The 135000-nt window shown below is 44.0% G+C and overlaps 6 protein-coding genes, 1 long non-coding RNA gene and 2 pseudogenes across 7 annotated transcripts; all 9 read right to left on the bottom strand.

The window, feature by feature from the left end:
* Positions 1-15806: 15806 nt before the first annotated feature.
* On the bottom strand, positions 15807-40475 carry LOC117447379 (uncharacterized). The gene is made up of 11 exons (XM_071203251.1): positions 40465-40475; positions 39046-39184; positions 38407-38832; positions 31125-31342; positions 29396-29554; positions 27631-27771; positions 26960-27224; positions 24958-25035; positions 23694-24092; positions 19736-20101; positions 15807-16022 (listed from the first exon to the last, which is right to left on the bottom strand). Exons 1-11 carry the CDS (start codon positions 40473-40475, stop codon positions 15807-15809), a joined length of 2418 nt encoding a protein of 805 aa, XP_071059352.1.
* On the bottom strand, positions 34524-37186 carry LOC139433839 (uncharacterized). Its single transcript, XM_071203268.1, has 3 exons — positions 36071-37186; positions 35349-35989; positions 34524-35262 (listed from the first exon to the last, which is right to left on the bottom strand). Exons 1-3 carry the CDS (start codon positions 36642-36644, stop codon positions 34726-34728), a joined length of 1752 nt encoding a protein of 583 aa, XP_071059369.1. The 5' UTR covers positions 36645-37186; the 3' UTR covers positions 34524-34725.
* A 1026-nt stretch (positions 40476-41501) lies between the features above and the next one.
* On the bottom strand, positions 41502-49945 carry LOC117447377 (odorant receptor 131-2-like). The gene is made up of 5 exons (XM_034084083.1): positions 49941-49945; positions 48640-48798; positions 46872-47012; positions 46228-46492; positions 41502-41906 (listed from the first exon to the last, which is right to left on the bottom strand). Exons 1-5 carry the CDS (start codon positions 49943-49945, stop codon positions 41502-41504), a joined length of 975 nt encoding a protein of 324 aa, XP_033939974.1.
* Positions 49946-50471: 526 nt separating this feature from the next.
* On the bottom strand, positions 50472-54231 carry LOC117447376 (odorant receptor 131-2-like). Its single transcript, XM_071203250.1, has 5 exons — positions 53962-54231; positions 52736-52812; positions 52099-52237; positions 51460-51885; positions 50472-50720 (listed from the first exon to the last, which is right to left on the bottom strand). The coding sequence occupies exons 1-5, from the start codon at positions 54229-54231 to the stop codon at positions 50472-50474; spliced, it is 1161 nt and encodes a 386-aa protein (XP_071059351.1).
* A 12148-nt stretch (positions 54232-66379) lies between these two features.
* On the bottom strand, positions 66380-73744 carry LOC117447372 (odorant receptor 131-2-like). The gene is made up of 5 exons (XM_071203249.1): positions 73458-73744; positions 70670-70810; positions 67798-68062; positions 67731-67734; positions 66380-66741 (listed from the first exon to the last, which is right to left on the bottom strand). The coding sequence occupies exons 1-5, from the start codon at positions 73742-73744 to the stop codon at positions 66380-66382; spliced, it is 1059 nt and encodes a 352-aa protein (XP_071059350.1).
* Positions 73745-96799: 23055 nt separating this feature from the next.
* Positions 96800-107693, bottom strand: LOC117447370 (odorant receptor 131-2-like). Its single transcript, XM_071203248.1, has 6 exons — positions 107601-107693; positions 106837-107054; positions 100701-100839; positions 100062-100487; positions 98521-98736; positions 96800-96805 (listed from the first exon to the last, which is right to left on the bottom strand). Exons 1-6 carry the CDS (start codon positions 107691-107693, stop codon positions 96800-96802), a joined length of 1098 nt encoding a protein of 365 aa, XP_071059349.1.
* A 3082-nt stretch (positions 107694-110775) lies between these two features.
* Positions 110776-114483, bottom strand: LOC117447369 (odorant receptor 131-2-like; annotated as a pseudogene).
* A 7840-nt stretch (positions 114484-122323) lies between these two features.
* LOC139433838 (uncharacterized) lies at positions 122324-123971 on the bottom strand. The gene is made up of 3 exons (XR_011643240.1): positions 123693-123971; positions 123271-123435; positions 122324-122900 (listed from the first exon to the last, which is right to left on the bottom strand). It is a non-coding gene; the product is annotated as an uncharacterized lncRNA (long non-coding RNA).
* Positions 123972-132895: 8924 nt separating this feature from the next.
* LOC117447367 (odorant receptor 131-2-like) lies at positions 132896-134958 on the bottom strand (annotated as a pseudogene).
* Positions 134959-135000: the final 42 nt, after the last annotated feature.

The raw sequence follows: 135000 nt of genomic DNA, 5'->3' as shown, positions 1-135000 counted from the left end.
ATTGCTTTAAATGACATTTTAAAATGAATTAATTTCACTATTTGTGCACCTAGAGTCATACACATTACATTTAAACTATCCACAATATAAATACAGTAAGAACGTTTTTTAAAACATTGCAATATTAAATCGTTCCACAAGAACCACTTACTATCAGCTGCAGCGACAGATTCTCACCTGCTGACTCTCTGAATCCTCCAGCTGCCAGTCAACTCCTTTATAATGTGTGCGTGTGTGTGTGTGTGTGTGTGCGTGCGTGCGTGTGTGTGTGTGTGTGAGTGAGTGTGTGTGTGAGGAGCATTGTGAACTTTTGATCATTAAAGTTAGTGAGGATGTTCCCCTGTATTAATTTGCATTAATTTACCGACTTTGAAATTAAAATGTTTTGATGCATTCAGGATTATATTTACATTTGATTTAAAGTGTGTGTGTGTGTGTGTGTGTGTGTGTGTGTGTGTGTGTGTGTGTGTGTGTGTGTGTCTGGGCTTGGGCTGTTGTTAAGGTTTTGGCAACACAATATTTGTATTGCACTTAACATTGAATTAAACAGAGCACTTCTTCCACTTCCAGACTTGCAAAGAACCTGAATAACATTTCCTTTTATTTCTTCCACAATATAATGTAGAGCTGATCCTGCTGAACAAAAAGTGTAAGTATGATAAACCACCCCCTGTGTGTTATGTAGCTTTGTAAACGGTCTACAGAGTCACACACCCTCAAAGTACACCCTATAGCGAGTACAACTCTAACACAGAAAATACCTGTCTATGCTGCCCCAGAACGCCTCGTTGGACATTGTTCTTTTTAAAAAAAATTCTTCCGGGAACCAAGTGACGTAACGACGACCAAATGGACCAACTGGTCCAAATGGACCAATCCGTGGAGCTCCTCACACAAACCAGGATCCCTTGGCGTCACTATCAAACGCAGTGAGGGGACCTTTAGCGTCGATTTTCAACTATCAGGGAGTCCCATTGACTTGCATAGAGCTTTTCTCAGCCGCAGCTGCGTTGACCAATCACGTGTGTCTGCTCAGGCTGAGTTTTGTGGTGTCTCGCAGACCCCACGCAGCAACCAGGAAACGACACCAGTAATACAGCTCACACTGTCGGCTCCTCGAGTCTCAAAGGACGGAGCAGCTAGCAGAACTGACAACCGATAATCAGTTTTACATCAATTCCTCACAATGACTCCTCTCACATGGAACATTTTACGAAAAGGGCAGAGGAAACGTGAGTGACACAGTATATAGGGGGGCAAGTCCTCACAACGAAAAACTCCTGAGCACAGCGACCACACTTCAGAGGTTCCGCCCACTGATCTCCGCAACCTGATCTCACCAGAATGCTTGACTCCACCACGACTCCTTAACACCGCATTGCGTGGTGGACTCACAAACTTTGTTACATTTACGTGTCTGCACCACGCAAACAACCCCAATGTAAAGTGAATGAGGCTCTTTTGTCGTGGTGCACACACGCATTTCTACAACGTCCTGCAGTGAGCTTTTATTCTATAAAACGTTTTTAAAATCTACCTTATAGCTTGTAGTAACTTGCGGGAGGCTTCTTTTATTTTATTTGTATTCATAATAATTTTTATTTTTCGTCAGAATGTATTATGGTGCATTAGTTACGAATTTTTGTTCTCAAAAAACAGTGCATTGTGTGTAATACAACTGTGATTTTTATTAAATTAGTTAGTTTTTAAGGAAGGCCAGAGCTTCAGCTGTGTCAAATAGATTGTTCCCTTTAGTTAACGTTTTTTAAAAGAACATTATATTCTGATTTGATCCTGTCCCCTTTATTGTATTACGGAGAGCAATGTGAGCGTCCATTCCCATTGGATAACGGAGGATTTTACACCCGGAAGTAAGTATTCTCTTTACTGTCGATTGATTTTACAGTGCTATCTGCACTACTCATCAACTCAAAAACACCAGATTATCCTTGTTGATTACACAACATTGATTGGTTTAAATTGTGTACAATGCTTTTGTAATTTTCCTCTTCGATTCGGAGAAACAAATATGTGTTCAGTTTAGGATGGCCGAAGACACCACACTACCCAGAATCCTCAGCTATCGTTTGGGACTACACCATGTGCTTTGCTTGACAAACCCCGTGATTTGTCCTCAAGCTCTGTGATTGGATGTTGGAGTGGCAGTGCGCGAAGTTTACGCTGAGTGACAAACAGCATTTTGAAATGGAATGAAACCCATCGACGGCACACTATTCAAAACGGAATCGAACATCTCCTACCCCCCGCCTCCCCTCCTTAGGTCACAGGCTCCTCCAACAGTGCAACACAATAAAACAGATACACAGAAAAAATAATGCAAGTCAATACAAAAAGAAAAATAGTCAAATAGTAAAAAGTGAAATAGTGCAATAAGAGTCTTGGTGATTGGAATATGATATATTAGACAAATCATTCCTAATTATCAGCCAGATTAATGCTATGGATGTTATTTCAAAGTTCAGGTGTTTAATAGTCTTATGGCCTGTGGGATGAAACTGTCCCTGAGTCTGGTGGTTTTAGTCCGGATGTAAGATAAGATAAGATGGTACTTTATTGATCCCAATTTGGGAAATTGTTTTTGTTGCAGCAGAATAAAAGACAAGGCATTTTACAATAAAACAAATTAAACAAATACAAATAAACAAGAATAGAAAAAAAAGAAAATATAAAATATACGTGTTGAAATAGAAAATATACATGTAGATATTATATATGCAAATATACATATTCAAAAATATATGACAATGGAATATCAAATATTGAACAGATTATATATGTGTAAAATGTACAGCAAGGTTGTATTACAAGATAAACTATGGAGCAGAGAGTTATCTTCCAGCCAGAGGTGATTTACTGTACAGAGTTATTGCAGTGGGCAGGAATGTGTTCCTGTATCGGTCCTTGTGACAGCGGAGCTGCAGCGGTCTGTTGGAGAAGGAGCTCCGTTGTCTGTCCAGCTGCAGGTGGAGAGGATGGGTGGGGTTATCCATCATGGACAACAGCCTGTTCAGTGTCCTCCTCTCCACCACAGCTTCAAAGGGGTCCAGCTTGATGCCGATGACAGACCCAGCTTTCCTGATCAGTTTGTTCATCCTGCTGGTGTCACCGGCTCTGATGCTGCCCCCCCAGCAGACCGCAGCAAATAAGAGTGGACTGGCCACAACAGACTAGAAGATCTCCAGCATCTTGCTGCACACGTGGAAGGATCTCAGCTTCCTCAGAAAATAGAGTCTGCTCATCCCCTTCTTGTACACAGCATCAGTGTTGATCCTCCAGTTCAGCCCATAAGTGCACTCCCAGGTACTTGTAGTCCTCCACAACAGCCACATCCTCTCCTAGAATGCGGCTGTTGTGCCAGACGGCAGCAGACAGAACAGTTTGTGGCTGGGGTGATGGGGGTCTTTTATAATCCTGAGGGCTTTCTTTAAGGTTAACCAGGTATTTTTACTCCACTACATTTATTTTAGTTACTTTACAGATTCTGATTAATGATGTGAAATATAAACAACCCTTAAAGCAGACTTTAGTTACACCTGAGTAAAATTCAGGGAAGGTGATTGTCAAGTGCCAACAATCAGGAGAGATATTTGATTGGAGGACTGGCTTATCTAAAGCCAGTTGAGTAGCACTTGAAATGTGTTGGCTCTATGAAACCTGATGTGTTATATGATTCTGTTTTCTTCAAGCTTTTATTTTGTTGGTCGAACGCACTTAGTCGCTTTGGATAAAAGCGTCAGCTAAATGCAATGTAATGTAATGTAATGATTGTTGGTGCTTGAGAAGACTACATATGTATCTGCTGATCCCTATAAAGTATATACATTACTCGTAATTCTCTACAAATAGTTAATTAAAAACTGTATATAATTGCTATTTTGGACATCCCTTTTCAACATTTCAATATTACTCTAAACGTATAATAACATGCTTTAACCAGGTGCTGGGACGGGTGGCGCAGTGGTCTGTGCATCAGATCAAGCGGGAGTGCTGGGGAACTCCAGTTCGAAACCCGCTCCAGCCGCCACTGCGTCAGGCCGTTGTGTCCTTGGGCAAGACACTTCACCCGGATTTGCTCCTGTGGGTATTGTCCACAGTACATGTATAATACCAATGTGTACTTGTAAAAGCACCTCGATGACCTCGAGGCGTGAAGATGGATGGTGTGGCGCAGTGCGCTGTGCAATGATCATCAGATCAAGGGGTGAAACCCGCCGCTGCTGCGTCTGTAAAGCCGGTGTGTCCTTGGGCAAGACACTTCACCTGAACTTGCTCCTGTGGGTATTGTCCACAGTATCTGACCATTGCATGTATGATATATGTGTAATGTGTGTATATGCGCTTTGAGTCATTGAAAAAGCGCTATAATAAATGTAAGGAATTATTATTATTATTAGGTATGGGTTAAAAACATAGGTTAAAAAGCTGTCAAGTTTACAGTGTTAACAAAATAAAATATACTGCTGTTTCTGGTTTAGTTTACGACGGATATATTCTGTTATTGTTTTGATATTTGTAACACAAAAGCGATGGAAAAACCCCACAGCAACACAGAAAAGATGGTCTTAACATGACCCAGCGGTCTAGTAGTTAATAAAAAACAATAATATCAAAACAAATTATTACTACTAACTTTATTGTGAAATTAAAACAGAACGGTAAAAGAATAGTTTCCGGTCTATTTTGAGGGCAGATCTCTGTAGATAAATAAAGAACTACGACAGATGTGTACTATTTACAATGCATTCATGTGATGACTTTCAAAGAGTAAAGCAAGCACTGCTGAATAAAGTATGATTTATCTTTTACGAAACGTTTTTTTCATATGGAATGCAGTTGGAGATCAACCAATCACAGAGCTTGAGGCAACGCGGAACAATAGCTGAGGATTCTGGGTAGTGTAGTGTCTTCGGCCATCCTAAACTGAACAAATATTTGTTTCTCCGAATCAAAGCATTGCAAACAACTTAAACCAATCAATGTTGTGTAATCAACAAGGATAATCTGGTGTTTTTGAGTTGATGTTGACAGTAAGGAGAATACTTACTTCCGGGGTAAAATCCTCCGTTATCCAATGGGAATGAATGCTCACATTGCTCTCCGTAATACAATAAAGGGGACATGATCAAATCGGAATATAATGTTCTTTTAAAAAACGTTAACTAAAGGGAACAATCTATTTGACACAGCTGAAGCTCTGGCCTTCCTTAAAAACTAACTAATTTAATAAAAATCACAGTTGTATTACACACAATGCACTGTTTTTTGAGAACAAAAATTCGTAACTAATGCACCATAATACATTCTGACGAAAAATACAAATTATTATGAATACAAATAAAATAAAAGAAGCCTCCCGTGAGATTATTAAAAGCTATAAAGTAGATTTTAAAAACGTTTTATAGAATACAAGCTCACTGCAGGACGTTGTAGAAATGCGTGTGTGCACCACGACAAAAGAGCCTCATTCACTTTATATTGGGGTTGTTTGCGTGGTGCAGACACGTAAATGTAACAAAGTTTGTGAGTCCACCACGCAATGCCGTGTTAAGGAGTCGTGGTGGAGTCACGCATTCTGGTGAGATCAGGTTGGATCTCCGACCTTGCCAGGTATTTAACATTCAATAAAATGAAGAACACAAAATAAAATAAATATTAAACACAGAATTTGTGTGATTATACAAAATAAAATAAAATAAACCCCACTGCATATTTAACAAATTATACCTCCTTTGAAAGTCTCGTTTTTAGTCTTACGCATCCGACCTGGAAAACTTTGCAGCCAATCTTATTTGTTACAGTGTACCGTGCACCAGTTCCTTATTCAGAATTCTTATTAGAATTCTCTGAGTTTTTATCAACTTTGGTACTTAAAACAGATAAAGTAATTATCGTAGGTGACTTTAATATTCATGTTGACGTTGATAAAAATAGCCTTACTGTTGCATTTAACTCTATATTAGATTCTGTTGGTTTTTTTCAGAGTGTAAATAAACCAACCCACTGCTATAATCACACTCTCGACCTTGTTCTGACTTATGGTATTGAAATTGAGCAACTATTAGTCGAACCGCATAATCCTGCTTTATCCGACCATTTCTTAGTAACTTTTGAAGTACTGTTACTTGACTACAAAGCATTAGTCAAAAGCTCCTGCAGCAGAAACCTATCTGTTAGTGCTAAAGCCAAATTTAAGGAAGAGATTCCACCAATACTTAACTCGATAGCATGTCTGCATGTAGGAGAGGAAACTTATACAAAATGTACACCACCCCAAATTGATCATGTTGTTGATAGTGCTATAGATGCGCTGCGAATACAATTAGACTCTGTTGCTCCTTTGAAAAAGAAGAAAATAAAACAACATAGATTAGCTCCATGGCATAATGCCGAACCCCGCAAAATAAAGCAAAAGTTGAGACAACTTGAAAGGATATGGCGTTCCACTAAACTTGAAGAATCTCGTTTAATTTGGCATCTTACTCTCAATGAATATAAGAAAGCACTGCGTAAAGCGGGAGCAGCTTACTACTCTTCATTAATAGATGAGAATAAGAATAATGCAAGGCTGACAGAGAGCCCTAGCTCGATTGAGCCTTCTATTCCCATAGCACTCAGTAGTAATGATTTTATGTGCTTTTTTAATGATAAAATTGTTACTCTTAGAAACAAAATTAATGACCTCTTGCCTTTGACCAGTATAGTGTTATCAACAGCTCCCGGAAACGTAAGTTCGAATATTACACTAGATAGTAAACTAGAATGCTTTTCATCCATAAACCTTGAACAATTAAATTCAGTGATTCTCTCTTCTAAACCATCAACGTGCATGTTAGACCCAATTCCAACTAAGCTGTTGAAGGAACATTTTCCATGAATTAGCACTTCTTTGTGAAATATTATGAATATGTCTTTATTATCAGGCTATGTTCCACAATCATTCAAAGTAGCAGTGATAAAACCGCTTCTTAAAAAGCACAACCTCGATCCAGAGGTTTTAGCCAACGATAGACCTATTTCTAATCTTCCGTTCCTCTCAAAGATTATTGAGAAAGCAGTCGCAAAACAGTTGTGTGATTACTTAAAAAACAATGATTTATTTGAAGATTTTCAGTCTGGCTTTAGAACACATCATAGCACAGAGACAGCTCTGGTTAAATTCACAAATGACATTCTAATAACCTCTGACCAGGGACTTGTCTCTATTTTTGTTTTTCTCGATCTCAGTGCTGCATTTGATACTATTGATCATGATATCTTATTGCAAAGACTAGAGCACTTAGTTGGCATACAGGGAACTGCATTAGGCTGGTTTAGGTCCTATCTATCTGAACGCTCTCAGTTTGTACGTGTCAATGATGAATCTTCCACGCAAACCAAAGTTAGCCATGGAGTGCCACAGGGCTCAGTGCTCGGACCTATTTTGTTTACATTATATATGCTTATATAATATTAGGCAATATTATAAGGAATCATTCTGTAAACTTTCATTGTTATGTGGATGATACTCAACTATATTTATCAATCAAGCCTGATGAAATTAATCATCTAAATAAAATTCAAGACTGCCTTAACCTGTTAAACCCTGAGCCTGTTTTTCAGGTTTCAGGCTCGAAAATGACATTCCCAGAACAAATGACTATAACTTAACTTCTAAAAGGTTTATATGAATAATTGTTGTTGTCAAAGCAAGGTTACATCTGTGAGTTGGATGTAGAAGTGTCAGAATCAATATAGATTTTTCTGTGTCAGAGTAAATTCAGATGGAACATAGCAAAACAATGTAAATTCCTGTCTCCGCCTAAAGAAAACCCATTACTTATAGTGAATACCAACCTTGAATGATGGGTTAATAGCCTAAAAGCTTTAGGAATCCAAAGTATAACATATAATAAGTACCCTGTATCAAGATTGAGGCAAAACAAGTGACATTTGACCTTTTTAGAGAGGTTTATGAAAATAAAGTCCAGGCGGAATAAGCTTTGGGCACATTTGGGCACATTTGGTTCCATCAGTGCCATTTGACCCTTTTCAGGTACCAGACTATAAAAATCATTGTATTACATTAAATCATCACTATAGGTATTCATTCCACCCCAAATCTTTAAAAAAAAAAAAAAATGTTACAAAAATGTTACAAATATGTTTGTGTAGGTGTGTGTAAGTGTAGGTGTGTGTGTGTGTGTGTGTGTGTGTGTGTGTGTGTGTGTGTGTGTGTGTGTGTAGGTGTGTACGTGTAAGTGTAGCTGTGTGGGTATGTGAGTGTAGCTGTGTGTGTATGTGTAGGTGTGTATGTGTAAGTGTAGCTGTGTGTGTATGTAACTGTACCAACACACTATACAATAAAACTACACTGTAGTTCATTGTGTGTAAGTGTACTTGCACAATAAAAAAACCCGGAAACATAGGTAACATTTGACTCCAACTGGGGCAGATTTATTTCAAACATTTTACCAACGTACTATACAATAAAACCACACTGTAGGTTTGTAAAAACAACAAATATTTTACCAACACACTATACAATAAAATCACACTAGGTATATAAAAACAACAAGTATTTTTTTTTTAAATAAACACTCGCAAAATGTTATACCTACCTGAACTTTATACCTACCTGAATGTTCCAGTATTTAGGTCGTGCCACTCCCTGAAACAGTTATTTTTGACAGTGAAGCACAGAGGGACCTGGCACTTCCTGCAGTACACAGGTGTCTTCACCCTTTTGAGTCCAGCATCTAGGCACCTCCTGCAGTTCTTCCTGACCTTCGTGGCATCTTCCCCATAATACTCGGGCATGCATGTGAGTGGTGGAGGTGCAGGGCATTCAGAAGGGCCTTCAGCAAACTCCAACAATTCTGCAGCAAGCTGCTCCCTGACAGTCTTCTGGGTGTGTGGCTTTGTCCTGCTGGGGTCACACCTCATCTAACAAATGTGTAAAAACAAAGAGATTAGATTAATTCACTGGCTTATACTTATAGGATAATATTGGACTATAAATGAATAATATTACAGCAAATAAATAAGTAAACACATGTATATTCATTCACTGGCCATTCATTTAGAAAATGTAACTCCAAAAAGACAAGTAACACTATTTAGCATTTTGGTTAATCATTCCTGTTGGCTAAGCTAACACTGTGATGCAGTTCCACCAAACACAAAAGTAATATATAAAAAGGATAATATTGGACAATAAATGAATAATATTACACCAAATAAATAAGTAAACACATATATATATATATATATATTCATTCACTGGCCATTCATTTAGAAAATGTAACTCCAAAAAGTAACACTATTTAGCATTTTGCCTATTCATTCCTGTAGCTTCTTGGCTAAGCTAGCACTGTGACGCAGTTTCACCAAACACATAAGTAATATATAAAAACAGATATATTACATACCTGTTGTGGAAGTTCAACATCCGAGTCACTACTGTCCGGATCCAGGTCTGGCTGGAGGAGATCTTCATCATCCGACGAAGAGTCATCTGGTATGATCATAGCTATCGTCAGCTAGCATCTCTAGCACCTGCTCTGTGGTGAAGCTCTCCCTTCTGGCTGCGTAATGCGTAATGGAGCCGGGGCAGGCGTAGTTTATACTACGCAGGATCATATCTTTGGAACCCATTGGTCGATTTGGGTGATTGACACCTTTTCTGAACCGTTAGAGCCAATATAATCGAGTGACAGTTAGTAAGTCCCGCTAAACACTTACGTCAAGTAGAGAGAGGTTTGCGTAAACAGCACGTAAAACAGCATTAGCTCGGGACTGCGAAACTTTGTACCTACTCTGCTGCCATGAATGTAATGATAGATTAGCAGGAACAATTCTAAAGTGACTAAGAGACATTGGATTAACCTTAAACAGCGTTTTTATTCCCTTGAACAAGAGCTTTGATCACAAAACAGCAACGGTAAGACATAATTATTGTTATGGTTTTGAAAACTGTTGTTTTTTTTCTTCTCTGTTCTGGCTGCTAGCTCAGTGAGTTTGTGTCCTACAGTGATGATACTTATAACCAAATAATCTGTGGAGTATCAGCTTTCAGATGATATGTAGTTTGTGCTGAACATATTAAGTTTTAAAGATCGTTTTTGCTAGTTAGCACCGGAAGTAGCATCTGCCCGTTTTAGCTAAGGGCTAATGCTAACGCTTCTTGTGAGACTTGTGTTTTGTTTCTGTAAAAATGGTTCGTATTGTCAGTTAGCTGAGATTCTTCTCGTTAATCTGGTATAACACATTAATAGGTTTTTAAATATTAATATGCCCTGAGACACAGTGTTGTGAAAAAAAAAACCAGGGTCCCCGTCGGCAGGGACCTTCGGGCTTAACAGGTTAAGGACTTAAAAACGTGGATGACATTAAACTTTTTGATGTTAAACACGACCAAAACTGAAGTTATTGTACTTGGTCCGAAGAATCTACGAAACAAATTATCTAAAGATATACTAACTATGGATTGCATTAATTTGGCCTCCAGTGAGACTGTAAGGAATCTTGGTGTTATATTTGATCAGGATCTATCCTTTAACGCCCACATAAAATCAATTTCAAGGACCGCCTACTTCCATCTACGTAACATTAAAAAAATCAGGCATATCTTGCCTCAAAACGATGCAGAGAAACTAGTCCATGCATTTGTTACTTCAAGGCTGGATTATTGTAACTCTCTATTATCAGGGTGTACCAAGAAGTCAGTCAAGTCGCTTCAGCTGATTCAAAATGCTGCTGCTCGTGTACTAACCAGTGTTAGGAAAAGGGACCACATTACCCCTGTTCTGGCTGCCTTACACTGGCTCCCTATAGAAGACAGGATAGAATTTAAAATTCTTCTTCTCGCCTACAAAGCCCTTAATGGGCAGTCGCCTCTTACCTTAAAGAACTCATTATACCCTACTGTCCTATTAGGGCATTGCGTTCCAAGAATGCAGGGTTGTTGGTTGTTCCTAGAGTCTCTAAAAGTACAATGGGAGCCAGAGCCTTTTCTTATCAAGCTCCACATTTGTGGTATCAGCTTCCAGTTTGTGTTCGGGCGGCAGACACCCTATCCGTTTTTAAGAGTGCGCTTAAGACCTTCCTTTTTGATAAAGCTTATAGTTAGGGCTGATTAGATCCAGCCCCTAGTTTTGCTGATATAGGCTTAGTTTGTCGGGGGACATCTTACTTCATCCTTCTCTCTGTCTATACCTGTGTACTTTCATGTTCCGATTAACCCAGCTTCCCCAAATGTCTTTCTTTTTGGTGTCTATATACGCCGGTATCTGAAGTCATGGATGATCCTGCGGTCCTGTGTCCTGGATCGTGAGCGCTGGATCTTGAGTCGTGGCTGTGGTCCTGGATCATCGGTCCTGGATGGATATCCTCGTGGATTCATCTTCCTATTATACACACATGCATTTCCAAACATTTGGACTACCTATGTTGCAAATGTATTATCTTTTCAATTTACACACGGCATCTATTGCACGTCTGTCCGTCCTGGGAGAGGGATCCCTCCTCTGTTGCTCTCCCTGAGGTTTCTCCCATTTTTCCCTTTAAACTGTGGGTTTTCTCCGGAAGTTTTTCCTTGTACGATGTGAAGGTCTAAGGACAGAGGGTGTCGTATTGTCATACTGATATTCTGTACAAACTGTGAAGTCCACTGAGACAAATGTAACATTTGTGATATTGGGCTATATAAATAAACATTGATTGATTGATTGAACAGCACTCGAAAGGGAACCAGCAAGAGACGATCCGGCAGCAGCAGCAGCAGCAGCAGCAGCAGCAGCAGCTGTTGTATCCAACTCAGAGATCGCAGTCTTGTGCAAATCATTTGCAGGGGGAACATCGGCCAAGCTAACAGTAGGCATGGACAAAGGAGCAGGACTGCCATTTGAGGCCTCTTCCAAAGGCAGGAAGTCAACCTGGAGCAGCAGGTTCCGATAGACAACACGTTCATTCCCTCCTCGATCATTGATCCGGTATATATGCAAGGCAGGTTTTGAGGCCACCACGGTGTAAATAATGGGCATCCACTTGTCAGAAAGCTTACGTTTCCCCCTGGCTCCTTTGTTCGCCAGCAGCACTCTGTCACCAAATAAAATAAAATCAAGTTTTATTTATATAGCACATTTATAAACGATTTATGGTCGATCCAAAGTGCTGTACATATAATAAAATTAGCCTACAGTAGAGACACTTTACAGCAAATACAACTGCACAGATTGTTCAGAATATCAGTATGAGAAAAAACGACACCCTCTATCCTTAGACCAAGAGACAGGGGATGACCTCTGACCCGTTTATTGTACTGGTCACATTGAGGTCGTTGCTCAGCAGTGCTGTTCTTTTGAGCCAGCACCATGGCACAGTGAAGGTCAACTAAAATGGATTTGAAATAAGATTTGACATAAGTAGTCACACACTGTGTCATCATGCAATACATTCTTGAAAAGAAGGTCAACCGGCAGTCTGGGGATCCTCCCGAACATCAAATAGAAAGGCGCAAACCCAGTGGTCTCATTAATGGTACAGTTGTACACAAAAGTCATGGTCTGGACCATTTATGGCCATTTCTGTTTGTAACGGAGGGGTAGAGATCTCAGCATGTTGCCCAGGGTATGATTAAACCTTTCAGTATCGCCATTACCCCTGGGGTGGTAAGGTGAAGTACGAGACTTGTTGACGCCTGACAACTCGAGTAGCACTGCGATCAGCTCACTTTCAAAGTTGGCCCCCTGGTCAGAATGGAGGTGCTGAGGGAAGCCATAAATATAGAAAAAGCTGTCCCACAGCTTCTTCGCCATCCTTTTAGCGGTCTGATCCTGACAGGAAAAGGCATGAGCCAACTTGGTGAAGTGATTGGTGATCACAAGAACATCCACAGACTTGTTGTTATTATCCTCAGCAGACCAAAAGTCAATACACACAAGTTCCAGAGGGGCAGAGGTCTTAATACTTTCCAATGGGGCTCTTGCGAAGGGCTCAGGGGCCTTGCTGAGTATGCATCTGTGACAGTTCCTTACATGATTGCGAAGATCCTTTTCCATATCACACCAGAATAACCGCTGGCGGGCCAGAGAAAGTGTGCGGGGCTGACCTTGATGACCAGCATGGTCATGAACACCAGCCAATGCATCTGCTTTCAGAGTCTCATGCACAACAAACTGGAACTTTTTGTGTTTTGTCAGAGGGTTCTTTGTGACCCTATACAGGATACCGTTGGTGAGTGTCAGTCTTTCCCACTGCTTAAGAATTCTCAGAGTTTCCAGGCTCTCATTGCAGCGTTCACGTCTAGAAGGCCTGCGTTTCCTGTCAACATAGAGAACAACCCGTGAGATGACTGGGTCCTGTTGTTGGTGAGACCGGAGGTCAGCAAGAGACACAGATGGCAACACATCCTGGCCAGGAGGCTCCAATGAGGTAAGATGACCAGCTAGAGAGGATGCACGTTGCCCGGGGGCAGAATCCCACTCATCGAACGAGAAGAGGATAGAGGAGACCTCCTCACTGGACATTGAGACATCAAGGGCAGAAGAGGTCAATGGGTGTGTCAGTGATTGTGGCTGGCAGGTGAGACGGAAGGAGTCCTGCACAAATTCGTCACTGACATCACAGGCCCGGTCCAGCAACTCAGAGTAAGGCTCGAGCAACAACTGTTCTCTCAAAGGCTTCACAAACGGTTCCCTACTGAGAGCATCTGCAACCACTTTTAGCCTACCAGGAATGTCTTTGATCTCAAAGGAGTACAGCGCCAATTTGGAGACCCAACGCTGCTCTCATGCATCAAGTTTAGGTTTGGTCAAGATGTATGTGAGAGGATTGTTGTCTGACCAGACAGTGAACCTGTGACCCATCAGCCAATGACTGAATTTATCACATACTGCCCATTTGAGCGCCAAGAACTCAAGCCTGTGAGCAGGATAGTTGAGTTGGCTGCGACTGAGAGACCTACTGGCGAAGGCAATGGGCCTTGCCATCTCCTCACCAGCATGCACCTGGGACAAAACAGCACCCAAATTATCAAGGGAGGCATCAGTGGAGAGGATGAAAGGCCTATCAAAGTTTGGGTGAGCCAGCACTGCACTATTGAGGAGCGCACTCTTCAGATCTTCAAACGCTTTCTCACAGACAGGAGTCCAATCCTGAGGAGTCCATTTCCGGAAGGTACCTGCTCTCCGCCGACCAGGGGAATTTTTCACACTCCTCTTCGTCCCTGCGGTCAAAGCGTACAGCGGTTTGGTGATGGAAGAGCAGCCAGGAATGAAATGCTGGTAGTACAGTGCCATCCCAAGGAAAGATTTGACCTTCTGCATGGAGATGGAGTACAGCCGTCACCGTCCATAAGGTCCTCTTTCCTGAAAGCAGATATGACCTCCGCCTTCCCCTGATCGACTGAGACACCATCACTGCTCACCACATGGCCAAGAAACCGCACAGACCTGCGAAGGAAGTGACACTTCTTCTGAAACAGCTTCAGATTGTTAGCTCTGAGACGTGAGAAGACCGTCTCGAGTCGACTCAGGGCTTCCCCTTCAGATGAAGCGAAAACCAGCAGGTAGTCAATTACATTGCATTTAGCTGACGCTTTTATCCAAAGCGACTTACAATAAGTGCGTTCGACCAACAAAATACAAACTTGAAGAAAACAGAATCATAAAGTACATCAGGTTTCATAGAGCAAAAACATTTCAAGTGCTACTCAACTGGCTTTAGATAAGCCAGTGCTTTGTTAATAGTTCTATTGCTCGAGGTGGAGTCGAAAGAGATGAGTTTTCAGTCTGCACCGGAAGGTGTGTAAGCTATCTGCTGTCCTGATGTCAATGGGGAGCTCATTCCACCATTTTGGAGCCAGGATAGCACACCCACGTCCATATAACAGAGGATGCTGGAAAAGTTCAAGTCAGGAGGCTGGAGAAGTTCAAGTCACCAAAAACACTCATCATCATCCGCATAAACGATGCAGGACTGTTGCATAGCCCCTGGGGAATTCTGCTGTACTCATATTAGCCCAATGGTGTTGTGAAGGCTGTTTACCGTCTGTCAGACTCATGGAAGGGGGACATTGTAGAAGCCTGATGTGAGATCCATAGTGCTGAAAAAGGCATTCCCTCCAAGGGCGGCAAGGCAGTCTCCCTGGTGGGGCAATGGATCACGGTCACGGCACCAATTGTAACCGGTGTGGTTAAGCGGTCTCTGCGTTGTGTTGATAATGTACGAGACCCGAGCCAGCGTAAAGTTGGGACGATCTCTGTTTAATGACTGACAACAGATAAAACAATCAGTTTTACATCAATTCCTCACAATGACTCCTCTCACGTGGAACATTTTACGAAAAGGGCAGAGGAAACGTGAGGGACACAGTATACAGGGGGGAAAGTTCTCACAACAAAAAAACTCCTGAGCACAGCGATCACACTTCAGAGATTCCGCCCACTGATATCCGACCTTACCAGGTATTTAACATTCAATAAAATGAAGAACACAAAATAAAATAATATTAAACACAGAATTTGTGTGATTATACAACATTAAATTAAATAAACCCCACTGCATATATACATCTGTTACACATGGTTGCTCTGAATCTCGGGCCTCTGTTTGGCTACACCACTCCTCTTGCCCCCTTGGTAAAACAACACGTAGGGGATACATCATTATTTGCACCAGCAACATGTCTGAATATCAAGCTCTTCGGCCATGGTCGGCAAGTAATATACAGTACATTCATCTGGCACTCCTGGCAGACTCTCTCCAACACAAAAAAGCGACACAAACGAAAAAAGGAGAATATTGGGCTATTGGCTCGACTGTGTATCTTGCTCTCGGGAGATATCCACCCGTGTCCGCGTGTCCGGGTTTCCGAAGAGGCTGGCTAACACCACCAGCGGGTCTCTGCGGTCTCGCGCTGACGGCTGCCGACCTATTAGCAGGGCCTCTACCCACACCGTCGGAGGACTGCACGTCCACACCGTGGCTTGGTAGCCGAGTAGCAGAGATCCACACACAACCATCTAACTCCAGAAGAGACCGGATAGCTCCCACAACACCGGAGAGCTGCAGGTCCGCGCCGAGGGCTGGCGGCCTAGCAGCGGAGATTTGCGCGTTGCCGGCTGGCTTCGGACGATGCGGGCTAGCGGAAGAGCTAGCTCTGCCAACGGGTCTCTGTGGTCTCGCGCTGACAGCTACTGGCCTAGCAGCAGGGTCCATCTCCACACCATCAGAGGACTGGGGGTCCGCACCGAGGGCTGGCGGCGTAGCGGCGGAGATCCACGTGTCGCCGGCTGGCTTCAGACGAGGCGGGCTAGCTGAACGGCTAGTACTGCAGAGGGACTGTGGGTCCGCGCCGATGGCTAGCGGCCTAGAAACAGAGAACCACAAACCAACAGCTAGCTCTGTCTGCTCCAATATCAACAATGGCACCGAGGTAAAGCCTAGAAATCCGGTATTTAAAAAACACTGTTACACAAAAATGTTTCAAACAGCGAATCAAGCAAAAACAATGTGGGATCCTCGGTGCAAGCCGAAGGGACTATTCAGTGGACATTTACATTTCCGCATCATCTGCAACAAACATGAACAGTTAGAACATCTCCTCCTTGAGTCCAATATTGACTGTTTGGAAATATCTGAATCTTGGCTAAAACAGTAGTCAACATCTTCTATTGTATCTTTGTCAGGATATAATGTGTTTAGGACGGACAGACTGAAGGGAAAAGGAGGGGTGTGTTGCTTTATGTGAGGAATACCTTTACTTGTAGGGAGATTGCTCTTCCAGCTAATGTTGAGTTTGATTGTGTTGGTGAGGAAATCACACTATCTGAGGAAATGTCCCTCACCATGATTTGTCTGTATCGACCACCCACCGCTAAGGTGGATTTCTATGACCAGGTAAAACTCATGCTGAATTCCTGTGACTCCAACAAAGAGCTAATTATTTTAGGAGACTTTAACATAAAGTGGAATGACAAACAAAATAGAAAGAACATATAACGGATCACGGATAATCACAACTTAATACAGCTAATGGATCAACCGACTAGAATAACCAAAACCTCCAAGACTATGATAGATTTAGTATTTACTAACAAAGCTGACAGAATAGTTAAAAGATACAACTTCCTGACTGGTCTTTCTGACCATAATCTTGTTCTTTTTGCCAGGAAACTCACAAAAAAAAGGTTCATGGCCACACCTAAAACCCCTGCCTTGGGTTCACACTTCATCCCCAAAAACCTGTAACAAAATGTTATGGATGCAGTGTAAATGATTAATTGGGGGGGACTCTGTCCTCTGAAGATATTGGTGAAAACAGTGATCCGTTTATATCTCAAATTAACTTGACTTTTAAGAAACATATTAAGAAAGTATCCAATACCATTAAATTCAACTTGCAACATTTTAAACAAATTAGACCTTTATTTGCAAAGTCATACCTCCACTGTATGATTCTATCCCACATTGAATACTCTTTGTGCCACAAACCTGAAACCCATAGAACAGCTGTACAAGAGAGCTATCACAGTGTTTGACAGAAAGCCAAATTCATCCCACCACTGTACCATCCTTGAAAAACACAATTTCTTGAGTTTTGACCAATTAAGTGTTTTTTTTTATAAATGGTTACATGGACTGGCCCCCCCTCCCTTAGAGGAATTCATCCAAAAAAAACACACTGGACGCTGCACTAGGTCAGAAACCAGAGGAGACTGTGAGGTCCACCGCAGACGGACAACTTTTGGACAAAATGTCCTCTCCATTAAAGGCAGCTCATTGTGGAATAGCCTCCCAACTGAGATACGGGATTGTCCCACTCTCAATAGTTTTAAAGGACAACTCAAAGAATGGGTTAATGCACTTTTATACAGGGGTATCTCCTCTTGCACTTTAGGCATCTCTTGTATATTCTCTTGCACTTTATATATCATAGCTGCTACATTGTACTGCCGTGTGGTACATGCTTGTATGCTGCTCATGCTCTTCCTGCATATCATGTATTTATTTTTGCTATGTATATAAATGTCATGTTCTTATATGTTGTATGTGACGGGACTACGGATGGGAATCAGCTCAAAGCTAAAATCCGGCTAATTTACACTTGTAAGCATTATTTTGTTTTAAAGTGTTCATCAATGTGCATTGTCCCGGTTGAAATAAACGATTAAATGAAAAAAATGAAATAGGGAGGGGGGGGAGCAGGAGCTCCAACAAGCCGTTTAGGACAGAGAGTGAATACACATACTATACAGAGATGCTGTATGAGAACACCAATGTGATTTTGGAACATTGACCAATGTAAATCTATTCTAGTAGACCTCAGCAATGGAATTATGATCAGTAGAAATGGCCATGACATGGGACCTTTAATGGTTAATTGCAGCCTTGATTTAACCTGTTTAGCCTGAGCCTGTTTTTCAGGTCTCAGGCTCGAAAATGACATTCCCAGAACAAATGACCATATCTTCCCTTCTAAAAGGGTTATATTAATAATCTTTTTTCTCAAAGTAATGATACACCTGTGAGTTGGATGTAGAACAGTCAGAATCAATATAGATGTTTTTTATTTTAAAGAAAATTCAGATTGAACAGAGTAAAAAACTGTACATTTGTAGTGTCCGTCCACAAATTATTGTTTACTTATAGTGAAAACTACCCTTGGATGATGGTAAGGTAGACTAAAAGCTTTAGGAATCCAAAGTACAACATATAATAAGTACCATGTATCAAGATTTATGCAAAACAAGTGACATTTGACCTTTTTAGAGAGGTTTAGCAAAAATAAATTCCACCTCTGAGGTGATTTGGGTGGAAATGGGGGTTTTACCGTTTCTCTGGAACCCATTGGTCGATTTTGATGATTGACATCTCTTTCTGACCGTTAGAGCCAATAGAATCGAAGGGGAATCTCCCCACTCACACACATGGTAAAAACAAAAGGTGGGGGCTTCACGCACCCAGTTTTGCATTAGAGTGAAGCTGTCTCTAGCTCTGACATCTAGAAACGGAAAAGCAGGTGTATTGCTTATGGATTATCAGAAATAATTTCAAAGTGACACATTGGATTAACCTATGGACTAACTTCAGCATCGTTTTTATCGTTTTAATGCCATTGAAGACCACTTTTCACCAGACTACGACACAGGTGAGCCATGTTAGCGTTTTTAGCTACCTAGCGCTACATGTTTTAATGTCTATTTTTGTTTATAAAGTCGCAAGTTCATATCATTGAAAAGATAAATATTAAGGTTTTGTGAGTGAATTTAGGTGCAGTAATCTGTTAGCATTTTTCGTTTGTTGCTAATTCAGAGGCTCAGCGTTAGCATTGTGTTTTTTTTTTTGGAAAACAAATACAAATTATCAGTTAGATGAGTTTCTTCCCGTTACATGGATATAAAACATTCATAGTTTATTAAATGAACATGCCCTCAGACACTGTTTCCTGCAAGATGTTGCGGGAGGACCCCGGTACCGGGGTCTCTCGGGCTTAACAGGTTAAACATACAAATCCCAGGTCTTGATTGACTTCTTGCACTATTTGTACTTTTACATTTGTTTTATTGTTTTATGTCTTATTATATTATGCTGCATTGTTGGAGGAGCTTGGGACTTGAGTTGTTCATTGCCACATCTCCACTGTAGCTGTGCATCTGACAATAAAGCTTTGAATCTTTGAATGTACAGTCTCTCTCAGTGTATCGCCTGTTTGGTTCGTTCTCCTCGGTCGTACTTTCATCCTCTCCTCCACTGTCCTGCATCCTTTAAAGCAGAAATGCATCCGGATGTTTGCGCGGAACTTCTTGTCTCTAAGGCCGTAGATGAGAGGGCTGAGAAGACGAGGAAGGACGTTGGTGAAGACGAAGGTGCTGAAGAAGATATCTGTTCTCTTGTGGGGCCAATTGGTGACGAGGAAGAGGTTGATGAAGGGCGCGATGAAGGACAGCAGGCAGAGGAGCAGCTGGACCCCGTGGAGCAGGATGGTGTTTCGGGCGTTTCTCATCGAGGCTCGACTCACACCTGAAACCCCCCGAGCTGCGAGGAGCACGTTCAGATAGGTGAGGACCACCGCGAGGAAGACGAAGGAGAACAGGAGTACCTGAGGAGGAAGAGGGGAGTACTTATTAACAGAGATGACAAAAGTACACACATTCTTTACTCAAGTAGAAGTACAGATACTCGTGTTTAAAAATACTCTGGTAAAAGTAGAAGTACTGACTAAACTTATTTACTCAAGTAAAAGTAAAGAAGTATGGGCTTTGAAATGTCCATCCATCCATCTTCTCCCGCTTATCCGTGGTCGGGTCGCGGGGGTAGCAGTTCCAGCAGAGAGCCCCAAACTTTCTTTTCCCTGGCGACATCAACCAGCTCTGACTGGGGGATCCCAAGGCGCTCCCAGGCCAGCGAAGAGATATAATCCCTCCACCTGGTCCTAGGTCTACCCCTTGGTCTCTTCCCAGCTGGACGTGCCTGGAACACCTCCCTAGGGAGGCGCCCAGGTGGCATCCTAACTAGGTGCCCGAACCACCTCAACTGGCTTCTTTCGACGCGAAGGAGGAGCGGCTCAACTCCGAGTCCCTCCCTGATGACCGAACTTCTCACCTTATCTCTAAGGGAGACACCAGCCACCCGGCGGAGGAAACCCATCTCGGCCGCTTGTATCCGCGATCTCGTTCTTTCGGTCATGACCCATCCTTCATGACCATAGGTGAGGGTAGGAACGAAAATGGCCCGGTAGACAGAGAGCTTTGCCTTCTGGCTCAGCTCCCTTTTCGTCACAACGGTGCGGTAAAGCGACTGCAATACCGCTCCCGCTGCTCCGATACTCCGGCCCATCTCACGCTCCATTGTTCCCTCACTCGAGAACAAGACCCCGAGATACTTGAACTCCTTCACTTGGGGTAAGGACTCATTCCCTACTTGGAGTGGACAGTCCATCGGTTTCCTGCTGAGAACCATGGCCTCAGATTTGGAGGTGCTGATCCTCATCCCAGCCGCTTCACACTCGGTTGCGAACCGATCCAGTGCGTGCTGAAGGTCGCAGACCGATGAAGCCATCAGAAGCAGATCATCTGCAAAAAGCAGTGGTGCAATCCTTAGTCCACCGAACTGCAGACCCCCCCCCCCACGACTACGCCTCGAAATCCGATCCATGTATATTACAAACAGGATTGGTGACAAAGCGCAGCCCTGGCGGAGGCCAACCCTCACCGGAAATGGGTCCGACTTGCTGCCGAGGACCCGGACACAGCTCTCGCTTTGGGAGTACAGAGATTGGATGGCCCTGAGTAGAGACCCCCTCACCCCATACTCCCGCAGCACCTCCCACAGTAACTCCCTGGGAACCCGGTCATACGCCTTCTCCAAGTCTACAAAACACATGTAGACCGGATAAGCGTACTCCCAGGCCCCCTCCAGGATCCTTGCGAGAGTAAAAAGCTGATCCGTCGTTCCACGACCAGGACGGAATCCGCATTGTTCCTCCTCAATCTGAGGTTCGACAATCGGCCTGACCCTCCTTTCAAGTACCTTGGAGTAAACTTTCCCGGGGAGGCTGAGTAGTGTGATGCCTCTGTAATTGGCACACACCCTCTGATCCCCCTTTTTGAAAAGGGGGACCACCACCCCGGTCTGCCACTCCTTCGGTACTGTTTCCGACTTCCACGCAACGTTGATGAGACGTGTCAACCATGACAGTCCCTCAACACCCAGAGCCTTCAGCATTTCCGGGCGGATCTCATCCACCCCCGGGGCTTTGCCACTGTGGAGTTGTTTGACGACCTCAGTGACCTCCCCCCGGGAGATTGGTGTTGATCCCCCGTCATACTCCAGCTCTGCCTCTAACATAGAGGGCGGAGTTGTCGGGTTCAGGAGTTCCTCAAAGTGTTCCTTCCAACGCCCCAACACTCCATCAGTTGAGGTCAACAACGTCCCATCCTTACTGTACACAGCTTGGATGGTTCCCTGCTTCCCCCTCCTGAGGTGTCGGACAGTTTTCCAGAACAACTTTGGTGCCGCCCGAAAGTCCTTCTCCATGTCTTCTCCAAACTTCTCCCACACCCGCTGCTTTGCCTCGGCCACGGATGAGGCTGCTGCCCTTCGGGCCTGTCGGTACCTTGCAACTGCCTCGGGAGTCCCCCGGGATAACAAATCCCCGAAGGCCTCCTTCTTCAGTCGGACGGCTTCCCTGACCACCGGTGTCCACCAGGAGGTTCGAGGGTTACCGCCCCTTGAGGCACCTAGGACCTTGAGACCACAGCTCCCCGCCGCGGCTTCGGCAATAGAGGCTTTGAACACCGACCACTCTGGTTCAATGTCCCCAACCTCCACAGGAATGCCCGAAAAGCTCCGCCGGAGGTGTGAGTTGAAGGCCTCCTGAACTTGGGCCTCCTCCAGACGTTCCCAGTTCACCCGAACTACACGTTTGGGCTTACCAGGTCTATCCAGAGGCTTCCCCCGCCACTCTTTGAAATGTACTTCAGTAAAAAGTACCCATAACTAGCAGCTGTTTTAAAGGTCCCATGTCATGGCCATTTCCACTGATCATAATTCCATTGTTGAGGTCTACTAGAATAGATTTATACCGTGCAATTTTCCAAACTCACATTTGTTTCGCATACAGCATCTCTGTAAAGTATGTGTATTCAGCAGTATTCACTCTCTCCACTAAACGGCTCGTTGCAGCTCTTGCCCCCCCCCCCCCCCCCCCCCCTCCCTGTGAGCCCAGTGTGCTCCGATTGGTCAGGACCAGTTTGGACGTTGTGAATCGCGCTGAGCTCCGTGGAGGTGTGATTTCCTTGTTTAGCGATACACAGCGAAACACATCAAAACTCATCCTGAGCACACACAAAGTCACAGCCGAAGTAAAAACAATAAGTGTGGCTTGATATTGAGTAAGAAAAAGGTTGATAAACGCTGTGAGAATGGGTCTGCAGAGAGGATTTCGGCGCGATCCCAACTGTCTGTTATCAGCCTGCAGCCAGGGAGGAGAGATCAGCAGAGCTGCATGCACTGAGCGTGTGAGGAAGTCCGTGGATTGGTCAATTTGGACCAATCAAGGGGGGGCTTAACGTAACGGCTCCGCGGACGTAACGTAACGGCTCCACGGATTGGTCCATTTCGTCCCGGATACGGATGGCATCATGCGTACCCGGAAGAATCAAATGGACAATGACGTATCTCCAACGAGGCGTTTTGGGGAGGAATTTTCTGTGCTACAGGGTGTACTTTGAGGGTTTTGACTCTGCAGACTGTTTACATGCATAAAAACCTTCATAACACACAAGGGGACGGGTACTAACCGGAAAAGCATGACATGTGACCTTTAAATAGTACCTGACCTCCCTTTTATATTAATAGAACAATAATGTCATTGTTAGCTAATGAATGTTTCCATGCCGAACAGCGGCAACATGACAACGTTTTCATTGGTCCCTCTTCTTTAGAGAAGACCAGGAAATGATGGATACACGGATCGTGTTCAAATCAATAGGCACGCGATGACTCTAAATAATAATGATCACGCCACCAAACACACATTCAAACTAAAGGAACCAGCTGTTTGGAAAATGTGAGAAGTAGAAAGTACAGGTATTTGAGTTCAACATGTAAGAAGTAGAAAGTACAGGTATTTGGGTTCAACATGTAAGAAGTAGAAAGTACAGGTATTTGTGCAGTAACCCCAGCGGTACCACGAGGAGAGCAGCCGCCATGAGACCCAGAGTCTGCATGATGGTCAAAGCTGTCACTGTTGTCCCCTGTCGCAGTCTGCAAACTGCCTGAAGCAGGGATACCTGTCTTCTCTCAGACAGGGTGGCACGTAGTCTGCCTGCATCGAGCAGAATCCCCAGATACTCCCCCTGCTGGTGAGGTATGGGACTGCTCTTCTTCCAATTGACCGCAATCCCCACTTGGATCAATTGGGCTGTGTTTGCCCCTTCCTTGGACCTGGCCATGACTATGAGGTCGTAAAAGAAAACCCTCATGCCATGGTCGCGAAGCGGCTGAAGCGCTGTGGCCACACATTTGCTGAACGCGCGTGGGGATAGGGAGTAGCCAAACGGTAGTCTGTTGTACTCGTAGGCTAACCCCTGGAAGGCAAAACACAAATACTTTCTGTGCTTTGGAGTAATTTCGAAAGTAAGCGTCCTTCAGGTCGATGGTTGTGAACCAATCTCCCGGCTGCACTATTTCCAGTAATTGTTTTACATATGGAACTTTTTGCAGGCAATGTGCTGATTTAGGCTGCGAAGATCCAGAATGGGTCTGAACTCTGGACGCACTACTCCCGATTCTGTCTTCTTGGAAACCAGGAAGTACATAGTAAAGCCCATCTCTGTCCTGAGAGTGCACAACAGACACAGCCTGTTTTTGCAACAGGGCCTGCATTTCTGTTGAAAGGAAACCTATCTCCTCCTGGGATGATAGATTTGCCTCTCTTATGCCCCTGAATGGAGGAGGGATGCTGCAAAACTGGAGTGAGTAACCCAGTCTCAGTGTCCTGTCCATCCACTTTGTCAGTACACAGCTGAGCTTCCATTCCCCATAAAACTGTGTTTAGGGGACATGCAAGCAGCTGTGGAGCCGCAGCTAAGAAGCTGTAGTACTCTCTGGTGGCCTCATCACCGTTACCATCAACATCCCTTAACACCTGCATTGAGGAGATAAAGGCTTGGATGCAACAACACTTCCTGCAGCTTAATAGCTCCAAAACAGAAGCTATTTTAGTTGGCACACCAAACCAGGTCCAGTCATCCCCCATAACCCACATGACCTTTTCTGGCCAAAACATACCCCTCTCCACAGCAGTTACCAACCTGGATGTACGATTTGACAGACATCTGACCTTTGACACCCACATCAAACATCTGTGCAAAACCTCCTTCTACATGTACCACCTCAGGAACATTGCAAAACTCCTGTCAGATGCTGATCAACTGGTCCATGCTTGATTACTGCAACACTCTCCTCATCGGGGCTCCTAGCAGGAGACTTCAGAAGCTCCAATACGTACAGAACAGTGCCGCTAGGACCCTGATGAGGGTGAGAAAATACAACCACATCACACCCGTTCTTCATTCCCTCCACTGGCTTCCTGTCTCATTCAGGATAGAATACAAGATCGCATCACTGACCCATCAATGCATCCACGGGAATGCTCCTCCACACTTGAAGGAACTTCTCACATCGCAAACCTCCACACGCAACCTCCGCTCCACAACAAAGCATCTGCTTCGCCCCCCCGAGGACCAAACTCTGCACAATGGGGGATTGGGCTTTCTGTGCAGCTGCTCCTCACCTGTGGAATTCCCTCCCAGACTACCTGAGGACTCCACAGACCACTGTGGAGAAAGGCCTAAAAACCTTTCTTTTCAAAAAAGCCTTAAATTAAACTTTGTTTTTATTATGCCTCCTGTACCTTGGGATTGCTGTTAGCAATGAAAGGCGCTTTTCAAATCGGATTTATTATTGTTATTATTATTACTCCGCTGCCAAACCTTCAATAAAAGGACGTTTGGCCCATGTGGGGCTGACAAAGAAAGTGCCGATTTTCTACTGAGGTCCTTGAACGCGGCATGCTCTCATGGGGCCGCGGCTCCGTCATAATGCCGTTTCTTTGAAACGGACATTATGGGGAAATGTGGAATTGTGGAGAGAGATGACTCTTACTCTAGGATGAATGCAATCGTTTTTACTGAATGCATTTTTCACACACACATCACTCAGTGTTTCTCAAACGTTTTCATACCAAGGACCACTTAACCAATAAAAAAACACTAGCGGACCACCTAACCCCATAAATATCCAAAAACACATAGTTTTTCTAGAGCAGATTACAAATCGCCTGAAATGGTACAAACAAGTGAAACTTAAGCTCGCTCCATTGCGGAGAATAAATTAAAAAAAATAATAACTGACAATTGTGAAATACCAATATACTTACGGACCACCAGTGGTCCGCGGACCACACTTTGAGAAGCACTGCTCTAGACTAGGGTTACAATACGTAACCCAACGTTCTTCTGCGGAGGTCCTTGAACGCACCGCGGCCACTCGCCTTCGTATTAACACTGTGTTTCACATTCAATGGTGAAATGCATTAATCGGAGCTATTATACCAGGCAAGGTGTGTTTAGAGGTTCTCTGCCCAGCCTGCTGCCTGCTGGAAGCAGATGGGCTGCCACGCTCCCCCGCCATGGTCATCACCAGGGGGAAGTCCTGGCGGGAAGTCCTGGCGGACAGACCTAGGCGGTGGACTTCCATGGACGCCGGAACCGGAAGTGCCTGACAACGAGAAGTCCTCATCATCCTCCTCCCCGGCAAACGGAGCCATTCGCCCCGCTGGAATGGCGAACGTGAATGGCACCACCTCTGCCATATCCTGGTCCCCCAAATACTCTAAGCAGAGGTGGTGGGGATCGGCGCCCGCTATTAAGCCAGGGCACGAAGGACAGGCCCGGGTCTCTAGAAGTGGTGACTCCATGAAGGTATAATAACTTCTTTCTTCTTCTTTCAAACGTTTTACTTTCTCTGAGGTGTTGTCCTGCTCAGTGAAGAGCAAAGGATGACAGGATCAGGAGGCGTGGCGGCCTTATATACTGTGTGCCTGCGCGCGCATTCAGTTAGGCTCGCCCTGATTGGCCGGCTACGTTTATACAAACTCAGTGTGTGAATGCTCACATAGCATGGTTGAGAGTAGTGCTCATATAGCCCAGTAGAGGACGGAGCCTGTGTGAGATATAACTAAAGCTATTGTGGAGTAAAAGTACACCATATACCACTGAACTATAGTCGAGTAGAAGTACAAAGCAGAACAAATGTAAATACTCAAGTGAAGTACCTCAAAAGTGTTTTTTAACAACGTGACTGAATGTACTTAGTTACTTTACACCACTGCCTGAGGGAAATGCGTGACAAACACAAATATCAGGGAGAAATTCAACGAGATAACAAATACCTCCACCACGAGACTGAGGGTCACGTGGTACGGTGTGTTGTAGACGAAGGAGGCGTGACAGAGGACCGTCTTTGAGAAGACAGACAGAGGCTGAGTGATGAGGATGATGATGATGTCAGTGAAGGCAGGGATGAAGGACACGAGCCAGATGAGAGCGATGAGGAGGTGGGCTCTCTGCACCGTGCAGATCTGGACGTGATGAAGAGGAAGACACACGGCGATGTAACGCTCCATCGCCATGCCAGCCAGATTCAGAGGGCTGTTCCTGGAGAGAGAAACACACAGGTTTTGTTTCCCCCCCTTAAGTTCTTTGGATCTAAGGCTTATCAAGTCATACCCTTGGTGTTCAGTCAACATGACACACACACACACACACACACACACACACACACACACACACACACACACACACACACACACACACACACACACACACACACACACACACACACACACACACACACACACACCACACACACACACACACACACACACACACACACACACACACACACACACACACACACACACACACACACACACACACACACACACACACACACACACACACACACACTTTGATCTGTTAGAATAGATATATAGATAGATAGTTTATTAATCCCAAATTGGGAAATTCTACTTTTACTCAATTACAAGACCTATTGTAACACCTGTTGGTGGTGATTAAGACGACCAGCATGATCCAGCAGGGGATGAATCCTGGGTTGCCGGTGTAGGTGGCGATCACTAGCCCCAGAGAAAGTGTCAGCATGATCATGTCGTTAATCACCAGGTGGATGTACAGCACATACCTGCAGGAGAGGAAGAGGAAGAGGAGGAGAACATGAGGAAGAGGATGATAAAAACAAGAAACATATGTAAACAGGAAAGAGATGGGAGCGTCATGTTGAAGATGTCCTCAAAACCTGGTTAAAATCACTGATTCGGTCATAATAATAAAAACATGAATATAGCGATGTTTCGGAAACAATATATTTTTGTTTTTTCCATCAGATTTGACTTTTGTACTTCTAGCACACTACTGGAGTTATTCGGACATTTGAAACACTCCTATGTACCACCCAATTCCTCAAAGTCTATACAATCAAATACAAATACTAACACATTGGTAAGGTCTAAGGTCTAATCTATATCCGTAATTGTGATGAAATAGCAGGTTAAAACAGGATCAACAGCTTGAAAAGTTGAACTTTTCTCAACTTTCGAAGCGAGCAAAGGAGGCAAAGCAAAGCTTGACATCACCCCATTCAAAGTGAATGGGAAGCGTCTCCATTGAAGCACGCAATGCTCCCATGTGGACGTACCGTTAGAATATTAGCTGAACATACCATGGACTGATAATTCACAGTTTAAACCTCTTCATTTGAACCCCTGCTGAGATTACAGAGTGCCCAAAAAACACTTTTTCTGGAAACTCAATCAATCAATCAATGTTTATTTATATAGCCCAATATCACAAATGTTACATTTGTCTCAGTGGACTTCACAGTTTGTACAGAATATCAGTATCAAAATACGACACCCTCTGTCCTTAGACCCTCTGTCCTTAGACCCTCTGTCCTTAGACCCTCTATCCTTAGACCCTCACATCGTACAAGGAAACACTTCCGGAGAAAACCCACAGTTTAAAGGGAACATGGGAGAAACCTCAGGGAGAGCAACAGAGGAGGGATCCCTCTCCCAGGACGGACAGACGTGCAATAGATGCAGTGTGTAAATCGAAGAGATCATACATTTTCAATCCAATCCAAATCTGAATTATCTACTCTCATGGATCACTGTGACTAAAACAACATGTGATAAGGGCTGCACAATTAATATATATGTTATGCACTATATGGACAAGTGCAATACGAGTTTCAATGAGATTTTACACCTGTATAAATAAAGGCTAAATCAAAATTACTCAAATCGCAGGATGCAGAATATTTGTAAAAGGCGAAATATGTTTTTAAATTGTAATAATAATAATACATGTTATTTACAAAGCGCTTTTCCTGGTGCTCAAAGTGCTTTACAAGCAACATACAGATACAAAGTTTAACGAAGAACCTTGGAGCTGCAGAGATATCAGAGCCATTCATATCCTGCAAAAATAATAAATCCCTCCAATTACTGTGAATAATGTCGCAGTTGCGATATCAGTCAACTCATCTTAGATACTTATTTTTTCCAAATTGTGCAGCCCACATTTCAATCATTTAGTATTTCTTGTTTTAGGGCGACAACCTTTCCATATGTTAAAAGGACATTTGCTGTCACCTAAACAAAGTTTCAATCTATTTTAATATACTTGTTTTAGAGCAAAGCATTAATACAACAGCTTATTCCAACCTTTACCTCGACATGTAAGCAGATCTGAATATCAAGTACAATCTGTTTTACTGTGACTATGTTCACATCTCTGTTTATCACCTGGGGTCTCGCTGGAAGTCCTTGCTCTTGAAGTATGTGTAGACAAAAGCTCCATTGATGCAGATGATGGTGAATACCAGGACAAAGGTGATGAAGTTCTTTGTGAAAGCTTCGTTATAGCTGTCGAAACGTCTGCTGGAGTTCATATTGTCCTCAGAGCTGGAGACACAAAACACAGATTAAATGAGAATAAGAGCCTTCGTTGTTCTTTAGTGAATCAAACTCCTTAGCTTAGCTCTAAACATGCCTGCTGTACGAGGAACAGGAAGAGCAGCAGTTCATTATATAACAATAATACAAATATAACAACATGTAAACTAATGAATGTTAACATAGTGGTTTTCTGGGATTAAACATAACACTATTAAAACAAACAAAACAAAATCTGAAAATCTGGATGTTTTTTTCTGCATTTAGTTGAAGCTTTTAAAGGCCTTTTGAAGAAGAACACAGTCAGACAACGGTATTATTATAATAAAAATATAACAAAATGTAAACATCTAAGGAAAGTTAACTTTGACATTTTAAAATGAATTAATCTCACTATTTGTGCACCTAGAGTCATACACATTACATTTAAACTATCCACAATATAAATACGGTACGTTTTTAAAACGTTGCAACATTAAATCGTTTCACACTTCTTACTTCAGCGACAGACTCCTACCTGCTGACTCTCTGAATCCTCCAGCTGCCGGTCAGCTCCTTTATAATGTGTGTGTGGGTGTGTGTGTGTGTGTGTGTGTGTGTGTGTGTGTGTGTGTGTGTGTGATGAGCATTGTGAACTTGTGATCATTAAAGGTAGCGAGGATGTTCCCACTTAATCAAAATGTGCATTAATTTACCGACTTTGTAGAATGTATAGGATTCTCAGGATTATATTTACATTTGATTTAATGTGTGTGTGTGTGTGTGTGTGTGTGTGTGTGTGTGTGTGTGTGTGTGTGTGTCTGTCTGGGGTTGGGCTGTTAAGGTTTTGGCAACACATATTTGTATTGCACTTAACATTGAATTAAACAGAGAACTTCTTCCACTTCCATTATGTGCTTTATTTCTGCTGATGTACAAACCAGGCTTGCACAGAACTTGAATAACATTTCCTTTTATTTCTTCCACATTATAATGTAGAGCTGATCCTGCTGAACAACATGTAAGTATGATAAACCACAGATGTTATTTTCTGCAATAGTCCAACATCCAATGGTGAAAATCCCGGAGGAGATGCTAACTTCCAGGTCGGACTACAACAATACGTCATCTCTCCGATAGTGATGTTACGTTGGCGAACGATCCGATTCTTTTGAACGACTCTTTGGTACGAACGAAGGTAACCCAGTCGTACTTGGTGAAAGCCTAAGACACTCAAATCCAGCACCAGACACTTTTTACGCTGCTATAGACAATCTTGCACTAATACACATTCTCAAATATTGAAGTGACTGTTATTTTGTATATATTGTGTTTTTATTTAGGTCTTAATGTGTGCACATGTAAAAATGTGTCTTTGATTCTGTATTTATAGGTATATACATATTTGCACACATGTTTTTATATACATTTGTTTTATATTCGGGATTGTGAGAAACTGAGTGAGTATTTCGATCTCTCTGGAGGATTGACAATAAAGTTGACTTTGACTTGACTTTGATTATCCAGGTGATTATTTCGCAGATGAACCTATTAACCCCTTAAGAAATGGAACGGCTCTCGGAAAGGAACGGAGCCATACCATCCGGCTTCCTTCAAAGAGCCGTAATTGCCATCACTATGCTGCTCTACTTCCCCTAAATGTTCCCTAAAACCGTAGATCACGGGGCTCAGGAAACGGGGGATGATGTAGACGACCAGGAAGAAGATGTAGCGGATCTCCAGACTGAAGCGAGGGAAAAGAGAGATGAGAGCCACCTGAAGGGAAGGAACTACAAAGGTCAGCATGCACAGCAGCAGCTGGAAGAAAATCAGAGAAATAGAAAAGTATATTTAGTTATTTACAACATTTACAACACACAATGTGGTCTTCTAGGGTATTGTATACATCATTTAAAGTATAGATTATCAAGCTACTAGTCCCCATCTTTAATCGTAAACAGTTTAATTGAGAGGCCACTATTTGTGTTTTTCAACTTTAACATTCAAATTATAAGGAAGAGGATTAGGGCCACATTGGAGAAACAGTTTTGGGATGGGACCAAAAGTTCAACAAATCAGAGAAAAATTCAGATTTCTGTGAAAAGATTATTTGTTTTTTTCGAAAATCTCAAAATACTGACAATAATAGCAGATTAGAAATAAATAAAATAACTGTTGGTCACATCTATGAATAATTTCACATGTGGCCGAAATGTACAGGAATCTGTCCATTTCAATCACATTTGATGACCCGTCCAGGGTGACTTTCTTCCCCAGGAATTAGTGTCTGAAAGCTGGCTAACATTACTTTAAATACAGTGTGCACATGGCTTTATTACCCATGAAATAGTGTGTGAAAGCTGGATGAGTTTGATGTGAATTTAAGGAAGATATGGCCATTTCATCCACACCTCACGACTCCCATTAAAAGTGATTGAAATGTACAGGAATCTGTCCATTTCAATCACATTTGATGACCCGTCCAGGGTGACTTTCTTCCCCAGGAATTAGTGTCTGAAAGCTGGCTAACATTACTTTAAATACAGTGTGCACATGGCTTTATTACCCATGAAATAGTGTGTGAAAGCTGGGTGAGTTTGATGTGAATTTAGGGAGGGAGAGCAGCAGCAGCAGCAGCAGCAGCAGCAGCAGCAGCAGCAGCAGCAGCAGCAGCAGCAGCAGCCGCCGCAGCAGCAGCAGGCTGTGACCCTGGCGGAAATACATTGATTGTTTTAGCCAGGAATAAGTGTTTAGAAGGCGGGTAAAGTGTTCCTGCAGCTCCTCCATGACGGTAATAATGATTAGATATAATTGCCAGGGCAGAAAGCTCTTTTTAAAAGTGAAAAAACGATTTGAAACCGTTTGAAATGACTGGCGGGTGCTGATGGAAAGCAGGCGGAAATAAATTGATTGTTTACCCAGGAAAAGGTGTTTAAAAGGCGGGTAAAGTGTCCCTGCAGCTCCTCCATGACGGTAATAATGATTAGAAATCATTTACAGGGCAGAAAGCTGTTTTTAAAAGTGAAAAAACGATTTGAAACCGTTTGAAATGACTGGCGGGTGCTGATGGAAAGCAGGCGGAAATAAATTGATTGTTTACCCAGGAAAAGGTGTTTAAAAGGCGGGTAAAGTGTTCCTGCAGCCCTTTAAATACAGTGTGCACATGGCTTTATTACCCATGAAATAGTGTGTGAAAGATGGGTAACTTTGCTGTGAATTTAAGGGAGATATGGCCCTTTCAAACAGGGAGATGTACAGGCCTTTATTACCCACGAATTAGTGTCTGAAAGCTGGCTAACATTACTTTAAATACAGTGTGCACATGGCTTTATTACCCATGAAATAGTGTGTGAAAGCTGGGTGAGTTTGATGTGAATTTAAGAAAGATATGGCCATTTCATCCACACCTCACGACTCCCATTCAAAGTGATTGAAATGTACAGCACTCTGTACATTTCAATCACATTTCACGACCCGACCAGGGTGACTTTCTTCCCCACGAATTAGTGTCTGAAAGCTGGCTAACATTACTTTAAATGAATGGTGCACATGGCTCTGTTACCCATGAATTAGTGTGTGAAAGATGGGTAACTTTGCTGTGAATTTAAGGGAGATATGGCCATTTCATCCACACCTCACGACTCCCATTCAAAGTGATTGAAATGTACAGCACTCTGTACATTTCAATCACATTTCACGACCCGACCAGGGTGACTTTCTTCCCCACGAATTAGTGTCTGAAAGCTGGCTAACATTACTTTAAATGCATGGTGCACATGGCTCTGTTACCCATGAATTAGTGTGTGAAAGATGGGTAACTTTGCTGTGAATTTAAGGGAGATATGGCCATTTCATCCACACCTCACGACTCCCATTCAAAGTGATTGAAATGTACAGCACTCTGTACATTTCAATCACATTTCACGACCCGACCAGGGTGACTTTCTTCCCCACGAATTAGTGTCTGAAAGCTGGCTAACATTACTTTAAATGCATGGTGCACATGGCTCTGTTACCCATGAATTAGTGTGTGAAAGATGGGTAACTTTGCTGTGAATTTAAGGGAGATATGGCCATTTCATCCACACCTCACGACTCCCATTCAAAGTGATTGAAATGTACAGCACTCTGTACATTTCAATCACATTTCACGACCTGTGTAGACTGGCTTTCTTACCCATTAGGTACACCGACAAAGGCACCTCTTCGGGGCCGCTCCAAGACCCCCAAAACACGGACTGAGGAGCTCCAGGATCCCTCCCATGTACCTCCAGAACCTCGAGCACCTTGGGTCCCCGGGCCCCCGAACTTAAGCACTCCCCCACGGACTAAACCAAGATGATCACACCCTCAAGAATCTCGTGCCCCTGGCTACACTTAAAGGGGGTCTACTTTGCGGTGCTTTGCCGTCCGCCCATCGGCACCCATAGTCGGCCTTCTTCACAGCAGCAGCACCCAACCTCCATGGAGGATTTTGCTCGTGCCCCTGGCTACACTTAAAGGGGGTCTACTTTGCGGTGCTTTGCCGTCCGCCCATCGGCACCCATAGTCGGCCTTCTTCACAGCAGCAGCACCCAACCTCCATGGAGGATTTTGCTCGTGCCCCTGGCTACACTTAAAGGGGGTCTACTTTGCGGTGCTTTGCCGTCCGCCCATCGGCACCCATAGTCGGCCTTCTTCACAGCAGCAGCACCCAACCTCCATGGAGGATTTTGCTCGTGCCCCTGGCTACACTTAAAGGGGGTCTACTTTGCGGTGCTTTGCCGTCCGCCCATCGGCACCCATAGTCGGCCTTCTTCACAGCACCACCTGCCCTGCTGGAGGTTCACACTTTAACTTTTTTTACCCTCTTCTACCTTACAAATCATCCCACACTTGAGCACTCCTCACTCGGACTAAACACCTACATGCTACCACCAGAACCAGAATATCGTGCCCCTGGGGATCTTAAAGGAAGAAAACCCATAGTGGGATTTAAAAACAGAAGACTTAGTAATTTTAACAAACTTTATTTACAGTAATATTGACAGTAATAAATACATTCAAACAGGATATAACGTATTTACAAGGGGACTGATTACAACAACACACTGCATATTTACAAGTTGATCACTGGCAACAGTGGGTGAAGTTGGGGCAGAGTATGGCACCCTCTCTTCACCCATGTCTGACGGGTTGTGTTCGGCCAGTGACTGGTCCCTCTACGGGACATGTCTTGGTAGGGAGTCTTGGTAGGGAGCCGGGCTGTGCTCCTCTCCAGAGCTGTCACTGTCGATGTCAATACCCGCAAAAGTGTCTTCATTTCCCGCTGCTGCTGCTGTTGATGCCGCCGCCGCTGCTTGCAGTGACTCTGTGAAGAGCAACCGAATGTCCGCAGCCTCCTTCAAAGAAGGATTATTCGCGTAAAATTTGTCCGCAGTTGCAGTGTTGTGACACATGAAATCACTCACTCTTTGGCGGTTGCCTTTGTCTTGAAACCTCTTCGCATTATCGGCGTGGACTGTGCGGAGGTCGGTGAAGTTAATGGGACTGCGGAGCCCCACATCAGCCCATGCCAACCTCAGGGAGTAGGCAAGCTTCCTGAACGGGTTCTTCCCCTCTGTGTACAGAAAGTAACGGCTCTGGGTGCAGGTCAGCGTACCCTTAATTTCCAGCCACCTCTTCATCCATCCAAATTCTTCTACGGTGAGGTACAGCTGCGCCTCCCCGAACGCGTTGGCCGTCTTGTGGTTACTTACCTGTTATGACAGAGATAGAGAGTGTCAATACAATGTCAATCATGCATATAACTGCCAGAATAAATACATTGATTAATAGCACTCACATGAACCAGGTAGCCGAAGGCAGTGCCAGTTGTATCCGCCTTTTGGACCTCGACGTTGGTCATGTTGGAGTAGACCCCCGGACGGTGGCCATAAATGCAGCTCCAATGAAGAGTCATATACCCATAGAGCAGTGTCCGGGTCGCGGTAGTCGGATTGCTGGCCATCACATCCAGGAGCTGAGGGATGCGAGTGGTGGTCGAAGTCAAGCATGTCATTAGGTCGTTGTGGCTCGGCAGACCTTCCATCTTGTCACGCTTCACTTGCATCTGGTGGATAAGTACTTTTCTCTTCAGGGACTTCAGGATGGCAACTACTTCCCGTTTGATTAAAATCATGTCGGTTTGGCTGAGCCTGCTCCCCTTGCACGGTGTGTCGGCCATGTACTTGAGAAAGTGTGATATATTCTTGATGTAGAAGTCGGAGGTCGTGACCTGAAGGCTTGACTTCATCAGGCTCCGGGACCACCCGCGTATCCTCTTGAGATCCCTCAAAAAGAGCCAGTCAGACAGGCGATTTAAACCGTGTGCCATGAAACTGAGGAACGACTTCACTCTGCTTAGTTTGGAGACTGTGTTTTCCTGGAGCCTCACTGGTGGGTCGATACCTGCATAATGCTCCCGGTATCCTTGCAGATACTCCTCTGTGAAATATAAACAGTACTTTAATGACAACACATGATGTGTTACAGAAACTGCATGTGTCACATAGCCAAAACACTTACCCATGATCCGTGGGAATGTTATGTCCCGCATTATATTTCCCCGGCCCCTGCCCCGGAACCAGGGGGAATTTATGGGAGGGGAGGTTGACGAGGCCTCGGTATGGATGGATGCAGGCTCTGAGGAGCTGGATGAATGGGTGTGAGAGCCAGTGGGGGACTTGCTGCAGGCGGGAATGGGAGACGTGCTGCAGGCGGGAATGGGAGACGTGCTGCAGGCAGGAATGGGAGACTTGCTGCAGGAGGGACCTTTCGACTTGGATAGCCTCGTTGGTGTCGACTCTGGTCGGGGTCGTTTCTTCAGAATGACCCGCTCTCGTTCCTCCCCATCGAACGCGGGCATGTCCCCGGCCCGCTGATCCATCCTCTGTCGCTTGTCCTTTATCCTCTGCTGCAACTTGCAGCGCAGGGATTTCACCTCAGCAGCATATATGTCCCGCTGAGCCCTCACTGCGTTAGCCTCCAGCCTCCATTCTTTGCAGTCCGGGTTGTCACATTCATTCACCGGGGACAAGGGTGGAGGTTGTGACAGTATATCGTCGTCTGCCACCGTGTCAACAGCCCAAGGGGTAATCATTTATATGGTGGGGTTTGTCATTCGGAGTTCATAAAGCTCCTTCTTGGCCACTGTCATTTTCATTTGATTTTGAACCACATGTAGTTCCTCCCGGGCCAGCTCAACATGGTCTCTGGCCAAGTGGCGATCCAGCCTTGTGCCGCGGTACTCGCATCCCAGAATGGTACAGGGATGGAGCCTAATGTTGGTCCGTCCGTTGGCCAACAACAGCAGAATTTTTCTTTCATCCAAGTTACGCACACCATGGTTCCTCTGTAGGTGCTTGCTCAGGGCACGGTAGGAGCTATTGCAGATCGGACAACGGACCGCCATCCGACCTGTATTCTTGAGCATTTCGGTACCGGGAAATGTCACCAGAATCGTGGGTAAAAAAGAAGGAAGCGTGAAAAGACTCACGAAAGACGCACTCAGCTTATTTTCAAATCAGTGTTTGTTTTCATTTGCATCATGGTGCGGTGTCCCATTTAGGCACTCGTTAGGCGGGCAGAGATCCCTGTAATCTCCCCTCACGTTCCTCCAGAGTCTGATTCTCCCAAAGGATACCCGACAGTTTCGGGTACGACCCAGAGGGCGCACGGTGGACGGCCAGGGCGAGGCGGTGCTTTACCGTCCGCCCATCGGCACCCATAGTCGGCCTTATTCACAGCAGCACCACCCAACCTCCATGGAGGATTTTTCTCGTGCCCCTGGCTACACTTAAAGGGGGTCTACTTTGCGGTGCTTTACCGTCCGCCCATCGGCACCCATAGTCGGCCTTATTCACAGCAGCACCACCCAACCTCCATGGAGGATTTTTCTCGTGCCCCTGGCTACACTTAAAGGGGGTCTACTTTGCGGTGCTTTACCGTCCGCCCATCGGCACCCATAGTCGGCCTTATTCACAGCAGCACCACCCAACCTCCATGGAGGATTTTTCTCGTGCCCCTGGCTACACTTAAAGGGGGTCTACTTTGCGGTGCTTTACCGTCCGCCCATCGGCACCCATAGTCGGCCTTATTCACAGCAGCACCACCCAACCTCCATGGAGGATTTTTCTCGTGCCCCTGGCTACACTTAAAGGGGGTCTACTTTGCGGTGCTTTACCGTCCGCCCATCGGCACCCATAGTCGGCCTTATTCACAGCAGCACCACCCAACCTCCATGGAGGATTTTTCTCGTGCCCCTGGCTACACTTAAAGGGGGTCTACTTTGCGGTGCTTTACCGTCCGCCCATCGGCACCCATAGTCGGCCTTATTCACAGCAGCACCACCCAACCTCCAGTGGAGGATGTTATCATGCCCCTGGCAACACTGGTAAACACTGGTAACATCTGTCTAGCCGCTGACAGGAACTTGACATCGGAACTTGACATCGCATTTCCATTGAGCGGACTCCCGTACATGTGAAGGGCAAGTCCCACGGTACCTCCGTTCATAAGGCTGACATTTGCCTTACCCTGATAGAACATGTATCCTGGTAAAACTAGTATCCCTTCTTGCCCTTCCTAAGAAAAGTGTCAGAGTTATCTCCAGTACATCCATCTGCAGTGGGATCAATAAAGTACTTATTATCTTATCTTTCTACATAAACCCACCTGTGGAGCAGCAATATAAGTTAAAGTCAGAGAAAGTGGAAGGAAGATCTTTTGTGAAGCTAACCCTAACTCTGATAGAACATGTATCCCCTCTTGCTCTTCATGAGTAAAGTGTCCTAGTTAGTTATCTCCAGTACACCCACCTGCAATGGGATCAATACAGTACTTATCTTTCTACATAAACCCACCTGCAGTCCATGGAGCAGCACAGTGTTTCTCGCTCTCTTCACCGAGGCCAGACCAGTAGAAGCAGCCTGGGCCGCGAGCATTATCTTACAGTAGGTGTAGAGAAGAGTCAGAGCCACGAAGGACAAATAAACCCCGTCAAACACACAGTTCTTATAGTAGATGGACGGGTGGCGGAAGAGCAGCGGGTGGTCGCAGAAGATGGGGGTGTTGAAGAGGGAAAGAGGCTCGTGGACGACGGTGATGAGCAGGTCTGTGAGGGGGGGCGTGGCGGTGAGGATGAGGATGATGAAGATGAGGAGGAAGGTGCATGGGACGGAGCACATGTGGATGTAGTGCATAGGGAAGCAGATGGAGAGGTAACGCTCCAACGCCATGCCGGCCAGGATGAGAGGCGTGGAGCGGGTGGTGAGGACCGCCGTCATTATCTGAGGGGACAAAGGGGGGGAGGTAGTCTTTAATTAAAATAACAATACTTTTCAACCCAGAATCACTTACACATAATGACGGAGATGGCAAAAGTAAACACATCCTTTAGTACAGATACTCGTGTTTAAAAATACTCTGGTAAAAGTGGAAGTACTGACTAAACTTCGATACATATATTGTAAAATAGGGCCTCTTAAAGATGCACGGCTCACCAGGAAGCAGCAGACGGAGGCGTGGATCTTCCTGAAGATGTAACTGACGACGTACAGCGCTGTAACGAGGCTGAGCTGCAGAGCGTCGTTTATCACCATGCAGATAAACATGATGTAGCGCGGGTTCTCATAGAAGAGTCTGCAGTCAGTTTATGGAGCTTAGCCCACAATTACCGGAGGTTCCAGGCCGAATTTGGGAGCTCATAGGCGGCCTGCCAGCTCCCACCCGTGGAAAGCAAAAAAAAGTAAAGAAAACGGTCAATTATATCTTAAAATAATCAAAAATGAAGTTTAAAAAAATCCTCGAAAAAACGGCTAAGTGCCAACGGAGGAGGGGCTCAAAAAAGCGCAAGTCTTCGGCGCTTCGGGCGGAAGCCCCGGACACATTTTCACTCCCCCGTTGCATTTTACAACGGAGAGGGGAATCGAGACCTCCCTTCATGTTTTCCAAGCTACCATCCGCACGAAATCGGAAACCCACTTTTTGAGAGCACTTAGAAAAAAACCGGCTGTTTCACATCATGGAGGAATGTGTCCGCTACATGAGTGCTTTGGCTCGGATAAAATTGTTGCCTGGAGGACCCCAATCATGGTTCTTACCAAACTTTAAGTTTTTGAACTGGTCTCTGGAGGAATTCAAGGGGAGTTGTCAGGGAATTATGAGACACTATTTTCGGATACATTTTATCCATTTTCACCCTTTTCTCTGGTTCTTCCAAAAGTTAACTTGGACTTTTTCTGATTTTGGAGGAATGTGAGGGGAGTTGTCTTGGGAGTCTACCCGCATATGAGGCACTATTTTCGGACACATTTTTATCCATTTTCACCCTTTTCACTGGTTCTTCCAAAAGTTAACTTAGACTTTTTCTGACTCTGGAGGAATGTAAGGGGAGTTGTCAGGGGACTCTACCCGCATATGAGGCACTATTTTCGGATGCATTTTATCCATTTTCACCCCTTTTCTATGGTTCTTCCAAAAGTTAACTTGGACTTTTTCTGATTTTGGAGGAATGTGAGGGGAGTTGTCAGGGGAGTCTACCCGCATATGAGGCACTATTTTTGGATACATTTGATCAATTTTCATCCTTTTCTCTGGTTCTTCTATAAGTTAACTTAGACTTTTTCTGACCCATGTGCATCACCCTGGATCTCTGCCTGTGAGTGTGGGACCCTGCTTACAGCAGTGACTCTGCTGTACTTATGTTCTTGTACATTTCATGAGTCAAATGTGGATGAAATGGACAGGTTTCAAGCTTCTTTCCTGGGTTACATAGTGCTGTGAAGCAGCCTGTCCTCTGGGTGGGAGAGCGAGGTGATGTCAGGAGCTCTCTGGGTCACAGCCTGCTGCTGCTTTTAAACAGACTCAAAGACAGTTTTTTCCCAAGAGCCATCATTCCTCTTAACACCTGAAAGTCATACCTCTTAATCATCCTGCATGTGAAATAAATTTGACTCTATATATATGTAATTATTATTATTATTATAAATACATACTATTATTATTTATTACTTTTTAGATTTAATTTGTTATACCCCTGGAAATAATTACTGCATTGTATTCCTTATTCCTAAGTATGTATGCTGTATTTGTTTTCTTATGTTGTGATGTTTTTTGTTTTGATGGCACCTTTTGAAAGGGAGACGCATTTCTTTCTCTCATTGTACATGTATAACAACTTTAAATGACCCTATTATATAATACAATATATAAGTATATATTATACAGCTGATGCAGTTAATTTTAACTTGTTAATTCACTGCTGGCAAGTTTAATCTATTCAAAAGGCAGCATTGTTTACAAGTTGATTTTAGTATCATTATTTGAACCTGAAAAGTAGCTTGCATCTTTTTTTATTGAATAAATGCAGAATTAAAATATGTCTCTGTGTTGACTGGAAAGTAAACGAGCAGAAAATGGAAAATACGTTTTATATATGTTTCTTTTCATATCAAAACATACATTTGCATATTTAAACATACCATTTCAGGCAACTTGTAATACAAAAAATAGGTGTCTTGATGCAAGGGATTATACAAACCTTTTCTCACATTCAGTAGACAAAAATAATCGGAATATTAATCCATAATGACATTAATGGTTAATAGCAGCCTGTGTCTGTTGATTGTGTGTATACAGGTATGTACATATTTTTATATATATTGGTTTTTTGTATTCAGGATTGTGGGAAACTGTATTTCAATCTCTCTGTCTGTACACACAAACTGAAAGATTGACAATAAAGTTGACTTTGATTTTGACTTGATTTAAACAGGGTCAAATCCCAGGTCTTGATTGACTTATTGCACTATTTGTTGTTTTACATTTGTTTTATGTCTTATTATATATTATGTTGCATTGTTGGAGGAGCTTGGGACTTGAGTTTTTCATTGCCACATCTCCACTGTAGCTGTGCCTCTGACAATAAAGCTTTGAATCTTTGAATGTACAGTCTCTCTCAGTGTATCGCCTGTTTGGACGTTCTCCTCGGTCGTACTTTCATCTTCTCCTCCACTGTCCTGCATCCTTTAAAGCAGAAATGCATCCGGATGTTTTCGCGGAACTTCTTATCTCTGAGGCCATAGATGAGAGGGCTGAGAAGACGAGGAAGAATGTTGGTGAAGACGAAGGTACTGAAGAAGATATCTGTTGTCTTGTGGGGCCAATTGGTGACGAGGAAGAGGTTGATGAAGGGCGCGATGAAGGACAGCAGGCAGAGGAGCAGCTGGACCCCATGGAGCAGGATGGTGTTTCGGGCGTTTCTCATCGAGGCTCGACTCACACCTGAAACCCCACGAGCTGCGAGGAGCACGTTTAGATAGGTGAGGACCACCGTGAGGAAGACGAAGGAGAACAGGAGTACCTGAGGAGGAAGAGGGGAATACTTATTAACAGAGATGGCAAAAGTACACATATCCTTTACTCAAGTAGAAGTACAGATACTCATGTTTAAAAATACTCTGGTAAAAGTAGAAGTACTAACTTATTTACTCAATTAAAAGTAAAGAAGTATGGGCTTTGAAATGTACTTCAGTAAAAAGTACCCATAACTAGCAGCTGTTTTAAAGGTCCCATGTCATGGCCATTTCCACTGATCATAATTCCATTGTTGAGGTCTACTAGAATAGATCTATACCGTGCAATTTTCCAAACTCACATTTGTTTCGCATACAGCATCTCTGTAAAGTATGTGTATTCACTCTCTCCACTAAACGGCTCGTTGCAGCTCTTGCCCCCCCCTCCCTGTGAGCCCAGTGTGCTCCGATTGGTCGGGACTAGTCGGGACGTTGTGAATCGCGCTGAGCTCCGTGGAGGTGTGATTTCCTTGTTTAGCGATACACATCGAAACACATCAAAACTCATCCTGAGCACACACAAAGTCACAGCCGAAGTAAAAACAATAAGTGTGGCTTGATATTGGGAAAGAAAAAGGTTGATAAATGCTGTGAGAATGGGTCTGCAGAGAGGATTTCGGCGCGATCCCAACTGTCTGTTATCAGCCTGCAGCCAGGGAGGAGAGATCAACAGAGCTGCCTCCACTGAGTGTGTGAGGAAGTCTGTGGATTGGTCAATTTGGACCAATCAAGGGGGGGCTTAACGTAACGGCTCTGCGGACGTAACGTAACGGCTCCACGGATTGGTCCATTTCGTCCCGGGTTAGATGGCATCATGCACATGGACAATGACGTATCTCCAACGAGGCGTTTTGGGGAGGAATTTTCTGTGCTACAGGGTGTACTTTGAGGGTTTTGACTCTACAGACTGTTTACATGCATAAAAACCTTCATAACACACAAGGGGACGGGTACTAACCGCAAAAGCATGACATGTGACCTTTAAATAGTACCTGACCTCCCTTTTATATTAATAGAACAATAATGTCATTGTTAGCTAATGAATGTTTCCATGCTGAACAACGGCAACATGACAACATTTTCATTGGTCCCTCTTCTTTAGAGAAGACCAGGAAATGATGGATACACGTATCGTGTTCAAATCAATAGGCACGCGATAACTCTAAATAATAATGATCACGCCACCAAACACACATTAAAACTAAAGGAACCAGCTGTTTGGAAAATGTGAGAAGTAGACAGTACAGGTATTTGTGTTCAACATGTAGGAAGTAGAAAGTACAGGTATTTGGGTTCAACATGTAAGAAGTAGAAAGTACAGGTATTTGTGCAGTAACCCCAGCGGTACCACGAGGAGAGCAGCCGCCATGAGACCCAGAGTCTGCATGATGGTCAAAGCTGTCACTGTTGTCCCCTGTCGCAGTCTGCAAACTGCCTGAAGCAGGGATACCTGTCTTCTCTCAGACAGGGTGGCACGTAGTCTGCCTGCATCGAGCAGAATCCCCAGATACTCCCCCTGCTGGTGAGGTATGGGACTGCTCTTCTTCCAATTTACCGCAATCCTCACTTGGATCAATTGGGCTGTGTTTGCCCCTTCCCTGGACCTGGCCATGACTATGAGGTCGTAAAAGAAAACCCTCATGCCATGGTCGCGAAGCGGCTGAAGCGCTGTGGCCACACATTTGCTGAACGCGCGTGGGGATAGGGAGTAGCCAAACGGTAGTCTGTTGTACTCGTAGGCTCACCCCTGGAAGGCAATACACAAATACTTTCTGTGCGTAATTTCGAAAGTAAGCGTCCTTCAGGTCGATGGTTGTGAACCAATCTCCCGGCTGCACTAGTTCCAGTAATTGTTTTACATATGGAACTTTTTGCAGGCAATGTGCTGATTTAGGCTGCGAAGATCCAGAATGGGTCTGAACTCTGGACGCACGACTCCCGATTCTGTCTTCTTGGAAACCAGGAAGTACATAGTAAAGCCCATCTCTGTCCTGAGAGTGCACAACAGACACAGCCTGTTTTTGCAACAGGGCCTGCATTTCTGTTGAAAGGAAACCTATCTCCTCCTGGTATGATAGATTTGCCTCTCTTATGCCCCTGAATGGAGGAGGGATGCTGCACAACTGGAGTGAGTAACCCAGTCTCAGTGTCCTGTCCATCCACTTTGTCAGTACACAGCTGAGCTTCCATTCCCCATAAAACTGTGTTTAGGGGACATGCAAGCAGCTGTGGAGCCGCAGCTAAGAAGCTGTAGTACTCTCTGGTAGCCTCATCACCGTTCCCATCAACATCCCTTAACACCTGCATTGAGGAGATAAAGGCTTGGATGCAACAACACTTCCTGCAGCTTAATAGCTCCAAAACAGAAGCTATTTTAGTTGGCACACCAAACCAGGTAACATAACCCACATGACCTTTTCTGGCCAAAACATACCCCTCTCCACAGCAGTTACCAACCTTGATGTATGATTTGACAGACATCTGACCTTTGACACCCACATCAAACATCTGTGTAAAACCTCCTTCTACATGTACCACCTCAGGAACATTGCAAAACTCCTGTCAGATGCTGATCAACTGGTCCATGCTCGATTACTGCAACACTCTCCTCATCGGGGCTCCTAGCAGGAGCCTTCAGAAGCTCCAATACGTACAGAACAGTGCCGCTAGGACCCTGATGAGGGTGAGAAAATACAAACACATCACACCCGTTCTTCATTCCCTCCACTGGCCTAAAAACCTTTCTTTTCAAAAAAGCCTTAAATTAAACTTTGTTTTTATTATGCCTCCTGTACCTTGGGATTGCTGTTAGCAATGAAAGGCGCTTTTCAAATCGGATTTATTATTGTTATTATTATTACTCCGCTGCCAAACCTTCAATAAAAGGACGTTTGGCCCATGTGGGGCTGACAAAGAAAGTGCCGATTTTCTACTGAGGTCCTTGAACGCGGCATGCTCTCATGGGGCCGTCATAATGCCGTTTCTTTGACACGGACATTATGGGGAAATGTGGAATTGTGGAGAGAGGTGACTCTAGGATGAATGCAATCGTTTTTACTGAATGCATTTTTCACACACACATCACTCAGTGTTTCTCAAACGTTTTCATACCAAGGACCACTTAACCAATAAAAAAACACTAGCGGACCACCTAAGCCCATAAATATCAAAAAACACATAGTTTTTCTAGAGCAGATTACAAATCGCCTGAAATGGTACAAACAAGTGAAACTTAAGCTCGCTCCATTGCGGAGATATTCCCGTGAGAATAAAAAAAAAAAATAAAAATAACTGACAATTGTGAAATACCAATATACTCACGGACCACCAGTGGTCCGCGGACCACACTTTGAGAAGCACTGTTCTAGACTAAGGTTACAATACGTAACCCAACGTTCTTCTGCGGAGGTCCTTGAACGCACGGCGGCCACTCGCCTTCGTATTAACACTGTGTTTCACATTCAACGGTGAAATGCATTAATCGGAGCTATTATACCAGGCAAGGTGTGTTTAGCAGGGCAGAGGTTCTCTGCCCAGTCTGCTGCCTGCTGGGAGCAAATGGGCTGCCACGCTCCCCCGCCATGGTCATCACCAGGGGGAAGTCCTGGCGGACAGACCTAGGCGGTGGACTTCCATGGACACCGGAACCGGAAGTGCCCGACAACGAGAAGTCCTCAACATCCTCCTCCCCGGCAAATGGAGCCATCCCCCCCGCTGGAATGGCGAACGTGAATGGCACCACCTCTGCCATATCCTGGTCCCCCAAATACTCTAAGCAGAGGTGGTGGGGATCGGCGCCCGCTATTAAGCCAGGGCACGAAGGACAGGCCCGGGTCTCTAGAAGTGGTGACTCCATGAAGGTATAATAACTTCTTTCTTCTTCTTTCAAACGTTTTACTTTCTCTGAGGTGTTGTCCTGCTCAGTGAAGAGCAAAGGATGACAGGATCAGGAGGCGTGGCGGCCTTATATACTGTGTGCCTGCGCGCACATTCAGTTAGGCTCGCCCTGATTGGCCGGCTACGTTTATACAAACTCAGTGTGTGAATGCTCGCATAGCATGGTTGAGAGTAGTGCCCATAGAGCCCAGTAGAGGGCGGAGCCTGTGTGAGATATAACGAAAGCTATTGTGGAGTAAAAGTACACCATATACCACTGAACTATAGTCGAGTAGAAGTACAAAGCAGAACAAATGTAAATACTCAAGTGAAGTACCTCAAAAGTGTGTTTAAATTCGTGACTGAATGTACTTAGTTACTTTACACCACTGCCGGAGGGAAGGGCGTGACAAACACAAATATCAGGGAGAAATTCAACGAGATAACAAATACCTCCACCACGAGACTGAGGGTCACGTGGTACGGTGTGTTGTAGACGAAGGAGGCGTGACAGAGGACCGTCTTTGAGAAGACAGACAGAGGCTGAGTGATGAGGATGATGATGATGTCAGTGAAGGCAGGGATGAAGGACACGAGCCAGATGAGAGCGATGAGGAGGTGGGCTCTCTGCACCGTGCAGATCTGGACGTGATGAAGAGGAAGACACACGGCAATGTAACGCTCCATCGCCATGCCAGCCAGATTCAGAGGGCTGTTCCTGGAGGGAGAAACACACAGGTTTTGTTTCCCCCCCTTAAGTTCTTTGGATCTAAGGCTTATCAAGTCATACCCTTGGTGTTCAGTCAACATGATAACACACACACACACACACACACACACACACACACACACACACACACACACACACACACACACACACACACACACACACACACACACACACACGCACGCACGCACGCACGCACGCACGCACGCACGCACGCACGCACGCACACACACACACACACACACACACACACACACACACACACACACACTTTGATCTGTTAGAATAGATATAAAGATAGATAGATAGTTTATTAATCCCTTTATTTATTAATTCTACTTTTACTCAATTACAAGACCTATTGTAACACCTGTTGGTGGTGATTAAGACGACCAGCATGATGCAGCAGGGGATGAATCCTGGGTTGCCGGTGTAGATGGCGATCACTAGCCCCATAGAAAGTGTCAGCATGATCATGTCGTTAATCACCAGGTGGATGTACAGCACATACCTGCAGGAGAGGAAGAGGAAGAGGAGGAGAACATGAGGAAGAGGATGATAAAAACAAGAAACATATGTAAACAGGAAAGAGATGGGAGCGTCATGTTGAAGATGTCCTCAAAACCTGGTTAAAATCACTGATTCGGTCATAATAATAAAAACATGAATATAGCGATGTTTCGGAAACAATAATACCTATCTTTTTGTTTTTTCCATCAGATTTGACTTTTGTACTTCTAGCACACTACTGGAGTTATTGGGACATTTGAAACACTCCTATGTACCACCCAATTCCTCAAAGTCTATACAATCAAATACAAATACTAACACATTGGTAAGGTCTAAGGTCTAATCTATATCCGTAATTGTGATGAAATAGCAGGTTAAAACAGGATCAACAGCTTGGAAAGTTGAACTTTTCTCAACTTTCGAAACGAGCAAAGGAGGAAAAGCAAAGCTTGACGTCACCCCATTCAAAGTGAATGGGAAGCGTCTCCATTGAAGCACGCAATGCTCCCATGTGGACGTACCGTTAGAATATTAGCTGAACATACCATGGACTGATAATTCACAGTTTAAACCTCTTCATTTGAACCCCTGCTGAGATTACAGAGTGCCCAAAAAACACTTTTTCTGGAAACTCAATCAATCAATGTTTATTTATATAGCCCAATATCACACATGTTACATTTGTCTCAGTGGACTTCACAGTTTGTACAGAATATCAGTATCAAAATACGACACCCTCTGTCCTTAGACCCTCTGTCCTTAGACCCTCTGTCCTTAGACCCTCTATCCTTAGACCCTCACATCGAACAAGGAAACACTTCCGGAGAAAACCCACAGTTTAAAGGGAACATGGGAGAAACCTCAGGGAGAGCAACAGAGGAGGGATCCCTCTCCCAGGACGGACAGACGTGCAATAGATGCAGTGTGTAAATCGAAGAGATCATACATTTGCAATCCAATCCAAATCTGAATTATCTACTCTCATGGATCACTGTGACTAAAACAACATGTGATAAGGGCTGCACAATTAATATATATGTTATGCACTATATGAACAAGTGCAATACGACTTTCAATGAGATTTTACACCTGTATAAATAAAGGCTAAATAAAAAATACTCAAATCGCAGGATGCAGAATATTTGTAAAAGGCGAAATATGTTTTTAAATTGTAATAATAATAATACATGTTATTTACAAAGCGCTTTTCCTGGTGCTCAAAGTGCTTTACAAGCAACATACAAATACAAAGTTTAACGAAGAACCTTGGAGCTGCAGAGATATCAGAGCCATTCATATCCTGCAAAAATAATAAATCCCTCCAATTACTGTGAATAATGTCGCAGTTGCGATATCAGTCAACTCATCTTAGATACTTATTTTTTCCAAATTGTGCAGCCCACATTTCAATCATTTAGTATTTCTTGTTTTAGGGCGACAACCTTTCCATATGTTAAAAGGACATTTGCTGTCACCTAAACAAAGTTTCAATCTATTTTAATATACTTGTTTTAGAGCAAAGCATTAATACAACAGCTGATTCCAACCTTTACCTCCACATGTAAGCAGATTTGAATATCAAGTACAATCTGTTTTACTGTGAGTATGTTCACATCTCTGTTTATCACCTGGGGTCTCGCTGGAAGTTCTTGCTCTTGAAGTATGTGTAGACAAAAGCTCCATTGATGCAGATGATGGTGAATACCAGGACAAAGGTGATGAAGTTCTTTGTGAAAGCTTCGTTATAGCTGTCGAAACGTCTGCTGGAGTTCATATTGTCCTCAGAGCTGGAGACACAAAACACAGATTACATGAGAATAAGAGCCTTCGTTGTTCTTTAGTGAATCAAACTCCTTAGCTTAGCTCTAAACATGCCTGCTGTACGAGGAACAGGAAGAGCAGCAGTTCATTATATAACAATAATACAAATATAACAACATGTAAACTAATGAATGTTAACATAGTGGTTTTCTGGGATTAAACATAACACTATTAAAACAAACAAAACAAAATCTGAAAATCTGGATGTGTTTTTCTGCATTTAGTTGAAGCTTTTAAAGGCCTTTTGAAGAAGAACACAGTCAGACAACGGTATTATTATAATAAAAATATAACAAAATGTAAACATCTAAGGAAAGTTAACTTTGACATTTTAAAATGAATTAATCTCACTATTTGTGCACCTAGAGTCATACCTTACATTTAAACTATCCACAATATAAATACGGTACGTTTTTAAAACGTTGCAACATTAAATCGTTTCACACTTCTTACTTCAGCGACAGACTCCCACCTGCTGACTTTCTGAATCCTCCAGCTGCCGGTCAGCTCCTTTATAATGTGTGTGTGTGTGTGTGTGTGTGTGTGTGTGTGTGTGTGTGTGTGTGTGTGTGTGTGTGTGTGTGTGTGTGTGTGTGTGTGTGACGAGCATTGTGAACTTTTGATCATTAAAGGTAGCGAGGATGTTCCCACTTAATCAAAATGTGCATTAATTTACCGACTTTTTAAAATGTATAGGATTCTCAGGATTATATTTACATTTGATTTAAAGTGTGTGTGTGTGTGTGTGTGTGTGTGTGTGTGTGTGTGTGTGTGTGTGTGTGTGTGTGTGTGTGTGTGTGTGTGTCTGTCTGGGGTTGGGCTGTTAAGGTTTTGGCAACACATATTTGTATTACACTTAACATTGAATTAAACAGAGAACTTCTTCCACTTCCATTATGTGCTTTATTTCTGCTGATGTACAAACCAGGCTTGCACAGAACTTGAATAACATTTCCTTTTATTTCTTCCACATTATAATGTAGAGCTGATCCTGCTGAACAACATGTAAGTATGATAAACCACAGATGTTATTTTCTGCAATAGTCCAACATCCAATGGTGAAAATCCCGGAGGAGATGCTAACTTCCAGGTCGGACTACAACAATACGTCATCTCTCCGATAGTGATGTTACGTTGGCGAACGATCCGATTCTTTTGAACGACTCTTTGGTACGAACGAAGGTAACCCAGTCGTACTTGGTGAGAGCCTAAGACACTCAAATCCAGCACCAGACACTTTTTACGCTGCTATGGACAATCTTGCACTAATGCACATTCTCAAATATTGAAGTGACTGTTATTTTGTATATATTGTGTTTTTATTTAGGTCTTAATGTGTGCACATGTAAAAATGTGTCTTTGATTCTGTATTTATAGGTATATACATATTTTCACACATGTTTTTATATACATTTGTTTTATATTCGGGATTGTGAGAAACTGAGTGAGTATTTCGATCTCTCTGGAGGATTGACAATAAAGTTGACTTTGACTTGACTTTGATTATCCAGGTGATTATTTCGCAGATGAACCTATTAACCCCTTAAGAAATGGAACGGCTCTCGGAAAGGAACGGAGCCATACGATCCGGCTTCCTTCAAAGAGCCGTAATTGCCATCACTATGCTGCTCTACTTCCCCTAAATGTTCCCTTTCTGCAGCACCGGTCTGACCCTTGACACAGTTTTCCCCCGACAGGACAGGTACCGGGTCCAGTACTTCCTGAATTGCTCGTCCCTAAAACCGTAGATCACGGGGCTCAGGAAACGGGGGATGATGTAGACAACCAGGAAGAAGATGTAGCGGATCTCCAGACTGAAGCGAGGGAAAAGAGAGATGAGAGCCACCTGAAGGGAAGGAACTACAAAGGTCAGCATGCACAGCAGCAGCTGGAAGAAAATCAGAGAAATAGAAAAGTATATTTAGTTATTTACAACATTTACAACACACAATGTGGTCTTCTAGGGTATTGTACACATCATTTAAAGTATAGATTATGAAGCTACTAGTCCCCATCTTTAATCGTAAACAGTTTAATTGAGAGGCCACTATTTGTGTTTTTCAACTTTAACATTCAAATTATAAGGAAGAGGATTAGGGCCACATTGGAGAAACAGTTTTGGGATGGGACCAAAAGTTCAACAAATCAGAGAAAAATTCAGATTTCTGTGAAAAGATTATTTGTTTTTTTCGAAAATCTCAAAATACTGACAATAATAGCAGATTAGAAATAAATAAAATAACTGTTGGTCACATCTATGAATAATTTCACATGTGGCCGTCTTCCGTACATTTACCTGTTAAATCTTAAAGCGAAGCGGTTGTGAAAATATAAGTTAAACTCTTTTTTCTTCACCTGGAAAAACCTTATTTCTTGTCTCAAAAAAGAAATAATGTTTTTTCAACAGATCTTAAAAGATTTTCCTGGCAATTTTGGCTCTTTTGGTTTTCAAAGTGGAAGGAAGATCATTGCCTCAATTATGCTAACCCTAAACTAACCCTAACCCTGATAGAACATGTATCCCCTCTTGCTCTTCATGAGTAAAGTGTCCTAGTTAGTTATCTCCAGTACACCCACCTGCAATGGGATCAATACAGTACTTATCTTATCTTTCTACATAAACCCACCTGCAGTCCATGGAGCAGCACAGTGTTTCTCGCTCTCTTCACCGAGGCCAGACCAGTAGAAGCAGCCTGGGCCGCGAGCATTATCTTACAGTAGGTGTAGAGAAGAGTCAGAGCCACGAAGGACAAATAAACCCCGTCAAACACACAGTTCTTATAGTAGATGGACGGGTGGCGGAAGAGCAGCGGGTGGTCGCAGAAGATGGGGGTGTTGAAGAGGGAAAGAGGCTCGTGGACGACGGTGATCAGCAGGTCTGTGAGGGGGGGCGTGGCGGTGAGGATGAGGATGATGAAGATGAGGAGGAAGGTGCATGGGACGGAGCACATGTGGTTGTAGTGCATAGGGAAGCAGATGGAGAGGTAACGCTCCAACGCCATGCCGGCCAGGATGAGAGGCGTGGAGCGGGTGGTGAGGACCGCCGTCATTATCTGAGGGGACAAAGGGGGGGAGGTAGTCTTTAATTAAAATAACAATACTTTTCAACCCAGAATCACTTACACATAATGATGGAGATGGCAAAAGTAAACACATCCTTTAGTACAGATACTCGTGTTTAAAAATACTCTGGTAAAAGTAGAAGTACTGACTAAACTTCGATACATATATTGTAAAATAGGGCCTCTTAAAGATGCACGGCTCACCAGGAAGCAGCAGACGGAGGCGTGGATCTTCCTGAAGATGTAACTGACGACGTACAGCGCTGTAACGAGGCTGAGCTGCAGAGCGTCGTTTATCACCATGCAGATAAACATGATGTAGCGCGGGTTCTCATAGAAGAGTCTGCAGTCAGAGAAAAACAAGAGGTTAGAGACTTAGACTACAGGAGAGCTGCGAAAAATCTGAGTTCGCCTGGTGCACAATGTTATGGAGGTGGGGGTCTTGCTGGTGCTCAAGTGTGCATATACGTCACCCCATACTCTACCTGCCTTAAGAGACACTATTTTGGGATACAATTTCTCCATTTTCACCCCTTTTCTCTGGTTCTTCCAAAAGTTAACTTAGACTTTTTCTGACTCTGGACGAATGTAAGGAGAGTTGTCAGGGGACTCTACCCGCCTTAAGAGACACTATTCTGGGATACAATTTCTCCATTTTCACCCCTGGTTCTTCCAAAAGTTAAGTTAGACTTTTTCTGACCCATGTGCATCACCCTGGATCTCTGCCTGTGAGTGTGGGACCCTGCTTACAGCAGTGACTCTGCTGTACTTATGTTCTTGTACATTTCATGAGTCAAATGTGGATGAAATGGACAGGTTTCAAGCTTCTTTCCTGGGTTACATAGTGCTGTGAAGCAGCCTGTCCTCTGGGTGGGAGAGCGAGGTGCTGTAAGGAGCTCTCTGGGTCACAGCCTGCTGCTGCTTTTAAACAGACTCAAAGACAGTTTTTTCCCAAGAGCCATCATTCCTCTTAACACCTGAAAGTCATACCTCTTAATCATCCTGCATGTGAAATAAATTTGACTCTATATATATGTAATTATTATTATTATTATAAATACATACTATTATTATTTATTACTTTTTAGATTTAATTTGTTATACCCCTGGAAATAATTACTGCATTGTATTCCTTATTCCTAAGTATGTATGCTGTATTTGTTGTCTTATGTTGTGATGTTTTTTGTTTTGATGGCACTTTTTGAAAGGGAGACGCATTTCTTTCTCTCATTGTACATGTATAACAACTTTAAATGACCCTATTATATAATACAATATATAAGTATATATTATACAGCTGTTGCAGTTAATATTAACTTGTTAATTCATTGCTGGCAAGTTTAATCTATTCAAAAGGCAGCATTGTTTACAAGTTGATTTTAGTATCATTATTTGAACCTGAAAAGTAGCTTGCATCTTTTTTTATTGAATAAATGCAGAATTAAAATATGTCTCTGTGTTGACTGGAAAGTAAACGAGCAGAAAATGGAAAATACGTTTTATATATGTTTCTTTTCATATCAAAACATACATTTGCATATTTAAACATACCATTTCAGACAACTTGTAATACAAAAAATAGGTGTCTTGATGCAAGGGATTATACAAACCTTTTCTCACATTCAGTAGACAAAAATAATCGGAATATTAATCCATAATGACATTAATGGTTAATAGCAGCCTGTGTCTGTTGATTGTGTGTATACAGGTATGTACTTATTTTTATATATATTGGTTTTTTTGTATTCAGGATTGTGGGAAACTGTATTTCAATCTCTCTGTCTGTACACACAAACTGAAAGATTGACAATAAAGTTGACTTTGATTTTGACTTGATTTAAACAGGGTCAAATCCCAGGTCTTGATTGACTTATTGCACTATTTGTTGTTTTACATTTGTTTTATGTCTTATTATATATTATGTTGCATTGTTGGAGAAGCTTGGGACTTGAGTTTTTCATTGCCACATCTCCACTGTAGCTGTGCCTCTGACAATAAAGCTTTAAATCTTTGAATGTCCAGTCTCTCTCAGTGTATCGCCTGTTTGGACGTTCTCCTCGGTCGTACTTTCATCCTCTCCTCCACTGTCCTGCATCCTTTAAAGCAGAAATGCATCCGGATGTTTTCGCGGAACTTCTTATCTCTGAGGCCGTAGATGAGAGGGCTGAGAAGACGAGGAAGAATGTTGGTGAAGACGAAGGTACTGAAGAAGATATCTGTTGTCTTGTGGGGCCAATTGGTGACGAGGAAGAGGTTGATGAAGGGCGCGATGAAGGACAGCAGGCAGAGGAGCAGCTGGACCCCATGGAGCAGGATGGTGTTTCGGGCATTTCTCATCGAGGCTCGACTCACACCTGAAACCCCCGAGCTGTGAGGAGCACTTTCAGATAGGTGAGGACCACCGTGAGGAAGACGAAGGAGAACAGGAGTACCTGAGGAGGAAGAGGGGAGTACTTATTAACAGAGATGGCAAAAGTACAAATATCCTTTACTCAAGTAGAAGTACAGACACTCGTGTTTAAAAATATTCAGGTAAAAGTAGAAGTACTGACTAAAGTTCTTTACTCAAGTAAAAGTAAAGAGGGCTTCTAAATGTACTTCAGTAAACAGTACCCATAACTAGCAGCTGCTTTAAAGAGTACCTGACCTCCCTTTATATTAATAGAACAATATTGTCATTGTTAGATAATGAATGTTTCCATGCTGAACAACGGCAACATGACAACTTTTTCATTGGTCCCTCTTCATTAGAGAAGACCAGGAAATGATGGATACACGGATCGTGTTCAAATCAATAGGCACGCAATGACTCTAACGAATAATGATCACGCACCAAACGCACATTCAGACTAAAGGAACCAGCTGTTTGGGAAATGTGAGAAGTAGAAAGTACAGGTATTTGTGTTCAACATGTAAGAAGTAGAAAGTACAGGTATTTGAGTTCAACATGTGAGAAGTAGAAAGTACAGGCATTTGTGTTCAAAATGTAAGAAGTAGAATGTACAGGTATTTGTGTTCAACATGTGAGAAGTAGAAAGTACAGGTATTTGTGTTCAACATGTAAGAAGTAATAAGTACAGGTATTTGTGTTCAAAATGTAAGAAGTAGAAAGTACAGGTATTTGTGTTCAAAATGTAAGAAGTAGAAAGTACAGGTATTTGTATTCAAAATGTAAGAAGTAGAAAGTACAGGTATTTGTGTTCAACATGTAAGAAGTAGAAAGTACAGGTATTTGTGTTCAAAATGTAAGAAGTCAAAGTAAAAAGTCTACAAAGTAACTTACGCTATTCAATAAATGTAATGGAGTAAAAGTATAACATATACCTCCTGACTGAAGTCGAGTAGAAGTACAAAGTAGAACAAATACTCAAGTGAAGTACCTCAAAAGTGTGCTTAAATACTTGATTGAATGTACTTAGTTACTTTACACCACTGCCGGAGGGAAAGGCATGAAAAACACAAATATCAGAGAGAGATTCAACGAGATAACAAATACCTCCACCACTAGACTGAGGGTCTCGTGGTACGGTGGTGTTGTAGACGAAGGTGGGGTTACAGAGACCGTCTTTGAGAAGACAGACAGAGTCTGAGTGATGAGGATGATAATGATGTCAGTGAAGGCAGGGATGAAGGACACGAGCCAGATGAGAGCAATAAGGAGGTGGGCTCTCTGCACCGTGCAGATCTGGACGTGATGAAGAGGAAGACACACGGCGATGTAACGCTCCAACGCCATACCAGCCAGATTCAGAGGGCTGTTCCTGGAGGGAGAGAGAAACACAAAACTAGGGTCAACAGGGTGGGTGCAGGGTGGGTGCAGGGGGTCTGGAGGACGGGTTTTGGCTGACAGCCCAGGGGCACAGCGGAGGACCCGGAAGGGGTCTCGGGCGGACGGCCCGGGGGCAAGGCAGAGTCCAAGGAAGAGTCAGGGGGCCGAGGGCGAAGACCGCGGCTCTCAGTGGGCCGGGCTCGAGGGCGAAGACCGGACAGGTCTAAGGTCTAAACCGGGCAGGACCCGGTGTCGGCCGGACAGGAACCGGAGCCGGTGGGACAGGCTTCGGCAGGATCCCCCATGGAAGAGGACCAGGAGTTGGCAGGACCCCCGGCGAGACAGGTGACGGCGGGACCTCCAACGGAACAAGACATGGGATTGGCAGGACCCCCGGCAGATGAGTCGTCGGCGGGACCCCCAACGGGACAGGACACAGGGTTGGCAGGACCCCCGGCAGGAGAGTAGTCGGCGGGACCTCCAACGGCACAGGACATAGGTTTGGCAGGACCCCCGGCAGAAGAGTAGTCTGCGGGACCCCCAACGGGACAGGACATAGAGTTGGCAGGACCCCCAGCCGAACCTCCAGCGGAACCTCCAACGGCACGGACATAGGATTGGCAGGACCCCCGGCAGAGAAGTAGTCGGCGGGGCCTCCAACGGCACAGGACATGGAGTTGGCAGGACCCCCAGCGGAACCTCCAACGGACCAGGACATTGGGTAGGGACTTGAGACGTGACTCGAGAGGGGACTTGAGAGGAGACTTGAGAGGGGAACCAAGGGGGAACTAGAGAGGGGACTCGAGGAGGGACTAGAGAGGGGACTAGAGGAGGGAACTCGAGAAGTTACTTGAGAGGGAACTGGAGAGGGGACTCGAGAGGGAATTTGAGATGGGACTAGAGAAGTGACTAGAGTTGGGACCAGAGATGGGACTAGGGAATTGACTAGAGGAGAGACTTGAGACGGGGACTAGAGATGGGACTAGAGAAGGGACTAGAGAAGGGACTTGGGAAGGGACTTGGAGAGGGGACTGGAGAAGTGACTAGAGGAGGACACTCGAGAGGAGACTTGACAGGGAACTCGAGAGGTGACTTGAAAGGAGGCTTGAGAGGGGACTCGAGAGGTGACTTGAGAGTGGAATCGAGAGGTTACTAGAGAGTGGACTCGAGAGGGAACTCGAGAGGTGACTTGAGAGGTGACTTGAAAGGAGGCTTGAGAGGGAACTCGAGAGGAGACTTGAGAGGGAACTCGAGGGGTGACTTGAGAGGGGACTCGAGGGGGGACTTGAGAGGGGACTTGAGGGGGGACTTGAGAGGGGACTTGAGAAGGAACTTGAGAGGAGACTTGAGACGGTCGGTTCGCCAACAGAACACGGGGGGCTCGAGTCGGCCGGAATGCCAACAGGACACGGGGAGCTGGCGTCGGCCGGTAAGCCGACAAGACACGGGGAGCTTGCGTCAGCCGGAGACGAGGGGCTGGAGTCGAAACCATGGCTGCTGGGGCAAGGACTGAGGCTGGAACCATGGCTGCTGGGGCCAGAACTGGGGCCGGAACCATGGCTGCAGGGGCCAGAACTGGGGCTGAAACCATGGCTGCTGGGGCCAGAACTGGGGCCGGAACCATGGCTGTTGGGGCCTGTACTGGAGCCGGAACCATGGCTGCTGGGACCAGAACTAGGGCTGGAACCATGGCTGCTGGGGCCGGAACCATGGCTGCTGTGGCCAGAACTGGGGCTGGAACCATGGCTGCTGGGGCCTGTACTGGAGCCCAAAGCATAGCTTCTGTGGCTAGGGCTGCTAGCCTGAACCTGCAACTCCTTCTCTTAGGAGCCGTTTGGAGGCTCTGTGGACCTCCAAAAGCCAGACGAGTTCCAGAGAACGACTCTTGGACAGGAGCAGGAACTGGAGCAGAAGCAAGGGTTGACTCCAGACGGAACACACCGATGCGTGTGGTGTCATAATGGGAATTGGGAGGCAGCATGGCTGGGGCTAGCAGGCAGGGGATAACACACCGAGAGGAAATCCAAAATCCAGCCAGGTAACAATTTCACTAACTCTGGCTTCTCCATAGCCATCTGTTGTGCCTTAGCCAGAGCAGCCTCTCGCTGCTGAACTCCAGACGCTCCCATCCACTTATCAGAACAGCCAGCCAAAGAAAAGTAAAAACGAAGTAATTCCAACTCAAAAGGATCTGCTGGGCCCATCCTTGGTTAGTTCCTTCTGTCAGGGTTGAGAGCGAAGCAGGCAGGACCCAAATGCAGATAAACAGAAAATACCTTTATTTCAAGGCTTAAAGACAGAGCAAAACAGAACTCTTCCCCGTGAACAACGTCAAACTACAACAAGGAACTAACAAAGACTAATAGAAAACACAGAACCTAAATGCACACATGACTAATCAAACAAACAAGAGACAGGTGAGGAGGGAGGAGGTGAAGACTTTTAAAAAATAAAACAGGAAACCAAAGACAAAAAAAGACCGTGACACTGAGTACTTCTACTTTTACTCAAGTACAAGATCTGAGTACTTTTACTTTTACTCAAGAACAAGATCTGACTCCCTCCCATGTGATTATTCCAGGATGAAACCCAACCTGTTGGTGGTCATTAAGACGACCAGCATGATCCAGCAGGGGATGAATCCTGGGTTGCCGGTGTAGGTGGCGATCACTAGCCCCAGAGAAAGTGTTAGCATGATCATGTCATTAATCACCAGGTGGATGTACAGCACATACCTGCAGGAGAGGAAGAGGAAGAGGAGGAGAACATGAGGAAGACAACAAGAAAAAACAAGAAACATATGTAAACAGGAAAGAGATGGGGAGCGTCATGTTGAAGATGTCCTCAAAACCTGGTTAAAATCACTGATTCGGTCATAATAATAAAAACATGAATATATTATATATATATATATATATACTGCATTGTGGTTCCGTGGGTTCGCTTTGCCTCCGTTGCTCGCTTCGAAAATTAAGAAAACCAACAGGTTTTTTGGTGCGCGACCAACAACCATTTCAATTGGATTGAGATTAGTTTAACATTAATCTCCCGCCCCGGACACACAAGCACGCGGTTTGATTGGCTAGAGCTTGTACTGGTGTATGATTTGATTGGCTGGCGCTTCCGTCAAACCTTAAAAAAGTTGAACTTTTCTCAACTTTCGAAGCGAGCAACGGAGGCAAAGCGACGGACCACAATGCAGTTCGGCAAAGCTTGACGTCATCCCATTTAAAGTGAATGGGAAGCGTCTCCGTTGAAGCACGCAATGCTCCCATTTGGACGTACCGTTAGAATATTAGCTGAACATACAATGGACTGATAATTCACAGTTTAAACCTCTTAATTTGAACCCCTGCTGAGACTGCAAAGGGCGGAAAAAAACACTTTTCTGGAAACTCAATCCAATTTAAATCTGAATTATCTACTCTCATGGATCACTGTGACTAAAAAAACATTTAATAAGGGCTGCATAATTAATATATATGTAAGGCAAATGTCAGCCTTATGGACAGAGGTACCATGGGACTTGCCCTTCAAATGTACGCGTGTCCGCTCAATGGAAATGCGATGTCAACTTCCGATGTCAAGTCCCTGCCAGCGGCTGGACAAATGTTACCAGTGTTTACCAGTGTTGCCAGGGGCACGAGAATACCCTCCACTGGAGGGTGGGTGCTGCTGCTGTGAAGAAGGCCGAATATCGGAGCCGATGAGCGGACGATAAAGCACCGCAAAAATACACCACCTTTAAGTGTTGCCAGGGGCACGAGAATACCCTCCACTGGAGGGTGGGTGCTGCTGCTGTGAAGAAGGCCGAATATCGGAGCCGATGAGCGGACGATAAAGCACCGCAAAATACACCACCTTTAAGTGTTGCCAGGGGCACGAGAATACCCTCCACTGGAGGGTGGGTGCTGCTGCTGTGAAGAAGGCCGAATATCGGAGCCGATGAGCGGACGATAAAGCACCGCAAAATACACCTCTTTTCTGAGTCACCAGGGGCATGAAGTTCTGGAGGGTGTGAACATCTGGGTTTAGTCCGTTGGGGAGTGCTTAATTCCGGGGATTGGGGTCTCATGTTATGTAAGTATGGATGATTTTCGAAATTCTCGAAAAACGGCTAAGTGCCAACGGGGGAGGGGGTCAAGTCTTCGGCCTGTCCATTTCATGCATTTTTAATGGGGTCGTCGAATGTGATTGAAATGGACAGATTCCTGTCCATTTCATGCATTTTTAATGGGGTCGTCGAATGTGATTGGAAATGGAACAGATTCCTGTACATTTCATGCATTTTTAATGGGGTCGTCGAATGTGATTGAAATGGACAGATTCCTGTACATTTCATGCATTTTTAATGGGGTCGTCGAATGTGATTGAAATGGACAGATTCCTGTACATTTCATGCATTTTAATGGGGTCGTCGAATGTGATTGAAATGGACAGATTCCTGTACATTTCATGCATTTTTAATGGGAGTCGTCAGTATATGGAGCTTAACCCATAATTCCCGGACGTTCCAGGCCGAATTGGAAGCTCATAGGCGGCCTGCCATGCGCCTCCCACCCGTGGAAAGCAAAAAAAGTAAAAGAAAACGGTCAATTATATGTTAAAATAATCAAAAATGAAGTTTTTGAAAAGGTGCCAACGGGGGAGGGGGTCAATCTTCGGCGCTTCGGGACGAAGCCCCGAGACTTTTGCACTCCCCCGTTGCAATTTACAACGGGAGGAGGGAAACGAGACCTCCCCTCCTCCGTCCAAAAATTCATTCATCTTTTCCAAGCTACCACTGCACGAAATCGGAAACCCGGTTTTTGAGAGCACTTAGAAAAAACGAGCTATTTTCACATGATGGGGAAATCATGGAGGAATGTATCCGCCTCATGAGCACTTTGATCGGATGAAATTGTTGCCTGGAGGACCCCCAATCATGGTTCTCCCACAAAACTTTAAGTTTTCAACACTGGTCTCTGGAGGAATGCAAGGGGAGTTGTCAGGGAACTCTACCCGCCTCAAGAGGCACTATTTTGGGATACATTTTATCCATTTTCACCCTTTTCTATGGTTCTTCCAAAAAGTTAACTTAGACTTTTCCGACTCTGGAGGAAGGTAGGGGGAGTTGTCAGGGGACTCTACCCCTTATGGAACACTATTTTGGATACATTTTATCATTTTCACCCTTTTCTATGGTTCCCAAAAGTTAACTTAGACTTTTTCCGACTCTGGAGGAAGGTAGGGGGAGTTGTCAGGGGACTCTACCCGCCTTATGGAACACTATTTTGGGGTACTTTTTTCCCATTTTCACCCCTTTTCTCTGGTTCTCCAAAAAGTCAAGTCAGACTTTTTTCCTGATTTCTCACTGATCGAATGGCAAACGCGACCCGCCATCGGAGGGCCTCCGCCGGCCCGGCCTCGTGCCGGTGCTCTGGCGGTCGGTTCCTCCGAACTGCGGGTTCGACTCTGATGGCCGGAGGGTGTGCTGCGCGGGGGTAACCCCGCGGAGCACAGCCTTCCTGCCCGCCCGATATGAAGCGTGACCGAGACGAACCGTCTGACTCAGGTGTCCCACCACGGGTCCCGCGGCGGGACGGAGGTTCCGGGCTGGAACCTCCCCACCTCCGCCGCGGTGCACCCGGCAAACACTGTTTCTCGAACCCTCCACTGTTGCATAGCTGCGCAATTGGCCTTGCTCCGGGCACCGGTTCCCCCGGGGACCAGTGTTCGGTGGCTCCACATGATATATGGTCGACCCTACTTCATAACATGCTACTCTCATCGAATCAGTTATGGTTCCCTTGATTGCTCAACGTTACTTGGGTGACTGTGACACGTCATAATAGATGTCAACGAACGCTGACCTTCGGTGAAGTTCAGTGCTTCGTGCATTATCAGATCCAACCCATGCGGTGTGCTCTCCGGGGCCCTGGGACCTTTGGTGACTCAGATAACCTCACAGGCCCCGTAGCGACCACGGGTAACGGAGAACCATGGTTTGATTTGGGAGAGGGCCTTACCATGGTATAGGGTTGACCGTACTCATCACAGGCTACCCGTTTGATCCTGCGTACCAACCCATATGCTTGTCTGCAAAGAGTGAACTGCCTGGTCCTGCCCTGGTGTTCCTCCACGGCTAGTGTCCAGCCGTCAGCTGTGCTATCAGCAAATTTGACCCGCCATCGGAGGGCCTCCTCCCCGGGTCCACATGCCGGTGCTGGACGGTCGGACTAATACTACTGCTCAGGGGTCTGCTCCTGGAGCGGCCTGCCATCGGAGGGCCTCCTCCGGCCCGGCCTCGTGCCGGTGCTCTGTTCCTCCGAACTGCGGGTTCGACTCTGAAGGAGGCCGACTATGGGTGCCGAAGGGCGACGATAAAGCACCGCAAAACACACTTTGAAGCTCCTGGAGCGGCCTGCCATCGGAGGGCCTCCACCTCCACCGGCCTCGTGCCGGTGCTCTGGCGGTCGGTTCCTCCGAACTGCGGTTTCGACTCTGATGGCCGGGAGGGTCAAATCCCCAAATATGTGTATTTGCCCAAATGATGGAAATAAACAAAATGCTATTTTACAGAACAAGACAGGACATGACAAGACAGTAAAGGACATGCCGGATGTAGGTGTATTTTCACAGCTTTCTGGAAATACACCAAATGTGATTTGCAGGGCGACCCAAAGCTCCTTTTACCCAAGTGATATGCACGTCGCACATCACGGAGCTCATTTCATTACATGGTTTACCAGAGGCACTAAGGTTTTACCCGGATGTCCTTATGTGTTTAGTCAGAGTGCTTGAGACTGGGTACACGTCTTTGCCAGGCACACACAACCGAATATGGAAGCCGGTGAGCGGACGATAAAGAACCGCAAAATACACCACCTTTAAGTGTTGCCAGGGGCACGAGAACATCACATCCTCCTGGAGGGTGGGTGCTGCTGTGAAGGAGGCCGACTATGGGTGCCGAAGGGCGGACGATAAAGCACCGCAAAATACCCCCCCCTTAAAGTGTTGCCAGGGGCACGAGAACATCCTCCACTGGAGGGTGGGTGCTGCTGCTGTGAAGGAGGCCGTCTATGGGTGCCGAAGGGCGGACGATAAAGCACCGCAAAATACACCCCCTTTAAGATTCCCAGGGGCACGAGATTCTTGAGGGTGATCATCTGGGTTTAGTCCGTGGGGGAGTGCTTAAGTTCGGGGGCCCGGGGACCCAAGGTGTGCGAGGTTCTGGAAGTACGCATGTCAGGGAGGGATCCTGGAGCTCCTTAGTCCGTGTTTTGGGGGTCTTGGAGCGGCCCCAACGAGGTGACTTTGTCGGTGTATTTCATGAAAGTCTGAACTAGCCTGTTTGCTCAAGGCAGGGAGGGATCCTGGGGCTGCTGCGTCCGTGTTTTGGGGGTCTTGGAGCGGCCCCGAAGAGGTGGCTTTGTCGGTGTACGTAATGGAAGTGTGAACTAGCCTGTTTGCTCAAGGCAGGGAGGGATCCTGGGGCTGCTGCGTCCGTGTTTTGACAAAACTGAAGTGCTTTTCCTTCCGGGAAAAGATTGTCCCACTCTTGACCTAACTATCAACATCGGCCCCTCTGTTGTTTCCCCGACTCAGACTGCAAGGAATCTGGGTGTTATCCTAGATAACAACCTGTCGTTTACTGCAAACATCGCTGCTACAACCCGCTGCTGCAGATACACGCTTTTCAACATCAGGAAGATACGCCCACAGCTGACCCAGAAATCGACGCAGGTTCTGGTCCAGGCTCTCGTCACCTCACGCCTAGACTACTGCAACTCCCTCCTGGCTGGTCTACCTGCATGTGCCATCCGACCTCTGCAGCTCATCCAGAATGCAGCGGCTCGTCTGGTCTTCAACCTTCCAAAATTTTCCCACACCACGCCGCTCCTCCGCTCCCTCCACTGGCTTCCGGTAACTGCTAGAATCCACTTCAAGACACTGGTACTTGCGTACCATGCTGCGAATGGATCTGGCCCTTCCTACATCCAGGACATGGTTAAACCGTACACCCCAGCACGTGCACTACGCTCTGCATCAACCAAACGACTCGCTGCACCCTCGCTGCGAGGGGGACCCAAGTTCCCATCAGCAAAAACACGTGGGTTTGCTATCCTGGCTCCAAAATGGTGGAATGAGCTCCCCATTGAAATCAGGACCGCAGAAAGCTTACACACCTTCCGACGCAGACTGAAAACTCATCTCTTTCGACTCCACTTCGAGCGATAGAATGACTAACAAAGAACTGCTAACAGAGCACTTATATACTAATAAAGGACTGGCTTAGCCAGTTGAGCAGCACTTGAAACGATTGGCTCTTTGAAACCTGATGTTCTTATATGATTCTGTTTTCCTCAAGGTTGTGTCTTCCTGGTCGAATGTACTTATTGTAAGTCGCTTTGGATAAAAGCGTCAGCTAAATGCAATGTAATGTAATGTTTTGGGGGTCTTGGAGCGGCCACAGAGAGGTGCTTTATCAAGCTCGGTCTCCTTGCAGTGTGAAATAAACAGAGTGCTCGTGTCCGATCGTGCCACTAATTGATAACTTTTAATAGGAATGTCTGTTTGACAAATGTGGATGAAATGGACAGATTCCTGTCCATTTCATGCATTTTTAATGGGGTCGTCGAAAGTGGATGAAATGGACAGATTCCTGTACATTTCATGCACTTTTAATGGGAGTATTCAGGTGTGGATGAAATGGCCATACCTTCCCTAAATTCACAGCAAACTCACCCAGCTTTCCACACTAATTCCTGGGTAATAAAGCCATGTGCACACTGTATTTAAAGTAATCTTACCCAGCTTTCAGACACTAATTCCTGGGTAAGAAAGTCACCCTGCATGCGTCGTCAAATGTGGATAAAATGGACAGATTCCTGTACATTTCATGCACTTTTAATGGGAGGATGAAATGGCCATACCTTCCCTAAATTCACAGCAAACTCACCCAGCTTTCACACACTAATTCCTGGGTAATAAAGCCATGTGCACACTGTATTTAAAGTAATCTTACCCAGCTTTCAGACACAAATTCCTGGGTAAGAAAGTCACCCTGCATGCGTCGTCAAATGTGGATGAAATGGACAGATTCCTGTACATTTCATGCACTTTTAATGGGAGGATGAAATGGCCATACCTTCCCTAAATTCACAGCAAACTCACCCAGCTTTCACACACTAATTCCTGGGTAATAAAGCCATGTGCACACTGTATTTAAAGTAATCTTACCCAGCTTTCAGACACTAATTCCTGGGTAAGAAAGTCACCCTGCATGCGTCGTCAAATGTGGATGAAATGGACAGATTCCTGTACATTTCATGCACTTTTAATGGGAGGAAATGGCCATACCTTCCCTAAATTCACAGCAAACTCACCCAGCTTTCACACATTAATTCCTGGGTAATAAAGCCATGTGCACACTGTATTTAAAGTAATGTTACCCAGCTTTCAGACACTAATTCCTGGGTAAGAAAGTCACCCTGCATGCGTCGTCAAATGTGGATGAAATGGACAGATTCCTGTACATTTCATGCACTTTTAATGGGAGGATGAAATGGCCATACCTTCCCTAAATTCACAGCAAACTCACCCAGATTTCACACACTAATTCCTGGGTAATAAAGCCATGTGCACACTGTATTTAAAGTAATCTTACCCAGCTTTCAGACACTAATTCCTGGGTAAGAAAGTCACCCTGCATGCGTCGTCAAATGTGGATGAAATGGACAGATTCCTGTACATTTCATGCACTTTTAATGGGAGAATGAAATGGCCATACCTTCCCTAAATTCACAGCAAACTCACCCAGCTTTCACACACTAATTCCTGGGTAATAAAGCCATGTGCACACTGCATTTAAAGTAATCTTACCCAGCTTTCACACACTAATTCCTGGGTAAGAAAGTCACCCTGCATGCGAATGACCCTATTATATAAAACATATATAAGTATATATTATACAGCTGTTGCAGTTAATATTAACTTGTTAATTCACTGCTGGCAAGTTTAATCTATTCAAAAGGCAGCATTGTTTACAAGTTGATTTTAGTATCATTATTGAACCTGAAAAGTAGCTTGCATCTTTTTTATTGAATAAATGCAGAATTAAAATATGTCTCTGTGTTGACTGGAAAGTAAACGAGCAGAAAATGGAAAATACGTTTTATATATGTTTCTTTTCATATCAAAACATACATTTGCATATTTAAACATACCATTTCAGACAACTTGTAATACAAAAAATAGTGTCTTGATGCAAGGGATTATACAAACCTTTCTCACATTCAGTAGACAAAAATAATCGGAATATTAATCCATAATGACATTAATGGTTAATAGCAGCCTGTGTCTGTTGATTGTGTGTATACAGGTATGTACTTATTTTTATATATATTGGTTTTTTGTATTCAGGATTGTGGGAAACTGTATTTCAATCTCTCTGTCTGTACACACAAACTGAAAGATTGACAATAAAGTTGACTTTATTTTGACTTGATTTAAACAGGGTCAAATCCCAGGTCTTGATTGACTTATTGCACTATTTGTTGTTTTACATTTGTTTTATGTCTTATTATATATTATGTTGCATTGTTGGAGGAGCTTGGGACTTTTTTCATTGCCACATCTCCACTGTAGCTGTGCCTCTGACAATAAAGCTTTGAATCTTTGAATGTACAGTCTCTCTCAGTGTATCGCCTTTGGACGTTCTCCTCGGTCGTACTTTCATCCTCTCCTCCACTGTCCTGCATCCTTTAAAGCAGAAATGCATCCGGATGTTTCGCGGAACTTCTTATCTCTGAGGCCGTAGATGAGAGGGCTGAGAAGACGAGGAAGAATGTTGGTGAAGACGAAGGTACTGAAGAAGATATCTGTTGTCTTGTGGGGCCAATTGGTGACGAGGAAGAGGTTGATGAAGGGCGCGATGAAGGACAGCAGGCAGAGGAGCAGCTGGACCCCATGGAGCAGGATGGTGTTTCGGGCATTTCTCATCGAGGCTCGACTCACACCTGAAACCCCCGAGCTGTGAGGAGCACTTTCAGATAGGTGAGGACCACCGTGAGGAAGACGAAGGAGAACAGGAGTACCTGAGGAGGAAGAGGGGAGTACTTATTAACAGAGATGGCAAAAGTACAAATATCCTTTACTCAAGTAGAAGTACAGACACTCGTGTTTAAAAATATTCAGGTAAAAGTAGAAGTACTGACTAAAGTTCTTTACTCAAGTAAAAGTAAAGAGGGCTTCTAAATGTACTTCAGTAAACAGTACCCATAACTAGCAGCTGCTTTAAAGAGTACCTGACCTCCCTTTATATTAATAGAACAATATTGTCATTGTTAGCTAATGAATGTTTCCATGCTGAACAACGGCAACATGACAACGTTTTCATTGGTCCCTCTTCTTTAGAGAAGACCAGGAAATGATGGATACACGGATCGTGTTCAAATCAATAGGCACGCAATGACTCTAAAGAATAATGATCACGCACCAAACGCACATTCAGACTAAAGGAACCAGCTGTTTGGGAAATGTGAGAAGTAGAAAGTACAGGTATTTGTGTTCAACATGTAAGAAGTAGAAAGTACAGGTATTTGAGTTCAACATGTGAAGAAGTAGAAAGTACAGGCATTTGTGTTCAAATGTAAGAAGTAGAATACAGGTATTTGTGTTCAACATGTGAGAAGTAGAAAGTACAGGTATTTGTGTTCAACATGTAAGAAGTAGAAGTACAGGTATTTGTGTTCAAATGTAAGAAGTAGAAAGTACAGGTATTTGTGTTCAAAATGTAAGAAGTAGAAAGTACAGGTATTTGTGTTCAAAATGTAAGAAGTAGAAAGTACAGGTATTTGTTCTCAACATGTAAGAAGTAGAAAGTACAGGTATTTGTGTTCAAAATGTAAGAAGTCAAAGTAAAAGTCTACAAGTAACTACGCTATTCAATAAATGTAATGGAGTAAAAGTATAACATATACCTCCTGACTGAAGTCGAGTAGAAGTACAAAGTAGAACAAATACTCAAGTGAAGTACCTCAAAAGTGTGCTTAAATACTTGATTGAATGTACTTAGTTACTTTACACCACTGCCGGAGGGAAAGGCATGAAAACACAAATATCAGAGAGAGATTCAACGAGATAACAAATACCTCCACCACTAGACTGAGGGTCTCGTGGTACGGTGTGTTGTAGACGAAGGTGGGGTTACAGAAGACCGTCTTTGAGAAGACAGACAGAGTCTGAGTGATGAGGATGATAATGATGTCAGTGAAGGCAGGGATGAAGGACACGAGCCAGATGAGAGCAATAAGGAGGTGGGCTCTCTGCACCGTGCAGATCTGGACGTGATGAAGAGGAAGACACACGGCGATGTAACGCTCCAACGCCATACCAGCCAGATTCAGAGGGCTGTTCCTGGAGGGAGAGAGAAACACAAAACTAGGGTCAACAGGGTGGGTGCAGGGTGGGTGCAGGGGTCTGGAGGACGGGTTTTGGCTGACAGCCCAGGGGCACAGCGGAGGACCCGGAAGGGGTCTCGGGCGGACGGCCCGGGGGCAAGGCAGAGTCCAAGGAAGAGTCAGGGGGCCGAGGGCGAAGACCGCGGCTCTCAGTGGGCCGGGCTCGAGGGCGAAGACCGGACAGGTCTAAGGTCTAAACCGGGCAGGACCCGGTGTCGGCCGGACAGGAACCGGAGCCGGTGGGACAGGCTTCGGCAGGATCCCCCATGGAAGAGGACCAGGAGTTGGCAGGACCCCCGGCGAGACAGGTGACGGCGGGACCTCCAACGGAACAAGACATGGGATTGGCAGGACCCCCGGCAGATGAGTCGTCGGCGGGACCCCCAACGGGACAGGACACAGGGTTGGCAGGACCCCCGGCAGGAGAGTAGTCGGCGGGACCTCCAACGGCACAGGACATAGGTTTGGCAGGACCCCCGGCAGAAGATGTCTGCGGGACCCCCAACGGGACAGGACATAGAGTTGGCAGGACCCCCAGCCGAACCTCCAGCGGAACCTCCAACGGCACGGACATAGGATTGGCAGGACCCCCGGCAGAGAAGTAGTCGGCGGGGCCTCCAACGGCACAGGACATGGAGTTGGCAGGACCCCCAGCGGAACCTCCAACGGACCAGGACATGGGTAGGACTTGAGACGTGACTCGAGAGGGACTTGAGAGGAGGACTTGAGAGGGGAACCAAGGGGGGAACTAGAGAGGGGACTCGAGGAGGGACTAGAGAGGGGACTAGAGGAGGGAACTCGAGAAGTTAACTTGAGAGGGAAATGGAGAGGGGACTCGAGAGGGAATTTGAGATGGGACTAGAGAAGTGACTAGAGTTGGGACCAGAGATGGGACTAGGGATTGACTAGAGGAGAGACTTGAGACGGGGACTAGAGATGGGACTAGAGAAGGGACTAGAGAAGGGACTTGGGAAGGGACTTGGAGAGGGGACTGGAGAAGTGACTAGAGGAGGACACTCGAGAGGAGACTTGACAGGGGAACCTCGAGAGGTGACTTGAAAGGCAGGCTGAGAGGGGACTCGAGAGGGACTTGAGAGTGGAATCGAGAGGTTACTAGAGAGTGGAATCGCAGAGGAACTCGAGAGGTGACTTGAGGAGGTGACTTGAAAGGAGGCTGAGAGGGAACTCGAGAGGATGACTTGAGAGGGAACTCGAGGGGTGACTGAGAGGGGACTCGAGGGGGGACTTGAGAGGGGGACTTGAGGGAGGGACTTGAGAGGGGACTTGAGAAGGAACTTGAGAGGAGACTTGAGACGGTCGGTTCGCCAACAGAACACGGGGGGCTCGAGTCGGCCGGAATGCCAACAGGACACGGGGAGCTGGCGTCGGCCGGTAAGGCCGACAAGACACGGGGAGGCTTGCGTCAGCCGGAGACGAGGGGCTGGAGTCGAAACCATGGCTTGCTGGGCAAGGGACTGAGGCTGGAAACCATGGCTGCTGGGGCCAGAACTGGGGCCGGAACCATGGCTGCAGGGGCCAGAACTGGGGCTGAAACCATGGCTGCTGGGGCCAGAACTGGGCCGGGAACCATGGCTGTTGGGGCCTGTACTGGAGCCGGAACCATGGCTGCTGGGACCCAGAACTAGGGCTGGAACCATGGCTGCTGGGGCCGGAACCATGGCTGCTGTTGCCCAGAACTGGGGCTGAACCATGGCTGCTGGGGCCTGTACTGGAGCCCAAAGCCTAGCTTCTGTGGCTAGGGCTGCTAGCCTGAACCTGCAACTCCTTCTCTTAGGAGCCGTTTGGAGGCTCTGTGACCTCCAAAAGCCAGACGAGTTCCAGAGAACGACTCTTGGACAGGAGCAGGAACTGGAGCAGAAGCAAGGGTTGACTCCAGACGGAACACACCGATGCGTGTGGTGTCATAATGGGAATTGGGAGGCAGCATGGCTGGGGCTAGCAGGCAGGGGATAACACACCGAGAGGAAATCCAAAATCCAGCCAGGGTAACAATTTCACTAACTCTGGCTTCTCCATAGCCATCTGTTGTGCCTTAGCCAGAGCAGCCTCTCGCTGCTGAACTCCAGACGCTCCCATCCACTTATCAGAACAGCCAGCCAAAGAAAAGTAAAAACGAAGTAATTCCAACTCAAAAGGATTCTGCTGGGCCCATCCTTGGTTAGTTCCTTCTGTCAGGGTGAGAGCGAAGCAGGCAGGACCCAAATGCAGATAAACAGAAAATACCTTTATTTTCAAGGCCTTAAAGACAGAGCAAAACAGAACTCTTCCCGTGAACAACGTCAAACTACAACAAGGAACTAACAAAGACTAATAGAAAACACAGAACCTAAATGCACACATGACTAATCAAACAAACAAGAGACAGGTGAGGAGGGAGGAGGTGAAGACTTTTAAAAAATAAAACAGGAAACCAAAGACAAAAAAAGACCGTGACACTGAGTACTTCTACTTTTACTCAAGTACAAGATCTGAGTACTTTTACTTTTACTCAAGAACAAGATCTGACTCCCTCCCATGTGATTATTCCAGGATGAAACCCAACCTGTTGGTGGTCATTAAGACGACCAGCATGATCCAGCAGGGGATGAATCCTGGGTTGCCGGTGTAGGTGGCGATCACTAGCCCCAGAGAAAGTGTTAGCATGATCATGTCATTAATCACCAGGTGGATGTACAGCACATACCTGCAGGAGAGGAAGAGGAAGAGGAGGAGAACATGAGGAAGACAACAAGAAAAACAAGAAACATATGTAAACAGGAAAGAGATGGGAGCGTCATGTTGAAGATGTCCTCAAAACCTGGTTAAAATCACTGATTCGGTCATAATAATAAAAACATGAATATATTATATATATATATATATACTGCATTGTGGTTCCGTGGGTTCGCTTTGCCTCCGTTGCTCGCTTCGAAAGTTAAGAAAACCAACAGGTTTTTTGGTGCGCGACCAACAACCATTTCAATTGGATTGAGATTAGTTTAACATTAATCTCCCGCCCCGGACACACAAGCACGCGGTTTGATTGGCTAGAGCTTGTACTGGTGTATGATTTGATTGGCTGGCGCTTCCGTCAAACCTTAAAAAGTTGAACTTTTCTCAACTTTCGAAGCGAGCAACGGAGGCAAAGCGACGGAACCACAATGCAGTTCGGCAAAGCTTGACGTCATCCCATTTAAAGTGAATGGGAAGCGTCTCCGTTGAAGCACGCAATGCTCCCATTTGGACGTACCGTTAGAATATTAGCTGAACATACAATGGACTGATAATTCACAGTTTAAACCTCTTAATTTGAACCCCTGCTGAGACTGCAAAGGGCGGAAAAAACACTTTTCTGGAAACTCAATCCAATTTAAATCTGAATTATCTACTCTCATGGATCACTGTGACTAAAAAAACATTTAATAAGGGCTGCATAATTAATATATATGTAAGGCAAATGTCAGCCTTATGGACAGAGGTACCATGGGACTTGCCCTTCAAATGTACGCGTGTCCGCTCAATGGAAATGCGATGTCAACTTCCGATGTCAAGTCCCTGCCAGCGGCTGGACAAATGTTACCAGTGTTTACCAGTGTTGCCAGGGGCACGAGAATACCCTCCACTGGAGGGTGGGTGCTGCTGCTGTGAAGAAGGCCGAATATCGGAGCCGATGAGCGGACGATAAAGCACCGCAAAATACACCACCTTTAAGTGTTGCCAGGGGCACGAGAATACCCTCCACTGGAGGGTGGGTGCTGCTGCTGTGAAGAAGGCCGAATATCGGAGCCGATGAGCGGACGATAAAGCACCGCAAAATACACCTCCTTTAAGTGTTGCCAGGGGCACGAGAATACCCTCCACTGGAGGTGGGTGCTGCTGCTGTGAAGAAGGCCGAATATCGGAGCCGATGAGGCGGACGATAAAGCACCGCAAAATACACCTCTTTTCTGAGTCACCAGGGGCATGAAGTTCTGGAGGGTGTGAACATCTGGGTTTAGTCCGTTGGGGAGTGCTTAATTCCGGGGATTGGGGTCTCATGTTATGTAAGTATGGATGATTTTCGAAATTCTCGAAAAACGGCTAAGTGCCAACGGGGGAGGGGGTCAAGTCTTCGGCCTGTCCATTTCATGCATTTTTAATGGGGTCGTCGAATGTGATTGAAATGGACAGATTCCTGTCCATTTCATGCATTTTTAATGGGGTCGTCGAATGTGATTGAAATGGACAGATTCCTGTACATTTCATGCATTTTAAATGGGGTCGTCGAATGTGATTGAAATGGACAGATTCCTGTACATTTCATGCATTTTTAATGGGGTCGTCGAATGTGATTGAAATGGACAGATTCCTGTACATTTCATGCATTTTTAATGGGGTCGTCGAATGTGATTGAAATGGACAGATTCCTGTACATTTCATGCATTTTTAATGGGAGTCGTCAGTATATGGAGCTTAACCCATAATTCCCGGACGTTCCAGGCCGAATTTGGAAGCTCATAGGCGGCCTGCCATGCGCCTCCACCCGTGGAAAGCAAAAAAAAGTAAAGAAAACGGTCAATTATATGTTAAAATAATCAAAAATGAAGTTTTTGAAAAGTGCCAACGGGGGAGGGGGTCAAGTCTTCGGCGCTTCGGGACGAAGCCCCGGAGACTTTTGCACTCCCCCGTTGCAATTTACAACGGAGAGGGGAAACGAGACCTCCCCTCCTCCGTCCAAAAAATTCATTCATCTTTTCCAAGCTACCATCTGCACGAAATCGGAAACCCGGTTTTTGAGAGCACTTAGAAAAAAACGAGCTATTTTCACATGATGGGGAAATCATGGAGGAATGTATCCGCCTCATGAGCACTTTGGATCGGATGAAATTGTTGCCTGGAGGACCCCCAATCATGGTTCTCACAAAACTTTAAGTTTTCAAACTGGTCTCTGGAGGAATGCAAGGGGAGTTGTCAGGGGAACTCTACCCGCCTCAAGAGGCACTATTTTGGGATACATTTTATCCATTTTCACCCTTTTCTATGGTTCTTCCAAAAAGTTAACTTAGACTTTTTCCGACTCTGGAGGAAGGTAGGGGGAGTTGTCAGGGGACTCTACCCACCTTATGGAACACTATTTTGGGATACATTTTATCAATTTTCACCCTTTTCTATGGTTCTTCCAAAAAGTTAACTTAGACTTTTTCCGACTCTGGAGGAAGGTAGGGGGAGTTGTCAGGGGACTCTACCCGCCTTATGGAACACTATTTTGGGGTACTTTTTTCCCATTTTCACCCCTTTTCTCTGGTTCTCCAAAAAGTCAAGTCAGACTTTTTTCCCGATTTCTCACTGATCGAATGGTAAACGCGACCCGCCATCGGAGGGCCTCCGCCGGCCCGGCCTCGTGCCGGTGCTCTGGCGGTCGGTTCCTCCGAACTGCTGGTTCGACTCTGATGGCCGAGAGGGTGTGCTGCGCGGGGGTAACCCCGCGGAGCACAGCCTTCCTGACCGCCCGATATGAAGCGTGACCGAGACGAACCGTCTGACTCAGGTGTCCCACCACGGGTCCCGCGGCGGGGCGGAGGTTCCCGGGCTGGAACCTCCCCACCTCCGCCGCGGTGCACCCGGCAAACACTGTTTCTCGAACCCTCCACTGTTGCATAGCTGCAGCAATTGGCCTTGCTCCGGGCACCGGTTCCCCCGGGGACCAGTGTTCGGTGGCTCCACATGATATATGGTCGACCCTACTTCATAACATGCTACTCTCATCGAATCAGTTATGGTTCCCTTGATTGCTCAACGTTACTTGGGTGACTGTGACACGTCATAATAGATGTCAACGAACGCTGACCTTCGGTGAAGTTCAGTGCTTCGTGCATTAATCAGATCCGGAACCCATGCGGTGTGCTCTCCGGGGTGCCCTGGGACCTTTGGTGACTCAAGATAACCTCACATGCCCCCGTAGCGACCACGGGTAACGGAGAACCATGGTTTGATTTGGGAGAGGCAGCCTTACCATGGTATAGGGTTGACCGTACCTCATCACAGGCTACCCGTTTGATCCTGCGTACCAACCCCATATGCTTGTCTGCAAAGAGTGAACTGCCTGGTCCTGCCCTGGTGTTCCTCCACGGCTAGTGTCCAGCCGTCAGCTGTGCTATCAGCAAATTTGACCCGCCATCGGAGGGCCTCCTCCCCGGGTCCACATGCCGGTGCTGGACGGTCGGACTAATACTACTGCTCAGGGGTCTGCTCCTGGAGCGGCCTGCCATCGGAGGGCCTCCTCCGGCCCGGCCTCGTGCCGGTGCTCTGTTCCTCCGAACTGCGGGTTCGACTCTGAAGGAGGCCGACTATGGGTGCCGAAGGGCAGACGATAAAGCACCGCAAAACACACTTTGAAGCTCCTGGAGCGGCCTGCCATCGGAGGGCCTCCACCTCCACCGGCCTCGTGCCGGTGCTCTGGCGGTCGGTTCCTCCGAACTGCGGTTTCGACTCTGATGGCCGGGAGGGTCAAATCCCCAAATATGTGTATTTGCCCAAATGATGGAAATAAACAAAATGCTATTTTACAGAACAAGACAGGACATGACAAGACAGTAAAGGACATGCCGGATGTAGGTGTATTTTCACAGCTTTCTGGAAATACACCAAATGTGATTTGCAGGGCGACCCAAAGCTCCTTTTACCCAAGTGATATGCACGTCGCACATCACGGAGCTCATTTCATTACATGGTTTACCAGAGGCACTAAGGTTTTACCCGGATGTCCTTATGTGTTTAGTCAGAGTGCTTGAGACTGGGTACACGTCTTTGCCAGGCACACACAACCGAATATGGAAGCCGGTGAGCGGACGATAAAGAACCGCAAAATACACCACCTTTAAGTGTTGCCAGGGGCACGAGAACATCACATCCTCCACTGGAGGGTGGGTGCTGCTGTGAAGGAGGCCGACTATGGGTGCCGAAGGGCGGACGATAAAGCACCGCAAAATACACCCCCCTTAAAGTGTTGCCAGGGGCACGAGAACATCCTCCACTGGAGGGTGGGTGCTGCTGCTGTGAAGGAGGCCGTCTATGGGTGCCGAAGGGCGGACGATAAAGCACCGCAAAATACACCCCCCTTTAAGATTCCCAGGGGCACGAGATTCTTGAGGGTGTGATCATCTGGGTTTAGTCCGTGGGGGAGTGCTTAAGTTCGGGGGCCCGGGGACCCAAGGTGTGCGAGGTTCTGGAAGTACGCATGTCAGGGAGGGATCCTGGAGCTCCTTAGTCCGTGTTTTGGGGGTCTTGGAGCGGCCCCAACGAGGTGACTTTGTCGGTGTATTTCATGAAAGTCTGAACTAGCCTGTTTGCTCAAGGCAGGGAGGGATCCTGGGGCTGCTGCGTCCGTGTTTTGGGGGTCTTGGAGCGGCCCCGAAGAGGTGGCTTTGTCGGTGTACGTAATGGAAGTGTGAACTAGCCTGTTTGCTCAAGGCAGGGAGGGATCCTGGGGCTGCTGCGTCCGTGTTTTGACAAAACTGAAGTGCTTTTCCTTCCGGGAAAAGATTGTCCCACTCTTGACCTAACTATCAACATCGGCCCCTCTGTTGTTTCCCCGACTCAGACTGCAAGGAATCTGGGTGTTATCCTAGATAACAACCTGTCGTTTACTGCAAACATCGCTGCTACAACCCGCTGCTGCAGATACACGCTTTTCAACATCAGGAAGATACGCCCACAGCTGACCCAGAAATCGACGCAGGTTCTGGTCCAGGCTCTCGTCACCTCACGCCTAGACTACTGCACCTCCCTCCTGGCTGGTCTACCTGCATGTGCCATCCGACCTCTGCAGCTCATCCAGAATGCAGCGGCTCGTCTGGTCTTCAACCTTCCAAAATTTTCCCACACCACGCCGCTCCTCCGCTCCCTCCACTGGCTTCCGGTAACTGCTAGAATCCACTTCAAGACACTGGTACTTGCGTACCATGCTGCGAATGGATCTGGCCCTTCCTACATCCAGGACATGGTTAAACCGTACACCCCAGCACGTGCACTACGCTCTGCATCAACCAAACGACTCGCTGCACCCTCGCTGCGAGGGGGACCCAAGTTCCCATCAGCAAAAACACGTGGGTTTGCTATCCTGGCTCCAAAATGGTGGAATGAGCTCCCCATTGAAATCAGGACCGCAGAAAGCTTACACACCTTCCGACGCAGACTGAAAACTCATCTCTTTCGACTCCACTTCGAGCGATAGAATGACTAACAAAGAACTGCTAACAGAGCACTTATATACTAATAAAGGACTGGCTTAGCCAGTTGAGCAGCACTTGAAACGATTGGCTCTTTGAAACCTGATGTTCTTATATGATTCTGTTTTCCTCAAGGTTGTGTCTTCCTGGTCGAATGTACTTATTGTAAGTCGCTTTGGATAAAAGCGTCAGCTAAATGCAATGTAATGTAATGTTTTGGGGGTCTTGGAGCGGCCACAGAGAGGTGCTTTATCAAGCTCGGTCTCCTTGCAGTGTGAAATAAACAGAGTGCTCGTGTCCGATCGTGCCACTAATTGATAACTTTTAATAGGAATGTCTGTTTGACAAATGTGGATGAAATGGACAGATTCCTGTCCATTTCATGCATTTTTAATGGGGTCGTCGAAAGTGGATGAAATGGACAGATTCCTGTACATTTCATGCACTTTTAATGGGAGTATTCAGGTGTGGATGAAATGGCCATACCTTCCCTAAATTCACAGCAAACTCACCCAGCTTTCACACACTAATTCCTGGGTAATAAAGCCATGTGCACACTGTATTTAAAGTAATCTTACCCAGCTTTCAGACACTAATTCCTGGGTAAGAAAGTCACCCTGCATGCGTCGTCAAATGTGGATAAAATGGACAGATTCCTGTACATTTCATGCACTTTTAATGGGAGGATGAAATGGCCATACCTTCCCTAAATTCACAGCAAACTCACCCAGCTTTCACACACTAATTCCTGGGTAATAAAGCCATGTGCACACTGTATTTAAAGTAATCTTACCCAGCTTTCAGACACAAATTCCTGGGTAAGAAAGTCACCCTGCATGCGTCGTCAAATGTGGATGAAATGGACAGATTCCTGTACATTTCATGCACTTTTAATGGGAGGATGAAATGGCCATACCTTCCCTAAATTCACAGCAAACTCACCCAGCTTTCACACACTAATTCCTGGGTAATAAAGCCATGTGCACACTGTATTTAAAGTAATCTTACCCAGCTTTCAGACACTAATTCCTGGGTAAGAAAGTCACCCTGCATGCGTCGTCAAATGTGGATGAAATGGACAGATTCCTGTACATTTCATGCACTTTTAATGGGAGGATGAAATGGCCATACCTTCCCTAAATTCACAGCAAACTCACCCAGCTTTCACACATTAATTCCTGGGTAATAAAGCCATGTGCACACTGTATTTAAAGTAATGTTACCCAGCTTTCAGACACTAATTCCTGGGTAAGAAAGTCACCCTGCATGCGTCGTCAAATGTGGATGAAATGGACAGATTCCTGTACATTTCATGCACTTTTAATGGGAGGATGAAATGGCCATACCTTCCCTAAATTCACAGCAAACTCACCCAGATTTCACACACTAATTCCTGGGTAATAAAGCCATGTGCACACTGTATTTAAAGTAATCTTACCCAGCTTTCAGACACTAATTCCTGGGTAAGAAAGTCACCCTGCATGCGTCGTCAAATGTGGATGAAATGGACAGATTCCTGTACATTTCATGCACTTTTAATGGGAGAATGAAATGGCCATACCTTCCCTAAATTCACAGCAAACTCACCCAGCTTTCACACACTAATTCCTGGGTAATAAAGCCATGTGCACACTGTATTTAAAGTAATCTTACCCAGCTTTCAGACACTAATTCCTGGGTAAGAAAGTCACCCTGCATGCGTCGTCAAATGTGGATGAAATGGACAGATTCCTGTACATTTCATGCACTTTTAATGGGAGGATGAAATGGCCATACCTTCCCTAAATTCACAGCAAACTCACCCAGCTTTCACACACTAATTCCTGGGTAATAAAGCCATGTGCACACTGTATTTAAAGTAATCTTACCCAGCTTTCAGACACTAATTCCTGGGTAAGAAAGTCACCCTGCATGCGTCGTCAAATGTGGATGAAATGGACAGATTCCTGTACATTTCATGCACTTTTAATGGGAGGATTAAATGGCCATACCTTCCCTAAATTCACAGCAAACTCACCCAGCTTTCACACACTAATTCCTGGGTAATAAAGCCATGTGCACACTGTATTTAAAGTAATCTTACCCATCTTTCAGACACTAATTCCTGGGTAAGAAAGTCACCCTGCATGCGTCGTCAAATGTGGATGAAATGGACAGATTCCTGTACATTTCATGCACTTTTAATGGGAGGATGAAATGGCCATACCTTCCCTAAATTCACAGCAAACTCACCCAGCTTTCACACACTAATTCCTGGGTAATAAAGCCATGTGCACACTGTATTTAAAGTAATCTTACCCAGCTTTCAGACACTAATTCCTGGGTAAGAAAGTCACCCTGCATGCGTCGTCAAATGTGGATGAAATGGACAGATTCCTGTACATTTCATGCACTTTTAATGGGAGGATGAAATGGCCATACCTTCCCTAAATTCACAGCAAACTCACCCAGCTTTCACACACTAATTACTGGGTAATAAAGCCATGTGCACACTGCATTTAAAGTAATCTTACCCAGCTTTCAGACACTAATTCCTGGGTAAGAAAGTCACCCTGCATGCGTCGTCAAATGTGGATGAAATGGACAGATTCCTGTACATTTCATGCACTTTTAATGGGAGGATGAAATGGCCATACCTTCCCTAAATTCACAGCAAACTCACCCAGCTTTCACACACTAATTACTGGGTAATAAAGCCATGTGCACACTGCATTTAAAGTAATCTTACCCAGCTTTCACACACTAATTCCTGGGTAAGAAAGTCACCCTGCATGCGTCGTCAAATGTGGATGAAATGGACAGATTCCTGTACATTTCATGCACTTTTAATGGGAGGATGAAATGGCCATACCTTCCCTAAATTCACAGCAAACTCACCCAGCTTTCACACACTAATTCCTGGGTAATAAAGCCATGTGCACACTGTATTTAAAGTAATCTTACCCAGCTTTCAGGCACTAATTCCTGGGTAAGAAAGTCACCCTGCATGCGTCGTCAAATGTGGATGAAATGGACAGATTCCTGTACATGTACAATTTAATGGACTTCCCGCTATGCATTAAAGTCCGTGATCTGGACACACTACCCTGTACATTTGACGGACCGCGGCCGGTAGTAAATGTCCACCCAGTGTACCCATCAGTCCCTAGAGTATGTTATGCACTATATGAACAAGTGCAATACGAGTTTCAATGAGATTTTACACCTGTATAAATAAAGGCTAAATAAAAAAAAAAAAAAACTCAAATCGCAGGATGCAGAATATTTGTAAAAGGCGAAATATGTTTTTAAATAGTAATAATAATAATACATGTTATTTACAAAGCGCTTTTCCTGGTGCTCAAAGTGCTTTACAAGCAACATACAAATACAAAGTTTAACGAAGAACCTTGGAGCTGCAGAGATATCAGAGCCATTCATATCCTGCAAAAATAATAAATCCCTCCAATTACTGTGAATAATGTCGCAGTTGCGATATCAGTCAACTCATCTTAGATACTTATTTTTTCCAAATTGTGCAGCCCACATTTCAATCATTTAGTATTTCTTGTTTTATGGCGACAACCTTTCCATATGTTAAAAGGACTGTCACGATTATTGTGTTATGTCACGTTTTCTATGTCTTGGTTTGGGTGTTTTGCTGTTCTCCCCGTCATGTTTTCCTCTTGGTATATTGTCTGGTCCTTTTCCCTGTGTTTGTCCTCCTGTCGTTAGTTTCCCTGGTGTGTCTAATTTCTTGATTGTTTTCACCTGTCACTCCTTGTGTGTCTCCTGTGCTCTTCAGTGTCAGCCCCACCCCTGATTGTTCCCACCTGTGTCTAGTTACCCTGTGTTTAAATTCCCTTGTCTCCCAGTGTTGAGTGTTGGTTCGTCTTGTGATTTGGCTTGTCCTCGGTGAGTGTTCTGTTCTGCCTGTATATATATATATATATATATATATATATATATATAGCCTTGAAATAAAGGAATTATTTTCACTTTAATCTGCATTTGGGTCCTACCTGCTTCCTTCGCTCTACCGTAACATTACGAACCAACCAAAGATGGACCCAGCGGATTCAGCTTTTTTGATGCCACAGGCGGCTGTTAAGAGAAGGAGGCGCACAGCCAAGCTAGCAGCCATGCCTCCATGCTCCAGTACCGGCCCACGCAGCTTTGCGTCCATACTGGATTACCTGGCTTACACAGCCAGGGTCCAGGCTTCCGCTCCGGACCTTACAGCCAGGTTTCCGGCTCCAGCTGCCACAGTCCCATCTCGAGTTCCCTCTCCAGTCCCCTCTGGAGTCCCCTCTGGAGTCCCCTCCTCTAGTCCCTCCTTTAGTCCCTCCTCTAGTCCCTCCTTTAGTCACTTCTCTAGTCCCTCCTCTTGGTCCCCTCACGAGTCTCCTCTCGAGTTCCCTTCTCTAGTCCCATCTCTAGTCCGACTTTGAAATTAAAATGTATTCAGGATTATATTTACATTTGCGTGTGTGTGTGTGTGTGTGTGTGTGTGTGTGTGTGTGTGTGTGTGTGTGTGTGTGTGTGTGTGTGTGTGTGTGTGTGTGTGTGTGTGTGTGTGTGTGTGTGTGTGTGTGTGTGTGTGTGTGTGTGTGTGTGTGTGTGTGTGTGTGTGTGTGTGTGTGTGTGTGTGTGTGTGTGTGTGTGTGTGTGTGTGTGTGTGTGTGTGTGTGTGTGTGTGTGTGTGTGTGTGTGTGTGTGTGTGTGTGTGTGTGTGTGTGCGCTAAGGTTTTGGCAACACAATATTTGTATTGCACTTAACATTGAATTAAACAGAGAACTTCTTCCACTTCCAGACTTGCAAAGAACCTGAATAACATTTCCTTTTATTTCTTCCACAATATAATGTAGAGCTGATCCTGCTGAACAAAAAAGCCTAAGTACAGTGGTTTGGTGATGGAAGAGCAGCCAGGAATGAAATGCTGGTAGTACAGTGCCATCCCAAGGAAAGATTTGACCTTCTGCATGGAGATGGAGTAGAGCCGTCACCGTCCATAAGGTCCTTTTTCCTGAAAGCAGATATGACCTCCACTTCCCCTGATCGACTGAGACACCATCACTGCTCACCACATGGCCAAGAAACCGCACAGACCTGCAAAGGAAGTGACACTTCTTCTGAGACAGCTTCAGATTGTTAGCTCTGAGACGTGAGAAGACCGTCTCGAGTCGACTCAGGGCTTCCACTTCAGATGGAGCGAAAACCAGCAGGTAGTCAATTACATTGCATTTAGCTGACGCTTTTATCCAAAGCGACTTACAATAAGTGCGTTCGATCAACAAAATACAAACTTGAAGAAAACAGAATCATATAAGTACATCAGGTTTCATAGAGCAAAAACATTTCAAGTGCTACTCAACTGGCTTTAGATAAGCCAATCCTTTATTAGTATATAAGTGCTTTGTTAATAGTTCTATTGCTCGAGGTGGAGTCGAAAGAGATGAGTTTTCAGTCTGCGCCGGAAGGTGTGTAAGCTTTCTGCTGTCCTGATGTCAATGGGGAGCTCATTCCACCATTTTGGAGCCAGGATAGCAGACCCACGTCCATATAACAGAGGAGGCTGGAGCAGTTCAAGTCAGGAGGCTGGAAAAGTTCAAGTCACCAAAAACACTCATCATCATCATCATCCGCATAAACGATGCAGGACTGTTGCATAGCCCCTGGGGAATTCTGCTGTACTCATATAAGCCCAATGGTGTTGTGAAGGCTGTGTACCGTCTGTCAGACTCATGGAAGGGGACATTATAGAAGCCTGATGTGAGATCCATGGTGCTGAAAAAGGCATTCCCTCCAAGGGCGGCAAGGCAGTCTCCCTGGTGGGGCAATGGATCACGGTCACGGCACCAAGTGTAACCGGTGTGGTTAAGCGGTCTCTGCGTTGTGTTGATAATGGACGAGACCCGAGCCAGCGTAAAGTTGGGACGATCTCTGTTTAATGACTGACAACAGATAAAACAATCAGTTTTACATCAATTCCTCAAACATTTTATGAAAAGGGCAGAGGAAACGTGAGGGACACAGTATACAGGGGGGAAAGTTCTCACAACAAAAAGACTCCTGAGCACAGCGACCACACTTCAGAGATTCCGCCCACTGATATCCGACCTTGCCAGGTATTAACATTCAATAAAATGAAGAACACAACATAAAATAATATTAAACACAGAATTTGTGTGATTATACAAAATTAAATTAAATAAACCCCACTGCATATATACATCTGTTACACATGGTTGCTCTGAATCTCGGGCCTCTGTTTGGCTACACCACTCCTCTTGCCCCCTTGGTAAAACAACACGTGGGGGATACATCATTATTTGCACCAGCAACATGTCTGAATATCCAACCCAGTCTCACAAAAAAACGTGTAATAACTACGTTGGTCCACCATGTAGGACGTAGTATTTCTACGATAACGCCTCTGAAATTGTAAGATCCCTACGTTTTTTTTCACCATTCATTCCAATGGCTGGCGTCTATGTCACGTGATCTTCACATTTCTCCCTGCAGAAAAAAAAAACATGGCCGAACTTCGTTTTATTCTCGGTGTAAAATGCCTATTTTAAGGTTAGTTTGGCCATTAAAATGCGTTTTGATGTCATTTGATGCGAGAAATATGAGTTGTTATTTCAGATTATGTGTGCAGTGGATGTACATGATCTTTAGTTTGCTAGTTATTACGAAGATTACTTCAGGAAATTGTGTCTATACAACGTTTTCATTGTTACCAAGGTGGTTGCTAGGGACGCTGCTATCGATATTATTTCTGTTATGTTGTGTAACTGTTTAATGGTGTTATCTTTATTGCTACCCCCTTCCCCGTCAATGTATAGTGTTGGTCCACAGCGCAAACTTATTAGTTTAACAAAATCTGCATCTAAAATGGTGCAGAAACGTTATTTTCCCCTGTACAATTCCAGTCTCACATCTCACAGCACATCGTCATTAACAAATACCGGAAACAGACCGAAAACACTTTATTCCGAGTGTACTTGCTTTTCTCTTTGAAAGTCATCACATAACGACATTGTAATACACGGTTCGGCTGCATTAAATGTTACATATCTGCTGTAGTTCTGTATTTATAGAGCCCTGATGAGAAGACAAACATGAGGAACTGCTGCCAACACTGGAAACGTGACGTGGATCATAAATATATCAACAATTAAACAACATCTTACATTTCTTTTCACACAATACGTCTCCTTGCAGTATCAACACTAATTCGGCGGACTTTTATATTTGATCCAATTGGTAGATAGGCTGTATTTACACCATAAAGGTGCACAGCTGATATAAAGGGACACCAGGGGGGTATACTGCGAAGCAGGATTTTCGCTTAGCCGGCTAAATTCAGGGAAAACTCCGGCTTTCCGGTCATCCGAAGCTGGTTCTCTTTTTAGCAGGCTAGATCTCCATGGTAATATATGCTAAGCAGCTAACCTGGTCGGGACCAGGTTAGGTTGCAGGCTAAGAGCTCAACTCAGTGAAAGCACCGCCTGCTGACCAATCAGAGCTCAGTGTGCGGAGTTTAAAGCGATCAAGTCATATTACAGGAGAAAGGAAATACAGAAAAACTGCCGTCGCAGGAAAGACGGCCGGCAAAAATCACCGACTGTGTGAACGTGAACATGAATAGAATATCACCTCCATCTTCAGAGCAATCTGACTATTATAACATTAGCGTTAAGAAAGCTTACTTAAATATCGGCCACAACATAAGTAACCGGATCAGAGTACATTAAGTACAGTCCGCGGCATATCACTTCATAATGTATCATATCTCTCCTTATCTGAGTCAGCTGAGCCGTATCTGGCCGTGCAACACTCACTGTGTCATATACTGTATGCAGAAGTATTATTTTAAGCAACACATAAGTTGACGAAACACTCGAGACAAATGTAATTGAAGTCAGATCGTGTTTTAGACGGGGCAGTGATATCATAAACCTGTTAATGTACGCATTCAAACACTTTTTCTTTTGCCAGCTGTATTCACCTTGCAGGTGCAGCTCTGAGGCTTTGATCCTGGATAAAGTGTTTAAGTCATGGATGTTTAAAGTTTAACTTCTTCATTTTTGACTAGTATTAAAGTTCACTTTTCATTCAGGAAGTATGACGCTGCGCTGTCAGTGCGCTTCTCCATGTTTGTGATTGGTCGAATGCTCCAAATACCACCCCTTTCATGTGAACGCGCACCTAACTAGATAGGACACGGCTGGCTTGAGCGATCCACTTGATAACCAGCGTCGTAGTACAGTTTAGCGAGAGCGCGTATGTTTTGGATTAGGCCAACCGGCTAACTCAAACATATCCAGGTTAGGTTGAACCAGCTTCGTAGCATAGGCCCCTGGTGGTTAAAGCATGTTATTGAATTTCATTATTTGTATTATTAGATATTAATAGAATACCTATAAAGTATGTTCATTACTCGTTATTCTCTACTAATAGTTAAGTAAAGACTGTATATAATGACTATTTTGCACATCCCTTTCAAGATTTCAAGATTTTCTAAGGTTTATTGACATATCATATAGGCCTATGGTGTTGTTATGCATTGAATGAAAAACTTGGGTCGCAGGTTCCTCAGTGCATTACAAGACATCTATCAATATTTGTGCATACCTCCAGCAATGTTATCTATGTTGAAGCACTTATTTTAACTGATATTATACATATGTATTATACTCTTATAAGATATATGTAGATAGTATAAGAAATGTGCAGAATATGACAATTTAATGGTGGAGGTACACATATTGAAAGATGTCTGTTGTGATGCACTGTTGAGGAACCTGTGACCCAAGTTTTTCATCTCCGGCCTTGTCAGGTATTGAACAATCAATAAATAAAGAACACAGAATTATTAAATATAAAACACAGAATTTGTGTGATTATACTAAATGATTTACAAATAAACACCACTGCATATTTACAACTATACACATGCTGATGTAACGCAAATGTTTCCAACTTGGGATCAATAAAGTATATCGTGTGCCTCTGAACCTTGACAAGTGCATGTTTCAGGCTCATCAATGAACAACAGGAGGGGTCACAGACATAAGACCAGCTGTTACATAAAGCTCTTCTGACCTTAGCTGTCGTGTGGGTATTAATGCTTCCCATTATGGGCACAAGCAATTTTCACCCATTTATTAATTATATGTTTTAAATGTGAGTGTTTCCTATCCCCTAAACCTCCAGGGATGTACACAGTTTAATACTGGCAACTTCTTATTATGGGAAATATGAAAACGTCTTTTAAAACTACAACTCCCAGTAGAGACGTGCCATAGATAGAGAACATGTTGCGAAACACACAATAGCCAGCATGTGTAGTTCTGGGGACGGGGTGGGGGAGGGGGGGACGCGGTGGACCCGTTCAAATCCAGTTTTGGACAGTCTGCCGTGGTTCCATCCCATTTTAAGTGCTGTTCGAGGCTCTGCACACTCTCCAATCACAGAGCTTGAGGACTATCACAGGGTTTGTCAAGCGAAGCGGAGAGAATACTTACTTCCGGGTGTAATATTCTGTAAAGCAAATGAGCTGCTCCGACCCTCGGTCCTGACGGACTCCAACTTGTGTTTATTAATCAAACAAATAAATAAACACAAGGATAATTATGTGTTATTGTTGAGTACATGGAAAATTGCACAGGGTAAATAACGTATCTTTTGTGGTGATTGACATTATTCACCCACGGATCTATGGGTTAGGGTATTGTTCTGCACGGACATTTTAGTGAGCCGGACTTCCTGTCTCCGCCGGTCTTCGCTTCCCGGGCATGAAGCTGTTTACAGATGCTAAATAAAAGTCTAGCTTGTACCTTTGATACCCCGCCTCCGACTCCCATCTCTCGGCACCACACTATGCCACCATTTTAGATGCGGATTTTGTTAAACTAATACGTTTGCACTGTGGACCAACACTATATATTGACGGGCAAGGGGGTAGCAATAAAGATAACACCATTTTACACAACATAACAGAAATAATATCGATAGCAGCGTCCCTAGCAACCACCTTGGTAACAATGAAAACGTTGTATAGACACCATTTCTTGAAGTAATCTTCGTAATAACTAGCAAACTAAAGATCATGCACATCCACTGTACACATAATCTGAAATAACAACTCATATTTCTCGCATCAAATGACATCAAAGGGCATTTTAATCGCCAAACTAACCTTTAAATAGGCATTTCCACCGAGAATAAAACGAATGTCGGCCATGTTTTTTTTTTCTGCAGGGAGAAATGTGAAGATCACGTGACATAGACGACAGCCATTGGAATGAATGGTGACAAAAAACGTAGGCATTTTACAATTTCAGAGGCGTTATCGTAGAAATACTACGTCCTACGTTGTGGACCAACGTAATTATTACACGTTTTTTTATGAGACTGGGTTGGAATATCAAGCGCTTCGGCCATGGTCGGCAAGTAATATACAGTACATTCATCTGGCACTACTCTCTCCAACACAAAAAAGGGACACAAACGAACAAAGGAGAATATTGGGCTATTGGCTCGACTGTGTATCTTGCTCTCGGGAGATATCCACCCGTGTCCGGGTCCCGGCGTCGCTTCCATCGACCTGACAGCTGGCGGCCCGGCTGCCGAGCTCCACACGCCACCGGCCAGTTTCCGAAGAGGCTGGCTAACACCACCAGCGGGTCTCTGCGGTCTCGCGCTGACGGCTGCCGACCTATTAGCAGGGCCTCTACCCACACCGTCGGAGGACTGCGCGTCCACACCGAGGCCTGGTAGCCGAGTAGCAGAGATCCACACACAACCATCTAACTCCAGAAGAGACCGGATAGCTCCCACAACACCGGAGAGCTGCAGGTCCGCGCCGAGGGCTGGTGGCCTAGCAGCGGAGATTTGCGCGTTGCCGGCTGGCTTCGAACGATGCGGGCTAGCGGAAGAGCTAGCTTTGCCAACGGGTCTCTGTGGTCTCGCGCTGACAGCTACTGGCCTAGCAGCAGGGTCCATCTCCACACCATCAGAGGACTGGGGGTCCGCACCGAGGGCTGGCGGCGTAGCGGCGGAGATCCACGTGTCGCCGGCTGGCTTCAGACGAGGCGGGCTAGCTGAACAGCTAGTACTGCAGAGGGACTGTGGGTCCGCGCCGATGGCTAGCGGCCTAGAAACAGAGAACCACAAACCAACAGCTAGCTCTGTCTGCTCCACTATCAACAATGGCACCGAGGTAAAGCCTAGAAATCCGGTATTTAAAAAACACTGTTACACAAAAATGTTTCAAACAGTGAATCAAGCAAAAACAATGTGGGATCCTCGGTGCAAGCCGAAGGGACTATTCAGTGGACATTTACATTTCCGCATCATCTGCAACAAACATAAACAGTTAGAACATCTCCTCCTTGAGTCCAATATTGACTGTTTGGAAATATCTGAATCTTGGCTAAAACAGTAGTCAACATCTTCTATTGTATCTTTGTCAGGATATAATGTGTTTAGGACGGACAGACTGAAGGGAAAAGGAGGGGTGTGTTGCTTTATGTGAGGAATACCTTTACTTGTAGGGAGATTGCTCTTCCAGCTAATGTTGAGTTTGATTGTGTTGGTGAGGAAATCACACTATCTGAGGAAATGTCCCTCACCATGATTTGTCTGTATCGACCACCCACCGCTAAGGTGGATTTCTATGACCAGGTAAAACTCATGCTGAATTCCTGTGACTCCAACAAAGAGCTAACTATTTTAGGAGACTTTAACATAAAGTGGAATGACAAACAAAATAGAAAGAACATATAACGGATCACAGATAACACAACTTAATACAGCTAATGGATCAACCGACTAGAATAACCAAAACCTCCAAGACTATGATAGATTTAGTATTTACTAACAAAGCTGACAGAATAGTTAAAAGATACAACTTCCTGACTGGTCTTTCTGACCATAATCTTGTTCTTTTTGCCAGGAAACTCACAAAAAAAAGGTTCATGGCCACACCTAAAACCCCTGCCTTGGGTTCACACTTCATCCCCAAAACCTGTAACAAAATGTTATGGATGCAGTGTAAATGATTAATTGGGGGGGGACTCTGTCCTCTGAAGATATTGGTGAAAACAGAGATCCGTTTATATCTCAAATTAACTTGACTTTTAAGAAACATATTAAGAAAGTATCCAATACCATTAAATTCAACTTGCAACATTTTAAACAAATTAGACCTTTCTTTGCAAAGTCATACCTCCACTGTATGATTCTATCCCACATTGAATACTCTTTGTGCCACAAACCTGAAACCCATAGAACAGCTGTACAAGAGAGCTATCACAGTGTTTGACAGAAAGCCAAATTCATCCCACCACTGTACCATCCTTGAAAAACACAATTTCTTGAGTTTTGACCAATTAAGTGTTTTTTTTTATAAATGGTTACATGGACTGGCCCCCCCTCCCTTAGAGGAATTCATCCAAAAAAAACACACTGGACGCTGCACTAGGTCAGAAACCAGAGGAGACTGTGAGGTCCACCGCAGACGGACAACTTTTGGACAAAATGTCCTCTCCATTAAAGGCAGCTCATTGTGGAATAGCCTCCCAACTGAGATACGGGATTGTCCCACTCTCAATAGTTTTAAAGGACAACTCAAAGAATGGTTGAGAAACAACCAGACGTGCAATCACCGCTAAATGCACTTTTATACAGGGGTATCTCCTCTTGCACTTTAGGCATCTCTTGTATATTCTCTTGCACTTTATATATCATAGCTGCTACATTGTACTGCCGTGTGGTAAATGCTTATATGCTGCTCATGCTCTTCCTGCATATAATGTATTTATTATTGCTATGTATATAAATGTCATGTTCTTATATGTTGTATGTGATGGGACTACGGATGGGAATCAGCTCAAAGCTAAAATCCGGCTCATTTACACTTGTAAGCATTATTTTGTTTTAAAGTGTTCATCAATGTGCATTGTCCCGGTTGAAATAAACGATTAAATGAAAAAAATTAAATAGGGAGGGGGGGAGCAGGAGCTCCAACAAGCCGTTTAGGACAGAGAGTGAATACACATACTATACAGAGATGCTGTATGAGAAAACCAATGTGATTTTGGAACATTGACCAATGTAAATCTATTCTAGTAGACCTCAGCAATGGAATTATGATCAGTAGAAATGGCCATGACACGGGACCTTTAATGGTTAATTGCAGCCTTTATTTAACCTGTTTAGCCTGAGCCTGTTTTTCAGGTCTCAGGCTCGAAAATGACATTCCCAGAACAAATGACCATATCTTCCCTTCTAAAAGGGTTATATTAATAATATTTTTTCTCAAAGTAATGATACACCTGTGAGTTGGATGTGGAACAGTCAGAATCAATATAGATGTTTTTTATTTTAATGAAAATTCAGATTGAACAGAGTAAAAAACTGTACATTTGTAGTGTTCGTCCAAAAAATATTTTTTACTTATAGTGAAAACTACCCTTGGATGATGGTAAGGTAGACTAAAAGCTTTAGGAATCCAAAGTACAACATATAATAAGTACCATGTATCAAGATTGATGTAAAACAAGTGACATTTGACCTTTTTAGAGAGGTTTAGCAAAAATAAATTCCACCTCTGAGGTGATTTGGGTGGAAATGGGGGTTTTACCGTTTCTCTGGAACCCATTGGTCGATTTTGATAATTGACATCTCTTTCTGACCGTTAGAACCAATATAATCGAGTGACAGTTAGTAAGTCCCGCTAAACACTTATGTCAAGTAGAGAGAGGTTTGCGTAAACAGCACGTAAAACAGCATTAGCTCGGGACTGCGAAACTTTGTACCTACTCTGCTGCCATGAATGTAATGATAGATTAGCAGGAACAATTCTAAAGTGACTAAGAGACATTGGATTAACCTTAAACAGCGTTTTTATTCCCTTGAACAAGAGCTTTGATCACAAAACAGCAACGGTAAGACATAATTATTGTTATGGTTTTGAAAACTGTTGTTTTTTTTCTTCTCTGTTCTGGCTGCTAGCTCAGTGAGTTTGTGTCCTACAGTGATGATACTTATGACGAAAATAATCTGTGGAGTATCAGCTTTCAGATGATATGTAGTTTATGCAGAAAATATTAAGTTTTAAAGATCGTTTTTGCTAGTTAGCACCGGAAGTAGCATCTGCCCGTTTTAGCTAAGGGCTAATGCTAACGCTTCTTGTGAGACTTGTGTTTTGTTTCTGTAAAAATGGTTCGTATTGTCAGTTAGCTGAGATTCTTCTCGTTAATCTGGTATAACACATTAATAGGTTTTTAAATATTAAGATGCCCTGAGACACAGTGTTGTGAAAAAAAAAACAGGGTCCCCGTCGACGGGGACCTTCGGGCTTAACAGGTTAAGGACTTAAAAACGTGGTAAAAACAAAAGGTGGGGGCTTCGCGCACCCAGTTTTGCATCAGAGTGAAGCTGTCTCTAGCTCTGACATCTAGAAACGGAAAAGCAGGTTTATTGCTTATGGATTATCAGAAATAATTTCAAAATGACACATTGGATTAACCTATGGATTAACTTCAGCATCGTTTTTATCGTTTTAATGCCATTGAAGACCACTTTTCACCAGACTACGACACAGGTGAGCCATGTTAGCGTTTTTAGCTACCTAGCACTACATGTTTTGATGTCTATTTTTGTTTATAAAGTCACAAGTTCGTATCATTGAGGGATAATGTATGTACCCATCGATTCTGTGTCATCTCACGATGTGAAACGATGGGTTGGATGTGCAGAAAAGATAAATATTACGTTTTTGTGAGTGAATTTCGGTGCAGTAATCTGTTAGCATTTTTCGCTTGTTGCTAATTCAGAGGCTCAGCGTTAGCATTGTGGGTTTTCGGAAAAAAAAAAAAAATTATCAGTTAGATGAGTTTCTTCCCATTACATGGATATAAAACATTCACAGTTTATTAAATGAACATGCCCTCAGACACTCTTTCCGGCAAGATGTTGCGGGAGGGCCCCGATACCGGGGTCTCTCGGGTTTAACAGGTTAAACATGCAAATCCCAGGTCTTGATTGACTTCTTACACTATTTGTACTTTTACATTTGTTTTATTGTTTTATGTCTGATTATATATTATGTTGTATTGTTGGAGGAGCTTGGGACATGAGTTTTTCATTGCCACATCTCCACTGTATCTGTGCATCTGACAATAAAGCTTTGAATCTTTGAATGTACAGTCTCTCTCAGTGTATCGCCTGTTTGGTTCGTTCTCCTCGGTCGTACTTTCATCCTCTCCTCCACTGTCCTGCATCCTTTAAAGCAGAAATGCATCCGGATGTTTGCGCGGAACTTCTTGTCTCTGAGGCCGTAGATGAGAGGGCTGAGAAGACGAGGAAGAATGTTGGTGAAGACGAAGGTGCTGAAGAAGATGTCTGTTCTCTTGTGGGGCCAATTGGTGACGAGGAAGAGGTTGATGAAGGGCGCGATGAAGGACAGCAGGCAGAGGAGCAGCTGGACCCCGTGGAGCAGGATGGTGTTTCGGGCGTTTCTCATCGAGGCTCGACTCACACCTGAAACCCCACGAGCTGCGAGGAGCACGTTCAGATAGGTGAGGACCACCGTGAGGAAGACGAAGGAGAACAGGAGTACCTGAGCAGGAAGAGGGGAATACTTATTAACAGAGATGGCAAAAGTACACACATCCTTTACTCAAGTAGAAGTACAGATACTCGTGTTTAAAAATACTCTGGTAAAAGTAGAAGTACTGACTAAACTTATTTACTCAAGTAAAAGTAAAGAAGTATGGGCTTTGAAATGTACTTCAGTAAAAAGTACCCATAACTAGCAGCTGTTTTAAAGGTCCCATGTCATGGCCATTTCCACTGAACATAATTCCATTGTTGAGGTCTACTAGAATAGATTTATACCGTGCAATTTTCCAAACTCACATTTGTTTCGCATACAGCATCTCTGTAAAGTATGTGTATTCAGCAGTATTCACTCTCTCCACTAAACGGCTCGTTGCAGCTCTTGCCCCCCCCCCCCTCCCTGTGAGCCCAGTGTGCTCCGATTGGTCGGGATCAGTTTGGACGTTGTGAATCGCGCTGAGCTCCGTGGAGGTGTGATTTCCTTGTTTAGCGATACACAGCGAAACACATCAAAACTCATCCTGAGCACACACAAAGTCACAGCGGAAGTAAAAACAATAAGTGTGGCTTGATATTGGGAAAGAAAAAGGTTGATAAACGGAATGGAGGAGGGATGCTGCAAAACTGGAGTGAGTAACCCAGTCTCAGTGTCCTGTCCATCCACTTTGTCAGTACACAGCTGAGCTTCCATTCCCCATAAAACTGTGTTTAGGGGACATGCAAGCAGCTGTGGAGCCGCAGCTAAGAAGCTGTAGTACTCTCTGGTGGCCTCATCACCGTTCCCATACCAACACCTGCATTGAGGAGATAAAGGCTTGGATGCAACAACACTTCCTGCAGCTTAATAGCTCCAAAACAGAAGCTATTTTAGTTGGCACACCAAACCAGGTCCAGTCATCCCCCATAACCCACATGACCTTTTCTGGCCAAAACATACCCCTCTCCACAGCAGTTACCAACCTGGATGTATGATTTGACAGACATCTGACCTTTGACACCCACATCAAACATCTGTGCAAAACCTCCTTCTACATGTACCACCTCAGGAACATTGCAAAACTCCTGTCAGATGCTGATCAACTGGTCCATGCTTGATTACTGCAACACTCTCCTCATCGGGGCTCCTAGCAGGAGCCTTCAGAAGCTCCAATACGTACAGAACAGTGCCGCTAGGACCCTGATGAGGGTGAGAAAATACAACCACATCACACCCGTTCTTCATTCCCTCCACTGGCTTCCTGTCTCATTCAGGATAGAATACAAGATCGCATCACTGACCCATCAATGCATCCACGGGAATGCTCCTCCACACTTGAAGGAACTTCTCACATCACAAACCTCCACACGCAACCTCCGCTCCACAACAAAGCATCTGCTTCGCCCCCCCGAGGACCAAACTCTGCACAATGGGGGATTGGGCTTTCTGTGCAGCTGCTCCTCACCTGTGGAATTCCCTCCCAGACTACCTGAGGACTCCACAGACCACTGTGGAGAAAGGCCTAAAAACCTTTCTTTTCAAAAAAGCCTTAAATTAAACTTTGTTTTTATTATGCCTCCTGTACCTTGGGATTGCCGTTAGCAATGAAAGGCGCTTTTCAAATCGGATTTATTATTGTTATTATTATTACTCCGCTGCCAAACCTTCAATAAAAGGACGTTTGGCCCATGTGGGGCTGACAAAGAAAGTGCCGATTTTCTACTGAGGTCCTTGAACGCGGCATGCTCTCATGGGGCCGTTTCTTTGACACGGACATTATGGGGAAATGTGGAATTGTGGAGAGAGGTGACTCTTACTCTAGGATGAATGCAATCGTTTTTACTGAATGCATTTTTCACACACACATCACTCAGTGTTTCTCAAACGTTTTCATACCAAGGACCACTTAACCAATAAAAAAACACTAGCGGACCACCTAACCCCATAAATATCCAAAAACACATAGTTTTTCTAGAGCAGATTACAAATCGCCTGAAATGGTACAAACAAGTGAAACTTAAGCTCGCTCCATTGCGGAGATATTCCCGCGAGAATAAAAAAATAAAAAAAAATAATAATAACTGACAATTGTGAAATACCAATATACTCACGGACCACCAGTGGTCCAGTGAGTGGTTACAATACGTAACCCAACGTTCTTCTGCGGAGGTCCTTGAACGCACCGCGGCCACTCGCCTTCGTATTAACACTGTGTTTCACATTCAACGGTGAAATGCATTAATCGGAGCTATTATACCAGGCAAGGTGTGTTTAGCAGGGCAGAGGTTCACTACCTCAAAAGTGTGTTTAAATTCGTGACTGAATGTACTTAGTTACTTTACACCACTGCCTGAGGGAAATGTGTGACAAACACAAATATCAGGGAGAAATTCAACGAGATAACAAATACCTCCACCACGAGACTGAGGGTCACGTGGTACGGTGTGTTGTAGACGAAGGAGGCGTGACAGAGGACCGTCTTTGAGAAGACAGACAGAGGCTGAGTGATGAGGATGATGATGATGTCAGTGAAGGCAGGGATGAAGGACACGAGCCAGATGAGAGCGATGAGGAGGTGGGCTCTCTGCACCGTGCAGATCTGGACGTGATGAAGAGGAAGACACACGGCGATGTAACGCTCCATCGCCATACCAGCCAGATTCAGAGGGCTGTTCCTGGAGGGAGAAACACACAGGTTTTGTTTCCCCCCCTTAAGTTCTTTGGATCTAAGGCTTATCAAGTCATACCCTTGGTGTTCAGTCAACATGACACACACACACACACACACACACACACACACACACACACACACACACACACACACACACACACACACACACACACACACACACACACACACACACACACACACACACACACACGCACGCACGCACGCACGCACACACACACACACACACACACACACACACACACACACACACACACACACTTTGATCTGTTAGAATAGATATATAGATAGATAGATAGATAGTTTATTAATCCCAAATTGGGAAATTCTACTTTTACTCAATTACAAGACCTATTGTAACACCTGTTGGTGGTCATTGAGACAACCAGCATGATCCAGCAGGGGATGAATCCTGGGTTGCCGGTGTAGGTGGCGATCATTAGCCCCAGAGAAAGTGTCAGCATGATCATGTCGTTAATCACCAGGTGGATGTACAGCACATACCTGCAGGAGAGGAAGAGGAAGAGGAGGAGAACATGAGGAAGAGGATGATAAAAACAAGAAACATATGTAAACAGGAAAGAGATGGGAGCGTCATGTTGAAGATAAGATTAAAATCACTGATTCGGTCATAATAATAAAAACATGAATATAGCGATATTTCGGAAACAATATATTTTTGTTTTTTCCATCAGATTTGACTTTTGTACTTCTAGCACACTACTGGAGTTATTGGGACATTTGAAACACTCCTATGTACCACCCAATTCCTCAAAGTCTATACAATTAAATACAAATACTAACACATTGGTAAGGTCTAAGGTCTAATCTATATCCGTAATTGTGATGAAATAGCAGGTTAAAACAGGATCAACAGCTTGAAAAGTTGAACTTTTCTCAACTTTCGAAGCGAGCAAAGGAGGCAAAGCAAAGCTTGACATCACCCCATTCAAAGTGAATGGGAAGCGTCTCCATTGAAGCACGCAATGCTCCCATGTGGACGTACCGTTAGAATATTAGCTGAACATACCATGGACTGATAATTCACAGTTTAAACCTCTTAATTTGAACCCCTGCTGAGATTACAGAGTGCCCAAAAATCACTTTTCTGGAAACTCAATCAATCAATCAATGTTTATTTATATAGCCCAATATAACACATGTTACATTTGTCTCAGTGGACTTCACAGTTTGTACGGAATATCAGTATCAAAATACGACACCCTCTGTCCTTAGACCCTCTGTCCTTAGACCCTCTATCCTTAGACCCTCACATCGTACAAGGAAACACTTCCAGAGAAAACCCACAGTTTAAAGGGAACATGGGAGAAACCTCAGGGAGAGCAACAGAGGAGGGATCCCTCTCCCAGGACGGACAGACGTGCAATAGATGCAGTGTGTAAATCGAAGAGATCATACATTTGCAATCCAATCCAAATCTGAATTATCTACTCTCATGGATCACTGTGACTAAAACAACATGTGATACGACTTTCAATGAGATTTTACACCTGTATAAATAAAGGCTAAATAAAAAATACTCAAATCGCAGGATGCAGAATATTTGTAAAAGGCGAAATATGTTTTTAAATTGTAATAATAATAATACATGTTATTTACAAAGCGCTTTTCCTGGTGCTCAAAGTGCTTTACAAGCAATATACAAATACAAAGTTTAACGAAGAACCGTGGAGCTGCAGAGATATCAGAGCCATTCATATCCTGCAAAAATAATAAATCCCTCCAATTACTGTGAATAATGTCGCAGTTGCGATATCAGTTAACTCATTTTAGATACTTATTTTTTCCAAATTGTGCAGCCCACGTTTCAATCATTTAGTATTTCTTGTTTTAGGGCGACAAGCTTTCCATATGTTAAAAGGACATTTGCTGTCACCTAAACAAAGTTTCAATCTTTTAATTTTAATATACTTGTTTTAGAGCAAAGCATTAATACAACAGCTGATTCCAACCTTTACCTCGACATGTAAGCAGATCTGAATATCAAGTACAATCTGTTTTACTGTGACTATGTTCACATCTCTGTTTATCACCTGGGGTCTCGCTGGAAGTCCTTGCTCTTAAAGTATGTGTAGACAAAAGCTCCATTGATGCAGATGATGGTGAATACCAGGACAAAGGTGATGAAGTTCTTTGTGAAAGCTTCGTTATAGCTGTCGAAACGTCTGCTGGAGTTCATATTGTCCTCAGAGCTGGAGACACAAAACACAGATTAAATGAGAATAAGAGCCTTCGTTGTTCTTTAGTGAATCAAACTCCTTAGCTTAGCTCTAAACATGCCTGCTGTACGAGGAACAGGAAGAGCAGCAATTCATTATATAACAATAATACAAATATAACAACATGTAAACTAATGACTGTTAACATAGTGGTTTTCTGGGATTAAACATAACACTATTAAAACAAACAAAACAAAATCTGAAAATCTGGATGTATTTTTCTGCATTTAGTTGTAGCTTTTAAAGGCCTTTTGAAGAAGAACACAGTCAGACAACGGTATTATTATAATACAAATATAATAAAATGTAAACATCTAAGGAAAGTTAACTTTGACATTTTAAAATGAATTAATCTCACTATTTGTGCACCTAGAGTCATACACATTACATTTAAACTATCCACAATATAAATACAGTACGTTTTTAAAACGTTGCAACATTAAATCGTTTCACACTTCTTACTTCAGCGACAGACTCCCACCTGCTGACTCTCTGAATCCTCCAGCTGCCGGTCAGCTCCTTTATAATGTGTGTGTTTGTGTGTGTGTGTGTGTGTGTGTGTGTGTGTGTGTGTGTGTGTGTGTGTGTGTGTGTGTGTGACGAGCATTGTGAACTTTTGATCATTAAAGGTAGCGAGGATGTTCCCACTTAATCAAAATGTGCATTAATTTGCCGACTTTGTAAAATGTATAGATGCAGTCAGGATTATATTTACATTTGATTTAAAGTGTGTGTGTGTGTGTGTGTGTGTGTGTGTATGTGTGTGTGTGTGTGTGTGTGTGTGTGTGTGTGTGTGTGTGTGTGTGTGTGTGTGTGTGTGTGTGTGTGTGTGTCTGGGGTTGGGCTGTTAAGGTTTTGGCAACACATATTTGTATTGCACTTAACATTGAATTAAACAGAGAACTTCTTCCACTTCCATTATGTGCTTTATTTCTGCTGATGTACAAACCAGGCTTGCACAGAACTTGAATAACATTTCCTTTAATTCTTCCACATTATAATGTAGAGCTGATCCTGCTGAACAACATGTAAGTATGGTAAACCACAGATGTTATTTTCTGCAATAGTCCAACATCCAATCTCCCGGAGGAGATGCTAACTTCCAGGTCGGACTACAACAATACGTCATCTCTCCGCTAGTGATGTTACGTTGGCGAACGATCCGATTCTTTTGAACGACTCTTTGGTACGAACGAAGGTAACCCAGTCGTACTTGGTGAGAGCCTAAGACCCTCAAATCCAGCACCAGACACTTTTTACGCTGCTATGGACAATCTTGCACTAATGCACATTCTCAAATATTGAAGTGACTGTTATTTTGTATATATTGTGTTTTTATTTAGGTCTTAGAGTGTGCACATGTAAAAATGTGTCTTTGATTCTGTATTTATAGGTATATACATATTTGCACACATATTTTTATATACATTTGTTTTATATTCAGGATTGTGAGAAACTGAGTGAGTATTTCGATCTCTCTGGAGGATTGACAATAAAGTTGACTTTGACTTGACTTTGATTATCCTGGTGATTATTTCGCAGATGAACCTATTAACCCCTTAAGAAATGGAACGGCTCTCGGAAAGGAACGGAGCCATACCATCCGGCTTCCTTCAAAGAGCCGTAATTGCCATCACTATGCTGCTCTACTTCCCCTAAATGTTCCCTTTCTGCAGCACCGGTCTGACCCTTGACACAGTTTTCCCCCGACAGGACAGGTACCGGGTCCAGTACTTCCTGAATTGCTCGTCCCTAAAACCGTAGATCACGGGGCTCAGGAAACGGGGGATGATGTAGACGACCAGGAAGAAGATGTAGCGGATCTCCAGACTGAAGCGAGGGAAAAGAGAGATGAGAGCCGCCTGAAGGGAAGGAACTACAAAGGTCAGCATGCACAGCAGCAGCTGGAAGAAAATCAGAGAAATAGAAAAGTATATTTAGTTATTTACAATATTTACAACACACAATGTGGTCTTCTAGGGTATTATATACATCATTTAATGTATAGATTATGAAGCTACTAGTCCCCATCTTTAATCGTAAACCGTTTAATTGAGAGGCCACTATTTGTGTTTTTCAACTTTAACATTCAAATTATAAGGAAGAGGATTAGGGCCACATTGGAGAAACAGTTTTGGGATGGGACCAAAAGTTAAAAAAATCAGAGAAAAATTCAGATTTCTGTGAAAATATTATTTGTTTTTTTCGAAAATCTCAAAATACTGACAATAATAGCATATTAGAAATAAATAAAATAACTGTTGGTCACATCTATGAATAATTTCACATGTGGCCGTCTTCCGTACATTTACCTGTTAAATCTGTTAAACTCTTTTTTCTTCACCTGGAAAAACCTTATTTCTTGTCTCAAAAAAGAAATAATGTTTTTTCAACAGATCTTAAAAGATTTTCCTGGCAATTTTGGTTTTCAAAGTGGAAGGAAGATCTATAGCCGCGTTCACACTGCGGTACTTTTCCCACAAAGGTTCATGCGAACTTAGTTCATGATCGCGTTCACACCAAAAAGAGCCGGTACTAAAAGTAGTTCATGCGAACCTTTTTACCCCCTCGAAAGTCCCTGCTAGAGAGCAGGGACTTTCGAGCGGCTCTTTTTTGAGAAAAGAGCTATATTCCTGATTGGCTGGGCGAATTGCAAACCACGCCCCGTAAAACTCCCAAAAGGTTTTGTGAAGCCGCCATTTTATTATCCTCGCATTAGCATTATTAGCATTAGCATTAGCCCGGCGCAGAAACGCAGAGAGACTAACTTATGGCAACACAAAATAAAACATGGGAGCGGTGGAGATGAGGAGGTGTCGGCGTTCTGGTGATTTACTCGGAAGGCTTCAGTAGAAGCTGCTGGGACTCCCAGCAGCTTCTACTGAAGCCAGTCCCCAACTCCGCGGACTTCCGGCCGGGGACTTCGGGCGGCAGTATACACCGTGAAGTGGTTTGCGGCCTGCCAGTAAACCCAAAGCAGAAGAAGAAGAAGTGACGTCAGCGGCTTAATTTGCCTAATCCTCCCCCAGGGACTTTTTCTGGTGTGAACACGATCTGTACATGCGAACTAAAGAGTTCGCATGAACTAAGTTCGCATGAACCTTTGTGGGAAAAGTACCGCAGTGTGAACGCGGCTATTGCCTCAATTATGCTAACCCTAAACTAACCCTAACCCTGATAGAACATGGGATCAATACAGTACTTATCTTATCTTTCTACATAAACCCACCTGCAGTCCATGGAGCAGCACAGTGTTTCTCGCTCTCTTCACCGAGGCCAGACCAGTAGAAGCAGCCTGTGCCGCGAGCATTATCTTACAGTAGGTGTAGAGAAGAGTCAGAGCCACGAAGGACAAATAAACCCCGTCAAACACACAGTTCTTATAGTAGATGGACGGGTGGCGGAAGAGCAGCGGGTGGTCGCAGAAGATGGGGGTGTTGAAGAGGGAAAGAGGCTGGTGGACGACGGTGATGAGCAGGTCTGTGAGGGGGGGCGTGGCGGTGAGGATGAGGATGATGAAGATGAGGAGGAGGGTGCGTGGGACAGAGCACATGTGGATGTAGTGCATAGGGAAGCAGATGGAGAGGTAACGCTCCAACGCCATGCCGGCCAGGATGAGAGGCGTGGAGCGGGTGGTGAGGACCGCCGTCATTATCTGAGGGGACAAAGTGGGGGAGGTAGTCTTTAATTAAAATAACAATACTTTTCAACCCAGAATCACTTACACATAATGACGGAGATGGCAAAAGTAAACACATCCTTTAGTACAGATACTCGTGTTTAAAAATACTCTGGTAAAAGTAGAAGTACTGACTATACTTCGATACATATATTGTAAAATAGGGCCTCTTAAAGATGCACGGCTCACCAGGAAGCAGCAGACGGAGGCGTGGATCTTCCTGAAGATGTAACTGACGACGTACAGCGCTGTAACGAGGCTGAGCTGCAGAGCGTCGTTTATCACCATGCAGATAAACATGATGTAGCGCGGGTTCTCATAGAAGAGTCTGCAGTCAGAGAAAAACAAGAGGTTAGAGACTTAGACTACAGGAGAGCTGCTAAAAATCTGAGTTAAAACACGTATTTACTGCCACAGCGGGAACTTGAACATCGTTATAGCAAGAGGCCAGTTCAGATAAAAGGGAAATCAAATGGAAAAACATCTGAATGAAAGAAGATGACATTAAGAAAATGAAAATCAAATAAGTAAACTGTATCAGAATAAGTAGCAGCATTATAAAAGGTACATTAATATATACATTTAAAACAATACCATTATTTAACTGCACTTATTGTATGAATGGTCAAATAATTATGATTATTATTAATATTATTATTACATAGTAGCAAGATGTTATTCAAAATAGAGTTTAAGTTGTAGGTCATGAAGTAGCAGTCAGAATGATGATACTACTAGTGTTTGCACTTTCAAATGTACAAGATAATTCTACAGCTTTTGCAGCTAAAGACCTGCACAAGTAATAAGACAAAAATAAAGTATAATCTTTTCAAAGTACCTACTAAAGTCCATAAAGTTTGAAATGCATCCCTTACTGCACTGACAAGCATCCCGCTGCTCCAGTGTTTTTATGAGGTGCAAAACACATTTCGTGCAAAATTGGACCATTTTCTCAAAAGAGCCTCATTGCAAAACAGTCAAATGTACACAGATCAGCGTATACTGTATATTAGATATACACACATTTAAGGTGAAATACTATCATCCTAACCGCAGCTACTGACTGTCCTTTATTTAATTATTTTCATTGTAACCTTTTATGTTATTAACGTTTTTAATATTACCATATTTTATTCAATGTGTTCCTTAGAGAACTTTTATTTGATTGCAGAAGACGTGGTTTTAAAGTGTGCTATATCAATACAATTTATTATTATTATTACAGTACACTGTCAATTGAAGCCAGGCGAAGACTCACACTCATTTATTACGGGATGCATTGAGAGGATGCATTTACACATACCAGGGTTGCCAACTCTCACGCATCTGGCGTGTGACACACGCTTTCACCCTCAATCTCACGCTCTCACTCTGCCCAAACTATTATCACGCCAAAAACAAGAATACCGAAGAAGACTAGAAACGGTTTTGAAAACTTTTGTCAGGTAGTGATCGTCTTCTCAATAGAACATCTTTGATAATGTCTTCTGGCCAATCAGAATCAAGACAACGGCGTGGTGTTGCAGGAAGTCCCGACGGAGAATACTTTTGCTGTAGTACATCTATACATCGATACAACATTACGTGTTGATAGAAATCAACACGTAATGAAATAAGACCCCACGGTTTGATGATTGATAGGTGTGTGGGCTGTCTTTCATGTTGACACACAGAACAATGGGGGCTATCCACCCTTATCCACAATGTAAAGTAATTAACAGCCTCTTCCCTCTTCTCTCTGTGAGGAGCAGCAGGTTCAGCTTTCAGAACAAAGTAACAAAAAACTAAAATGGCATTCATTTGTTTAAATATGTCGTGTAGTAATAGATGTATTTATTTTTCTTCTCAAGAGAGGACCAGAATGTGTATTTTATGTTAGTATTTCAAAAAATCTCCTGGGGGAGAATCCCCCCAGACCCCCCTACAGGGGTTGGGCTTTCAGCATGTCAACTCTTTCACCTGTGGGTAAATTGCAGGATTGGCTCCAGATCGCCCTTTTTATTTACTAAAAGACAAATGTGCCTTTTTATTTCATACAGTTCAATTTGGATTGAGACAGGGAAATCATCTAAACCTCACGCGTGGCGTTTCACTGTCAAGGGGGAGCGTGTATGTAATTACATTGCAAATACTGACTTCACCCCACCACTGTATGGGTTAGCCCTACCATAGATTACCCAACAAAAATACTCTCTGGCAACTGCCGACCCGTATTGCGCAAGCGCAGATCTAAGATCCAGTAGAAATGATAAAAAAGTAAAAGTCTGCTGCTTATTGTTCTACTAGGCCAAAATAGAGTGTGTTAATTAATATGTTTGGCAGTTTGGAGTAAGTCTGTAGATTTGTTTGTGTGTGTGTTTCATGTATAGGCCTCTCACGATAATTAATTTTGTTGGATACATTTTCCAGGAAATTATTGCGATAAAAAATAATATTGTCGGCACCGTTGTATGACCATTTTAGACCCCTGACATAATGATAATATATAATAATAATTGAAGTACATCCTTTCGAACTGCTAGTCACATCCTCATGTAAATGTAAATGTATCGAGTTCATTTTTATTTATCATACAATAAGTCAATTAATTGCTTATCGCGACAGGCACACAATAAAACAGTGGAAACAAACATGTGTTTGACTTTCATTAGTGAATGAAACTTTGTGCCCTTTATAGTCTGTGTCCAATTTTGTGTATTTGTATATATTGTATATATATCCTATCAGAGACGTGCACACATAGACTCTAGGTAGTGCTTGAGCACCTGCCCGTTTTGCCCTCTGGACAGCAATGTGCCCTTTTGAAAGTTCGTTTTTTACAGTTTTTTTTTTTTTACAGTATACTCTGTATACTGTGGCTCATGGTGACATCGATCAATTCTGGATTAAAAGCTTCTAATATATACAACAATGCCCCAAATACGCGTTGTAATTTTGTCAGACATCCCCACACGTGCCCCGCGGCACTCCCGTACGTGCCCTGGCTGCAGCCCCTCCCTTCCCTGCTCTCAACGTGAACGCGCAGCGCGCAGAGCTGACGGTCAGTCACTCAGTCAGACAGGCCACGGCGGGTGTGTGGTGCAGCAGCACGATTAAAAGTGCCCTAGTGACGACCAAGTAAGTAACCACCAGGTAACAAAATACAACGAGTGTATTGTTTAATCCCCTAAATCAGATGCCAAACTAAACTATACCGGGTTCGTACGGTCATTGAAAACCTGGAAAAGTCATGGAAATTCAAAATGCAAATTCCAGGCCCTGGAAAAGTTATGGAAAACAATATTTTCCCCAAAGTTTTGGAAAAGTCATGGAAATGTAACTAAAGTTGCGTCAAATATAATTTACATTTTATCTATCATTTTACATTTAAAGCGTTTGACACCGTTGATCATCGCATCTTAAAGCAGAGGCTACTCGATATTGGCATATCCAGCCTTGCAGTGGGTGGTTTGTGAACTACCTCTCTGAAAGGTCCCAATGTGTTCATTTTGATGGACTGTCTTCTGAGTGGTTAAACATTTCTAATGGTGTACCACAAGGTTCTGTTTTAGGACCACTTTTATTCTCCATATATATTAACAGCGTAGGTGAAAATGTGGATGAAGCTACTTTACATTTTTATGCAGATGATACTGTGATGTACTGTGCAGGTCCCACCATTAAGGAGGCTGTTGTTAAATTACAGGCTGTTTTTAACATTATTCAGACTCAGCTCTCTGAATTAAAGCTTCTTTTAAATGTGGATCAAACCAAGGTAATGCTCTTTTATAAAGCAAAAAAGACACCAGAGCCTGTTTTAGATATTGTAACTACGCAAGGAACAAAACTTGAAGTTGTTGCCTGTTACAAATACCTTGGTATCTGGCTTGATGATTTTCTCTCTTTTAAACTTCATGTCAATAACCTGCTTAAAAAACTGAGGGTTAGGCTAGGTTTCTTCTCCAGGAACAAGTCCTGCTTCTCGCTCGAGGCCAGGAAAAGGCTCTGTGACCTTTGACCTGTGCTGGACTATGGGGATCTGGTCTATATGAATGCACCTGCCCATTGCCTGGTCAAGTTAGATGCTGCGTATCACAGTGCACAGTGCATTCCTAATTTTGTGACAAACTGTAAAGCATTAACCCATCACTGTACCCTGTGTGCAAGGGCTGGTTTGCTTTCACTAACTGTACGGAGGCTCAGTCACTGGTACATTTTTATATACAAAGCCATGTTAGGGAAACTTCCATCCTACATCTGCTCCCTGATCTCTCGGAGAATTGTAAGTGGCTACTGCCTGAGATTGAATGCTGTGGTTTTATTAAATGTGCCAACTGCTAGGACTGTCTTAGGGAAGACAGCTTTTAGATGCGCAGCTCCTCTGTCTTGGAATAGTCTGCAAATTAAATGGAAACTGAACAATCTGGTGCCACTAAATGTTTTTAAAGCTCGGTTGGATGCTACTCAATCAGAAGCTATTGGTACCTGTTTATGTGGATAATTATGTAAATGATGCTGAATGATGTCCTTTTGTTGTTCTGTTTATGTTTTTATGTTTCATGTGGAACTACTTGAGCAGGTCTCCCTTGGAAAAGAGATCAATGATCTCAATGGGATTTATCTGTATAAATAAAGGTTTGAAATTAAATGAAATGAAAATCTAATCGCCGAAATAATCTGCGGTCGCGAGCTGTTATGTGCCATCATGACGCGCATGGTGTTATTTTTTAATATATGAAGCGTGAGCCATGTGCTCGAGTCTTCTTGCCTGTCGGGCCGGCTGAACTCTGCTGCTCCGGGATGAGGGTCAGCTACATTATCTACGGTGTGTTCGTTAACTGTGCGGAGTCACTGTGGCACAGACTGAGCCACAGCTGTTAGAACAGGCCGTTCAGGTGTTCAGAGCAGAGCGGCAGAGCGTGATGTGAACTGAAAAGTTTTTCTGTCGCAATATCATTGTCACTATCTGCTAACGTTAGCTTTAGCCTTCGTTTTCTAATAGTTTTTTTCATAGGCTATAAACAGAGGTGGTATAAGTATAGAGATTGTACTAGAGTAAAAGTAGAAGTACTCAGATCTTGTACTTTAGTAGAAGTACTCAGATCTTGTACTAAAAGTAGAAGTACTCAGATCTTGTACTTGAGTAAAAGTAGAAGTACTCAGATCTTGTACTTGAGTAAAAGTAGAAGTACTCAGATATTGTACTTGAGTAAAAGTAGAAGTACCAGAGTGTAGCAATACTCTGTTACAGTAAAAGTCCTGCATTCAAAATGTGAAATTAGAAAAGTATTATAAAAATACTAAGAGGCATGAAAATACATTTTCAAAATGCTCAACAGTGCTGCCAAAATTATAAACTGACTGCTACACAATTAAAATAAATGCTTTTATATATTTCTATTAGATGTAACTCTTTGGCGTTTCTGTTATTATTACCTGTTGCTTTAGTTGTTCTGACTGCTAAAATCCTCTGTTATTCCTAATTTTAAAGCCGATATTCCGTGGGGTCGGGGGGCTCGGATCCTTGTCACCTTTTTCATACCTGATGAGTTTGCATCCCTGACTACAGTTGCTTTAGCATGTAGAAGCTAGTAAGCCTACTATTGGATTTGTTTTAGATAGGCATCTGCATCAGACAGCATATGGTTATTGAAATAAATATATATGCAATTACGACACAAGATGTACCTTTAATAAATCTCACACTACTAAGGCAGCCGGCGGTTCCACCAGGGGCGTCAATCCCGGGGGGGGGGTTCGTCCCCCCCATGCTTCAGATTGGACCCCCCTAAGTCATTTAGAATAATAAAAATAAATGTTAAAATAATTAATTTTTTGATAATAAATCAGTAAAATCAGGCAAAAATAAGAATTAAATAACATAACCCTAACCTAACCCTAACACCGAAATAAAGTAACCAAAAACCGAAAAGAAACTAACAAAATCCGCCATTATCCGGCAAATTTTTGCGCACAATTTCGGAGCGCACAATTTCGGAGCGCACAATTTCGGAGCGCACGATTTCGGAGCGCACAATTTCGGCGCGACCGCCACGACAACTCAGAAGGTGCCCTTTTTTTTCTCTTGAGCACCTGCCCCTATGCGTCTGTGCACGCCACTGTATCCTATATCCTATATGCTAAGGTCCCGCTGCTGACACGATAGCAGTCATTTAGTGCGCATATGTGTAATTAAACCCATGATATCAAAATCTCACTCCAGCCAGGTACCCAAAGTTGGCAACCCTGCACATACAATACAAAGGTAAACTTGTTTTGTTTCTGCACGGCTGGAATCATGTGAATCCCCCCCCTGTGTTTGCTCAGAGTGACAGACAGCAGTTACCTGTGTTTGAGGAACGTGTGCACCATGCTGCCGTTGATGACGCTGAGCAGGAGCCACACCAACATGGCCACGATGTTCTTGGTGAGCGCGCTGGAGAAGTCCTCTTTGTTCAGATTCACAGCAGCACCCCCTGTCAGCGAGGAGCTGTTATTACTGCCTGGAAGCAGCTGAAGAGGATCAGAGGAGTTCAGCATCTCCAGCAGCTGCTCATAAACCTGCTGGAGCACAGAGAGAGGGGTTACACACACTCACACACACTTGATATCTTGTTTTAAGGCATGCATTTATACTAGTGCTGCACAGTTAATCAAAGTTTAATTTAAAAAGTGCTTTAAGGACAAGTTAAGTCAGTGCTATATTTGATTAGGGCAAGATATGTGAAAATATCTGGAATAAATTCTACATTTTTTATATTTAACCTTTATTTAACCAGATAAAAGCATTGAGATAGAATCTGATTTTCAATGCTGACCTGGCCAAGAAGGCAGCAACGTTACACATAACACAAACATATAAAATACAGAGAACATAATTAAGAAAACAAAAGACAAAAAAGCAGTCACTACATTGTGCACATTAGGACAGTAAGAAAGGTACTACTTATTACTGCAAGAGCAGCTGGTGGTAAGGACTTCAGACAACTTCAATTTAAAACATGCTATTGAGACAAGTGCCCTCAGTTTCAGGCTTGACTGAAGGTCATTCCAAGACCAAGGACCATAATAAAAAGACTCCTGTTCCCAGCCTCAGTCCGCACAGCGTACCTGGAACCGTATCCAGGCACTGGATCTGAGGTTGTAAGTGTCACAAACTGGAGCAAATCTGGCACATATGTAGAGTGGAAGCTTACCTAACATGGCTTTAATAATAAAAACGAATGTCATTCCCTCAAATAGTACAAATATAGTCAAAATAATAAATAATAATTGTATTGTGCAGCCCTGCATGGAAGCTTAATATAATGATGAGTAAGATATTAAATAGCAAACAATTGTAAAACCACATTTGCTCATATTATATATTTATGGTAACACTTTATTTTAAGGTACACAAAATCACCATCAACTAGTTGTTAATTAACATGAATAGTAGCAGTATACTGGCTCTTTATTAGTAATTATAAAACACGTATTAATGCCTTATTCTACATGACCATATTCTCCCAGTACAAGGCCATTAGTTAAGAGTTTTTGTCCTTAATAACCCTCTAATGGGTGCTTATTTATTGTAAGTAAGGACGTTGTTGTGTTTGAGTTTGGGTCTTAATATGCTCAATATGGGCCTAATAGGCATTCTCTCTTAATAACACCTAAAAAATATGGTCTATTCTTTTGTAGCAAGACATGAAACTATAAGTGTTAATTGTAACTTAGAATATGTTTAAAGTGAAGTCTAGTTCATAACCAGTTAACTAGCAGTTTGACTCTAACATGTTAATGAACAACTAGTTGATGGTGAATATGTGCACCTTAACCTAAAGTGTTACCATATTTATTTTAAACAAGAACATGCATATATTAAATATAAGCTTTTCACTCGCACGCACAAGCATCTTAAGGAATGTAGATGAATTATAACATAATATAATGCATGAAATAGACAGAATACAGTAATTCATAATCAAAAGGGATATATATTATATAGACGAGCATGTATTTAAAATACACGCTTTTTACTGCCTTGGAATTACTAAACATATATACAGTAAGTACAATTGCAACTGAAATGCATCAAATGTGAACAAATACAAATCTAAATGCACAGATATATTTACCTTTTTATAATAATAGCTATAATACTAACCTGCTCACACACATGCAGCCACAGAGCGTCAGGAGTTCTCACAGCCTGTTAACATCTGCGTGAAGACAATACAAAACACACATTCACGATACTTTAAAGTGACATTAAATCATTTGTTCTATTGTTTTACTTTCTGATATAAAATATTAAAACAAACAAAACACAATCAGGAAATGTTTTTCTGCATTTTGTTGAAGCGAGGCTTTTAAAGGCCTTTTGAAGAGGAAAACCGTCAGACAAATTATAATCTAAATATAACAACACCTAAACATTTAAGGCACCTTAACTTAGTGGTTTTGTTGGACTGTATTTGTATAGTATTAGAAAAAAACATTATATTCATACATTTTATCCCAATTTACATCATTCAGCAGTTCATAAATGTTCACTCTGTAGTCCGTAATGAAAATGATAAATGCATGAGTTCAGAATATTGATTCAAATGCGATTTCATTTCACTATTTGTTCACCTGGAGTATTAACTTCTACATTTAAATGATCCACAATATAAATACAGTAAGAACGTTTGATAAAAAATGCAAAATAATACCATTTCATACTTTTTAACAGAGGAAACACATATCAGCTGCAACTTAAAGAAAATAAAGCATTCATAATAATAATAATGTATATTATATAATATATTCAAAGATAAAGCAACAGAGACCCTCTCTCACCTGCTGAGTCTCTGGCTCCTCCAGCAGCCTGTCAGCTCCTTTATAATGTGTGTGTATGTGTGTGTGTGTGTGTGTGTGTGTGTGTGTGTGCGTGTGTGTGTGTGTGTGTGTGTGTGTGTCGGAGCATCGCTGCGGCCGTTTACAAGAACGGGATCGTGTCGGTTCTCTGCATCTCCATCAACTACATCAACGGCACCCTGATACACACCTTCAGGAAGCACCAGGTGTGTGTGTGTGTGTGTGTGTGTGTGTGTGCGTGTTTGACGAGCATTGTGAACTTTAGATTATTAAAGGTAGCAAGGATGTTCCCCCTCAATCAAAATTTGCATTCATTTGCGGTCTTTAAAATGAATATGTCTCAAAAAAAAAAAAAGTGCACAGTTGTAGCATTACATTTGTTAATGTAAAATATAGCTAGTGGAGCCTCGCAGCGGCGAAACCGTGCCGCGCCACACTAATTGCGCCGCATAAGCGCATAGGTGCGGCTCAGTTGAGGCTCCCTCTGCAAGGTGAGGCCCCCTCCGCAAGGTGAGGCCCCCTCCGCAAGGTGAGGCCCCCTCCGCAAGGTGAGGCCCCCACACAGTCTGCATGATCGGCCTGTAGGGAGGGACGGCCCTGAGCACATTGCTTGTTGTTATCTGCTCTAATAAATGACATGTGTCTAAAATACATATTTTAGAAATGACAAAATAAATTACTTGGTTCAGTTTGGACTGTATTTTATTAATTGTAATAAATACACATATAAAAAATACAAATAATATTTTTTCCAGCAATTTTTGTGCTGTAGTGACGTTTCCTTGTAGGCCGACCCTAAAGGTAGCATCGCAAATGGGATGGATAATGTCAGAAAATAATCTCTGTGTCAAACAAACCTTTATGATAAAGTTTTGTTCAGCAGGATCATTTCCACATATTAACACCACTTTATGATTTCTGAACGAAAAGGAGCTACAGCTCGGTCACATGACTTCACGTCACCTCCGCTAAGCTAAAGGTGACTAATGTTGGGCTATAAAGGAACTACAGCACGGTCATATGACTTCACGTCAACACCGCTAAGCTAAAGGTGGCTAATGTTGGGCTTGATGACGTTAAGTCGTCTCATTTAGACACTTGTTAGCAACCTCTGTGTATAAATCTTATGGTATAAATTCACCAGTGGGGTATTTACTGACATATTTTATGTCTGTAAACAAAACATTTAATGTCTTCAGCTTGTGTTAACAACAGACTTTATTTCGGGATTAAAAACCAAAGAAACACGGCCAAAAAACCATTGACCTCCAGACGAGGGAACCAGGAAGTAGAGGTGGGAAGTACTGGAGTACAAATACTTTGTTACTATACTCAAGTACATTTTTCTGGTATTAGTACTTTACTCCACTACTTATTTTTCTGACAACTTTTTACTTTCACTTCTTACATTTTTAACACAAATACATGCACTTTCTACTCGTCATCTCTGTTTGCTGGGGCCACCATCATCTTCACGTTGACCCGGCACCTGTTGCACTGAAAGTATATTTTTAAGTACTTCCTGAACTTCTTGTCTCTGACGCCGTAGATTTTGGGGCTGAGCAACCGGGGCAGGAGATAGACGATCAGGTAGTTTGCGAATCTGATTTCCACCCCTCGTCCGGGGAAGATCAAGTTCAGAACAATCTCCACACTCGGAGAAATGTAGGAAAGCATGCACATCGCCAACTGAGCCCCGTGAAGCAAGATGGTGTTTCTGGCTCTTTTCGCCAACATTTTATCCGTCGATAAAGCCCGTGCTGCAAACAAAATCCTCAAATATGTGAAGACCAGCGTCAGGAACACACAGGAGAAGTAAATTACATCGAACGCTAGTCTTTTCTGAACCAAAATCGGATCTTTGAACACGTTTTGCCGCAAGCAGGACACCGACTCGTGGAAGAAGCTCATGGATTCTGTTGCTAGCGTCACAAATAGATCGGTGATATCTGGAGCAGCGCAAATAAACCAAATAATCCCGATGACGATGTAAGTTCTCCGCACGGTGCAGATCTGTGTGTGGCGTAGAGGCTCACAGATGGCGATGTAGCGCTCGATGGCCATGCTGGCTAGATTAACGGGTGTGTTTCTGGTGGTGAAGACGGCCACCAGGATGAAGAAGCAGCAGAAGGACACGTTGATCCGGTAGAAGATGTAGCTGAGGAGGAAGAGCGTGATGGTGACGGTCAGCTGGATGCTGTCGTTTATCACCATGTGGATGAAGAGGATGTAGCGAGGGTCTTCATAGAAAGTCTGCAGGAAGACAAATTAGACACAAATTGGATCAGGGATTAACATGTTAATGTCAGGCAGAGGTGGGAAGTAGTGGAGTACTTTTACTTACATTTTGAACACAAATACCTGAACTTTCTACTTCTTACATGTTGAACACAAATACCTGAACTTTCTACTTCTTACATGTTGAACACAAAAACCTGTACTTTCTACTTCTTACATGTTGAACTCAAATACCTGTACTTTCTACTTCTCACATGTTGAACACAAATACCTGTACTTTCTACTTCTTACATGTTGAACTCAAATACCTGTACTTTCTACTTCTCACATGTTGAACTCAAATACCTGTACTTTCTACTTCTCACATGTTGAACACAAATACCTGTACTTTCTACTTCTTACATGTTTAACACAAATACCTGTACTTTCTACTTCTTACATGTTGAACTCAAATACCTGTACTTTCTACTTCTCACATGTTGAACACAAATACCTGTACTTTCTACTTCTTACATGTTGAACTCAAATACCTGTACTTTCTACTTCTTACATGTTGAACCCAAATACCTGTACTTTCTACTTCTCTCATTTTCCAAACAACTGGTTCCTTTAGTCTGAATGTGTGTTTGGTGGCGTGATCATTATTATTCAGAGTCATTGCGTGCCTATTGATTTGAACACGATCCGTGTATCCATCACTTCCTGGTCTTCTCTAAAGAAGAGGGACCAATGGAAAGTTGTCATGTTGCCGTTGTTCAGCATGGAAACATTCATTAGCTAACAATGACATTATTGTTCTATTAATATAAAGGGAGGTCAGGTACTCTTTAAAACAGCTGCTAGTTATGGGTACTTTTTACTGAAGTACATTTCGAAGCCCATACTTCTTTACTTTTACTTGAGTAAAGAAGTTTAGTCAGTACTTCTACTTTTACCAGAGTATTTTTTAACACGACTCTCTGTACTTCTACTTGAGTAAAGGATGTGTGTACTTTTGCCATCTCTGGTGTCAGGAACCTTAAAGGGATGCATGAGTGGGAGGAAATTATCTTCTCATTATCAATAAAACAATATTAAAATGAACTTGGTGTTAGTTTCTTAAAGGGGCCCTTTTATGCTTGTTGGGATTAGCCCTTCTCTCTGGTCTGCAAAGGCTAACATCCATGTTATCTTAACCAATCAGAGCAGACTGGGCTCTGGTTTCAGACAGAGGGTGAAAAGAGGTGCTGCAGCACAGGCAGTATGAGAAAAATAAAGAGATTTTTGAACATTAAAGCATGGAGACATGTCCCAGTAGAGACACTACATACTGATATACACCTGAACATCAGCAGGAGAGGACTCTTTAAAGTAGAGACACTACATACTGATATACACCTGAACATCAGTAGGAGAGGACTCTTTAAAGTAGAGACACTACATACTGATATACACCTGAACATCAGCAGGAGAGGACTCTTTAAAGTAAAGACACTACATACTGATATACACCTGAACATCAGTAGGAGAGGACTCTTTAAAGTAGAGACACGACATATTGATACACCTGAACATCAGCAGGAGAGGACTCTTTAAAGTAGAGACACGACATATAGCAGAATATGTCCCCTTTAAGAGGATCTCGTAGAATACTGTTTGCAGGCTTCATTAATCAACTCTTGATTAACCCTCACCTGTCATGGAAATACAGTATTAATAGTTTCTTATTACAAATTGTTGATCAGCATGCTGTGTTCATTTTAAGTACACATTCTCAGAGAGTTAGTGTTTCTAACAAAACTGTGATGAAACAAACAACCATAGTGCAAATCATTATCAGTTAATATTCCAGATATATGAATACATTGGTTTTACATTAAATGTAAGGCTGTAGCAAATGTATTTTTTTTTCCAATATCTGAATGAAGCATATTTCATGATAATAAATGTGAGGACTTTACACCACTGTGGAAAATTCTGACAGAGTCCTACACAGCCACCACAGGAACCTAATTTACACACATATTATAATACTAATAATGTTCATCAGCTACTGTGTACACATACAGGCTTTAAAAAAAGTAAATTGACGCAACAAAAAAAAATACACCACTTTCACATGTTCATTTTTAGAAATCCAATGTCAATTTTATGAAATATAGTACACAAAATACACGTATCTTTTTCTAATTAAACAGTTTTCTGTCTATAAATGTCCCATGGATATTCAGCTTGCTATAATATAATAAGAACAGACAGGCATATTATACTTAAGAAGTGTAGTGGAGCGAGGTAATGAGAGTCGGAGAGGGAGAGAGGAGAAAAGAGTGTGGGGTTTTGTCTCAGCTGCTTCAGAATAACAAACTTTGAGGCATTTCCTTATTAAACCCACAAACATACTGTATTTACTAAAAAGGTGCAGGTAATACATGCACTTATAAAGCAGCAAACACAAATTAAATATACTGCATAATTCTACTGAGACAGATGGCTGCGTGTGTGTGTTAATGGGCTGCAGATATTTTTTATGATAGATTGTGTTTTATAATCTGTTAAAGCGTCAGAAAATAGTGAAAAATGCCCTTCACATTTTCCCAGAGCCTGTGGTCACATCATCAAACTGCTTAGGATATAAATATTGAAAATATTTTGCATTTACATGATATCGAATAGCACATTTTTGCATTTAGGCAACTGGAATGAGTCAATGTTTGTACTACAGTTGACTGAAATTACTATTAAAATGGTTGTTAATCTAAATAGGCTATTCAGATGTCCGTGTGTGTGTTTCTGTGTGTGTGTGTGTGTGTGTGTGTGTGTGTGTGTGTGTGTGTGTGTGTGTGTGTGTGTTGTGTACCAGGTGTCTGAAGAAGGTGGCGACCAGGCTGCCGTTGATGTAGCTGAGCAGCAGCCAGAACAGAACCACCATCAGATTCTTAAAGAACATCGATGTGAACGTTTCGCTAACCAGCAGGAACTGTGAGGGGAATGACAAAAGAAAACGCTTTTTAATCCAATTAATGCTCAATAATTTAACTCCAATATCTATGGCTCTATTGGTTGGTTGAGTTGACACTTGACAATGTAGAAAAATGCATCTGGTATAGTAAATATAATATGTTACGTTCACTGATGTAAGCTTCTCCTACACATATGTTTCTTTATTTTAATGAAGACTGGGTTTTTCCACAAATACATGAAACAGTACGGAAAGAAGAGCCTTTGTTATCACACAAAAAAAAAAAGTCTGTACTTATTTAAACCATAACAATATTTCCTAGAAGTCCCCAATATTATCCTGATAATCATCAAAACAAGCCTAGAAATTGGGACCAAAATATACTGGATAATTTATCTCGCAGTGTTTTTATTGCATCGGTAAAACACACATTTTAAATATCGTTTTTGGGTGAAAAACAAACAATCTGAAATAATAAGCATTAGCTTGAAGGCATCCCTGTGATAGTAAAGGATTAATACATTAAGAAAAATATTTGATAATGGATTTATTTTTATCAAGCTATCCTTTAAACTTCTCTACCATGATGGAGGACAAGACAGAAATTCACCACAGTCCAATAATTGCTATTTTTTTTTATAAAGTTCTAAATATTGTCCAATCCTTAATCTACTAACACATTTGTGAATCAGGAGAACAGTCTTAATGTTTGGATAAAAAGTACCGGACTAGGTTATCATTTAAATATATAATATTACAGTGTTATATTGTGAGGTCAACCGACCATGTGCAATGTCAACGGTATGGTCGGCAAGTTTTACTGTACTGATAATTGTTTTTAAGGTTTATAAAAAAGCAGTTTTTCTAAAATATGTGGACAGAGTTTAGAAAATTATAGAGACAAAAACAACTTGGATAAAAAACGTTAGAAAACAGACCTTTTGTAATTGCAATTATGACATTTACACTGAAAAAGGGACATAGAAACTCTGAATTTTACAACAAAGTCAGCAATAAAACATAGATAATTAGAAATAATGCAGCACACCTGAGTCATGTTGCCTTCAAGACCCCCTGGAGAACTCATCCTGCACTGAGAGAGGAAAAGAGAAAGTACAACACAGACACATTGACAAATATTTACCTGAAAACTACATAATATATTAATTTAATGCATATATTTATGATCAATCCCAGCATGGTTAATGAGTGTATTCAAACAGCTCATGCACATTAAGTGATTGTATATTAGGGATTGCAAAAGCAGGTAAAATAACAGTGTTGTCTTTTTTAAATCGACTTCTTTAAATACACAACACACACTTTGACAAAATGCACTTATCTAGTTCTAACTCATCGCTGTAAACCTAATTTATATTCTCCACTCACAAGCTGTGTGGCAGTTCCCTATTAAAGCACACAAAGACTGTATTTACTACAAAAGGACAATGCGCTCATGAAGCAGCAAACACAACCTAAAAATACTGCATAATTCTTAATTAAGCGTATGCTGGTTTCTAGTTGTTTTAACTCAACTTCTTTAAATACAGAACGACACACACTGTGACAAAATGCATGAATCCACTTCTGCTAACTCATCACTGTGAACTTAATTTATATTCTCCCTTTTAATGTATTCTTTAGACACACACAGAGCTGAAGCTGCAGACATAGAGGCAATACATCTGTGAAGAAACATGCAACTACTTTCCTCAGACAGTGAAACACACACACACACACACACACACACACACACACACACACACACACACACACACACACACACACACACACACACACACACACACACACACACACACACACACACACACACACACACACACACACACACACACACACACACACACACACACACACACACACACACACACACACACACACACACACACACACACACTATTCAGCAGCTTCACCTACCTGAGGGTCAGACTCTCTGAAGCTCAGAGAGATGGAGCCGTCTTTATAAACACTTTCAAACAAGAGATGCTTTAATTGAATTTAATTCGTCATCATCGCGTCAGAGAAAAGTCAAACATGAGGATGTGAGATAAGATATCTTCTGTAATACATATATAGAGAGGTGGGAGAAGTACTCAGACCTTGTACTTGAGTAAAGGTGGAAGTACTCACACCTTGTACTTGAGTGAAAGTAGAAGTACTCAGATCTTGTACTTGAGTAAAAGTAGAAGTACTCAGATCTTGTACTTGAGTAAAAATAGAAGTTCAATCAGGAGAGACGGTTTTGAGTGATGCATATTTATTGCACGGATGAACAAATGAATGTAATGGTAATTTTGGCGATTTAGGCCCTGTTGTGCAGGAAGTATCATTCGGGAGGGTAGAACCGATCCGATGAAACCCCCCTGGGGTCTAGACACTGGTGGTGGTGAATGGATAGTTGGGGTCGGTCTGAAGAGGAGTCGTTTAGCTTGAACCTGGATTCAGAGGGACGGGAGGAGAAAAGGGGGTGGAGGAGGGTTGTATCGAGTCACCTGAAATGACAGCTGTCAGAGGGGGAAAGAGCAGATTAAAAAGGTTTGACAGAGCGCTATGATAGGCTCTTGGAAATAGAGCGAAGTGATTGGTTGCATTAGACTGAAGAGTGACGCCCCCTGTCACTTATTGAGAGGAGAGAGAGTAATAACATACATGAATGAGAAAGACGGTCTTCCTGGTTGAACTTGCGCTAAGCTTCATTAATCAGATCTTGTACTTGAGTAAAAGTAGAAGTACTCAGATCTTGTACTTGAGTAAAAGGAGAAGTACTCAGATCTTGTACTTGAGTAAAAGTAGAAGTATTCAGATCTATTACTAGAGTAAAAGTAGAAGTACCAGAGTGTAGGAATACTCTGTTACAGTAAAAGTCCTGCATTCAAAATGTTCCTCAAGTGAAAGTAGAAAAGTGTTATCATCAAAATATAGTGAAAGTAGCGACAGTGAAAGTAGTCGTTGTGCAGATTGGTCCATTTCAGAATAATATATGATATGTTTTATAATGATTGATCATGAAAGTGTGCAGGGTGCAGCTAGTTTGAATGACTTTGTAGACTGCAGGGTCGCTGGTGGATTTACTCCAGGTGGAACTAAAGTCTGATTTAACACTTGGTTAGATCTCACATCATTCATCCACATCTGTAAAGTAACTAAAGGTATTACATACATGTAGTGGAGTAAAAGTACACCATGTACCTCTGAACTGTAGTGGATATTTTTAAAAAAAAACTAGAATACTTATCTGAATATTTGACCTACATCCTTTAATGGACTTTGTATTTTAATAAATCAAATGTTCAAATGTAACCACTATAACAGATAGAAGATGTGTTTATATTAAAGTAGAGAACTACTTGGTTCAGTCTTTTATTCAGAGAGTTTTATATCGATGGAAACATTATAATATAAGTAGTTACATACTTTGCCAAAAAGAATAAAGCATCTACTTTCTAAATAGTGGTTGCTGTTGTCATTTAAAAAAACACAAAATATATATATATTAGGGCTGTCAAACGATTAACATTTTTAATCAGATTAATCACAGCTTAAAAATTAATTAATCATGATTAATCACCATTCGAACTATGTCCAAAATATGCCATTTATTTATGTATATTGTTGTGGGATTAGAAAGATAAATGAAAGAAGGCGGATATATCCATTTAACATACAGTATGTATGTTTATTATAACATTTTTCTGCATGTCAAAATGAAAGACAACCCACACACCTATCAATCATCAAACCGTGGGGTCTTAATTCATTACGTGTTGATTTATATCAACGGGGAGTACTTCAGGAAAGTCGACAGAGGGGGGGGGGGGGGGGGGGGTTTAGCGCAGTTCTCCAGTGAAGGGGGGAGTCTCCCTCCGCAGCCAGTTGGCGTAGTTTTGACACAGTTCCGTTGTACAGACCGACGTTAACAGCAGCCCTGTCTGTGCACACGGAGACCGACTCTGTCGTCCGGTGATCGAACCGCCTTCTGGAAAAGCTTCACAAGTACGTCGGTACGCAAATGCGCTTTGTGACACAAGTGACGGTATGCATTTCAGATTACGCACATAACCTGCGTACCAGTTATGTTATGTCGGGACTTCCTGCAACAACACCACGCCGTTGTCGAAGATGTTCTATTGAGAAGACGATCACTACGTGACAAAAGTTTTCAAAACCGTGGCTACTGAAATCAATCTTACTAACTGCTGTCTGTGCAATTTACTCCGCGAGTTGGCAGACTTTATTTTGCTTACTTTAACATCATTTTTCATGGTGGGGCTAAGCCATTTCTTGGTATGGGTGTAGCCTACCCCAGCCATACCCTGGCGCTGCCACTGGTGGCAAGTATGGGGCGGGCCATTCTGCACATGCGTTAAATGCGTTAAATATTTTAACGCAATATGTATTTAGGGATCGACCGATATGGTGCTTTCCTGCAATGTTAACTATGTTGAAGCACTTATTTGAACTGATATTATACACATTAAGTATACTCTTATAGATGTATGTAGTAGGGATCGACCGATATGGCTTTTTCAAGGCCGATACCGATACTGATTATTAGTAATCAAGGAGTCCGATAACCGATATTTGGAACCGATATACATTTGCGGTAAAATCAGAAAATCTTGGTGTCAAAATGTAGAATAACACAAACTCCAACACAACTCAACACAACTTCTTTGAAATGCATTTAAGTGCAGTCATCTGCAATGAGTTAGAGAGAAACAATAAGTGGGGCTGCAGGCTGACATGCTTAACTGACAATAATGCTTAATTTATTATATCTGTCTATCTAGCATAACATCCGAATAAGCTGCTAGCAACTGCAAAACACTAGTGCTAGCTAATGTTTTGCAAACTTTTAAAAGTGAGGCTATTACAGTAGACCTAACGTTAGTCTAGTAGCCTCACTTCTAATATGTTGCTAAACACTTGCTAGATACATGTTGGCTAGCTAATGAGCTTCACATATCAACCTGAAAAACTGCCAAGCCGATTATCGGTCGACCCCTAGTATTTACTTAGTACATATCTGACATTAACGATTAAACACATGTGTGCATTCTTTATAAATGCAAACTGAGTCAAGCCGACTCCGGAGGTGGCGGTATGCACCTTAAAGTTGTTTGCAATCCGCCAAAAAAACGAGAGAAGAAGAAGACGAAGCCGACTCCGAGATGTCCGACTTCACGCACAAAATAAGTGCCAGCGTTAAATTAGTGCCCGCGCTCCAGCCAGTTACTGTGGGCTTACGAGAGGCAGAGCTCCCGTAGTTATACCGGAGCTCGGCACATTTGCTGATTTTGACTATAAAAAGCGATTGGAATCATACATAAATCACATTTACAACACAGATCAGTGGAGACATTTTATTATTATTACTATTTAGTTTTTCTTTAGTTGTTTTTCCGTTACATTGGAGTATGACAGATGAGGCTCTGCCTCCCCTGACTGCACGTTGCTGATATATAGAAAGATACTTAATTTATCCCAAATTGTGAAATGTGTGGAAACAAGTATAAACACAATAACATTAAATACAAATGAAAGCAATAGACAGGAATAGATGTATATACAGTAGAAAGGACACGATGCATATTGTAGCGACCCTGTATAGAATGCTGAGGGTGTCACTCAGGCATCCCCCGTCTCTCTGCCAATCATAGAGCTGCACAGTGATGCAGGTTGAGGTGTGGGCCTGTGGTTGGGGGAGCAGACGGGGGAGGGCGGGAAGTTGTGACGTAGACACTGATATATATATGGGTATGTGTGGGAGTTAGTGTTAGTGTGAGGTTGAACCCACAAGCTGTTCCTGCACCTGTGATCATCTGTAAAGAAGAAGAGTTGTTAAAGCCTAATAACTAGCAGCCTGTTTCCGACTCCCTTTGTGATCGTTACATTGGTGTCAGAAGTGGGATTATGTTAGAGCCGACAGCGGTGCGTCTACGCACAGTCACAGGAGAGCTGGCGCCTATGAAAGGAAGAGGCATGCTCACTGTGTCGGTGGGGGGAGTTGAAGTGCAGCACCCCGTGTGGATAGCGGATGTACAGGACCCGTGTATTCTGGGTTTGGACTTTTTTAAAGCGTCTGGCTGCCTCCTGGATCTTCAAGCAGGCACAGTGAGTTTCCAGTGGGGGCCTGTGATTACTATGACCCGTATCCACAACCCTGCTGATCCTGCGGGGAGACCTAGGGTACTCACCCACCGTGAGTACCCTAGAAACTGAAGAAAACACTCCCTCCTTTCCCGTAACCCCGGTGACGCCCGCTCAGGACAATTCCCCATCTGTCACCCCCGGACTGTGCCACCCGATCACAGCCCCCCCCCAGTTACCCCAGACGGAGGTGGAAGAGGCTCAGTCTGCAGTATTGGAGGTGTGGAGAAAGAACTGTGGCGGCCTGAATCCCGAGCAGCAAGAGCATTTGGGGCCGCTTCTGCTAGAGTTCCAGGGCAGTTTCGCCAGGAAGGAGGAGGAGGTGGGCCGAAAGCATCTGGTAGAACACGAGATTGATACAGGGGACTCGCGTCCCATCAGGTGTCGCCCGCGCTGACTTCTCCTTGCTCGTCAGTAGGCTTGCGACGAGGCAGTGCAGAGCATGCTGCAGGCAGACATCATCGAGCCCTCCGACGGCCCATGGGCAGCACCTGTTGTCATGGTCCCAAAGAAGACAGGTGGCTGGCGGCTCTGCTCAGACTACAGACCGGTGAACGGGGTCACCAAGAAGGATTCATACCCCCTTCCCCGCATCGATGAGTCCCAGGACCTGGTCGCAGGGTCGTCGTGGTTCTCTTCCTTGGACCTCCGCAGCGGGTATTACCAAGTTCCTCTTGCCCCAGAGGCCAGACCAAAAACGGCTTTCAGCACCGGCCGGGGACTATGGCAGTTCAAGGTCCTCAGTTTTGGGCTGTGTAATTCCCCGGATACGTTTGTGCGGTTGATGGACAGGGTGCTGTCTGGGATTCCCCACCAGAAGTGTTTGGTTTACCTGGACGACATCCTGGTGCATGGCAGCTCGTTTGAGGCGGCCCTGGGATCTCTAATGGCGCATTTCCACTGCAACGGGGTTGCCCCGTTTAAGCGTCCCTAAGCGTCCTCGCTCAGGCCTCGGGCTGCCTCGCTGGCCGCCCGAGGCCGTGGCGCATTTCCATTACACTTTAGGACCTGGGGTAGCAACGCAGTGTAGGCGGGGCGATCAGCTTTTTGGGCAGAGCGACGCTGGGTAAAACTGCAGTGGCGTCATCTTCAATGCGACACAACTCACAAAACACACACAACAATGGAGGATGTGGAAGCGATCGTTTACTTGTTTCTTGGTGTGTGGCTTGTTATCACAGCAAGAAGGAAAGTGATCACAGCAAGCATTGCATTGTATTCATTGTATTGAACATAAATAAATCCTTTTTTTTTTTCATATACATGTGTTTGTCAAATGTTTTAAACAAATATTATCTGAATTGAATATTTTGAAATGCAAGCACCAGTAAGTACTGCCCCATAATAACATTTGAGGAAATATCAGATCATGGAAAGAAAATCTTTCTAATCAATTAAGCAAATATCAAAGCTGACTATAAACATAAATACTAAAGTGTAAAACACAGCAAAACTATATTCATAAATGCAAGTGTAAAATAGTGTGGACAATTGTAAACATGGATGGAGACTAAAGTATCCACAACATAAAATAATATATTAAATATAACCTCAATCTTTCTTCTAGACATGTTAAAAGCTTGCTTGAATGGGTTATAGGTTTATTTTGGTCTTTAAAATATATAAGGAATGTGTTTGAGTGTAGTAGAACGAGGGTATTACAATTGAGCAATTTCTACATGTATTTATCATGTATTCTTAATACCATTACAAAATAAACATGTAATAATGTTTTAGAGTAGGACCTCAAGCTAGCAAACTCAATTTCTTGCTTTAAATCTCTTAAAAGTAAGGGGCTTTTTCCTAACTGATGGTGTTTGTTATTGCTTTATAAATTCATGTATGTTTATGATTTTTTTATGTTGGGTGCCATTCATTATCAACAAGAGATAAGATAAGTCAAAGAAGTACTTTATTGATGGCAGTATAAAAATACAAATGTTGTATCAAAGGCATGCCATTAAACAATACAAATAAAAAATGTAAAACTGAATTGCAGCCAGCATAAATATACATGGAATTGTAAATATAAAATGAACATTTTAAAGAAAATAAATAAACAAGGAAGTACAAATGTTGCATTTAAAAATTAACTAGATAAAAAATATATAATATGTACAATAACTATTAAGGTTTTTTGAAGTATCATGGAGGAGACGCTGCCCAGTCATGGTGCCGTTCCTGCTGGGCCCGATCCTCTCCTCCTCGTTTCCTCTTGCCTGGGTGACAATAAGATAATAATTAGCAATAAGGAAAACACACAGTACAGGTACAGGTCACACAAGGATATAAGAATAACATGTATAAACAGAACAACAGTAAGGTGAACTAAAGAAAGTTCTGGCCCTAGATGTTTACAATGATTGTGAAAGTGAATTACATTATGTCCAGCCTGTTGATAATGAATATAAATATATGTATATGATAGGATGTCACACACAACTGTACTAGCTGCTTACTAGCTAAGACTTTACTTGTAACAGCGCATTTCCACACAGTGATATAGCTTATTTTAATTACTGACGATGGATGATCCACGGTTTAAAAAAACAAAACAATTCCAGTCGTTTTGCCTTTTCTATTTCTTACCTAGAACCACACGCTGCGGTGTCGTGATGGCACTCGGTGTTGGTGGTTGAGTCGGTGTCGATTCTTCGGCTGGGGTCCGTTCTGGATTCACTGACGATGTGGACGGAACACTGCCATCACCCGTTGTTCGGGAATGTTCCTCCTCACGAGTCCCAATGTAATCATCTAGAACAGCAAAATGACTTGTTAATTCCACAAACTACTGCAGCACAATACTAAATAGCAACAACAACTATAGAAAAGAAAAACTGAACGTAAACAATGGCACATATGGTGTTAGCAAACAATAGCTCTAGCTAAGGCTATCTGCCTAGGCTATCTGCCTTAGCTAGCTATGTAGCTCTTTGGGGCTCCATAAAAGCACGGGTTGTCGAACATTAATGTAAGGATAAAATAGACTTCTTTGTTAGAAGTGAGCGTACCTTCAGGGACTCCAGTAAAGCCGTTCCGTTTTCCCTACATCGCAGGAAAGTCCTCGAAAATCCGCGCTCGGACATCTGTGCAGAGACATCCTGGAACACTTTCACATTTCGCGTTGTTCCGTCGAGCTCCCGCTGGATTTTATCATCCCCAATGAGATGTAGGAACGTCGTCACCTCCTCGGTCGACCACGGTGTGCTTTTCTTCGACGTTGCCATTTTTGTAGCTCCTCCGTTTACAAAATGCTGCAAGCTTGCTTCTTGATATATATGTGACGCGAGGGATGATCTCGCGCGCGATCTTGTGACGATTCTCTCTGACCAATCAGCAGTCGAGTATTGACGTCACAGCCCTGGCCTGGTCTGATAGAACCACGATTTTATGGGGCCGGAAAAAGAAAAAGTACCCGCTAGCCGGTACTAGGCTATATGGAAATGCCACCAAAAACTGGCCTGGCCGCTTGAGGACGGTCCAGGACGCTTAAACGGGGCTACCCGCTGCAGTGGAAATGCACCATTAGAGTGGTGCTGGAGAGGATCAGAGCCGCTGGTTTGAAGCTACATCCAGATAAGTATCATTTCCTGCAGAGAGAGGTCACTTTCCTGGGCCACAAAGTGGGGGGTGAGGGCATCGGCACCCTGCACGTGAAAGTGCAGGCGGTCGCAGGCTGGCCAAATCCTCGCAACCAGAAACAGCTGAAGAGTTTCCTGGGCCTGGCCTCGTACTACAGGAAGTTTCTACGGGGTTTTGCTTGCACTGCCGCACCCCTGTTCCAGCTGCTGCAGAAGGACAGGGATTTCCTGTGGTCTGAGCAATGTCAAGCAGCGTTTGACAGCCTTCGGCGTGCCTTGAGTGAATCCCCGGTTCTCACCCCAGCCAACCCCAGGCTGCTGTTCACCCTGGACACAGACGCTAGTGGCGTTGGTGTAGGCGGAGTGCTCTCCCAGACTACACCAGAGGGGGGAGCGGGTGGTGGCATACTTCAGCCGGGCTTTCAACAAAGCAGAGCGACGATACTGCGTCACCCGCAGGGAACTTTTGGCAGTGGTGCTGTCCATCAGGCACTTTAAGTACTACCTGTGTGGGCAGGAGTTCACCGTGAGGACGGATCACTCTGCATTACTGTGGCTCATGACGTTCAACGACCCAGAAGGGCAGGTCGCCAGGTGGCTAGAAGAGCTCCAAGCTTTCGACTTCAGGGTGGAGCACCGGGATAGGGTGCGCCACACAAATGCAGACGCTCTCTCCCGCCGCCCATGTGCCGCCGGCGGATGCCACTACTGCGAGAAAAGAGAGACTCGTGTAAAGGAGCTGCTGGAGGAGGACATCGTCTGTGCGGCAGCGCGGCAAGTGGAAGAGGTTATCTGCCGGGAGCTCCAGACAGTGGACGTGGCAGAGTGGAAGCAACAGCAAGAGCTGGACACCGTTCTACAGCCTGTACTTGTCAGGATTCTCATGTTTTGTCACGTTTGTAGTTTTGTATGTCTGGTTATGGGTATTTTCCTCCTTGTATATTGTCTGGTCCTTTTCCCTGTGTTTTTCCTCCCGTCGTTAGTTCCCTGGTGTGTCTAGTTGTCTGATTGTTTTCACCTGTCACTCCTTGTGTGTCTCCTGTGCTCATCAGTGTTGGCCCCACCCCTGATTGTTCCCACCTGTGTCTAGTTACCCTGTGTTTAAATTCCACTGTCTCCCAGTGTTCAATGTCGGTTCGTCTTGTGATTTGGCTTGTCCTCGGTGAGTGTTCTGTTCTGCCTGTATATATATATATAGCCTTGAAATAAAGGAATTATTTTCACTTTAATCTGCATTTGGGTCCTACCTGCTTCCTTCGCTCCACCGTAACATTACGAACCGACCAAAGATGGACCCAGTGGATTCAGCTTTTTTGATGCCACAGGCGGCTGCTAAGAGAAGGAGGCGCAAAGCCAAGCTCGCAGCCATGCCTCAATGCTCCAGTACCGGCCCACGCAGCTTTGCGTCCATACTGGATTACCTGGCTTACACAGCCAGGGTCCAGGCTTCCGCTCCGGACCTTACAGCCAGGTTTCCGGCCCCAGCTGCCACAGTCCCCTCTCCAGTTTCCTCTGGAGTCCCCTCTGGAGTCCCCTCTGGAGTCCCCTCTGGAGTCCCCTCTGGAGTCCCCTCTCCAGTCCCCTCTCGAGTTCCCTCCTCTAGTCCCTCCTTTAGTCCCTCCTCTAGTCCCTGCTCTAGTCCCTGCTCTAGTCCCTGCTCTAGTCCCTCCTCTCGTCCCTCCTCTAGGTCCCCTCGCGAGTCCCCTCTCGAGTTCCCATCTCTAGTCCCTCCTCTAGTCACTTCTCGAGTTACCTCCTCTAGTCCCTCCTTTAGTCCCTCCTTTAGTCCCTCTTCTCGTCCCTCTTCTCGTCCCTCCTCTAGTTCCCCTCGCGAGTCCCCTCTCGACTTCCCTTCTCTAGTCCCTTCTCTAGTCCCTCCTCTAGTTCCCCTCTCGAGTCTCCTCTCGAGTCTCCTCTCGAGTCCCCTCTCGAGTCCCCTCTCGAGTTCCCCCTTAGTTCCCCTCTCGAGTCTCCTCTCGAGTCTCCTATCGAGTCCCCTCTCGAGTTCCCCCTTGGTTCCCCTCTCGAGTCTCCTCTCGAGTCTCCTCTCGGGTCCCTACTCCGGGTCCTGTCCCGTTGGGGGCTCCGTCGACTACTCCTCTGCCGGAGGTCCTGCCAATCGTATGTCTGTCCCGTTGGAGGCCCCGCCGACTACTCTCCTGCCGGGGGTCCTGCCAACCCTTTGTCCTGTCCCGTTGGAGGTCCCGCCGTCCACTCCCCTGCCGGGGGGCCTGCCAGCTCCTTCTCCTTTCTCGTTGGAGGTCCCGCCGTCCACTCCCCTGCCGGGGGTCCCACCAACCCCAGGTCCGGTCTCGTTGGAGGTCCCGCCGTCCACTCCCCTGCCGGGGGTCCCGCCAACCCCAGGTCCGGTCTCATTGGATGTCCCGCCGTCTACTCCCCTGCCGGGGGTCCTGCCAACCCTATGTCCTGTCCCGTTGGAGGTCCCGCAGACTACTCTTCTGCCGGGGGTCCTGCCAACCCTGTGTCCTGTGTCGTTGGAGGTCCCGCCGTCTACTCCCCTGCCGGGGGTCCTGCCAACCCTATATCCCGTGCCGTTGGAGGTTCTACCGGGGGCCCTGCCAGCCCCATGTCCATCACCTGTCTCGCCGGGGTTCCTGCCAACTCCTGGTCCACTTCCGTGGGGGATCCTGCCGAAGCCTGTCCGACCGGCTCCGGTTTCTGTCCGGCCGACACCGGGTCCTGCCCGGTCTCCGGAGCTGTCCCATCAGCGCTTTCCTGCCCGGCCTCCGGTTCCTGCCCGGCCTCCGGAGCTGTCCGGTCTTCGCCCTCGAGCCCGGCCCTCTGAGAGCCGGAGTCTTCACCCTCAATCCTGGTCCCCTGAGAGCCACGGCCTTCACCCTCGATCCCTGGCCCCTGAGAGTCACGGCCTTCGCCCTCGAGCCCGGCCCCCTGACTTTCCCGGCCGCGGTGGCCTTCGCCCCTCCATAACCCCCACCTTGGACTCTGTCTTGCCCCCGGGCCGTCCGCCCGAGTCCACCTTCTCGGCTTCTACCTTACCCCCGGGCCGTCCGCCCGAGACCCGTTCCTGGTCCTCTGCCTTGCCCCCGGGTCGTCCGCCCGAATCCCCCTTTTTGGACTCTGCCTTACCCCCGGGCCGTCCGCCCGAGACCCCTTCCTGGTCCTCTGTCTTGCCCCCGGGCCGTCCGCCCGAGACCCCTTCCTGGTCCTCTGCCGTGCCCCTGGGCGGTCAGTTCAGTCCCGTCCTCCAGACCCCCTCCACCCACCCTGGTGGCCCTAGTTTTGCGTCCCTCCTCCGGACCCCCTCCACCCACCCTGCTTGAGGTTTTGGACTTTTGTGGGGGTTTTTTTTTAGGGACGTCTGGAATCCGTCCCTTGAGGGGGGGGTTCTGTCAGGATTCTCATGTTTTGTCACGTTTGTAGTTTTGTATGTCTGGTTATGGGTATTTTCCTCCTTGTATATTGTCTGGTCCTTTTCCCTGTGTTTTTCCTCCCGTCGTTAGTTCCCTGGTGTGTCTAGTTGTCTGATTGTTTTCACCTGTCACTCCTTGTGTGTCTCCTGTGCTCATCAGTGTTGGCCCCACCCCTGATTGTTCCCACCTGTGTCTAGTTTAAATTCCTGTGTTTAAATTCCACTGTCTCCCAGTGTTCAATGTCGGTTCGTCTTGTGATTTGGCTTGTCCTCGGTGAGTGTTCTGTTCTGCCTGTATATATATATATATAGCCTTGAAATAAAGGAATTATTTTCACTTTAATCTGCATTTGGGTCCTACCTGCTTCCTTCGCTCCACCGTAACAGTACTGCAGTGGGTTCAGTCGCAGCAGCGGCCACCGTGGGGGGAATTGGCAGCGCTCTCCAAAGCAACCAAGGGGCTGTGGTCTCAGTTTGAGACTCTAGGACAGGGGTCGGCAACCCGCGGCCCACGGGCCGCATGCGGCCCTTTAAGCCCTCTGCTCTGGCTCCCTTGAGCTTAGACAAAAATAAGAAGGAAATAAATAAAAGTATTTGTAGGACTATTTATATTTTGTTGCATGGTTGAAAATGTTTCGTATGTTGTATTTTGAGGTGATACTGTGACACATAAATAAAACAAAACGGTTTTAATTAGGTCAACTAAAATATGCGTCACATCCTGCTACGGTCCCCGCGCGAGCGCCTTTTCTTGGAGGCGAATAAACTGACCCCCGGCTCGATGAGCGAACTATGGATAAATCAAAGAAAAGTACCGGAGGAACACAGGATTTAATTCTTGAAGGAGTAGGTAGCACTTCTCCGCGCCGTTCCTATGAGCTTGCTTTAAAAGAAGGAACACTCAAAACAACCAGGACGAGGGTTAAACAAAAATCTGTTTTAATCATAAAAGGTAATAATGCAATACAATATAATACATTACCATACAAAGCCATATCATATGCGTAATGTCAGGAGTATGCCTACTCCTGGCCCTTGTTCACCGGCTGCCACGACCTTCCGGTCCGGGCCGCGCGAGAAGAGAGAGAGAACAACAAGTTGAACAAACTCTTAATACCAACATCAACAGGAAGGGGTGGAGTTTCATTTGGGAGGTACCAAAAAACGCTGTCTCACAGGGAATCAGCGCTGGCCAGCAGAGTACCCACAGTTTTCAGTTTGAAGCAAAACACATTCCTATTATGTAGCTTATCACACAATAGTCCATATGTTTTCCCTCTATGAAAGCCACACGTGTTGGGAAGGCCTGCAGGATGTGCATCATTATATCTGGGGAAAATGTCCCTCGCAATTTGCAAAGCCTATCAATGGTTTAACCAAGAAAAACACTCAAAGGGGTAATCTTTTCACTCAAAACAGAACTCACAATTAATTCTGCATCTTCCCTCTTCAAAAATAGCCTAAAAACACCCTTTTGATAAACGGGTAAAAGTCAAAGAAAAAGACTATTGCGCTAATCTACTTTTAAGAAAAAGGGAACATTGTTTCAGGAATCTATAAAAAAAACCTTTATATTTAAGAGGAAAAATGTACTTTTTGTTCCTTCAACTATTAACACACAGGAATGTATAAACCCACACATATATTAGGGATGACATGATGCAATACACCTCCTATATATGGGTGACATCAAAATGAATATACCAAAAATATGCTGCCTCACTTCTTCTGTACAATATCTTACATCAATCTCCACAATTCCCCCTTTTGCACTCTTTTAAAAGAGTGCAACTTGAAACATAACTATTGTCACTCCTCTCCACTGTGTTCATCTCTCAACATTATATTTAGAGCCCTTTAAACATTTGGAAACAGCCCTTCATAGCAATTTCTTATGGCAGAAGGAGAGGGAGACCAAAACATGTCAAAAAACTGCGTCCTTGTCTGCTGAGTCTCCATACTCAACACAAACTTATCTCTGCCCTCATGGTCATGTGCGCGTTCGTGTGTGTTGGAGGAGGGACTCTGTAAGAAAGTCTGAAGGAAGAGGCATATTTTTTCCGCTTGTGTACTTTCAAATTCTAGCGCACTCAAGCTGGTTTCTCCATTCTTACCTACCCTACCTTTAACTCTTTTTAGGGTGCAGCTATATGTTTTATTTATTTCAAAGTGGGCCCATTTTAATAATATATTTTTTTTCCTTCAAATGTGCAGAGGACTCCCCAAGTGCTGTGTTAATTTATTTTAAAGTAGGCCAGTGTATTATTCTTAATTCTCCTTATAAGAGTTCTTTGTTTCTTATTAGAGGTTAACAGTTTTATATCATGTAATAAATAGCCTAATAAATGCAAAAAAACCTGTAGTTTTTGTCTGATATAACAATAAAAAACTATGACATATGTTTTGCGGCTCCAGACAAAGATTTTTTTTGGAAAAAGGAGCAAAGTGGCTCTTTTGGTCAAAAAGGTTGCAGACCCCTGCTCTAGGAGGAGCCAGCAACGGGGGAGAAGAGGTGGCAAGTGGTGGTCCCGAGGGGTCTGCAAGAGGTCGTACTCAAGGCCATGCATGGAACGGCAGGCTCTGGGCACTTTGGCGTCACTAAGACTCTGTTGAAGACTTCTGTCGCCTTCTGTCGCCGCTGTGATCCGTGTATGGCGCGGAAGGGCCCCCCCTGGTCGTTCCCATGCTCCGCTGCAACAGTTTCCCGTGGGGGCCCCGATGGAGAGAGTAGCGGTTGATTGTGGTGGGGCCTCTACCCTTGTCAAACAGGGGTAACCGCTACATTCTCACGGCCATAGACTATTTCACAAAGTGGCCAGATGCTCTCCCTGATCAAGAAGCAGAGACAGTCGCAGATGCCTTGGTGGCCGGCATGTTCAGCCGTTTTGGAGTGGCCGGAGACCCTGCACAGTGACCAGGGGAGACATTTTGAGTCCCGGGTGTTCACCTCCATGTGCTCACAACTGGGCATGCACAAAACACGCACCCTCCCCCTTGCGACAATGTAACGATCACAAGGGAGTCGGAAACAGGCTTCCAGTTATTAGGCTTTAAATAACTCTTCTTCTTTACAGATGATCACAGGTTCAGGAACAGCTTGTGGGTTCAACCTCACACTAACACTAACTCCCACACATACCCATATATATATATCAGTGTCTACGTCACAACTTCTCGCCCTCCCCCGTCTGCTCCCCAACCACAGGCCCGCACCTCAACCAGCATCACTGTGCAGCTCTATGATTGGCAGAGAGACGGGGGATGCCTGAGTGACACCCTCAGCATCCTATACAGGGTCGCTACAATATTATAACATTTAATGTAGTCTTACTTGAAGGCTAACCTACATACGGTGCTTTTCTACAGATTACTTTATTACTGCACTGGTAAAGTAAAATGAGGCCGATTAATAAGATGTGAAGCTTTGTAACTTCGACCCGCATGACTGAATACACAACAAACAATGAAGAAAGAGTTTTATCTGGGCTGCTTCGCTGCCAGCTGCTCCCCCCTGCCCGGGACCCGAAAGTGGCGTATAGCCTGTACTTCAACATCACGAAAGTGCTCGATATATGCTGTATTGAACCATAAACTAACACAAACTAACTGTATCACTATAACATGATGATGATGATGAATGATGATGATGATGATGATGATGATGATGATGATAAAGAATGCATCTAACGTTCCGCTGTTCATTATAATATAAAAACAGAGCATTAAACAAACCAGCTCTTACTTTGAAATCATGGCGGAAATGTTCGTCATCAGCAGGCCATCACGTGGTTTCCGAAAATAACCGAGTGACACGAGTAGATTTTAGCCGAGACCGGCGGGAAAAATATGTCTCAAAATCCGTGTGTGTTAAAAAGACGATCCACGAGCAGAGTTTTGAGATCCGCAAGCGCATTTTTCGTCGACAAATACAAATGGATTCACAAATGCCGGATCGAAAGTTGTAAATGTTAAAAGAGATATTCACATATCTTTTTTTTATTTGTGAAAATATTTAGCGTATTTGCAGATCCGTTTTACATTTGCAAATTTATTTGTGAGTTTTCATATCTTTTAAATGCATTTGTGAATGGTGTTTTATATTTACATATCACATATTTACACACAAATGATTTGTATGTTCACACAAATAATTATGCGACATATCTATGCCCATACAGGTCAAATTGGCTATTTGTGGCAGATTCGGAAAATGTTGGAGCAGTTTTGGAGGTTATTGAAGGTGCTGAATCAATTTCAAAAATTGCAGCCAGTACCCATAAGGAGCCGTACACATGTCGCAATTTTTGCGTGGCTGTGTCTTTAGTTGAAAGCCCAGTGGCGATCTGCTCAAAGTCAAAAAGTCAAAGCCAGCTTTATTGTCAAGAATTCTACATGTTGTACATCCAGAAATCTCTAAATATCATTTCTCGAGGTCCTACAGTGTGACTATATACATCAAACAACGACAACAAAAACAAAAAGGGCCTAGATAACCGGGGTATACAGTTTAAAATGTTAATAATATGTTAAAGTGTTCAGCGGAGATGGCAGAAAAGTGACTGGTGCTGGATGAGGAAGCTGATTTTGTAGTTTCACAGGGACGCTGGATCATTTGGATTTGACAGATTTTGGAAAAGGTTTACTTCAATGAGAAATACTAAATACTAAATACTTGACATTTAGCCTTTATTTGACTTTATATGTAGTATTCGTACCAATAAACAAAGTAAAAATAATATTTGTAACCTATATAAATGTGTTTTCTAAGACTGCAGGCTTCATGTCCGACACAGCGTTGTTCCCCAGGTGGTTCTTCCTCATGATGACTCGACACAGCAGGTATCTCTCATGTTTGAACAATTAGCACAAGTTGCATTAATTTGCGTTAATTATCATTATCGCAAAGGTAAAATGCTTTTTGTGGCCGATTTGGCCAATTTTGCAGTGGTTTTGGGGGTTATTGAAGGTGCTGAATCCATTTCTGACATTTTCAGGGTGAAAATGGGAGTTGGAACCAGAAAGTGGTCATATGTGTACTCCTTGTAGGCTGATTTTGACTAATTTGTGGTCGTTTTACGACCATCATTGGATTGGACAGATTTTGGAATATGTTTACTTCAATGAGAAAATGTAGCTAGATACTTGACCTTTAGCCTTTATTTGACTTTATATGTAGTATTCATACCAAATAAACAAAGTACAAGTGAGACTATGGTTTTGTCTCCTGGTATAAATATGTTTTCTAAGAGACTGCAGGCTTCATGTCCGACACAGCGTTGTTCTCCAGGTGGTTCTTCCTCATGATGACTCGACACAGCAGGTATCTCCTCATGTACTTGCTGAAGTTCTGGTCTCTCAGTCCGTACACGATGGGGCTCACGAAGCGAGGGATAATATGCACGAAGACGTACAAGGCGAAGCGTATGTCAGCGTGTCTTTGCGGCAGTAAAAAGAGCAGCGCCTGTTCGAACATGGGCCGAACGTAGGTCAGCATGCAGAGCAGAAGCTGGAAACCGTGCAGCAAGATGGTGTTTCGGGCCTTCTTTGAATCCCCTTTTGCTCCTTTGGCTGCAAACAGGATCCTGAAGTAGGTGTAGAGCAGCGTGAGCCACACCAGCACCAGACACACGATGTGCGACGCGTCTCTCTTCTTCAAACTGTACGAACTCCTGAACACAAAGTCTCTGGCGCACAACACTTTGGACGTGAAGAAGCTGAGGGGCTCGGTGGCCAGAAGGAGGAAGAAATCAGGCATGATGAGAGAGAGCTGACAAACCAGATGAGACTCATCAGGATGAAGGTGTTTCTCACGGTGCAGATCCTGCAGTGGTGCAGCGGGAGGCAGATAGCGACGTAGCACTCCACCGCCATGCCGGCCAGATTGAGAGGCGTGTTGAAGGTGGCCATGACGGCGAGGATGAGGAGGAGGAGGCAGGAGGAGACGCTGAAGGTGTTCAGGGTGTAGATGATGATGTGCAGCAGCGTGGAGAGAGTCAGCTGCAGCATGTCGTTCATCACCAGGTGGATGAAGAGGATGTAGCGCGGGTTGGAGTAAAAGATCTGCAGGGGAGAGGAAATACGTGTCAGATCAAGGGGCACTGAAAAGGTGCAATGATATTAAGTTTTCACATAGAGAATTAGGAATTATTAGAGTTAGAAATGTGTTGATATAATACATTTAATTAAAGTTAGCTTTTCCGTTGTTCAGTGTGTCTAAATGTCAGACCAAACGTCAGACCAAACGTCAGACCAAACGTCAGACCAAATGTCAGACCAACACCCCAAATATATTCACTTAAATGTGATGTTATTTATATAGCAGCTTTCAGAGTATAGTTACAAACTGCTTTCATATAAAAATACACAGAGAGCAAGTGAACTAGACAGCAGAGTCTAAACATGAAAAAACAGTAAAACACAGAAAATAATAAAGAAAAATACATAAATTAAGAATAAATGAAATATTAAATAAAACACATAAAAGCAAAAGAGATTTTTTAAAAGTGACTTAAAGGAGCTGACAGATTTTGCAGCCCTGATCTGCTCATATATATATTTATATAACCCTCCAATAACCCCCACCAACCAGCCACGCCATAGACACATGCATTACATTAATGAACACTATGATCAATATAAACAACAGCGTCTAAACATTATCCTGCACAGCCCTCCGAATATGTTGCACATTGGTATACAGAGCTAACGCTTTCAATATCTGCACAGCTCTCCACTTTACCTGACAATACTGCTCGTTTATGTTCTTATTAAGTCACGTTAACTGTACATCGTTTTTTGAAATATCTATAATTACAAGTATAATTGTTTAATTTTTGGTTGCTTTTCTTACAACTTCTGTCATTTTTCTGTGTCGTTGTATGTACCAAATACACCACGGGAAATTGCTCGTGTGTGTTAACAGTTAACCTATTCCGCAATAAACCTGTTTCTGATTCTGATAGCCTGCTATTATTATACATTTTTAAACATGAAACGATAAACATGAGTTGCTAGAATCAGGAACAGAAGAGGGATTGTAACGCAGCATGTTTGAAATCACGCGCGCACGCGCGCACGCCACACACCCACACACACACACACACACACACACACACACACACACACACACACACCCACACACACACACACACACACACACACACCTGGTGCTTCCTGAAGGTGTGTATCAGGGTGCCGTTGATGTAGTTTGGCGATGCAGAGAACCGTCACGATCACGTTCTTGTAAACGGCCTCGGCGAAGCTCCGGGAACCCGGAGAGGTGGAGTTCAGAGACGAGACGTTCATGATTATAACGAGACAATCCTTCCTGAAAACAGCATTTATTCA

The sequence above is a fragment of the Pseudochaenichthys georgianus genome, chromosome 5 (assembly GCF_902827115.2).
Source record: "Pseudochaenichthys georgianus chromosome 5, fPseGeo1.2, whole genome shotgun sequence".
In the NCBI taxonomy this organism is placed as follows: Eukaryota; Metazoa; Chordata; class Actinopteri; order Perciformes; family Channichthyidae; genus Pseudochaenichthys; species Pseudochaenichthys georgianus.
The sequence above is the reverse complement of the archived record's forward strand: the minus strand, read 5'-3'. Positions and strand labels throughout refer to the sequence as shown.

Excerpts from the sequence above, each read along its gene's own strand:
- LOC139433839 (XM_071203268.1), bottom strand. The coding sequence starts at position 36,644 with ATGATTACCCCTTGGGCTGTTGACACGGTGGCAGACGACGATATACTG. Across the intron at positions 35,990-36,070 it reads AACATTCCCACGGATCATGG|AGGAGTATCTGCAAGGATAC; the intron begins GTAAGTGTTTTG and ends TATATTTCACAG. Across the intron at positions 35,263-35,348 it reads CCTTCGGCTACCTGGTTCAT|GTAAGTAACCACAAGACGGC; the intron begins GTGAGTGCTATT and ends CTGTCATAACAG.
- LOC117447379 (XM_071203251.1), bottom strand. Across the intron at positions 25,036-26,959 it reads CCCTCAGTCTCGTGGTGGAG|GGTCCTAGCGGCACTGTTCT; the intron begins GTATTTGTTATC and ends CACCCTCATCAG. Across the intron at positions 16,023-19,735 it reads CAGTGGAGGAGAGGATGAAA|ATGGTTGTGTGTGGATCTCT; the intron begins GTACGACCGAGG and ends TTCTGGAGTTAG.
- LOC117447377 (XM_034084083.1), bottom strand. Across the intron at positions 47,013-48,639 it reads AACTTCCAGCGAGACCCCAG|GTATGTGCTGTACATCCACC; the intron begins GTGATAAACAGA and ends CCTCTCCTGCAG. Across the intron at positions 46,493-46,871 it reads GTCTTAATCACCACCAACAG|GAACAGCCCTCTGAATCTGG; the intron begins GTGTTACAATAG and ends TTCTCCCTCCAG.
- LOC117447376 (XM_071203250.1), bottom strand. The coding sequence starts at position 54,231 with ATGAGAAATGCCCGAAACACCATCCTGCTCCATGGGGTCCAGCTGCTC. Across the intron at positions 52,238-52,735 it reads AGGCTGCTTCACAGCACTAT|ACTCTTCTATGAGAACCCGC; the intron begins GTAACCCAGGAA and ends CTCTGACTGCAG. Across the intron at positions 50,721-51,459 it reads TGCTGCTCCATGGACTGCAG|CTGCTGCTGTGCATGCTGAC; the intron begins GTGGGTTTATGT and ends ATTTTCTTCCAG.
- LOC117447372 (XM_071203249.1), bottom strand. The coding sequence starts at position 73,744 with ATGCAACAGTGGAGGGTTCGAGAAACAGTGTTTGCCGGGTGCACCGCG. Across the intron at positions 70,811-73,457 it reads CCGGCGGAGGCCCTCCGATG|GTATGTGCTGTACATCCACC; the intron begins GCGGGTCGCGTT and ends CCTCTCCTGCAG. Across the intron at positions 68,063-70,669 it reads GTCTTAATGACCACCAACAG|GAACAGCCCTCTGAATCTGG; the intron begins GTTGGGTTTCAT and ends CTCTCCCTCCAG.
- LOC117447370 (XM_071203248.1), bottom strand. The coding sequence starts at position 107,693 with ATGTTAGGTAAGCTTCCACTCTACATATGTGCCAGATTTGCTCCAGTT. Across the intron at positions 107,055-107,600 it reads GTGCCTGGATACGGTTCCAG|CAGGTTTATGAGCAGCTGCT; the intron begins GTACGCTGTGCG and ends TCTGTGCTCCAG. Across the intron at positions 98,737-100,061 it reads TGCTGCTCCATGGACTGCAG|CTGCTGCTGTGCATGCTGAC; the intron begins GTGGGTTTATGT and ends ATTTTCTTCCAG.